This window comes from Chelmon rostratus, chromosome 3 (genome assembly GCF_017976325.1).
Source record: "Chelmon rostratus isolate fCheRos1 chromosome 3, fCheRos1.pri, whole genome shotgun sequence".
Lineage (NCBI taxonomy): Eukaryota > Metazoa > Chordata > Actinopteri > Chaetodontiformes > Chaetodontidae > Chelmon > Chelmon rostratus.
In genome coordinates this window covers 11,172,762-11,313,046 of record NC_055660.1, presented here as the reverse complement: position 1 = coordinate 11,313,046, position 140,285 = coordinate 11,172,762, and the positions used below count along the sequence as shown (strand labels likewise).

Below are 140,285 nucleotides of genomic sequence, written 5' to 3'. Positions count from 1 at the left end.
GGACCTCTGTGTTGTGATTGGACGACGAAGTGACTCGCCACAAGGCCTCCTGGTTTCTCTGCATTCCTGAAGCCCTGTGGAATATTCCTGCATTCCTCCTCACTTTCACTCTCTCTGCTTCTCCACTACTTTTACAAGATATCTTCTGTTTCTTTCATTGTTCCTGTTCTCTGCCCCCCACTGTACCATTCTTTTAGTTGGTGATTTTTAAAAGTAAATATACGTAAGAACAAAATTATGCTCTTATGTAAATGTCTGGTTTAAAGTCCTATAACTGAAAATTGTTGTGTAATGACAAACAGACTGATAATACTATACGGCAGCATTTAAAGGACTATACCGGTGGCTCTGTATGTGTTGCTGAAATGATTTTTAAAAATGTACATTTATTGTTTTATTACATGAATCGTTAAAAGCAAAAACATCTACAAAGTCTTCTCTGGTTCCATTTTAATGATGGAAATTGCTGCTTTTCTATGCTTAATATAATTTTAACCTGGTGTCTTTGGTTTTGGACTGTTGGACATTTGAAGACGTCACCTTGGGCTCTAGGAAATTGTCATTGCCATATTTTTTACTATTTACTGACATTTTATTGGCTAAACCATTAATCAGTTGATAATAATAAATATGCAGATTAAACAATAGTATAGAAATATGGAAATAATAGTTAGTTTCAGCCCTATGTGTACAGCTTTTTAATTACTAATAATACTGATACTAATAACTAACGGTGTGGCTAATTTTACACTGATTTCTGTCCTCCCTGGCAGTTTAATATGTAATTCCATATTAACATCACCCAGATGTCAGAGCCTGATCGAAAGCGCAACTAAAACATTAATGGGTATCAGACTGCTGGAAATATCTGAACATGGTATGATGTCAAATCATCACAGCGTGTGATTCATGGGAACAAAGGAAAATACACAAACAACAAAATGAGCACATCATAATACCTGTTGTAAGTGTCCTTAATGGATACTGTGAAAAGGGGGGTATCAGGAACTTTTGGCTCCAACTTACTTTAAAATCCTCATGAAATAGCAGTTCTTGTTACTGTATTGTGAAGTGACATCATTTGTGTTTGTGTGTGTGTGTGTGTGTGTGTGTGATCTACACAGCTCCCCAGGTGCCCCCTCTCGGGTCTCGTAACGGTGGTCGAGACGCCCCTCCTCCCCCGCCTCCATACCGCGTCCACAGCTCTGTGACCTCAGAGCCCCACAGCCGAGTGGGCAAACCGCCTCCACCTCCCTCCTCTTCCTCCGTCTCATCATCATCCTCCTCCTCCCGAACCCCAGCTGGACCCCCTCCACCGCCCCCTCCCATCCGGAACGGCCACTCCTCCATCTCCTCCTCCAAGTCCATCATAGGTGAGTCAGAGAGGACAGCTTCAGATCATCATGCTCCTCCTCCCCTATTCATGATTTCACATGGACAGCTGTATTCACTAACCTTTGACTTTCTCAAGTTTACAAAACAAATAGGTCTTTACAACAGAACAGGACCTCTGGGTGGTAGATTGCTCAGGGTTTGCTTCTGCAGTTTCCAAGGATTTACAACCAATTTAAAAACAAGAAATCATGATTTGGCGAAAAAAAAAAAAAAAGAAAAGAAAAGTGGTGTGATGCTGATCTTTAGTGTATTTATTCTATGTATTCATTAATCTAGCAGCATTGATAAGCCAACTATACAGGACTCTCTTTCTACCAGCCTGGGTCACTTGTTACACCTGAATACCACGTGCTGGATTTGAGATCCCGTGAAAACTAGTTAGCAAGCGAGCTGAGAAATTGAAATAATCTGCTAAAATTACTGAATGAACTGTTGATGGAAGTATCATTGTACAAAAAATATTGGAACAATAGCCACTTTTATATGTTTTATATATCAAACTACACAAAATGAGCAAATACAAAACAATAGATGGTGTCCATAAAGATATGCAAGAGCTCATCTAATAGGGTTGGGAGCCTCAGGGTTAGTAAACTGAACTCATATCCCATAATAATTATAAGAGGAAACTATATGTCCACATGCATGGTGGTGGGTATGGCATTAAAAATTAAATTTCAGCCACATTGTTTTAGATTTTGTTGCACCAGTGGGTGTAGGGGACACCAGAAGAGCTCCTGTTAGCTCTTTTTTTCTACATCTTAAAGGGGTATTTTTAGCGATTTAGTGTTGCACTTCCATAAAGTTGGAGGGACTCAAGAGACAGATTTAAAAAAGAAGCAGGTTTTTAGTTTGTAGCATAAGTCAAACTACAAAAACACAGGATCTCTACAATGCTACTCTCTCATTTAAAAGAGTTTTCTTTCATTAGACCCCTCTCTGCCTCTCACTTCTCTTAAACCCTAGACCTATAGTTTGTAATGCCATGTAGAATCGGTGTAGTGACCTCTTTAATATCCCAAAATATCCGGGATTCCATGTACTGTCGTGCTGCCAGAGGTCTTTCCACTCTTCAGCACTTTGCACGTGCCAGATTTCAAATGTGAAGAGGCAGAGGGAAAATATAACAGCTGAACTGTTGGTACTGGCTTAGATTTAAGGGTAAGGACTGGCTGCTGTTTTCTGCTTGAAATGTGATGCTGTGACTCTTGACAAACAAGTTTTCTTGTTAAATGTACCAGTTATTCTGCTGTTGCTCTGTCATTGGCCTCTCTTGTCTTTAATTCTTGTACCTTTGTAGAATTATTCTCCAATCGCCCTCAGCTGTGTGTTTGAGCCCCAGTCACAGGAGGTGTTAACATGAGTTTTGTTTCTGATCTTGATGTGATGGTGATGAATGACCGTCACTAGTCAAATATTCCACTGCAGCCATGCAAATGTGCCTGTTTTTCTTTCCTGTTACACTGGAACATATCAGGAGGGCAGGGATGTTTCCTCGATTACTGCCTGAGGTTCAAGTGCTACTTGTTCAGGCAGAAAACACACAGGACTTGTATCAGGCATCACAATATTAGGATAGTGGTGTTTTTGTATGTGTGTCAGCATGTTGAATCTTAAGTCATCAATCACTTTCACTTTCCAAAGATGTGAAATTTCTGATTTTCATCTTGAATTGTGTTAGGTTATTCACCGCTGTACAGTGTACTATAGCTCAACTTTTTGGACAGTGTGGCAGCATAGTAATGATGAATGTGTAGACAAGGTAACCAAGGGGTGTTTTAAAAAACAGTCACCTAACTAACTGGTCATGTGTTTCACTGCTGAGGACCAGTCGGAAGGCAATAGGTGCCCAAAACAGTACAGGCCTGACAGTCATCACCAAGGGCCCACAAAGGACTAAACAGCAAATATTAAAATAAAGACTTAAGTCTGTTTACCTGTCCAGTTAATTTGAAAGGGGCTGCTGTTCCTTCACTCTATCAGATGTGGATGTTTACACCCTCAAATTAAAGCACAAGTCAGCACTTGAACCTCACAGTCACTTTTAAATGTAAAAAAAGGCTACTGTCATTATACTTCCTGCCTGCAGTGAACACATCAACAACAAAATGCATCAAAATTGGATGCATTTTGATTTATTGTATGTTATTTGAACAAACAGATTAAATTATGACAAAGTTCCTGCACACCAGCTGCAGGTGCATAGGACCAAAACCTTTAGGTAAAGTTACTTGACAACAACCTGGAGAACAAAACATTGGTTATAAAGGGAGTACAAGTGTGAGTGCAAGGGCACTATGTTGTTCTTGTAGTTTTGAAATTATTTTGTGGTCATTTTGACATTATTGTTGCAGAGGTTAGGGGTCTGTACGACTTGACAGACACCACATCAGAAAGCTGCTTTATACTTGGTTTTGAATTATCTTTATGATGCAAAATATTGTGTCAGTAAGTGATCAAGAACAGATGTTTAATGGTAGTTTTAATATTTGGATAAATAGTATAACTGCGCATTGAATGATCTATGACTTTGATTGACCTTTTGACATTTTCATACATGTACATGGACACCTCCACTAACTAAGAGCCTTAACAATGATGATGTATTTGAGTAAAAACGGAACATTGCAAGCTTCAAAAGGGGATTCATTGCATGCTGTTGTATTTGGATTGGTTTAGATTGTTCAGATGTGTCTCATAAACTGGTAACTTAATCTTTAAATTGCTGCTTTTTTTTTTTTCTTCCCTCAGATGATTTTGAATCCAAGTTCAACTTCCACCCGATTGAGGACCTTCCACCTCCAGAGGAGTACAGGCATTTCAACAAGGTCTACCCCAGCAAAAACAACAAGGGTATGAGTACAGCTGTGTGATTTAAACAAGAAGCAGTCCACCTGACAACATCAGACTGCTCACACTTTTCAGTAGCTTCATCTTTTCCTTCGCTGGGCCACGTACTTGCACTTCAACATTTGCATACAGCTCACTGTTGTCAGTGAAGTTAGGTTTATTTACCTAGTTAACAAAAAAAAAAGAGAATGAGACACAAAGTGATGAAAGCACAGGACTGAAAAAGAACAACAGTTAACTCTGTGGTTTGAGTCTGAGATTGATTTCGTCCATTGACCATGATGTAGTTGTCTCACTGTCACAAGATATCAGACTATGTTTTGTGGTGATTATGATTTAGTTAAGTAACTGATGTAAGTCAGTTTGTTGGGGACATGAATTGAACAGATGATGTCGCTCTTCAAGATGAAGCTGTGGATCAGGAGACAGTTTAGTTTCATGTGACAGATGAGCTGACGTAGCTGTAAATTGCTGGCTGTTGTGTTTGCTTACAGTCAATCAGTTATCTATAGGTGACCAGTTAATGATTTATTTTTTCTTTCACAACTTTTGTCCAATGTACTGCCATTTGGGCCTCGTTCTGTGTTTTGTTCGGTGCCTTGTTGGGGCGGCTTTAGCTCAGGTGGTGGAGTGAGTAGGACATTAATTGTAGGGGTGGTGGATCAATATTTGCCTCCGTATGGCCTCGAGTGTTCAGTTAGTGTGCTTACATGCGCTTAAGTCACCAGGATACATGAGTAATCTGAGTACATGTTCACAGACACTGTAAGTTTGTGTGGGCATGTAGAGCATGTCATTAATCAGATTTCTCCTCCACCACAGCCTTATTGTGGAGGTACTGCTTACTGATTTTCACTGTTTGTTAGAAGATGCTGCTTGCTGACTTTTTTTATGAGTGTGTGCGCAGAGAAGACAGGCAGAGGAGATTTTCCTCACACGCCAAAGTATTTCATTTAACAGATAGTCAAACGTTCAGTTGTGAAACTGATTAGACTTCTACAAGCTGCTTTATGTTAGTTTTAGTTTCAGCACATTTGATTATTTAATTATTAAAAATACAAGGATGCATTGATATCTCCTCTCATGCTGCTCTATATTGAACAGAGTCAAGCCATCATTAATGTTGCTTCCCCTGCTGTGACAATTCAAGTGTCTGCTTAACCAGTCACTGCTGGCTCTTCTCATTGACATGTTAAAAATATTTGATTTTTTCTTTTTATGCTACATTGTGAAGTGAATACAACGCTGGATATATTTTATTTGTGTCAAGAGAGCAGCCGTACAGTGTCTCTCACCGGTTGATATGGAATTGCTTCTTTTCCAGTATCTGACACTGGAGAGTTCAAAGCAAAACACAAAGTTCCCAGCAGTGTTTTATGGGGGAGGTGGGCCACCTCGCCTTAAACAAAGAGCTCTGCTAACAGCACAAACATTAATGCAGAAAACATTAAGCTTTAGGGCAACAGAGCCAGAGGCACTATTTCATACCAGATATTTGACTTGTGTGGCTATTGTTCAGTCCTTCATTTACCAACTAAATTCATAATTCATTATTACAAGATGCCACCTCAGATTAAACGTCATTGCATTTCCAAGCTTAACATACAAAAACACACAATTCTGAATTTGCACATCAAGCCACATTTTCCCACTTTTGAAAGGATGAAAATTGAAAAAGACTCATTTTAAGTTGAAGGTGCAGGATGGGTGTATATCGTACAGGTAGACTCTCCAAATGAATTATCAACATGTTTGAGGGCGTCTCCGTGGCTTAGGGTCTGAAGGACTTTGACCAAGAACCACAACGTCCCTGGTTAGAGTTGTTGCTCTCTCATTTCATGTCATTTAAAATCAAATCAACAACTAGAGCTGACCTTGACTTCTATAAAATATTTCCACAATCCAAAGAGTTGTTAGATTTATTCTCTACATTGTTTCTGTTGTTTCCCATCAGAATACTTTCTTACATAGTTCCAATGTTTCATCGTGTGGAATTTATAGCCTGTTTTACACAGTTAATCATTTCTGTGTGTGTGCGTGTGTGTGTTAAATGGGAGAACTGACCTGTAGTGACCCTTGTCTCTTCCTCTTCTTCCTTCAGCTATGATGAGAGGAGCTCCTCCAGCACCGCCAGTGGGGAGGTGAACGGATCTCAGCTCAGGACTTGAACTCTCAGTCAGCCGACTCCATGGATGGTCGGTGGGAATTGGGGGGGTAGTGGTGGAGAAGCACTCAAATCACAAACACACTACAACACACACACACAAACACACTAACACTAAACCACCAGCTGGAAGCACAGTGAAGGTAAACACTACTACACCACGCAGGTTCGACACGACTCAGCAGTCACCTTCTTTCTTTGCACAAGAGAACAGAAAACCACTCGGTGGCGAGAACCAGACTCGACCTCTCTGACTGTGACCACCTCGACTTCTCCTCTGCTGACGGGACGTCGAGGCTTCCGTTTGACACGACATATCAGGACCAAACTCCGAACACTTCCAAATCTGTGCATTCCATCATTTTTTTAATGCATATAGTGATTTTCATAATTCTGAATAACATCTTTTATTTTCTTTGATGTTATTATTTTGGTGTCAGCAGAAATTTGTGGGGTGGAATTCAACACTACGAATGGAAACTGAATTTATGTTTCCAGCAGATTAATTACACTTCCCACAGAACTGATAATGCCATGAATGTGGGGCTTAGTGATTTTTTTTTGTTGTTTGTTTGTTTGTTTTTTGTCTTAAATAGCCATTCAAGCAGTGCCAGGTGAGGGTGCGTTTGAATCAAATCTCTGTGTCAGTGTGCCAAAAACAGGTGGAGTCAAATGAACCGCACAGAGTGAGCACAGTTTTCCGTACTTGTTCTATATATAATTGACATGTTTTAGATTCTCTCTCTCATCATGGATGCATTTCTGGAAAGCTATGACAGAAGCCTGCCTGGTTGTTTATTGTTACATTTACAGTGGGAATATTTCCTGCTTTTTTGTCCCCTCTACTTTCCTTTACTTGGGGCTGTTAATATTTCCATCTTCAGGCAATGCTGCGCGGCTTCTTCACTGCTAAACACTGTGCACGACATTTATTTACGCACTTGTGGTAACAGAAGTCTATGTGACAACAATCTCGAAGAAGAGGGACCCATCCCTACTTGTTCCTAGTGTGTCTGACAAACTGTAGTTCACATAGCCAGCATCCTATTCCAATGATTCCTGTGTGGTTCCACAGTGGAGGCCAACACTAAATTACTGTTTGTTTACTGGACCAATTGTACATGATTTAGTTGCAGGTTTGCAGTGCAGAGTTTTGGAGGTGTTTATAAGGGATCATTTATCAGTTTTCTGTCCAGGGAAGTCAGTCTAAAAGCTCAACTCTGTTCTGAGTCCATCATTTTACTTTTGCTGCTGGTGGCCCTTTTTATAGAAGGACTGTTCAGCCAGAGAAAGACAATATATTGATTAATTGCTATGCAAGGGGCAGTTTGTACAGATTGTAGTTGGTAGCAGCTAACCAAAAAAAACAAAAAAAAAAACACTTAAGTGCCAGAGAACCAGTTAAGCAGATGGAGGTTCCTTACTACACTTTTCATTACGCTTGAATTAAAACACTAATTACGTCATAGTCAAACTAAGATGCCATGCAGGAGGAATGAACAGAGAGAAAAGCCTGTTCTGGTCAGATTCTTCATTCTCAGTGATACAGCGCCTCCTGCTGGACCTTGCCTTACACAAATCTGTTGTCACTCTCATCGGTACCAGTGCTTTTTATTTTATTTTTGTTTTTTTTTTAGGGGAAGATGATGACAACAAGGTAAATAAGAAACAAGTTTATTTGAAAATGCAATAAATATTGTATATTTACATTAAGGAATATGGTAATCATAGTTAATGATCTATTTTTATGTTGTAAAAAGCTTGTAATATAGGAAAGAGAAATGATTATAACAGTGTTCCAGTCAATGAGCTTTGGTCTGATAGAGCAGACTCTGTAGCACTTCTCTGGATGTTTGGCCATAAGGGTGAATTAGATGAATGGATGTGTGAGGTTTTTCCAACGAGCCAATGTTTTGGGGATCCTGTTTGTAAAGAGCGGGTACTGTATTTAAGGTGGGTCTGGTTGGCAGATGACAGCGACAACGCAAAAAAAACAACAAATGGAACTACACTTCTTGTCCTGGATGTATGCTCACCTTGTCACACAGGTGTCCCAATACCTTTGTCTCCTCCTGTTCTCACCTTGTCCACTCTAAGAGCAAAATCCCTGTGGTCATTTCATGTTAATCAACCATGTTTTTATCATTTGAAATAATTTCAAATAAATATGGGGAAAAAGGGTACCTGATGCACAGTGTTTTTGTTTTCTCTTCCTGTTTGCTTTGTTTTAATGGGTCTGCGTCACCTGCAGTGATTGGGGAAAGCATTGAAATCCTTTACTGAAGTAAAAGAGATCATAGCACAACATAAAGATACTCCAGATTTTACTTGACCTGTGAACTTGTACTTTGTCTTGTACTCACTCTACATAATGGTCATTTCAGATTGGTGCATTAAGATATACAAGTAGTATGTCTACTATAGCATGTTTTGTCACTGTTAATAAGTTTAAACTTCATCTAAGCATCATAGTTGGAGTTTACAGGGTAAAATCTGACTTAAACTAGTAACAACAGCTGTCAGATAAGATTGGTGAAATATCAAGTATCTGTATGATTGTCAGACCTAAAGTGATAATATTTTACTTGTTTTTCTCTTATACTAATCATTTAAAAGATGAAGGATTGAATACATGCATGGGAACATGACTTAACACTGTGTAGTTGTGTAGACAAGTTATTATGGTGTCACTAGTTCAAGCAAATTGCAGACCAGACAGTGATTCTGCAGCAGGTGAGTCTAAATTAGTCTTAGTGAGAACTGAAAAAGACTCACTTAGATATTTAAGAGCATTTTTAATATTTAAAAGCCCTTCTATGCAGAGGCAGTTATTCATTACTAAGCTGTGCTTGACACTGTTAATACACAAACATATCTGAAGTGAATATGTCCTGTTAGCTCCACCAGTGAGTCCATCTTCAGAAAGCAATGTTCAAACAAGCTTTGAGCCAACCCACAAAACTAAATGCAAACTTAAGTGGAAATCCAGCATCATCGAATTTTAAGATAACAGGTCACATGGAAAAAAGGAAGTATATAACACTGGAACTGGAATTTGGAAAGATACTATCAGGTAAAGAGGGAAAAAGCCCATTTTCCTTTTTGCTTTCTGTTTTCACTATTTGTATTATCTGCAATATATTTTTTATATACCTTTAGTTAATGTCTGGAGGTTGGAGAAGCGGCTTGTGGTCGGAAGATTGCTGGTTTGATTCCCCACTGGACTGGCAGAAAAATGTGGGTGTGGTGGAGTATTCCCTCCCCCTCCATTAGCTGGCTGATGTGCCCTTGAGCAAGGCACTTAACCCCCCAGTGATGGGTTAAATGCAGAGAATAATTTCCCAGTCTTCAGATCAATAAAGTAAATACACTTAAACTTTTCACATGAATTCCATTTATGATGCTTTTGCAGTGAATCTGATTGTCTCTGATTATTTGAAACTCTACTCGTGGCTTTAATCTGAACGAACGTGGAGAGCTTGTTCCTTTAAGGTTGGTGTGACCACAACATTTCTCGGAAAATTTGATTCCGCCCAAAAGTTCATTATTGAATTTCCCGCGGCTCTGCTCAGCCATTGCGATCCGCCGAAGCCCCGAGAAACGCGGGAAACTGATAAAGGGGAGGCGCACAAGAGCACGTGACCCAGTGATTCGCGCCGAAGAAGTGTTTGACACACATGTGTTGAGGGGAAAAAAAACGCTCAAAACCTGTGAACTATCATCATGAGGACTGTTCTCCAACTTTCAGCTCAGGCAAACATTTAGAAAAAAAAAAAAGAACTCTGAAGTGTTTGGTGGATTTTAACTAATGTACAACAGGATTTGCCTGAACTTTGGAGGTTAATATAATTGAAGAGGACAGTGGTGTAAGTGTAATTATCATTCATTCAGTCAAATGTGCGTGATAAAGTTCGATTGATGTAGTTTAATATTACATTGTTACAAATGAAGGGTCCTGCGAATTTTTTAAGTAGGAAATATTAATATGTGCTTGTGGATCTGCATGTTCATCATGTGCAGTAGATGTCATGTGGTTTGTGTAGTGGTGGTGAAGTGCTCAAATATCTGCAATAGTTTCAAGTCATGAGTATTGAAGCTTTATGATTTTATCATGTACTTGAATTGCACTTTCTCAGATCACAGTTTGGGGGGTAAATGCTCTGCTTTGCCAACATCAATCATGTGAGAGTCTTAAAAACCTTTGACACTGATAGTCTACACTTTAAAGCAAGGCACTGCACACTTGGAGGACCTACAGAATCGACATAAAACACAACATTTCTTATGTTATAACGGAATGACATAACATTTGAGTTGCCTTTGATAACTGGCATCCTTATAGTTTAGCTTTAAAAGAGTCAGCATCATATATCAAACTCTTGGGCAAAATGCTCGCTGTACAGGGCTGAAGTAGAGCTGCCAGTTTATTAGGTCCACCTTGCTATATCAGATGTAGTCTGATATCACAGCCCTGCAGGAGATCCTATCTGCATGTTGTAACTTCTGTAATGCTGTTGAACTGTATTGCATTATACTGGGAGGTGTTTGTCATTTAGCCTACCCTCGCTGAAATGAATAGGGTTGACAAAAAATAGCCACCAAAACGACCATACTGCTGATTCATAACTAATCTAGAACAGTTTGAACAAAATATGACACAAACAGTATAACCTTCAAGCAGTCAGGATTTATTGCAGGGCTGTTGAGAATGCAGTAGTTTTAGCTTGATGTATTAATAAACTGGCAGCTGAGTATACACATACATAGTACACATAACGCCATATGTGGTAAAAAGTCATCTTCTCTGTGTAAATAATAGAACAGATTAAAACACGTAAAAGACTACAATACAACAACGGGAGCTGCCAAGGCTGTACCATTTTGACAATAAGCGGGGGGGGGGGGGTAATAGTGAATTCACCAAGCGCAGTGCGTTATAATAATAGAATATAGTAATTGATGAATATATTGTATGGTTAAGTATTTAGTGGAAACCAAGCTGACTGTGAATCTACTTTTTTATCCTGCTTCAGAGAAACCATAAACCGAGAAACCTCTACCAGCTGCTCTGCCTCCTGGCTCGTGTGACAGCATGTGTAGTTTTGCTCCATTGTGATTGGCTAAAATAAATCCCCGCTAAAACTTGTGTCAATACATTACCAAGACCCACCACTCATGCCATTGGCTTGCCAGTGTGTACTTCCTCGTTGGTTTTGTTGTTTTGATTGGTTAGCCCGGCTGTCCGTATAATACAGTCGCGGTGTTTTTAAAACTCACGTTAGTCTCTCGGCTGACAAATTAGCCTTCTCGTTTTTTACTCACTGCATTTGTTTGATAATGATCATGAAACTGGTAATTGCACTGATCACCGCATCGTTTGCTGCGGGTAAGTTTACATCTCGATCCGGGTATAACTGGTGAACTTAATCCGGTAAATTAAAACAACGTTACTGTTGTTTTGGAGACATTAGCAACACATGAAGCTTGTTAGCATGTTATCATATTAGCATGACTAAATAAGCCTAACTTGAGTATGGTTTGCTCTGTTTCAACTCGAACGGACTGCAAAAATACTCGTTTCACATTCGGCATTGTTGAGATTTTTTCAATGAGACGTTGGCTCGACTCCTTTAGCTTGAGTTTACAATGTTGTGTTTGACCTTACGTGTTATTTCGTCTCTCTGTGTTATCTTCTATTTATGAAACTAATGAGAAATCCAGTATAACGCCACAAACGACAGCACACGAAGTGTAAGAGATTAATCAACGTCCCAAAGAGCGTCAACAAGAAATAACGTTTCTTACAAGCCTCACAGATATAGCATTTTCCGCCATAGGGATGTTGTATGTGATTGTAGTACAGTGAGACAGCTGTTTGTATTATTATTTACACTCTGACTGTTCTGTGTCAGCCAAAGTACACTGCAGGTCTTGGAATGACAAGGAACACATAATGAATGGTGACTATCTTTGTGTAGTAGATGTGTCATTCATGAGTCAAAGAGCAAAAATGCTCTGTGTAGTCCAGAGCTGAAACGATGAGTGGACTGAAATTCCAGCCTGTCAAATTGAAATTCTTGCTGTTTTGCTGGTCGTAAAAAAGAATGTTTTTGGGTTTTAGGAGGGTTGACAGTATGAGATATTCAAAGTACAATAACCATCTCAGAAAATATCACAGTATATTATTATTAATATTAATATTATCAGTTACAATGACCTTAAAAGAATGAAAACAAGTTTTTGGTTGTGTCCTTGATATGAACTTTTTTCTAACAACACTAATACGGTAGAATTCAATACCATAGAGAAGAAAATGTCCATGTTATGATGAAATAAGATCACATTTTATTAATCCCATGCCGGGGAAAATTAAATTGTTACATGCAGCAAACGATAAAAGATAAACATAGGAGGGTCAAAAGAGTCAATATAAAAGGTATACAGAATAGCCATAGTAGTAGCCTACTCCAGACTACTGAGCATGTTGAAAATGTCACGTGTATTTTGTGTGTGTTTAAAGGGCTGGAAGGGTTGAAAGGTTTTCTGTCCTTCAGAGGTGTTCAAGTTGGGTAAATGTAATGTTTGTCTCCCCAGGAGAGCCTCAGGCCATTTGTCCAAATCAGACAATTGAGGCAGTGGAAGGTGAGAATGTCGATCTTCAATGTTATCTGGATCCCTGGGCCAACGTGGAGAATTATGCAGTGGACTGGAAAAGACTTGACCTCAACAAGGTGGTCTACTCTTATCGACATAGGCAGGAAAATCATCAAGCACAGATGGATCAGTACAGAGGCAGGGCAAGTCTCAACCATGAAGACCTGAGCAGAGGGATCATGACACTGCATATCTCCTCAGTACAGCTGTCTGACAGTGGACCATACAGATGCTTTGTCTCAAAACTGATGACCCGTTGTAACACTACCCTCATTGGTAAGAAGCATGCATTTCCCACAGTTCCTTTCAGATGTTGAATGTTGATATCCCAATCAAGCTTTTGACCCAGATCCTGATTTGAATCATTGACACTGGGAGTCCGAACTGATGGTTAAATTTGATTCATCCTGAATGATTTTCTTTTTCCAAAAGATGCTCGGTGTAGATTGTAGAAAAATAAACATATTCACATAACAGCAGAGGATGTGGAATGTTGATTAAACTGTCAGGTGGAGAGACAGATGAATTTTAGATGGTGATAAATGGATCTATTGATTACCATACAGATACTTTGTCCCAGAACTGAGTGCTCATTGTATTATTGGCCTAAATGTCGGTGAGCATGCTGTACAGGTCAGTTCAGGATATTTTAATGAAGATTTCTATACAGAAACTGCAGACAATGAAGAACTACGCTCCTTTGATGGTTTTGTTTGTATCTTTCATTTGAAACAGTGAAGACAAAGAGAGATGGTTCCACCACTGCTGGACCTCCGGTGGATGATGTGACGGTGCCAAATGATCATGGTAAATGTCTTTGAATAGTTCTCCGTTAAACTGTCTTTCATATACTGCTAAATGTTTGAGCACAAGATAGTCTCACTGTAGGAGCTGTGTAAATATGTATGTCTTTCTCTGTGTACACTGTAGATGAATTATCATTATCTCGTAAGAATAACTGCATCAGCTTTGCACCTGCCTTTTTTCTCAAGTTAACTCTGTCTTCCTTCAGATGCTGCAAAGATGAAGACTGTCTGGGTCGCCAGTGTCTGTGGTGTTGCTGCCTTTGCTGCTGCTGCTGCTGCTGCTGCTGTCCTGGTGAAACTCTGTAAGTTCCAGACTTCTGCTCTACAGCATTTCATTCATTGGTGGATTGTAACTCAGGACATTCAGTCAAGTGCCGTACTTTAGTACAGTTTTGTGGTGCTTGTACTTTACTTGACCATTTCCATTTTTTGTTACTTTATACTTCTACTCCACAACATTTCTGCAGCAGATATTGTACTTTTTACTCCACTGCATTTCGTTAGTCACTGTGGTGTGGAGAGCTGTGTTGATGGCATCCTCTTTGGATCTATTTGCTGTGTAGGCAGACTGGTGCTGGTCCAGATTGGGGCAAGAGTGGATTTAATATGCTTTAAAACTTTCTTCTTTCAAATCACTTTGCTGTGATGGGTGTGTGTGCCACTAGTCTACAGCTGGTGTTGATTTGTTTGGACACGATCTGATTATGACTGATTTCAGACAGGCAGGTGTGGTAGCCTGAGACAGGGACAGGTAAAAAGATGTGTGCAAGGTGATGGGCGCAGTCTCTGAGCACTCTTCCTGGAATCTCATCAACCCTCATAACATTCACGGTGCTGAGAATTTGCCTTATTCGCTGCATTGTCTAACCCTTTTGTCTCAAAGTGGGTAAAGAAGCAATTAAGTTTCTCTGCCAGCGTTGCTGTGTTGAATGCAGGTGGATCTTTTTCGCTCCTGTGGTTGGTGAAGTCAGAATAAGTCCACGGGGACATTTACTGCAGAAAAAGTACTTTTACTATTACTTTGGGTACATTTCCTGATATTGAATGTGTACTTTTAGATAAGGATTTCGAATACATGACATGTATTAGAGTATTTATGCAGTGTGGTATTGGTACTTTTTCGACCACTGCTAATTATCAACATTTTAAGCCATGAACTGTGATCTATGCTGAGCAGATTTATTTTGGCTGATGGAGGATAAATTGTAGCTCTTGACAGAAACCAGAGTTTGAGTCATCCACTGCGGCTTCAGTTTCTGTCAGTGTTATATTTTAAGACACTGGTGTGCAGTCATTCCATTTTATTGTTGATTGACAATAAGGACAGTCTGAAGTCATTTCTGCCAAATCAAATCAGAAACAAACATGAAGTTTTGATTTCAGCATGCGAAGAGTTTATTGTTTTGCATACATTTGCCATAATGTGATTAATATTCATGTCAGAAAATATAATTCATGTTGTGACTAAATCAACAGTATCATTACATTACCCGGCTCTTCTACCAACCTTCTCAGCACTATACACAAAGTTTCCTAAGTTTAAATAAAAATAATAGGTTTAATGTAGATTCAATGTGTCTCAAACTGGTTTCTGTGTTCTCACAGGCGTTTGTAAGAAGACGGCCAAAGGACTAAAGGGGCAAGAAGAAGAGATGATGCCAGACAACTATGAAATGGAAAACTTGAGGACCTGAACAACAGAGGTGGAAAGTATTGGGAAAGAGTGTTTTCTTAAAAAGCGTAACCTTAGCCCTCAAATCTTCCATCTGATCCTCTCAGCTCTTCTCTAAGTTACCGGTTATCTTCAGTTGCACTTTTAATATCTTAATTTAATCATAATAATGATACCCTTGTTCTGGGTAAAAACAAGAATATTTTAAACTTATTTTCGAACTGGGCATATGATGTTTTTATTTAAATGGTTTTGAAAAGACTGACCAAGTTTAAAATCCGTTCACACGGCACTCAGGACACCTGCCCCAACAACACAAACACCACCTGAGACTGAAAGGACGAATTAAAAATGAAGGAGAACGTGTGGAGGGAATATTTTCAAGTCAGTCATATGTAGCAGTCTTTTGCTTCTGTCCCTGTATTACTAACTTATTTCACTGTTCTTGTAGAAAATGCGAACAGCATTATCAGTACATGTTCCTGAATAGTCACTGGAAGCTAACAAGCCAATCAAAAGTGAGAGGTAATGCAAAGATGCCTGCTTTACTACACAGTTATTCACAAGGTAGTCACACTTAAAAGTTAACCCTCTTTATCATCTATTTTACTCTAAATAGGTCCATAATTTACAAAATGAAGATCATGTTGTATTGAAGACTTGAAACTAGTGATTGAGACCATAAAGTCATTAGGAGACTATTAACTGAGATAATAAATCAAGTGAGAAGTGAAGGCACCTCTGCATTGGTTTCACTTTTCAGTCCTGCGTGCTCTGTCCGCTCATTGTACTGTCTGTTTCTAACTAATCCAATTAAATTTTTAGAAAGAGCTGCCCACTAGGGGGCTCTCTCTCATCTCTTTTGCGGATGCCCCTTTCATGCTAAATCATGATACTGTCACCTGTTACCTGTGAACCTGTTTACCTGTGGAACACACAGGTGTTTTTGGAGCATTGCATAACCTTCCCATTCTTTTGTTGCCACTGTCCCAACATTTTTGAAATGGGAGTTGTGTTGTGTGAATACATTTATATGTATGTGTGTGTGTGGAAATAAGATAATTTATGGACAGGTTGTTGTGCCACATTGTTATTTGTCTGTGTTTATAATCTTTTGAACTGTCTCTGTTCTATGAATCACTTTATCTAAAGCTTTAAAACAAATATATACATAAACTCTGTGACCTGTGCTTTCATTTTGTCCCTCCTTGCTCATCATAACTCACTGTAACAACAGATTAAATCAACATTGCCGGTTTGTAACAAAAGAAAACCTCAACTTCTGTTCAGAAACAGTTGCTGATTAGTCATTAACTGTACTACCAAGGTAACTGTGGTTGTTACAGTTATTTTATACTGTAACTGAATACTTGGATGTTCACCACCAAGTGTCCACCATTTGATAGAGGCTTTAGATTTAGGTCACCCACAGACCAAACTGAACAGTTTGAACTTATGGATGAGATGCTCAAATCCTTTTCCTAAAGTAAACTATAAAATACTCCAAACAGTCCTGCATCACAATCTTTACTTTAAAAAAAAAACAAAACATAGAGGTAATAAAATGTAAAAGTATAATCATACTGTGGATTGGTTTGTTAACATGAAAGTCCTGTATTTTCATGCAATTTTTGATCTATGTACTCATCCAGTTTAAACATTGAAGCATCACAACATGTTTCTGAAGGTTGCAGCTATCTGATAAAAGCAGCCAGCTAAAAAAAAACCAATAAAACATTGGTGCCAAACTGCCCTGCATTCTGCATTCAGGACTTCTGCATATCTAGAGTGAACAGAAACTGCGGACTCGTCACTCTTACCACAACCCCTTCCACCATCTCCCTCTGGGAGGCGCTGCAGAGCTCAACAACAAGTGACAAGACCAGTTCGTTCCCACAGGCCTTCACACTGATGGCCAGTTGAATCAGTCATATAATGCCAATAATCGTGTGACGCAAAAACATCCACTTACCTGCGAATTGGAATTTATATATTAAAATCAGACCAAACGTGTGGCCAGAGGAGGGGACTTCTGCACCTCAGGACTGATTTGACACCACAGACTGGGACATGTTAAAGCAAGGAGCCACTTTCAGTAAACACATTGGCATTCAGGAATATACAGACACTGCCACTGCCTACGTTACCTAATACACTGATGATGTGAGGCACACTAAAACCATCACCACCCACACCAACCAGAGGCCAGTTGTTGTGTATAAGCTCCGTTTGCAGTTTATGTGTATTGTATTTAGTGAATGAAGTGGGTCCGTCGTTGTGAATGTGCTTAACTTTGGGACATCACGTGCACACTTGGATGGATTTCCGTTTAACTCCTCTTCCTCCTCTGGCCGCCTCCTCCGACCGGGCGTCTTGAAACCGGCGTTTGATCGACAGGCTGCACGATTAAGAATCAGGACTGTCTGCTGTAACGTGTTTTAACCCGTGCTTTCACTAATGATGATGATGATGATGAAGGGTTCACTGCTAGCGTTAACCTGTCTGTGTTCTGCACACTTTGCTGCAACCGTTGGTAAGTTGGTTACATTAACGTTATCTCATGATATTTTAGGATGTTAGCATCGGTATAATGTTGTTAGCGAACGCTGACAAGTTTACAGCGTTGTTGAAAACTTCAGCTAACGACAGCATTGCAAACGTTATGTTATAAGAGTAGCGTGGTTTCTGTGAAAAGCTGGGCTGTGTGTGTGTGTGTGTGTGTGTGAGCGCCTGTAGAGTGAGGGAGCGAGCGGGGAAATACAGTGAGAGAGCAGAAACTGGTTAGCGGAAACGGCAGTCTGTTCCACATAGAGATGGGATTTATGGCTCTTTGTAGTGAGCCGTTCCTTTCAAAGAGCCGTCCAAAAAAATGGCTTTTTTGGCTCATTTTTATTTTTATCAAGTTTTAAGAAGCCAGTCTGGCCTTAACTCGTTTTATCTTGGAAATAATCACTGGGAGGAGAATTTAGATATCCCTCCAATATGAGTTTGAATTATTCTGAAATACTGATTATAACCTTATTTAACATGTGTGGGTTAGATTTTAAACTCTGATCTGGATTAGGCTACAATGAATTTCTGTGCAAAACAGCTTTTAGGGCAAAGACTTCCACACAAGAACATTGTTAATAATACAGAACAACAAAACATACAAACAAACAGACTGGTGGCTTTCAGAGACTTCATTGTCACTATTATCTGAGTCATCTGGCTCTCTACTGAACATCGCTCATGTTCAGTAGCCGTTCAAAAGAACCAGTTTGTTCGTCAATGTCACAACACTAGTTTCACAGTAAATGTGCAGTGTAATGCACAGCGGTGGTTTAACAAAGCCTCTCAACTTACTTACCTACCTACCTACTTACTTGAATAAGTGAATAGGTACCCACCTGTACCCACCTACCTACGTACCTACCTACTTACTTACCAACATAATTACTTACCTACTTACTAACTTACCTACCTACTAACCTACATACCTACTTAATTACTTACCTACCTACTTACTTACGCCTATCTACTTACTTACTTACCTACTTAATTACTTACCTACCTACTTACTAACTTACTTACCTACTAATTTACTTACCTACTTACCTACCTACTTACTTACCTAGCTACTTACCAACCTACCTACCTACTTACTTCTTACGTACGTACTTACTTACCTACTTACCCACCTACTTACTTACCTATTTGCCTACCTACTTACTTACTTACCTACCTACCCCCTACTTACCTACTTAATTTCTTACCTACCTACCTACATACCTACCTACTTACTTCCTTACATAATTACTTACCTACCTACTTAATTACTTACTTACCTACTTACTATTTTACCTACCTATGTACTTACCTACCTACCTACTTACTTACCTACTAAATTACTTACCTACCTACTTACTAACTTACTTACCTACTTACCGACTAACTTACCTACCTACTTACCGACTAACGTACTTACCTACTTACTAACTTACTTACCTACTTACCGACTAACTTACTTACCTACCTACTTACTTACTTAGCAACTTACCAACCTACCTAGCTACCCACCTACCTATGTACCTACCTACTTACTTACATAATTACTTACCTACTTACTAACTTACCTACCTACTTACCTACTAACCTACATACCTATTTACCTCCCTACTTACCTACCTACCTACTTATGTGCCTACTACTTACTTACTTACCTACCTACTTACTAACTTACTTACCTACTAACTTACTTACCTACTTACCTACCTACTAACCTACATACCTACTTACCTACCGACCTACCTACCTACTTACGTGCCTACTACTTACTTACTTACCTACCTACTTACTAACTTACTTACCTACTAACTTACTTACCCACCTACGTACTTACCTACCTACTTACGTACCTACTTAATTACTTACCTACCTACTTACTAACTTACTTACCTACCTACTTACGTACCTACTTAATTACTTACCTACCTACTTACTAACTTACTTACCTATCTACTTACTTACCTATTTACCTACCTGCTTACTTACTTACCTACCTACCCCCTACTTACCTACTTAATTACCTACCTACCTACGTACCTACCTACTTACTTACTTACATAATTACTTACCTACCTACTTAATTACTTACTTACCTACTTACTAACTTACCTACCTACTTACCTACTAACCTACACACCTACTTACCTCCCTACTTACCTACCTACCTACGTACTTACCTACCTACTTACTTACCTACTTAATTACTTACCTACCTACTTACCGACTAACTTACTTACCTAGCAACTTACCAACCTAGCAACTTACCAACCTACCTACCTACTTACTTACATACTTACCTACCTACTTACCCACCTACGTACTTACCTACATACTTACTTACCTACACACCTACTTACCTACCTACCTACCTACCTACCTACCTACGTACTTACCTACCTACTTACTTACCTACTTACCTACCTACTTACCCACCTACGTACTTACCTACATACTTACTTACTTACCTACCTACTTACTAACTTACCTACCTACTTACTTACCTAGCAACTTACCAACCTACCTACCTACCTACTTAGTTACCTACTTAATTACTTACCTACCTAGTAGGTAGATAAGTAGGTAGGTCGGTAAATAAGTAATTAAGTAGGTAGGTAAGTAATTATGTAGGTACCTTCTAACTTACTTACCCACCTACGTACTTACCTACCTACTTACGTACCTACTTAATTACTTACCTACCTACTTACTAACTTACTTACCTACCTACTTACGTACCTACTTAATTACTTACCTACCTACTTACTAACTTACTTACCTATCTACTTACTTACCTATTTACCTACCTGCTTACTTACTTACCTACCTACCCCCTACTTACCTACTTAATTACCTACCTACCTACCTACGTACCTACCTACTTACTTACTTACATAATTACTTACCTACCTACTTAATTACTTACTTACCTACTTACTAACTTACCTACCTACTTACCTACTAACCTACACACCTACTTACCTCCCTACTTACCTACCTACCTACCTACGTACTTACCTACCTACTTACTTACCTACTTAATTACCCACCTACGTACTTACCTACATACTTACTTACTTACCTACCTACTTACCGACTAACTTACTTACCTAGCAACTTACCGACTAACTTACTTACCTAGCAACTTACCAACCTACCTACCTACTTACTTACATACTTACCTACCTACTTACCCACCTACGTACTTACCTACATACTTACTTACTTACCTACACACCTACTTACCTCCCTACTTACCTACCTACCTACCTACCTACCTACGTACTTACCTACCTACTTACTTACCTACCTACTTACCCACCTACGTACTTACCTACATACTTACTTACTTACCTACCTACTTACCTACTTACTAACTTACCTACCTACTTACTAACTTACCTACCTACTTACTTACCTAGCAACTTACCTACCTACCTACTTAGTTACCTACTTAATTACTTACCTACCTAGTAGGTAGATAAGTGGATAGGTCGGTAAATAAGTAATTAAGTAGGTAGGTAAGTAATTATGTAGGTAAGTAAGTAGGTAGGTGGGTAAGTAAGTTGAGAAGCTTTGTTAAACCACCGCTGTGCATTACACTGCACATTTACTGTGAACAAAGCCTGGGAGCAACCAGCAGGGCTCTTTGTGGTTAGGGTACATACCAGTACAATAACTACCTCAGAATATAAAAATTAAAATAACACGTAAGCAGATAGATTATTTCTAACTTTCAGACTCTGATCATCTTTGCTAACTTTTGACATAAAACATAAAACAATTTGTATCCAAAACTGAGCAGACCTAATGCCCCAAAACACAGGCAGACATCGCTCTCTGCAATGTCAGTGGTGAATGCTTGTTTGTGGCTCTCAAGGATAGATGGGATTGTAACTCATATAACGTAGTTAAAGATACCTGCAGTATTAGTTCACTTTTAGTTCCTCTGTACTCTGTAATAGTACCTTTAGTCTCCACAATATTACCCTCCTGTAGCCTAATTTCACATCTTGTTCCCTTACATTATGCATCAGTCCGTATGGTGCTGGTACACTGTCGCTGTACAAGTAACTATAAGAATTACGCTGTTCATCATTGGCTGTAATCTAAAGCTATACTAAAAAGATTAACATGTGGAGGGTTGCAGATGTGCAACAAGCTTGTAAGGTATACCAAAACCTTTACATTTATTCAGCTTAGAAGAGTTCATCAACATCAACTCTGTGTGTTGAAATGATTGAAAAGTTTTCTGTCCTTCCGAGGTGTTCAATTTGTTTAAATGTAATGTTTGTCTCCCCAGGAGGGCCTCAGGCCATTTGCCCAAATCCGACAATACAGGCAGTGGAAGGTGAGACTGTCGATCTTCCATGTTATCTGGATCCCCTGGACAACGTGGAGAATTATGCAGTGGACTGGAAAAGACTTGACCTCAACAAGGTGGTCTACTCTTATCGACATCAGCAGGAAAATCATCAAGCACAGATGGATCAGTACAGAGGCAGGGCAAGTCTCAACCATGAAGACCTGAGCAGAGGGATCCTGACACTGCAGATCTCCTCAGTACAGCTGTCTGACAGTGGACCATACAGATGCTTTGTCTCAAAACTGATGACCCGTTGTAACACTACCCTCATTGGTAAGAAGCATGCATTTCCCACAGTTCCTTTCAGATATTGAAAAGGTTTGTCAGAATTGGGGATATTCCAATCAAGCTTTTGACCCAGATCTTGATTGAAGTCCTTAACACTGGGAGTCCGATCTGATGATTATAGTGTAGATTGCAGAAATAAACATATCCCCATATAACAGCAGAGGATGTGCAATGTTGATGAAACTGTCTGGTGGAGAGACTGATTAATTTTAGGTGGTGACAAACGGATGTATTGACTTTCTAAAAGGAACGTCTAAGTGCTTTACAAAAGTGTGTGTGTGTTTGAGGGAGGGGGGGTGAGTCACTCAATTATCCTAACACGCTCCACAGCAAAGCCCACACCACCAGAGAGACCCATCTATAGACAGGAAACCCATTGAACGTGCAAGCACAGCAGCAGGTTTTGTGAGCTGTTGGCGAGACAGACAGAGGAAAAGCCAGAGAGAAGGAGAGCTGGATAAACATCTAGCCACTTATTCCCAGATGTCACATAAGGTCTGAAAAAAGGAGTCTTTTTAACTTCTGGTCTGATTGCCGGCTATAGTCAGGGTTCACACAGCCCAAGAATTTGTGTGCGTTGTGAACTTGTCTACATTCATGAGAAGGTCATGTGGCCTGACAACACTACACCCACCACAGATGATCAACAAACCTGCAGACTTTTACTTTGTCCGTCTGGAACCCGATTTATAAATATTGTATTGGCACACGTTCTGTTACATTGTTGTTATAAGATAAGCCTTTATTGATCCCATGCTGGGGAAATTTACTTGTTACAACAGCAACAGCAGTCTAAGTGCTGGAAACATGTTGTCTTTTTTTTTTTTTTTTTATAGTAATCAGAGACCAGCAGAACATGACAACGAGTGGTGATTCCAGCACAATGAGACCTCCACTGCATGGGCCGAACAATCCAGGTAAATGATGAACTGTTCTCCAGCAACCTGAAATTCAGGAGTATTTCAATGGTTGACTCGCGCGCTGACTCACGGACTGACTCGCAGCCTGACTCGCAGCCTGACTCACTCCTTTCATATAACTTCTACAAAGCTGTAAAAGACACGGCAAGACAGACTTTTTACTCCATGAAAAGGAACATCAAATTGGACATCCTAATCAAAAATATGGCTTCAAATATTGCACTCCGTTACAGAACCTATTCCGTTTATGGTTGCGAGTGCTGGGGTCCACTTGAAAAACAAGAGTTTACAAAATGGGACAAGCACCAAACTGAGACTCTGCAAGCAGAATTCTGCAAATCCATTCTCCAAAAACACCATATAATGCATGTAGTTGTCAGAATGCAAAAGGGAGCATTTGAGTTTTATAATCACCTAAAAGAAAATTGTCTGTACACTCCCCATTTCAAAGCCCTCACCTACAGACAGACCCATCTAGAGAGATGCCCGGTCAGCCAGCTGGTTGTGGGACTCTGCTCACAAACACCAACACAGACAGGAAACCCATTGGACTAAACCAAATTACTAGAAGACAAAAAGAAAACTATTCGACACATTTGAAAGAAGAAAAGCAAATTGGAATGGCTGTTTAGCCCTAAACAGAGAATACACAGCGGCAGACTACCTGACCACTGAGTGACCCAAAATTAAGGAAACCGATGACTCAGTACAGACTTGGTGAGCACAGCCTGGCCAGCACAGACAAACATGGCCTCCAAGAGAAGACGGACTGTGCCTGCTGCACACAACAAGGTGGAAACCAAGCTGCACTTTCTTTTTACACCTCCTGCCAGCTTTACCAGGACATCACAGACACATACTTTTCAGAGATTCCAAACACCCAAAAAGACTTTGAAAACACAACTAATGAGAAAAAACGTCCATATCTGCAGGGTAAAATGCAGCAACGTGCAAACGCAGCAGCACGTTCTGTGAGCTGCTGCGACAGAAAAAGGTTGTCCTATGGAAGAGAAGCAGCATCAAGACAGTAAAGCATCTGTGTTCCTTCGCTCCCCGTCTGCATTGTGCTGCTTTCTGTACAGTCGCATTCTGCATACACACATGCTTACACACATGTATATACATACACACACAACAGACTGCTGAATACATTTCTTAGAAAAAACTGGCAGTGTTCTCACTTGTTTTGTGTGTATGTACGTAATTTTGTTTAAAGGATAACTTTCGTTTTTTACAACCTGGACCTTGTTTGTAGCATTAAATACGACCATTTACTCACTCAGACAACTTTGGTGGCATTTGGAGTCGTTTTGAAGAAATTAGCCCCAGAGGAGCGGCGCGTATATCCGTATAATGCGAGTACTCGGGGCATCCATGTGCAGCCTCTATATAACGCATAATCTGTGGCGAAACTCGTTCATATTCCAATATTTTGTTATGATATGCTGGTGCTATTCCCCTCTGAGCCCGTGGTGGCATGTTATCGATATCCGGCGTCTCTAGACAACTACCTCTGACGTGGATGATGTCATTACCGAATGCCGGGCGCTGCGAGCAGCCAGCCACAACACTCTGCAGCGGTCGGCTACGAATACGCAATGACGAACCATAGCTGTGCCAAACTACAGCTAAACTAGCCGACCGCTGGCTGTCTTGAAGGAGTTCCCAGAGGTGTTTAGCACTTGTTGGCCCCTTTGCCTTCACTCTGCAGTCCAAATGATCGTCCAACTAAACGCAAACCGGACGGGATGGCATGTCGCTGCAGGATGCTGTGGTAGCCGTGCTGGTTCAGTGTGCATTGAATTTTAAATAAATCCCCAACAGTGTCACCAGCAAAACACCCCCACACCATCACACCTCCTCCTCCATGCTTCACAGTGGGAACCAGGCAAGTGGAATCTATTTCGTTCACCTTTTCTGCGTCTCACAAAGACGCGGTTGGAACCAAAGATCTCAAATTTGGACTCATCAGACCAAAGCACAGATTTCCACTGGTCTAATGTCCATTCCTTGTGTTTCTTGGCCCAAACAAATCTCTTCTGCTTGTTGCCTCTCCTTAGCAGTGGTTTCTTAGCAGCTATTTGACCATGAAGGCCTGATTCGCGCAGTCTCCCCTTAACAGTTGTTCTAGAGATGGGTCTGCTGCTAGAACGCTGTGTGGCATTCATCTGGTCACTGATCTGAGCTGCTGTTAACTTGCGATTTCTGAGGCTGGTGACCAGGATGAACTTATCCTCAGAAGCAGAGGTGACTCTTGGTCTTCCTTTCCTGGGTCGGTCCTCATGTGTGCCAGTTTCATTGTAGCGCTTGATGGTTTGTGCGACTCCATTTGGGGACACATATACATTTTTTGCAATTTTCCGGACTGACTGACCTTCATTTCTTTAAGTAATGATGGCCACTTGTTTTTCTTTAGTCAGCTGATTGGTTCTTGCCATAATATGAATTTTAACAGTGGTCCAATAGGGCTGTCGGCTGTGTATTAACCTGACTTCTGAACAACACAACTGATAGTCCCAACCCAAGTCCCAAGGCACACCTGTGAAGTGAAAACCATTTCAGGTGACTACCTCTTGAAGCTCATCAAGAGAATGCCAAGAGTGTGCAAAGCAGTAATCAGAGCAAAGGGTGGCTCTTTTGAAGAAACTAGAATATAAAACATGTTTTCAGTTATTTCACCTTTTTTTGTTAAGTACATAACTCCACATGTGTTCATTCATACTTTTGATGCCTTCAGTGAGAATCTGCAATGTAAATAGTAATGAAAATAAAGAAAGCGCATTGAATGAGAAGGTGTGTCCAAACTTTTGGCCTGTACTGTATATGTAGATTATTTACACATATTTATACATTTGAGCAGCAACTCTGTTGACACTTTTCTTTGGTTTCAAAAGATCTCCTCCTTTCTAAGGGGCATCACACCCACAATCACAGCTCTGAGGTTCGTTCAGTAATTCCAACATTAAATCACATCTGTTAACTAGCTTGCTTCTAATGTAATGTCACTTTGACAAAGCCGACAAAGGTTAAGTGTAATACAGTTCATCAAGCACTTTGGACTGTTGACAGTTATTTGCTCTTTGCACAGGAGAAACGTTAGTCAACAGATTAGAGGAGGAAGATATTCTCATAGTGTGGACTTCTGGTGCTGTCGGCTGCTGTGGAGGCCCATAAGAGGGTAGCCAAGTCTGTCACCAGATCCTCATGTTTGATGACTAATACGTTGGTTTATGACTGTGTCAGAACAACTGCTACTGCACAGGAAATCCTGCAGGATCTTTACAGTAAATGCTAATATAAGAAGGCAGAAGCCTTTCTTATTGTTCCATCCTCTACATCAACAGTTTGAGTTTCTGCCGTCTGGTGCTCTTCTACTGCGTATTTATGCTTTTTGCTCTTGCACTGATGTTCCCTATCCTTTGTGTGCTAAGTGCAGCGCATAACCTGGGACAAATAAAGCGATTGATTCCACAGCCATAAGCATGAGGTGGGTCAATCTGGCACCACTCATTCTGAAATGTTGGCACATTTTACAACAGGACGGAATCTCATTTCTCCTCTAATCTCTCGTTCTCAATGCTTGTTGAAAAGTTTAACTACGTAATACAATCACAAACACTCAAAATGTTAAATATTAATACGCCATATGCACTAGCTGGACACTGTGTGCCCAGGGAAGATTTGTGAAGAAGAAGTGACCAGTTTAAGGCGATCCAAATGAAACTAGTATATATTTATATATATATTTATATAAAAACTGATTGTGCTGGACAGATAACAGTCCGCGAGGTTGGATATCACGAGGGGTAGATTGGTCAAATTGTAGGTTTCATAATAAGGGTGGTCTGACTCTTTAAATCCCGAGCAGTATGTTAAATATTGTGTCATATGAATACTGCAGCACGTTGAGCCTGCCCTGGTTCTCAGCTCGCTCTCCTCTGTGATATTCTTTCAGACGGTGGAAACATGAAGCTCATCATTGCTGTTGTCACGCCTGCTGTTATTTTCATCATTCTTGTTCTGGCGATATGTGGAACAATCCGTAAGTTGCGAAACTAACCCCTGCCCGACAGCTTTTTATGAACATTTAAAGCGCTGTTGTGTGATCACTGTTTGTTGTGGGTGAATGAAAAACACAAATCTTCTTTGGCTGTTTGCTCTGAGGGAAACCTGAGGGGTGTACTACGAAGCAAGACTAATGGGTTAAGTCAGAGTTTTCAGTGTCACAAAGGTGTTTCGTCTAGATCACCGTGGTTACTTATGCTTAGCTGAGGTAGCACTTTACACATGCAAACTTTTGAGCCATACGTTAGTAAAGTCACTGAACGAAGCAGTGTGATTACAGCAGTGCAAAGTGTATGCACCACCCCTTGCTTCAGGTAATATTAACACTTTAAATTTTACACTGAATATCATCCATACATGTTTTTATGCATGGTCCTGATTTGCTGCTAAGTCAGTTTTACCCTGCTGGTGTTGCATTGTAACACCAGACAGAAAAATGATTAGTCTCATGGCATTTATCCGTAAAATTAATCTCACTTTGATTTAGCAGAAAGCTAAAGTGATTTCCATGTGTCCTTTATCAGCGGACAGCATCCGATCTAAATCTATTCCCTCAGTATAATGTTGAAATCTGCTGTATCATGTTTAAAGCTTAAGAGCTTGAGAATGAGCAGGTGTCACATTAGAAATAAACAGGAGGCAATGAAGGTGCACTGAGTGGTGAAGTAAATACATCATAACAACCTGTTCCCCTTGGCTGAAGTAGGCAGCATGTGTTTTTGTGCAGAAAAAGAGTCCAATGCCTCACCAAATGCCCTTTTTTATGGGAACGCACACAAAGCCTGATGATAAAACCTGTGTTAACAGAAAAAGTTGATAACCATCCTGGTGCTCGTTCCTCTGGCTGGGATTTTAGGTTTTGTTAAGCCAGCTCATGCAAAGAAAGCCTGGCTGTGTTGAACTTGCTTTGTAGTAAACCTCTCTTAGATGAGATCAAATGTCATGGATTTGAATGTCACTAAAATATTTTTAGATGAGCATTTGCACTCGAACCACTGAGGAGTGCACATCAACTTCTTTTAAAAAGACTTACAAGCTGCTTTCCATGTTCTCACAGAGAAATGTGTGGGGAGACTCAGAGGCAGCAGTGAGCAAAAAGCAGAGCAGGAAAAAGGCTTTGAACTTCTGAAGCCTCCAACAAAGGATCACATGGACCCGGGTGGCCCTGCTGCGGACAACTTGGGAATTAAGGTGCAAACTGTACAGTGATGAGCCACACCTGGTTTGTCCATGAGTGGCTGTGTAAACTAGGTCCAGATGACTGGCTTACCCACTACCCATATGTCTCTTCCAACACAATCATTTTTAAATCATTATAAAGAGATTTTTTAAGCAGACTTAAAAGCAGAAATCAGCAGTTTTAACAGTTAAAAATCAAGGATCCTGTGTTAAAATCCCGGCTGGGAACTTTGCTGTTTTGAATGAAAAATATGGCACCCATGTGATGTGTGTATAGTTCCTTGTTTTTTTATTGGCAGTCAGCAAAGGGGAGCCTGTGACTGTACATCAGCAGTACAGTTACTTGGGAACCATCCAGGTTTATAAACTCACCTTTGATGCCAACACTAATTTTATTGATTAAAAGTCAAACCAAAGATTGTTCACCCATTTTAACGTAGACAAGTGATTGCACTGATCGGTTGGCTTAATAATCTTTGTGTGAAAAACAAGAACTTGTCAGGAAAAACTCTCCCAGCATTTTCTGCGTAGTGGTTTTAACAGGCTTCGCAGGCATTTTCTCCCTTCAGATGACACAAACAGATATTCATGAGTTTTTGTAATCCGTCAGCGATAGGCTTTTTAAACAAAACTGGATTTGGCCTGTGACTGGCTCTGGGTTTGATATGGTGGGTTAAAGACTGTCTATCTTTTTAAAAACTGTAAAGTTTTTTAGTCAGCTTTATGCCTGCACTTCATTAGATATTCTGCACTGCCCACCTAAACCGTGTTAATGACATTTTGGACACAACCAAAAGGTCAGAGGTCAGCTTCTCTGTGACAGGCATACAACCACTAGTTAGCTTTCTGTACATCCTGACAGCAATCAAACCGAATCCTCTGTGGCTGTTGCAGGCCTGTAATTGATTGGATGGCTTACCTACCGTCCACCTCCTTACCTGCCTACCCACGAGCACTCTGTCCGTGAGCTCACTGCGCGTGACCCACGTCTTCCGCTAGGCGAGGCAGATATGTTGCTAAAGCTACGGTACAGCCAGCAAGTTGCTCAAGAAAGGCTAAAAACAATTCCCAATGCTAACATGCTAGCTTGACAGCTGTGAGTATTAACAATGTTAGGTGTTTTCTTGCATGTGAATGAGATATGAGGTAGTTGGATACGGTTAGCGCTGATAGTGACATCATTCAGCAGCTCACCCAGCAGCACAAGGCACACCCCCACAGCAGTGGCCGGGCAGGTGATTCAGCCTGACAGCTTTTTCGCTTGTGTTTATATGACTGTGCGTTCAGCAGTGTTGTTCATGTATGTATGTATGTATGTATTTATTAAAAGAAATGGTCTCTCCTCATTCATCAATGCTTCCCTGATGAGTCAGGCAGTGAGTGTTCATGTCTTTTGGAGGGAGGCCTGAAAATCTAGCTTCCTCTTTCTACAGCATTACTAACTCCATTTTAATGCAACAGCCATTTATCAGCAGCTATCTCTTCCAGATTACTTGTTATTCTTTTGCATTACTCTGATTATATGTGGCAGCCATATATGTGTATGTGCCTATGTTGGGATTAGATAAGGAATTATTTTTGTCGGATTGTTGTGTTTTTTATTTGTACTGTCAGCACTACAAAGCACTTTCCCTTAAGAGTTTAGTCAAATATGTGTGTATGTGAACTGATCCGTGCTTTAGTTTTGTCTGTCCTTGATCATCATAACTCTTTGTAGCAGCAGATTAAATTACAGATTTGTAACAAAATATAACCTCAAGCCTTATAAAGATGACTGGTTTTAGAAATCGTTCTGATTAATAAAGGTTGTTGTATAGTGAAAATGATCACATCTGAACACTTGGCATCTGTAACGGGTATCATTTTCAAATGAAAACACATGTGCCTGGATGGTCTTTTGCTGATCATCTGTGTCAAAAGGTCTAAATAAATCAAATTAATGTTGTAAAAACACTTGAGTAAATGAGCCTTTCTTAATCCAACTCATATTATATTAGATGATAATAGTTTTGGGCTGACTGTAATCTGATTCATATTGACAAACTGTGCTGACATAACTGAAATGCCCTGACGGGTTGGTGCGGAATCCAAAGAGTGACAAACTCTTGTATTTGTCAGTGGCTGCAGAGGGGATTGGTCAGTAACTGAGTAAGGCAGGCCAACCACGAGGAAATGTCCGTATGCATCATCGACTGCGAGGAAATAATGTCAGCCCCACAGAAGAAGTAAAATGTGTCAGTTCAGTCACGTCTGAAGAAACAACAACACATGACCGTCTGTGCACAGCTCACACACTGCTTTTTTAGGCTGCTTCTCTAGCTCGTGTGTTGGCAGCGTTGTTCGCCTGACGTTCATCCCAATAAAGCAGCGCTGCACTAAAAACCCTAAGACCTAGGAGATTTAAGAGAGAGGATGAAAGAGAGGCATCAGATTAAGATTGGGAAAACCCCACAGGACACTGAAAATAAAAGCATCTATCAGAAACACAAATTCAGCCCAACATCAACTGCTCAAAAGATTTTAGGTTGGTTTTCTTATTGGAACTTGACTTATGTCCTTATGTGATGAAGGTGCCTTTAGTTGGGACTGCCCCTGTTCTGGCCTCTGACACCAACCTACCCATGACTCAGCTGTAAACTGAAAGCTTTTCTTTCTGTGGTCCAAGACTAGTTTTCTGTGCGTGTGCTCTGTGCATCTATATGCTGGATTTAAGTGTGGACAAACAGACTGTTGCACACTGTCATTTTGCACAACTGCACTACTGTGCTCATATTTAACCGCCAGATGTTTATTTTAGGTAGCTTAACTCTATATTTTTATCTCACTATTTTTTTCTTATATTGTTATTTTATATTGTATTTTTACCTCCTGGTTTATAAAGTATGTATGTATGTATGTATCTATCTATCTATCTATCTATGTGATTATATCCTTCCTTTTTGCCAGTATCCACTTCCTCTTTGGTTATTGCTGCGCTTCTAGTAAACTGCCATTATTACTTTTACCAACATTATTTTTGTTGCGCTCATGTTTTCATCTAAAGAAGTAAAGCATATTTTCTCACTTTCCTCGAAAGCATGTAATCACAGAGATTTTGTTTGTTCGGGTTTTGCGATGAGAGATTTCTGCCTCCACCTTGATGTGATTGGAATTTCATTAGAGGTGCTCACAGCTTCTTGTGGGTCATCTGTGTTAGTAAAAGAATAGTTCAACATGTGTCTGGTACAGGGAGGTTAATGTTAATGGTTGGGCCACACGGGCACAAGATTTTCTCCAGCGGCGCTCATTGCACTGCGCGACCATATTCACTGTTTTAGTCGTGGAGGGGGAATCCGGTTCTGGGAACTCCCATTTGCGTACTCACAACTATGCTATACAAACGAGCCTGTCGAACTAGGATGTGTTCCCCCCGCGGGGACCAGCCCAAACTGCTGCTACCCTGGCTCAACCCTACGCCAGCAGTACTATAAATAGCCCAGAGCCCATTCTCCCGCGGCTGGAGGCTCATGCGAGATGTGGCTGAACGAGAACAAAGACTACATTTCCCACTGCTTCGGCCAAAGGTAACCACAAAGCTGTTGCGCCAATGAAGGAGAGAGGAGCCGAGACCAGAAAAGGGGGAAGGCCGAGCCCCGCCCCCCGCAGAAACCATCAGACTCAGAGCAGGTCGCGCTGGAACTGAAGCGGCTGTATAATGAAGAGGATTCTTGTTACTTTTCTGAGCATTTTACTGTTTCTCAAACCTATCGCTGGTAAGTTTATTCGTCATTGTTATTATTATGTTACATCTTCACATTTACAATTAGCATCCGAGACGCACATGTTTTTTTTCTTGCAGGAAAAATGTGATTTTAAGTATGGTCAGTGCATCAACATCGTATATTGTTGATGATTTTATATATAACTGTGTATACGGGCCTGCGCATCTGTTTTAACTCTCTTTGTTCAGCTCCTTGCATGTCTGTTTCTTTTTTTTCTGTAAACTGTTGAACCAGACTCACAGTGCCTCTGTGCGTGTGGAGCTGTAGAAGTGAGAACCGGGGCCTGAACGAACACCACCTATCCTTTCCCACAGACCAGCAGCACAGGACAGCGTAGACAAGCTACGATTTCATGTGGTTTGTTATGTGATTAGTGGTTTCAAGCGGAACAGACCGCGGGGGGGTTGCATTTGCAGTTACTTTTAGGTCAATATTAAGGAATAGCCTAGTGTGTATTGACTACTACGTGTCGTTTTCATTTAATATCGCATTTTTCTGGGAAATGGCAGAGAAGCGCATAATCGGCGGGTCTGTGTTTATTGTGAGGGGAGGGGCACTGCTCCCACAAGGTAACCCTAACCCTACTTTTTGTACTTTAGGTATAGTTTGAGGCTAATTCTTTTGTACTTTTATTGAAGACACACTTTAAATGCAGGAATTTTGCCTGTGACATAGTATTTCTACACTTGTGGTATTTACCGAAGTAAATGATCCGAGTACTTCTTCCACCACTGACTTAAAGTATGTGTGCATTAATATTTTTCTCGTGCTTCTATGGTCGCAATTAGTCACATCCTAATATGAAGACAGTCATACACTTGCGCAATTGCTCAATTTAAGTTAAGAAATACGTGTGGTCAATACTGCAAGATAAGCAAGGTAACCAGTTACATTCAATAACACATTTGATGATAAAATATATCCGGAGAGTTTTCTTGAATGGGTAGCCTTCAAAGGACAGGGAGCGCAAGATGGAAGAAAGTAGGCCGTGGGGGTGTGTTCAAAATACCCATTATATTATTCCACTGCTACAGTGGGAAGAAAAATATTTGTGTGCAGTCAATAAACTTCCCTGGATGACCAGACATACATGTTAGAATGACAGCCGAATGCTTACTCATACAGAGAGAGCCAAACAACCCTACGCCATGAGTGATGATGTAGTGACTTGACGTTTTTGGCGAAGCCCCTGCAGGAAACGCATCATGGAATTAGCCCAGAGACCTGCATGATGACGGACTGACAGAATTCCCCCTCTACGTATTACAAATTTCCTGTCCTATAGTGCCACCTAGCGGCTGATTATGGATAATGTTGGCGAGAAATCAGATTGACACAAGTTGCCTCAGACAGGCGTTCCTTCCTTCCTACAGCTCAGAGGTTTTTACTACCTCTGTCCAAGTGTTCACTGACAAACTGCTCTTTTTGCTTTTGCTTCATTTGCAGGGGACTTGAAATCTACTCCTAAGTAGAACTGCAGCGATTAATCGTTCAGATGTCGAATACAGCGTTTAAAAAGATAAGATAGTGTTTGGGGGCTTTACAGGTTGTGTTTTGTTTCTCCAGGGGTGAACCATCCCATTTGCCCGACTCAGCCAATTGAGGCAAGGGAGGGCGATGACGTGACGCTTCAGTGCCTTCTGGATCCCCCGGTCAACGTGGTGAATTATACAGTGGACTGGAAAAGAACTGACCTCAGGAAGGTGGTCCACTCTTACCGACATAATCGAGATCATGCCGGTCCACAGATTGCTCAGTACAGAGACAGGACAACTCTCAGCCATGAAGACCTGAGCAGAGGACTCCTGACACTGCAGATCTCCTCAGTTCAGTCATTTGACAGTGGACCATACAGATGCTTTGTCCCAGCATGGACAGCCAGTTGTACCATTGAGCTCATTGTTGGTAAGTACCTTGAAGCTAATTTTGTATAGCTCAGATGCTACAGCAGCAGTACAGCAGCTGTTTCTCCTGCTTGTTAATGGCTGGTAATGGAATGTCTTAGTAATTACTTCACGAGTAGCTGCAGCCAAAGCTTTGCTCCCAAAGGTTTCAAATCAGATCCCATGCTGTTTTTTGTGCACAGTTGCCAGCAGCTGGCTACCTTAGCTTAGCATAAAGACTGGAAGCAGAGGGGAAACAGCTAGCCAAGAGAATTAGTCTGACACATAGCCCCCCATAAAAGCACAATTTTTGTTTTTTTAGAGGTGCTGGCGGGCAGATTTCCCGTTTCCAGTCTCTGTGCTAAGCTAAGCTAACCAGCTGCTGGCTGCCGTTTCATATTTAAAATACAGACATGAGAGCTGTGTTGATCTTCTCATCTACTACCAACTATCCAGAAAAAAAGCAAATAAGTGTGTGTCCCAAAAGTTGTCTGTCTTAATGACAATTGCCTTGCCTTCGCAGATGACCTCTGGGGGCACAGCCAGGTCCCTTTTGTTTAACTGCTACTAGATATTTCAGCCAGTGTCTGAAAGAATTGTTCTCATTTGAAACAGTAAGAAGAGATCGGAACCAGACAAACAGAGATGCATCCAGCACAAGACCTCCACTGGAAGAAGTGACCGGGCCGAACAACCCTTGTAAATACCTTACAGCTTTTCTTTCTTCTTCCTCTCTGAGTGCAAGATAATCTGACTGTGGTTATGATGTGAGAATGTGCAGCACAGGTCTGAAAATCCCATGCATCCAAATTACGTTTGTGGTTTATGCGCTGAGGTTTTCTGACTAGAAAAAAAAAGAACAGGATGGTGTCTTTGAATGTATCTTTTTAATCAACTTGTCTCTCATTTTTCAGACGGTAAAAGCAGGACGGCTGGCCATGCTGGAACCATTGTTGTCTTTGCCTTTGTCCTCACTCTTGTTTTGGGTCTGCTGATGAGAGGAACCCTCCGTAAGTTAAAAGTACAAACTCCTACAAAGTACTTCTCCTAATCCTGCTCCAGAGCTTTTTATTAGCAACATTAGCAGATTCCTGAGGGGTGTTTAGTGAAGCAGGATTGCCAATGAAACCAGGCTTACTTCAGTGAGTCAGGTTCATTTTCAGGAAACTGTTCAATTTGAGGTGGCTAAAATAAGCCTGACCTGTCAGATTAGTTTTCAGTCTTAGCTTTAGCTCATGTTGAATCAGTGTTACAGTGAGCCTGACAGACGGAAACACTGCTTTTCCCTGAAGGTTCCTCTTTACTGCGGCTTTTTGCAGTTCATGTCAAATGTTCATCACATAATGTCACTCAGACACCCATTTATTAGATATGCAGAATGTGACTGACACCAAATCTGAATTGATTTGAACAATATTTTCACCATTTCTTCGCATGTAAAGCCAAGTAACGATTTAACTGATGGAGAACTTAAGGTTCTGGTAATTATCTTTGTTGTTGAATAGTATGTTTCAGCTATATGTCCATTTTCAGTGCAACCTCAATGGAAAACGTCACAAGGTCAAGGACAGACGAATGTAGACTAGGCTACATAATTATTATCATAAATATTGATGTGGGGCTGCTGTGGTTGCTTGGAATTGTGCGACGACTCCTTTCTTAAAGGATGGTCCAGCATAGCCTATGCTAAAGGAGATAAGAAAGGCAGCATTTTGACCATTTCTTAATATGGCTTAATATGGCTTTGACCACAACCCTTGACTTGACTCAATTCAATTCAATTTTCAATTCAATTTTTTTTGTATAGCGCCAAATCACAACCAAAGTGGTCTCAGGACACATTCCATATAGAGCAGGAATAGACCAAACTCTTTATCTACAGGGACCCAACAAGAGCTTCCTTTTAGCAGGCAGAAACCTCAAGCAAGACCAGGCTCTGATGGCTCACATTAGCTTGAAAACAACTTTACAAAAAAACTGATTCATCTGGGTTCAATTTGTTTGGTAAATTCAGGTCATGTTTATGAAATGCTCCTTTCCTGCTTTTAAAAAAAAACAGAGCAGATATCAACATTATCAGGGGCAGTTAACACCAGTGTCCTTTAATAAGTGTCACAAACTTCTTTCCTTTCTCTCAGAAAACAGATCTCAGATGCACCAGCTGAACACCCAAGCAGCAGATGGGGGAGAGGATCTGGAGAGACCTGCAGAAATTGACTTGCAAGACGTTGCCTGAGAGATGATGATGAGTCAGTGCTCTGGCTGCGGTTCATCACCCCAACAATCAAAAGCACACTGGTTTCACCAGTTTTACCAAAGTATTTAAGGGACAAACAACCATTAAACCTCTGCATGGACCAGTGAAGGTGCTACACAACACAGACACAACAGCAATAATGAGTCCATTTGGTTCAGATGTACAGTGTTAGAACAGGAACTTTTCTTCTGAGCCAGTCAACAAAATGCTCCTAAAAATATTCACCATTATGTCAAAATGGGACCAATCGTTTTCTGTACGTCAGTAAAACAGGAAGAAGACCTGTCTGTCACCCCCAGCTCTGCCTTCTGGGCCCAAATATGCAAGAATATTTTTCACATTCCTAAAAATACAAATACAAACTTGCATAATCTGGATTGCTTGCCATGATATTTTCGACAGACATTCAAGTTCCCCTTTTAGGTTTCTCTGACATTTCCTCTAGTGCCATCACCAAGTTCACTTTGGTTCATGACTGAATAGTTCCACAACTATTAACATTCACATCCGCCGTGTTAGTGCTAACATTTGCTTAATAACATTGTAACTGTTAAACATCAGTATTTTAACATTGTCTTTGTAAGTGTGTTAGCGTGCTGATGTTAGCATTTAGCACAAAGCACCAGTGTGCCTTAATACAATACAAGTAAAATGCACTCACATTGCACATTTCACCTGAGTGTAGAAACAAGACAGGGACCCCATCGTTCTGTAGCAGTAATACTGAACAAACACACAATACAACACTTTTCATTAATATTGTCAATAATGGTGTGCCTTAACCTCCCTGTGAGGCTGGACTCAGCTCTTAACTTTTAAAGTTACATCAGTAACATAAGGAGACCATCACTTGAATAGCATATCTAAAGTAAGAAGACTTGAGTCTCCAGGAGGCTCTGAGAAACTGGTACATGCATTCATCTCAAACTGGTCAGACTACTGGAAAGCTCTCTGCTGGCCTCCTGCTCCTTTGTAAGACTGTTACTGTTCATATCTGTGCTCGTGTCAGCACATTGTGGGCCAGGGGTTTCACATCAGTGAGCTGCCGTATGATGATGTGGTACTTTTTTTGCACTGATTTGAAGATTGTTATCATTAGCCTGTCTTTTGAAATTTCTTGAATGTGTTTTTCTTTTTTCTGTTTTTTAATGATGCACATAATTTATACAGCATCATGCTGCCATTGTTATGTTTTTTTCCCTCAAGTGGTATCTAACAGTGCAGATAATTTATGTGTCCAGGTTTCTGAGATTTCTCCCTCCACCTCAATACAATGAAGGTCAATGAAATTGTAATCTACTGTCTAATTAAAGCATATACAGAACTAACAAACGAGTACAAGCATGTGCCTTTATTAATAATGTTTATTTTTTTAGTATATTGTTACTCTATATACTAACTTTGTTGTTTTATTATCCTACACTGTGGAAGAAGTACTCAAACATAATGTAAACGTACTCAATTACAAACACAAGTCCTGCATTCAAAATCATATTTTTACAGAATATACAAAAATGTGCTTCAAGTACATTAACAGTACTTGTTATACAATAGAATGCTCTTGTCAGTGTTATATTATTATATCTTTTATTATTGGAATATTATCAGTGATCCACTTCCATTTAAGCATCATTGTCATAATGTAATGATCAATTTAATCTCTTATATTGCATATTCATATGTATGTATGCAAAACTTTAATCTACAACTGTCAAATGTAGTCAAGTTGAAGTGTAAAGTCGCAAATGCAGGTACTTTCCAGAGGTTGAATTTAACTTTTACTGACATTCTGTTCTTGTGTACGATTTTGAGGTACTTGTATATTACTTGAGTATTTCCTGCTACTGTGCTCTCATTGTCCACTTACAGTTGAGTTTTTCCACTGACACATATGTGACATCTGAAATTATTTTTTAAAAGAAAACATATCTATTAAATTATAAATTACTGTAGTTTAAACTAGTATGGAGCAGCAGTGGATGAAGAAGTATTCAGATTCTTTAACGTAAAAGTAATATTTTAACAGGACTCTGGTAGTAAAAGCTCGCCACGTTACACACTGATGTAACAAAACAACACTGAAGTTCCCGGGAAAATTATATTCCGCCAAAACAGTGCTCTAATGAGACTCCCGCCACAGGCCTGCCGCCTTGTCATCACTGACGTAACGTCCGCCTGTAACGTTGAGCCAATGATGATCGCTGAGGCTGTTTCCAGGAGAAGGAGCGGACCAATCAGAGAGCAGCGGCGGGAAACACAGCTGATCGAGACAGAGGCGCAGGACATTTGGCGCAAGGTTGGACTCAGAAGAAGACGGACAGGAACAGACGCAGAGGGGATTTCTAGACGAGCAAGAATACTTAACCTCGAGTCGAGAAGACTTCTTTCAATTTGATACGAAGGTAAACTCACCAGCAGCACGTTATATTTAAGTGTGAAGACGTGAAATGTTTTGTTCATCGTAGCCGAAAGAGAGTCCACGGCTCTGCAGTAGAGTTGAATTACTAGTTTGTCTCTATTAGCCTTTTTTCACATTATGTATCGACAAACCTTTCCTTCAGAATGATTTCCATGTTAACACGATAGTTTAGGTTAAAGCTCAGTCGTGCTGATGTTGAAATTGAGGTATTTTTAACGAAGACGCCGCCTTTGTACCTTTGCTGTGTTGGCGCCATTTAACAACCACACTGTATTGTTTGTTCTTCGGGCCTTTTAACATGAAGACAAACGCCAGAGAAGGATTCATAAACTTGAACAAATTTTTTAAAGTCGTTACATTTACACCTAGTGGCATCTTACAATTATCGGGTAATCTGATGTTAAACGTGGAGTTATTTTGATTTGTAGGAACCACATTCACTGAAACTTTGTTATAATCTCATTTACATGTGAGAACAGTCACACGCGGGAAACCAGTTTTAGTCATGAGATGAAACACGTTTAGAGGTGGAGGAACAAAGAAACTAGATGCAAGCAATTGGTGTATTTCTAGGTGTTTGCAGTGGGAAGGTCAGTTTTTATAATTAAGTTTATTATTGGACAACAGGTGTCTTCTCAAACTACTATAAGCAACCTACAAAAAACTAGTTTACATTGATAGTTTGTGGTCAGGGAAGTTTGTGCTTTTTGCAAGAAAATTTCCACAAAGAATCATTACAAGTCTTCTCAGTCTCAATCACTGTTTAATGTCTTTGGGCCAGTGTTATTGATATAGACAGAAGTCCTCATCAGTAGCCACAAGTCAGAGCATTCTGGAGAAAATCAAACGGCACATCTTTATTCACAACGTTTCTGGTGTTCTGCCTGTAGTCCCAGTACTGATGGATCATCCTTCTATTGTGTTTCAGGTTGAACACAGGATGCCCAGCACACGCTCTCAGGGCCAGGCGCAGCCCACGCTGCAGTTCCCTCGCCGCAAATCCTGCAGAGTGTCCTCTCGCGCGAAGACGCCACAGCAGGAGCGACTTCCAGCTCCATCACCGACCAAACCCGAACCCCAACACCCCGCCCTGGCCCGGATTGGGCCGCTCTCTCCGAGACGCCCCGCAGCACAACATTCGCCGGCATCACCTTCCCATGTCCAGCCACGGTTTCCACTCAGCCCCCGAAAACGTACCGGTGAGAGACTCCACACAGGACGTGGACATCGTGTCCAATGTTTTCCCTCTTCAGAAGTATATGTTCAGTCTAACAAACCCCAGCCATGGTGGTCTGTCTGGTTTTGACAGCTTTATTATTAGCCTTGCTTTTGGATTGGTAAATTAACTCAGTTCCAGTTAAAGCCTAAACATCTTTGGCCTGTTGAAACCTACATCTGCCGGATACGAGCTGCTCCACACTGACTTCACCCGAATAATGAAACAATTCTGTATTTTATCTGTCAAGGTGACGACAACGGCTGTAACCTCGGCACCGGCCTGTTAGGTTCACCACCGAAGCAGAGCAAACCGTCTGTAGCTTCGCCGAGAAAGCTGGGCTTTGACGAGAACTCGCCGGTGTTAGCTCGGCGACAGCTGATCCCATCATCACCGCGGCAGCCACTCTCTCCAACCGCCAGATCGTCCCCGAGGCGTCAGGAAACGCCTGCTGGAGGCCCGGCCCGCCAGAACTCGGAGAAGAAGCTGCCGGTTGTTCGGCTCTTTGCTGAAAGTAAGAGCTTTATCCGACTGCTATTTTCTCAATTATTGTCACGACAGCAGTAACAAATGTATGTCTCAGGTTCCCAGATTGTATCGTATCATGGCACCTTTAACATTAAATCCATGCTCTGAATAGTTGATTTACTTATCTGCTTATTGTATCTGATCCAAATCGATTCAAAGGTAATTATCAAGGCTCCATAGATTTAGAGCTGAAACACTTGATCCATCTGTCGACTACTATGATCTTAGTTACAGTCAAGGTGGATTTGACTTCAGTCCTTCTGTTGACAGCACCATTCACCCTTTGACTTCCACGTTTCTCCCCCAGAGTCGAGGTTTCAGAGTGTGAAGCAGGCGCTCCACACCGCCGTCCCCGAGCGGCTCCTGTCCCGGGAGGCCGAGCGAGCGTCCATTCGATCTTTCCTGGAGGAGAAGGTCCTGCAGCGCCTCCCCGGCAGCCTCTACATCTCCGGGGCACCGGGGACTGGAAAGACAGCTTGTCTCAACTGTGTGCTGCAGGATATGAAGGTGCTTTAACAGTAAAAGTGTGGTCTAGCAGAAATGATGATAACCGACATTTGACTGTTGAATGTGGGCAGATGTTGTTATTGTAATTATTGTTGAATGATCTTTGTTTATAACTGAGTCTTCTGTCCCATCAGGCCGAGCTGTCGTCAGTGCAGACAGTGGTGGTGAACTGTATGACTCTGCGGAGCTCCCACGCAATCTTCCCGCTGCTGGCCGACAAGCTGAGAGCATCTGGTGGACAGAACGGGCTGCAGAGGTTCCTGGCTGCCCCGGGGCCCACTGTGTAAGCACCCTGGCGTGGTTCCCAGACTTTGTGGGGACCCGAGTCCTATAACGGGGCTCTTAAATGTGATGAACATCCAGTCAGGAATGAGGCTGACTCCACCCGTCTTTTTTTCCTCAGGCTTCTTGTTCTGGATGAGATGGACCAGCTGGACAGTAAAGCTCAGGACGTCCTCTACACCATCTTTGAATGGCCGTACCTGCCAAAGTCTCGCCTCTGTCTCATCGGTAAGACAATAACACACAACATAACTGACACGAGTTTTCAGCTCTTTCTCTAAATCTATTTGTTTGTATTGTGCAGAAAAATAACGGTTATAAGCCTTGAATCAGAATCAGTTTGTATCTGTAGCATCTTATTAAAGCTGGTGGATAGATGCACGCTGTTTTGTTCTGCGGAGAAGTCTTGAGCCTTGTTTGCTTTGCAGGCATCGCCAACGCTCTGGACCTGACCGATCGCATCCTGCCCCGCCTGCAGGCTCGCCCCCACTGCCGCCCCCTGCTATTAAACTTCCCTCCCTACAGCAGACAGGAGCTCACTGCCATCGTGCAGGACAGACTCGCTCAGGTAAACAGCAGAGCGAGACATAACACCTTGCATAAAGACCTCTTTTATGGGACTTTGTATTGATTTGCGTTTCAACGTCTCTCCTTTCAGGCATCGGCTGAAGGGATCATGGACGCCTCGGCGGTTCAGTTCTGTGCCAGGAAAGTGTCAGCGGTGTCAGGAGACGCCAGGAAAGCTCTGGACATCTGCAGGTATGTGCTTTTACCTGCAAAAAGTTCCATGTTTCTGCTAGTTACCACCACTCAAACATTTTTTCCCCTCTCTGCTGTTAAGCTGCATCAGATCAGCAGTCGAATTTGTTCATCAGACTGGTTTTGTTTTGTTTTCAGGAGAGCTGTTGAGGTCGTGGAGTCTGATGAGAGGAAGAAGGCATCAGATCAAAAGGCTGAAACTAAAGGTGGGTCCTGCAGTGATTTAATGACTCTAATCTGAACAAGCGTCGATTTTTGTTCCCCACTCGTCAAACATGAACTAACTCGAACTCTTCTCGTCCTCGGGCGCGTGCAGCGTCGCGGGTCAGTCTCCCCCAGGTTGCGCGGGTGCTGTCGGAGGTATATGGCGACCGAATGGCATCTCAGTGCGGCGGCTCTGATGGAGAGAGTTTCCCGCTGCAGCAGAAGCTGCTGGTCTGCTGCCTGCTGCTGCTCATACGCAACGGAAAGAGCAAAGAGATCGGCCTTGGAAAGGTGAGGCGCGACCTGGTCGTGTTTATACAGACGAAGTAACAAATCCTGTTGTCCTGGAGGACCAAGATGCTTTTTATCAACCAAAGTAGATGTGACTTTGCGTGATCCTGAACAGGAGTCCTGGGAGTTTGCACATGTCACAAAAAATGTCACCTCACTGTTGATTTTCATTGATATAAATGAAGCTCTGCAAGAAATTAAGAATGAAGTAGAATATAAGCAAAGTGGACTTAACTCTGTAACCAAACATGCAGCAAATCAAAGCCACACTCCTGTGTGAAAGAACAAAATCTGTACAGGTTAGCTGCAGCAGTTCAAGCTGATGCTGCCGTTACAGTTCAAGTTTGCAGCAAAGCTCCTGTCACACAAGACAAGAATAAAACCTGCTAATGCTGTCAGTCACTTCCTGGGAGCTGCACACACATTCAGAGCAGAGTGATCAAGTTTGGTCAAGCAGAAGTGGCTGTAGCCTAATTTTAAGTGTCCAACAGGTGGTGCTGTAGCCCAGCCTGAATGGTGTTTTTAAACATGCTAACCTGGTGGGAAACTGTTGTGTGTTTCAGCTCCACGAGGTGTACAGTCGCCTGTGTGCTCAGCGGCAGGTGTCTGCGGTGGGTCAGGGCGAGTGTTTGTCTCTCTGCAGTCTGCTGGAGAGTCGAGGGATTTTCGCCATGAAGAAGGCTAAAGAGGCTCGTCTCACTAAGGTACAAACATCAGCCAGCGTCACTCTGCACCAAAGCGTTACATCACCCTGTATCACTGTCAGGGGCTCCTGATGTGTTTTACACTGACTGAATCATTTCAGCCTGGGGGGGTGTGTTTCAGGGGGTAATTGTTCTGCACAGCACTTCAGTACAGACACTGGAAGACAAAGTTAACTCTCTTTACAGAATCACCTGCATGTTGAGGCGTTATCTCCTAAATACATGAGAGAATGAGACTAAACTAAACAAGAGCAGAAACCTTTTGTTGTTTTATTGTTGTAACCTACGAAAGGCACACAGCAACAGTCAGGAAGAGGCTTCATACAGATTTCATGTCTTGCTAAGCGCCTAAAGGTTACCTCAAGTGCCTCTTTAGTTGAAGTCAGTTTTCTGTCAGGTGGTCATTTTTCAGGCCCAGTGCGAGTCCACGGGCTCAGGGAGAGGAACTGGTGACATGGAGAGTAAAGCTGTAGAGTTGCATCTTCTCATCTGAGTTTTAATTTTGTAACTCTGCTCTCTGATCCTCCTGGAAGTAAAAGTAAATTAAAAAAAAAATCTCACAGGTGAGGGATACCTGGTTATAAAGTAATGTTCCGATAGTTAACATCCCTCTGTAGGATCCTGATCAGCTGGTTCATATAATGAATGAGCTCATTCTATGAACAGCAACTGTTGGTGTGACACTGGGTTTGTTTATGGCAGCAGGAAAAGTCTGGAAAGCAAAATGTTTAAAAAGAACCTTTTTATGTTATGTTATGTCTGTGAGATTGTGTTTTGTTGTTGTTTATTTTATTTTGACCCAAAAAGTGTCAGAAAACTGAAAGTGTAATCAGTTTCAACTATTTTCCTTTTAAATCCTGTAGAGAGTCATGCTTAAAAAGCTGTAACCACACTTTTTGGTCATTTTTGTTAAGATTAACAGTCTGTCGATTGTTGCAGCTTTAGGTGTAAATCAGTTCACATGGGCGATATTTGATCTGATCCAAAATCAGACGTTAGGCAGCTCCACAGTGAACATGATGGCAAGATTACATGGTTGTCGTGTGTTGTCGAACCAGAGGTTCATCTGAAATATTAATATGTTTGTCTCCCTGCAGGTGTTTCTAAAGATCGAGGAGAAGGACGTAGAAAACGCTCTGAAGGATCGAACTCTGCTGGGCAGCATCCTGGCTGCAGGGCTCCCCTCATGATCACACATTTATTTTTTATCTTATTTTTAAGTTGTACAAATGAAGATTTTCAATGGAATATTTTATTTTTATTCTCGTTTTTGCTGAGAATTTGTACAGTTTTTTTAATGTTTATTTTTAAAATGTTTACAAAAAAGATTTTTGGCTTTTTTGCCCTCGTAATGATTTTGATGCTCAGTTTTGAGCTGTTGAAAGACGTTGAACTCACATCAGTTGTGAGATGACAGCATTTGTTTCAGTTTGGATTTGAAACATGTACATTTTTATGCTGTAAATAAACAAACGTACAGGCGTTTTAATCGGCTTGTCGAGTTTTTTCTGTGCAGATAAAACAAAAGCAAACTGATGAGTGGTGCGTGAAGGCTCAGTGTGAGCTGCCCTGTCTGTCCACTGAACAGCCTCTGATTGGATTAAAGGGTTAACAGCGTCACTGCAGCGCAGGTCAGACTACTTTTCTGTTCTGTAGAGCTGCAGGAGCTGAACAACTTCAAGACACTCGAGCCATCTGCTTTCTGACCACGACTTCACATCTTTATCCATCAGACTGCAGAACAAAGCTGCTTGGTCTCCTGCTGAAATCCGATCCAGAAAAAATCTAAATTACAAAACAACATAAAATCAGATGACTCACAGGTGCTCTGTGTTTCATATTCAAATATTGGTCCAGTAAGACAAAATATTAGCTTTAAATATGATTTATTCACAGCAAAGTGGATGAAAATATATTCCGTTGTGCACATTTTCAAATACAAATACAGTGACCAAAAATGTAAACAAGGTTGGAGCAAAAAATTTGATTAAATATTCAAAAGTATGATGCACATTTCATGTTTTGCAAATAAACCACACAAACTCAAAGCTTTAGAGATACAGCAAGCAAATCAAAGTCACCTTTTCAAACAGTACATTTCACAAACTCCTCACATATAATAGCTTATGTTTTATTGTCTGTTTGTAGCTTAGAGATTTTCTGCTCAACAGCAGTTCAGATTTTGTGATTGTCTGAATGTTCCGACTCCACAACTCAACTTGTCGGGTACCAAAATAAAGAATCCCACAAAGGATCTGCAAACACGTCTGAACCACCTCGCCTCCGTACAGTTTAGTCTGTGTGTGTGTCCTTATTTCTACCTGAGACATATTCTGAAAATAACTACAATATGATATTTTAAATATACAAACTGTTTACATTTAGAAATTCTGTCATTCAATTGTACATAATGATAAAGGATTTACTGGTTTCTGTATGTTTCAGAAACAGGACCTCTGTAGTCTCACAACTGCTTCCAAATGTAGAAGTCTATTCAAAATGTGATCAAATATAGTCTCTCAAATGTTTCCGTCCTGTATTCATGAAGCTATCACAGCGTCCTTTCAGCTCTTCTACCAAACATTTCAAAGTCACAGACCTTTAAATTTTACGATTTTAAATCATAGCTGAAGGTGCAATAGCTTCAAAAGATGCTGACTATGGCTGAATTTGGACATAACGTGTGAAATGATGCACAAAACATCTATAATGTTTTCATTAGATGAAATGACACAACCAAAAAAAACCCCAAATATTTTAGAAAGGGTTGGAACAGGCCAATGTCGAACATATAGGTATCTGGATTGGGATGGTTTTAATAACCTTAAAGCTACTAATGTGGAGCCATACGAGGGAAACTGGAATTTAATGAGTTAAAATAATGAAATAATTATGTTGTTTGCGGCTCTGGCTTAACCTGCTGACAGTTTTGTCTCCTCTTAGAGAACTTTGACAAGTCAGATTGAAGCCCAAAGAGTCTCGGACACAAACGCAGCACAGATTGTTCACGCTGAAGACTTTAAAGCCACAAACAAGTTTAAATCCAAATGAAAGTAGGTGAATTCAGAGACATGTAGACACCTGTATGTCCAGTCTGAGACAACACACACTCCAATGGTAAAATAATCGAGTTTAGAGGGGAAAATGTCAAACTTTTTAAACTTCATGTCTTGTAATGATTCAGTTTTTACTGACTGAACCTTTAGAATTGTACAGGAAGTACCACTGACACAACATTTACCAGTTATACCTAATGCCTCTGTTTTGTGGCAATTTTGCTCATCTATTTTAAATGCCAAAATATTTATTTTAATGGTATTCTCCCTCCAAATGTCACATTTCCGGTGTTGAAACCTGACTTCTGTTCTCAGTAGTAACACAAATGAACGCCTGTGGTGTCGATGCCACAGCTCTGTTGTCTAACTCTGGACATTTCGTCTCGCAGCACAGTGAAACAATACGTGAAAAATAAGTCAAAGTAAATAAACCGTTCAGCACATTCAGTGTGACGAGGTTCAGTCGGTGTGAAAATGCATTCAGTTTTCAAAGTTCACATCATGAAGATTAGCCCTCGGTTTGGGAGGCGGTGACGACACCAGCATGTATTTACAATCTGAAGTTACATCAAACAATCAGTTCATACTCTGCGGTCTGCAAATCATTTTGTCCCTTCACTGGACATAAAACTAACTCACTTCAGGGTTTCGAACGCAAAAACATGATAAAGTTTTATTTTAAAGGTCTTTAATTCACAGTTCATTTTCGTTCCTCTGTCATTGTAATTTGGAGTAATTATCAATAAAGCTCAGTTTAAACCCAATGAAACATTCTTTACTTACAAATCACATAGTTCTTTGTAGTAAATCTGTAGGAAACCATTTACGTCGATGTGGAAGCACATTCATTCCTCTACAAATTATTAAAACATTATTATCATGTCTGTTTAACTGGAAACAAACTGTGTGTGTAAAGTCAAAGCATCACTGAGGCGGCAAAAAACCTCAACACTGACCAATGTTGTGATCAAGTCAGTGAGTAATTAGTAGAATTCAGTATTCTTAATAAATAATAATTGCGACACGTAGATTAAATATGTCACTTGTTATGCTTTAAATGTTTCCTCTGCTTCCTGAATGTTTCTGCCATCTAAGAGTATTAATTACCAATCAACTCTTCACCGCCGCTACAGAAAATTGCAATTTTTGATGAAGTAAAGTAAAATAAGCTGCTGTCTTGAGAAATATAAATAACGAATATTATAGTGTTGCATTTTAATAAGTTATTATCTAAAACGTCTTTAAAACTTTAATTTGTTTATGTTTGCATAATCAGCCCCAAGACATTAAGCTCCAATCCTCTTATTTCTATTATAATTCATTGGTCCTGGTGAGTTACATTACATGTAGCACTGCAGAGAAGCACAATGTTAGCTGATTATTCCTCATTAAAACAATGCAAACAAGAAGCTGCATCACAATGTGCCAAAACCTGAAGAAAGACCAACTTAAGTCTGAGATTTTTAGAAAGGTAGCATGACTTAAATATAGCTTTTACTCAGAAAATACCTTAAATACTCCTTTTATTTCATAAATCTTGTGTTTTCTACGTTGTTTATTCTAATCTAGTCTGTAGATCCAAAATACTCAAGTATCAAAAATACTCCATTTTGGTCCTTTCTGCTGCCTCTGATTCAAACACTGAGTTATAAACACACAGCTGCCTTTGAGAAAGAGAACTGAAAATGAGTAAAAGTGTCTTGAAGAAGAAGAGCGAAAATGACGCCCAGCAGTGTGTTTGGAGACTTTCATGCTCAGAAATGAAATACATTCAAATGGTAACCTGGATGTGATCGTCATAAAAGCTCTGAGAGACATAATTCTCTCTGAAGTTTGTTCATCAAGCAGAACCACAGAAAAATATTTCAGTCCATCACATCGGAAGCTGTTCCTGCAGACTGTATCGCTGCTGTCGAGTGAAAAACACATTTGAAAATAACTCAGATGAATAATTTTTGTCGTGATAACGACAATAACAGATTTGGACCCAAGTTTCATTCAACCTGAGACCTGTTCACATGTGACAAGCAGGGAAGCGAACTCCTGCGAGGCCTTTAAACAAGGAATTACAATGCAAATAACCTTTTGTAGCATTTAAAGGGTAGTTGAATGTATTGTAAGAGGCAATGGCTGCCTGTTGTATTTCAATGGCAGAAATTCAACAGGCAGCGAGTGTTTTTTGTTCCTCGGCGGCAGCAATTCACTCTCAAAAGACCCTGAAGCAACAAGAGAACACTTGCCATCATCTCGTTACGTCTTCATGAAGGACATCATGTGAAATGTGACGTGAAGTGAAGAAGTGGGCAGGATGAGGATCAGTGTCACCTGATGAATTCTCTTCAAGCTCTGATTTTGGTCTCGGCTGCTGGCCGAGTCTGTCTGCTGTTTGCTGCTGAGCAGGTCGTGAATGGTGGCTCTTCAGAGCTTTTTCATTGAAAACAGCAGACGTAAACAGGACCGCAGCCGTGCTTCCTTTAACGTGTCTGTATGACATTAACGATGCAAACGGCAAATTTTGAAAAACTCTTTCACTGTAAAATGTCCTGTTCAGTGCATCTCTTGGTCACAATTTTGAGATGCTTGTTAGAAATCCTAATCAAAAATATTTATGTGTCTATGAAAAGTATAGGTATCGGCTGATATATTGTCTGTTTCCATGGGAAGAGCCACTGAGAGTTATGGGTACTGTAGTATTTACAGCCATTCAAACTAAGGGGAATAAGATCTGATTTGTTAAGAGGGAGAAATGATATTTGTATTTGTTGCCCATAACATAACACTGTTTTATCGTAAACACATTCCTGAATTCCTAAATATACTTTGAGGAGAAATTACAGTCGGTATCAGCATCTCTGCCCACTTCTCCACTTCCTGTTACTCTGTCCGGCCAGGAGGCAGGACAGCGAGTGCAGTTTGGGGTTGATGGACTGTAACGAGACAACGTGGTTCTTGTTGCTTCAGCTGAACAAACTAACGACCCCTATTCCAGTGTTTGGTATCTGCCCTTCAATGAGGAAACATGGTTCTCAGGGGTCGGGCCGGATCCCGTCTCTACCTCAGCCGGGCGGAGAAGCAGCGCATGTACTCCGTCATCCAGCGGTCGTCCACCACCGTCAGCTGCGACCGCCTCATCTTCTCTAGGTCAGCTGACCGAGCCCGCCGACGGTCCAGGTTGGAGCTCCGTTTGTCGGACTCCCGCCGGGTCTGAGCGCAGCCATCGGACGTGTTGGTCTGAGAGGAGAAACCAGAGAGGTGGAGAGAGAGAGAGGAGTCGTTTCCAAAAAGCACAGCAGTGTTTCATTATTAATGTCTGCCGAGTGTTCGGTGACACGGCTTCACTTCTCTGGTGTCCTGTGGTCGAGCTGCTCTCAAAGACTCTTCTGCATCTATGTTTTACATCCTAAAATACTTAATTACCTAATTAATTTACAGTGAGAACATCACAAACACTGCAGGTGTTGTAAATGGTCAGCAAGTATGTTGGACTTATTTGAGTTAATAGACTAAAACCAATAGTCTGGACCATTAATCACTGTCTTTGCTTGATGAAAGTTTTTACTCAGTGTACTTCAAAGTGTCGTCAGTAGCACAAACACTCACGTCATTCGGCGTCCTCCTGACCTCTGTATGTCTCTCAGTCCAGTCCAGTCGGCTGGACGGCCGTCGGTTCTCCTTGGTGCTGATCGGTGGTTGGCTCTTCGCTCTCGGCGGTTTGCGGATGACAGCCGGTTTGTCGTCGTGGGAACTGTCCCGGTGTCCGGGCTCGGAGCGAGGGGTTCGGCGGCGGTGCCGTCGCCTGGGTACCGGGTTTACAGGCTCCCCATCAGAAGACGGCGAGTCAGCAGGACCGTTGTCAGTCTCCGTGTCATCAGAGGGTCCGCTGCTGTTTGGAGCCACCGTCATCGAACCACCGCTGGCTTCATTCACACCGTTTTCTGTAACTGAGACACAGAAACACTCAGAAAACGGTGCAGGTCAGAGACACAGAGACTTCATTAACGAAACATTTTCTCATTGAGTTCCTGCTTCCTGTGTTTTGCAGCAGCTGCTGTGTTTTCATTATTTTAGGCGTTTTCATGCATGCTGATGATTTGATTATAACCAGAGACCTGAAATAGTCTGATGACTGTGACCGTCATGATAATACTAATTAATTAATAAATCATTTTGTTCAGGTCAGGTTGAACTGTGGTCAGGAAAAGAGAAATTAAAGAAAGTAATTTCTGTAAATTAGATCAATCAATCACACACACACATCATAGTGTAAACTCAGCGAAATTGCAATGAACCTAAACTCATTGTTTCAATACATAAGCAACTCTTCATACATGTCATTACAGGCAGCTTGAAAACATCCACTTAGGCAAAGTTAACGACTTTTCATTATCACTTAATCTGCCCATTAATTTCTCCATTCATCGATTAATCGCTTGGTCTATAATTTGTCAAGAAATAGTGAAAATGTCATCAGAAGTGCTTGTTTATCCAACAATCCAAAACAAAGACAGTACGCAGTTTTTATCACATAAGACAAAAAATACTTCTAACTGTGAAGCTGCAACTTAATGATTCGTATTTCTACCTAAGAAATGACACAATTCACTGATAATCTTTTTGTTTGTTATTTTGTTTGCCCTCATTACATTGTGTGTTTATTAGTCTTGTTTGTTGTCACAGCTCTTGTTGTAGCTCTAATTTAGACAAAAGTAATTAGTGGAACCATAACATGATTAGATTACATAAATAATACTTTAATTATACTGAAATCGATAAAAGATCATACTAAATGATTGCCCAGTCCAAAACATGTAGCTTGATTAATCTGCAGACTATTGCCTTAATTAATCAAGTGATTGTTTTGTCAATAAATATCAATATAAACATACTCATACGGTCTAACAAGACTTAATTAGATATCATCTTTTGTCTGACCAACAGTCTAAAACTCTAAGATATTCAATCTACTGTCATATATGACAAAGAAAAGCATCAAACTATCATGTTTCAGGACCTGATAACAGAAAACATTTCTTATTTTTGCTTGAAAATTAAAATCAAATACTCAATTATCAGAATAGTTGCAGATTTTTAATCTTCTACTCATTGATCATTTGACAAACATGGCTGTGGACTGCAGCTCTGCTGACCCTGTAACAGCTGTAAGTGACTTTCTGAGGAAGTGTTGCAGCAGATCACAAGTGCACTGAAACAGGATGTTTGTGTTTAATTATATTATGCTGGTTTTCAGTTTGTTATATTGTTCGACACACTGCGCACTCAGACCTTCTAAAATGTGCGGTGGTGAAATTCAGTGCTGGTCCCAGCACTCTCCTGTCTGAAATGCTGCCATGGAAATGTTAGAAGAGACACAATAGGTCCTTTATATCTGAGCCCAGAGTCTGAACAGGAGGAAACTGAACCTTCAGTCCACAAATATTTTTAGCATCAGTGTCTCCTGAGGTAAACCAGCCTCTGGCCCTCAAACTGTCAGAGTGATGCTCACGCAGGAGCACAAAGAAACTGCTCTTGGGGGTCTGTTAGATTTTCCCAAAATATTACTGGAAGCGAGACAGGAAACAGAAGAACCAGGACAGTCTTAACGATCTCTTCAACTAAAGTACAGACAGTCATTTATATCTCTGTTTTCTCATATCAAACAGGTGAGACTACCATGCTTATAGTGCAACCTGGTGACCTTTTCTAATTAGTCATTTGGCCTATAAACTTTTGGCCTATAACAGCCAAGCAAGCAGCTCTGTGACGCTGCACAGGCTGATGTTCAGCAGGTATTGTTTACCACGGTCACCATCGTAGTAAGTTGTTAGCATGCTAGCTGGCTAATCAGCAGCAAACATAAAATAGACTGATGGGAATGTTTAGTTTTCTATTTGGTCATAAAACAAAGAGCTGGACAAATGTCTGATAATGCTGCAGGGATCTGATGGACAAATAATTAACCCACAAATACAGTATTTCGATGACTGATTCACTGTTTTGAATAAATCTCTAAAGAAAATGTACTCAAAGTCTTCAGTAGCAGCATCTCCAATGTGATTTCAGTTGCGATTCATGACTGAAAATGAAGATCTTTGGGTTTTGGAGTGTTGATCTGATAAAAGACATTTTATAGACCAAACAATGAATCGAGAAAACAATCAGCAAATTGCTTGATAGTGGAAATAATCATTAGATGCAGCGTTAATATTTCATTTCATGCACATAAATGTTACGGTCCCCTGTATGGAAAATGAATGAATGAATGAATGCTTGAGGTCAGACTGATGAAGCTTAAATAGACACTAACATTAAACACATTTTTGTGATAAATGTCCATCAGAAGTCTTCAAATTGCTTCTTCAGTCTGACCAACAGCACAAAACCCAAAAATATTCTGGTTACAACTGAGAAAAGCAGCAAATTCTCACGCTGCAGAAACTGAAACCAGAGGCCTTTTGGCATTTTATTCAAAAGACTGTTTCCTCACCTCCAGATGGTGCAGCGTCTACGACCGTCGCCTCCCCAGCTCCAACCTCGGTCTCTCCGTCCTCAGGAGGCGGTTTTGGTCCGGGGCTGGACAGCCTCTGCTTCCTCTCTGAAGACGTCGGCGGTGGGAGGGACAGAGGGGCGATCTTGTTCCTGGTCAGCCTTGGCGTGGACCAGCCGCTGGAGTCAGAGCCGCTGTCCCAGCCCTCCCAGAACCAGGGCTTGTGGGAATGCTCCATCACCCGCCGGGTCAGACGATACTTCAGAGAGTCCTCGTAGCATTTGGAAAACGTCTCCCATTTTGGATCCTTGAACTTCTTCATATACTCTGTCCGGATTTTCTTGGTCACCATGGCTCTCGTTCTTGCTCGTGTCTGGTTCTGGAAACACTGAGGAAAAGCAGGAAATAAAATTATGAAATAAAAACTGCTTATTAACACAAGGCAAGAGAAGGACAAATGACTACCATGTACCATTAGCATTGTAAAGACTGTGAATCTGAAAAATAAAAAACATGACAGAGGGCTAACATTTGTGACAGGAATTAAAGGCAGACACAGTTAATGAATTCATAAAGAAAAGATTTACGAAAAAAATCAAAAACAGCAGCAAACTGATTAAGAAAAAAATCAGACAAAAGGGATGAAGCTGAGGTGGAGCTGAGGTGGGACAAGTACCACGACTGATTGTGATAGGCTAAGACACCTGCTGACCACCTGTCAATCAACGTCACCTGTCCCCAATCATTCTTTAAACCTGGCTATCACCTAAATGGAACACTGATTCCCTCTAAGTTAAATTAAAGAATAGGGTCTTAAAACAATTTCTCAAATGCTCAGACGATCACTTGAACATTTTTTTTCTTGTTGTTATTATTCTTCCTGTCCACACACTCCTTTATTATTCCCATGGCTGCATTTCGGAGAGCTCAACACACCTCTGAAGTTGACCATCACAAATTTAGAAGCACTGTAGACAACAGATTTAACAACATAATGATCCGAAATGCCTTCACAATGTTTGTTTGGTCCAACCAACAGTCCAAACCTCAACATTATTACAAATACATTCAAACGATTCAAAGGAAAAGCAGCAAATCTTCACATCTGAGAAGCTGGAAACATAAAATGTTTTTACAGGAAAAATTGTTTAAATCATTATCAAGTAGTTGCCAATTCTTTTTCTATCAATCAACTTGGTTAATCGACAAATTGTTTTGTTTAATTTCTAAAAAAACATCATATTTCATATATTGTTTAGATATTTTCTATGCAAACTAAAGTAACACAAACTCAGCTGCCAAGTGAAGTAAAAAATACAACAGTTCCCTCAGAAAGGTACTGAAGTACAAAGTGGAATTAAAATAATAGTCAAGTACAAGTACTTGAAAACATCCTGCACTCAGTTACATTCCATCACTGCTCATACTACTCTACCAAAATGAATGAATTTCGTGTGTTTCTGAGGGGATCCACCTGCAGGTGACTTGTGATGTCACTCTGCCAGGTGTGGTCTACCTGTAAGCCCCGCCCGCCGCCCTCCTCAACAGATTACACTCAGAGCAGAGGAGGATTGAGGCTTATTATAGCCTTTCTCCTGACTGTACTACTACAGCTGAAACTCACACTTCACGACCAAAGACTGACCATCTGTTTCTGCGAGGAGTCCTCCCGCCTACACACATCTCTGCTTTTATTCCTTGTATAAATACCTCTTATCTTTAGTGGAAATAAACTGCATTAAATATTCATTTATCTGAGCTGGCCTACATCTGAATCAAGGACGAAACAATATCCAACATCGATTTACTGTCAAACAGCTAATTATGGCAGATTTATTGATGTGTTTTCTTCCTTTAACTGAAACAGAGATATGGGTGTCTTGTTTTGAAGGCATTTATTTCATCAGTCACACCCCAAAGCATCGTCTTTTCAGCATTTCAGCCTAAAACACACGGCAGAGAAAAATCATACGGCCGTTTTTTTGTCTGTCGAGGGTGAAAAACTGCTGTTAAGTGTGAAAATTTGAGTTTTAAAATGACAGTTATCGTGTGTAAACAGGTTACAGCCATATTCACAGCCGTTACCCTCACCTGCCTGCTTCGCTAAGCCGCGTTTGTAACCACGGTGGGGTTTTAAAAAATAGGGTAATAGTTGGATATAAAAGTCATGTGTTATTCTACTCACCCAGACCTCATTCCAGAGGGGTCCGGTCTGATTTAAAACCCAGTCTGTCCCTTCAGTCCTGCGGTCAGACGACTAGCATCGCTCCGCTTTCTTCTGACTGACAGCAAACACCGAGAGGTGAGCAACAAGCTAGCTACACAACACACCGCTTCCGGCTTACACTTTCAAAATAAAATTGCACAGAACCGTCCAACTCGTGACCTTTGTGTCGAATATGGAGGCACTCTTTACAACATCTAAATCTGTCACACAATTTTTCATCTCAAATTAAAAACAAAAAGAAGAAAAGTGTATTACTATTACAATTGCTATTATTATTATTATTATTATTATTATTATTATTATTATTATTATTATTATTATTATCTTCTTTTACAACTTTGTATAAAAAGTAAGCTTAAGCTGGTTGTGATGGCAAGTGAGCTGTTCTGACATTGCCCAGAAATCGTTAATCCTGTCCTTTGATCAATGGCATGTTAGTGACCATATACTTATGGCCACATACCGAATGCAAACGATTGGCTTGCGCTTATAATTAATGACGCTAATGAGCAATACTTATGATGCATGTTTCGTTTTCATCGTAACCTTTAATTTGAAATTAAAATTTACAACTTCCGGTATAGTCTTGATTAACTCCTACCATTTGGTGGAGAAGAAATGAAGTAATGAAGAATGAAATATGATTTCCACTGAAGATGCAGATACCGGACTGCGCCTGCGTGCTTGCCTCCATCCGTACAGTGAGACAACAGGTGCAAATAACCTGCTGAGATCACACGTCAACTCACCGTTTTTTAAAGGGCTTCCACAAAATGAATTCCTCTGTGTTTCTGGAGGAGCTCTATCAAGTCTGACAAAAACAAATAACCCCAATAATGTCATACCGATGTCATCAGGGTCAACTCAACGAGTGTGAGGACAACAAATTTCTAACCTTTTCTATTTCTAATTTCTAATTTGACCCTCACAAGGAGGGAATGAAAGTTCAACCAAAGTCCTCCACCAAATGAGGTTAAAATTTCCAAAAGAGGAGTTCCATAAGTTCTTATCTAATTTTAAACTGAACATTCTTCAGTCAATGGCATGTTGCATCCTCGTCACTGTACAGCTCTTTTATTTGAGAACATATATTTCGCATATTTTTCACTTGTAAACTGCATTTTTATATATATAATTCTTGACTTTTGCAATGCTTGTTTTTTCCTTTTTCTTGCTATGTTGTGATAGTTATGCAACAACATATCAAGGTAAACTCCTTGTTTGTGAAAACCTTTTTGGCATCTTTGGAACTTAAACCAAAATAGGTTTCAATCATATTCATCAGTTGTCATGCAGATGGGTCTGTTGACGAGTCACAATGAGTCACATTTCACTCAGCATTAATGGATACAGACATTTATCAAATTCTCAAACCATCATGCAGGAGACACACGTGCATAATTTTTTATCAAGCCTCTTACTGCAGCTTCTTGGCTCTGATAGGCTTCAATATTTCCCTTGACGGCCAGAATATTCAATTTTAAAAGAATAATGTCAGAAGTGTTGCAGTCAGCAGGAAGCCAGCAGCAGGTAGAGAATAGTAACAACACGACATTGTTTAGTTTGGCAGACGGACACTGCCGGATTTATTTCAACACTTGGACCAGAGCTCTTTGTTTGTCTTGAAGCTTTAAGAGACTCATGAAGTTTATTATGGATCTGGTTTTGCTTATGCGTTTGGATTCGGACCAGTAGAGAGGATCTTTAACGGCTTACAGATATTTTTGTGGTGATACTACTACTGGCAGATGTTCTGAGTCACTGTTTGTTGTCTGTTATCCTTTTCAGCTGAGATCTGATAATCGTTTTCCTTTTAGTAACTCAGCAAGAAAGTGAAAGAAATGTTGGGACTCTGTGTGAAACGTAAATAACAGAAATGGTAATGTGCTAATCCTTTCTGACATATATTCAACTGAAAACAGTACAGAGACAGTATATTTAATGTTTGACCTCATCAGCTGCATTGATTTTTGTAAATTTATGCTCATTCTGAATTTGATGCAGCAACATGTTTCAAACAAGTTGGGACAGGAGCAACAAAAGACTGGGTAAGTAAGGAACATTCCACAGGTAAACAGGTTGATTAGTAACAGGTGATAGTATCATGATTGGGTATGAAAGGAGCATCCTGGAAAGGCTCAGTCAAGCAAGGATGGAGCGACGTTCAACACTTTGTGAACACACGATTGCATGAAGGATGTTACTACATGGGCTCAGGAACACTTCGTAAAACCACTGATGGTAAACATGGTTTGTTTGTAAATTATTAAATCTGTGCATTATTTATTTACATGTCCAGACTTTTCTGGAATAAGGTTGCAGAAAACATTTCACATTTGAGAATTTACATTTTTATATTTCTCAAAAAAAGGTTGAAATATATTTTTTTAGTATCAGTATCTGCAGTGGTGGAAGGTAACTAAGTACATTTACTCAATTACTGTGCTTTACTTAAGTAGTTCCATTTTCTGCTACTTTCTACTTGTACTCTCATTGGTTGAGAAAAGATCAATACAAACCTCATATTTGTATCTGGGTGATATTTGGATGTTTTTAGGTCTGTCAAAGCTCAAAGTGTTGAGAGTCAGAAATAAGAGGCAGCAGTCATACGGGAAAATAAATGGATTTTATTTGTCTCACTTCCTTTTTTTTTCTCCTTTTTCTCAGTTGGTCCGAGTTGGAGTGTGTCGTACCTCGAAAGCCAACACTCACTTTGCTTTCACATACACACCAGACGTCATTCACATTCAAAACATCACATACATAACAGAAGGAATAAATAACATATGTACAGGTTAGACGCCACTCGACGATCTCTGATGGCGAAGTGCAAACATCTCGTTGAAGAGAGGATGTTGTTTCAGAGTCCTGGGGCAGCAGCGTCTTATTGCTGCGGATGTTGAACCTGAGCTGCTTGTGGAGGTGTCCTGTTTAGAAGCACTTGCGGTGGACAATGCTGGGACCGGCCTCGTCGTACTCCTGCTTGCTGATCCACATCTGCTGGAAGGTGGAGAGGGAGGCCAGGATGGAGCCGCCAATCCAGACGGAGTATTTACGCTCAGGAGGGGCGATGATCTGCAGGGGAGAAGGAAATCAGGTTGGTTTCTTATTGCCTGATGTTTTAGATGGAGAATAGGAGCAAATCCCTGCAGCCACGTGCCAAAATCTTGTGGAAAGTCTTCCCAGAAGAGTTCTCATGGTTTTGGAATTGGATGTTCAACTGTCATAAATGGATGTAATTTTTCAGGTGTCCAAATACTTTTGGCCGTACTGTATATGTACAATTTTGTAAATCCTCTGATCATCACAAACTGCTCAAGTCGAAACACAGGTGATGCAGACTTAGTTGAGTGTTTGTCGTACCTTGATCTTCATGGTGCTGGGAGCCAGAGCGGTGATCTCCTTCTGCATGCGGTCAGCGATACCCGGGTACATGGTGGTGCCGCCGGACAGCACGTTGTTGGCGTACAGGTCCTTACGGATGTCAATGTCGCACTTCATGATGCTGTTGTAGGCGGTTTCATGGATACCAGCTGACTCCATACCTGTTTAGGTGCACAGCAGAGATTCAGGTCACACACAAAGAAATGCTTTTACACTCTATTCACTGTATTCACACAATTTCATCTGTTCAATTTTACATCTAGAGATGCTGAGATTTGTTATTATTAAATTATCATCAATTTAAAATTATTCCCACAATCTAATCTAAACTAAACCTTTAACTTTGATCTTCCAACTGAATCAGCTCTTCTCTCCACAAAATAAGTACAGCTCATACTACACACCGATGAAGGAGGGCTGGAACAGGGTCTCGGGGCAGCGGAAACGCTCGTTGCCGATGGTGATGACCTGACCGTCGGGCAGCTCGTAGCTCTTCTCCAGGGAGGAGGAGGAGGCGGCGGTGGCCATCTCGTTCTCAAAGTCCAGAGCCACGTAGCAAAGCTTCTCCTTGATGTCACGCACGATCTCACGCTCAGCTGGAAACAGAGGGTAAAGATCAGACTTTGTGCATAATGTGCCTTAAACACAGTAGAAAAAATACACTTAAACTGACAGCTGCTGTAAAAGCTCAAGTACCAGTGTGGAGATGTTTTAAGAGAGTATTTATATCAAGACTTTGCTCTAAACTGAATGCATTTCCATTTTTTGGAGGGGGGTTGCTTCACATTTTTGTTAAACTAACAGAGGGAAAAGAAATTAAGTCCTGTGGCTCAGAACAGCTAACGTGCTCGTGGGTTTAATGTCTTGGAATAAAACTGGACTGCTGTATTTTGTGCTGATGTGAAGCGTTTACCAGTCGTGACGAAGGAGTAGCCACGCTCAGTGAGGATCTTCATGAGGTAGTCGGTCAGATCACGACCAGCCAGGTCCAGACGCATGATGGCGTGAGGCAGGGCGTAGCCCTCATAGATGGGCACGTTGTGGGTCACACCATCACCAGAGTCCAGCACAATACCTGAGAGCAGAAACACAAGTTAAATCAAAGTCAAGTCAAAAAGGCAGGCAGAGGATTTCATATCTGCTCATTTTACAACAGGATCAATTACAACTTCTTCAATACTTTATTCATTATCGCGTTTCAACATTTCCCTCTCTGATGTCTGCATCAGTTGTAACCGTTTATATATTCAGAAAAAACTGACCAACATCTATAACTTTGCAATGAACAGTCAAGAAAACTGTCAAGAAAATTTTTGATGCATCATTTTATTGTATTATTTATTTTATTTTCTATTTAAAACAATAACGAATAGACTGGTTGAACTCTGGTTGAACTCTTGAACACAGACTCACCGGTGGTACGGCCAGAGGCGTAGAGGGACAGCACGGCCTGGATGGCGACGTACATGGCGGGAACGTTGAAGGTCTCAAACATGATCTGAGTCATCTTCTCCCTGTTGGCTTTGGGGTTGAGTGGGGCCTCCGTCAGCAGGGTAGGGTGCTCCTCGGGGGCCACGCGCAGCTCGTTGTAGAAGGTGTGGTGCCAGATCTTCTCCATGTCATCCCAGTTGGTGATGATGCCGTGCTCGATGGGGTACTTCAGGGTCAGGATGCCCCTCTTGCTCTGAGCCTCGTCACCCACGTAGGAGTCCTTCTGACCCATACCGACCATCACACCCTGGGGGGAGGAGGAAAAACAGGTGAGAAGTTATGAACGTTTTATAACTTTTTATAACATTTTAAGATATCCTGCCTTCATCATTTGTTTAAATGCGACTACAACTAATGAATCAGCATTGGAAATGCTTCCTTTGACTCCTGACATGAGCAGCATTGTGAGCTTTAGTCCCAAACTGTAAGTTGCATCAAAATGCTGGAGAGTTTTATGTTTATGTTTATAACATTCAATTTTCTGGGATTAAAATAAAGCTGGACAAAGGTTGAAATTGTCCTACTAAAGTACCGTCATATTGCTTAAAATCCTATGATGCAGAGACAACATCTGGACTGTAAATTAAAAGGAGGTTTGGTAGAATGGGATCTACTCCTCAAAACATTTACAAAAAGCTGGTCATTTACTGGAGCTATTCAAGTCAGAAACAGTGAAAAAGTGCATATAGTCAGGATAAAAGGCAGCCAAAAGCTCAGGAGGTCATGCGTCAGATCCTGTGTGTGAGTGATCAGGTAAGCAACAGGAATAAGCATTGGACAACAACTCTTGTGTACCTGGTGACGGGGGCGGCCGACAATGGAGGGGAACACGGCCCTGGGGGCATCGTCTCCGGCGAAGCCTGCCTTCACCAGGCCGGAGCCGTTGTCACACACGAGGGCGGTGGTCTCATCGTCGTCACACATGTCTGCGGATTCTGGAGGAGGAAAGATAGAGGTGGTGAGTTTCTGTACAGCATACACACTGGAAAAAAATATATTTGTCTGACATGAAGTTTTAACATCTTATTGAAAAAATGCTTCCACTGTGGTTTAGTTTAGTCTACAGCTGCCTCCAGGTATTGTCAGAAATTCCATAATTAGCACTTGAATTCAAACAATTCAATAAAGTGGTGAATCAGCACAGACCATGGAAAGATTACATGATTCATCCCCATAGCCATAGCTATATGTTATCTGACATACTAAATCACTTATGTACAGTATGTTTTTAACTGTACTGTTCACTGTGCACTCATTCATTAGCCACCAAATCATTTCATTATTTATGAGCAAAAACAAGTACCTCTACAACACTCCATGTTCTATTTAAACGGCATGAATAATCAAACTTTAATGACTGTTACTCAGTCTTGTTAAATACCCTCTCTGTGCCCTGCAGAGTCCTGTTTATCATTACAACAGAAGGCAGTTAATCAGCTGAATACAGTTTACTCAGCATGTAGTGACATGTTGTCATTAAGAAACAGAAACACCCTCATTACTCCTCGTTCAGTGTAATGATGCCTTCAAGTACCCAGCATAAAGTCCTGCATGTGAACTTTAAGTGCTAACAACCATCCAATTGCTCTTTGTTAGGAATCATATTTTAAAATGTATATTAATAGCATGCATTTAAATTTTAGGATACATTTTAGGTGGATGTTGTTTTTCATTCACTTATGAATAATGCTAAGCACTAGGGACACAAAAACAAGGTCAGCGTAATCTTACAACGTATGTTGGGCTTGGTCCCTTCACAAGGGTGTGTCAAATGTTATGACTTTGTGACTAAATATTAAAATCTTATTTGTGAACAGTTCTTATTTACAAATGAATTGTCCTTCAAAACGATCTACACAAATAAATGTTTTAAATTTAAAGTCTCATTTCAATGATACTTTTTAGTTTTCTCATTTTCAATACATACATTTCATTGTAACTTGAATGGAAATAGATTTTGATTGATAAAAAGTTTGGGGAGAAAATATTTTGAAGGATGAGTCTTGTCTTACTGCATTCAAAATGATGGCTTAATGGCTAGGCTATTTAAAAGCTAATTAAGGCTATTTAGACTAGGTACTGTGTCAAAAGAATGTTCAATTAAAAAAAAATTACACTATAGCTTTGCCATAGCTTACACACACACACACACACACACACAGACACATATGTCATGCAAAATAAAAATATACAAATATTAGCTACATTTCAGTTTTACAGAAAATTTAAATTGTCCAGATTCTTGTGTCATTCTGTCGTAAAACCAGAATTTCCGACAGCGCCTGACTGCAGCGGGACTGCCTACCTGACAGGAAGTTTTCTGCGACCTGTCACAATAAAAGCTGCCGCTGAGGGTGACCAGAAGCCGGCTACAGTTCCCTGCCAGCTCCCGTCAATTAACCACTGGAAAACTCTCCATCTGTTTCTCTCTTGAACTAACAAACCAGACTCAGTTAACCCCAGCCAGTGCCAACTCTCTCATTCCTCCATTCACCCAACCCATCCGGTCGCCCCGCTCCTCCAAGCCGCTTACCTCTGCTTGTCTCCGGACAGTCAGTGAGGAAAGTTTAACCGCTACTGGTTCCAGTTGAGGGGGTGACGGGCAGCGACCACCGGGGTCCGTATATATACCTTCTCCTCCATACCACCCGGAGAGTTTTTTTTCTTCTCTCCAGACAGCCGTAAGGAATGTCCGAGTATTCGACAGGAATTCAACCGGCCCTTCGTCCATATTTGGTTGCGCGGGAGGGCGGCCGCATGCATGCCCACAGAGGCTCGCGCGCCTGGCGGCCATATATGGAGAGGAAGCCCCCGCGAGGCTGCCGCGGAGCGCCCGAGCCCGTGTATGGAGCGAGACCAGGCCGACGCAGCGACCGTTACCGGCGCGTGTGGAGTACTACTACTACCACACAGACACACACACACACACACACACACACACACACACACACACACACACACACACACACACACAAAGATACATCAGACCGACAGACAGTCAACAGAAAATATTCACACCTATTCAAAACTTTAAAGTTTATATTGCAATTTTTAATACTTTTACCAGGTTTGGAGACCTCTACTTGTTTCTTGTTGGTGTTGGTTTTTAGTTCAGTTTATTTGATATCAGGAGAAGGTCAGCAAAAATCACTACTGACTTTAAAACTTTCATGGTTGACATAATTTAGTCTTATTTCCAGTGTGGTCCCTAAAGATACCAAGTACCAACAAAACCACAATCAGTAGCTACTGTTCGTCAGCAATAACATTACTCCATCTTTAAAATGAAAGATAAAATAGTAGACTATATAAATGACTTGTAATTTTAACCTGCAAAGAGTGTAAATTTTAAACTCAGATGTCAGAAGTATCATTTTAAGTGTAAGCAGTGAAAGGAGTTGAAGTGTCATGAAGTGTAAGTTCTATTTTTCAATTGTCTGATACATTTTTACTGTTTGCATAGTTTTTCATAGTTTTAGTTATTAGGTGTTCTACATACATTTCACGTAAAGCAAACAGTCTAATTCAAAACTTAACTTCAAGGCAGCTTGAGCCCTGAAAGGAGTGTATACAACATGCCTTTGGAGGTATTGGAATGTCTTTATATGGTAGTAATAGCTAAGGTTAAAACTATTAAAGGTAAAATGAAAGAAATCAGTAAAATGAAAGCGACGGTTTAAAGAGAAAAAAGTATCAGTATAAAAGGAAAAGCTGAAAGGAGTTGAAGTGAAAAGCCAAATGAAGATGTAGCAAAGTGATTTATGTGTTGGGTGCTGAGTTGTATCTGATATCAGTTGAAGTGAAAGTACAGAAAGGAGTTGAAGTTTAAGCATAAGCATAAGAACTAAAAAGTTGATTGTCAGTTGAAGTCAAGTCCTATAAGGAGTATAATACCTGAAATAACAATAGCAAGTTTTTATTTGAGTTATTTGAAGGGTAAGCAATGAAAGGAACTGTAGAGTCAGCAGAATTATAAGTGCTGAAAGCAGTGGAGATATCACATGAAGTTTAAGTACTAAAATGGCTTTAAATGGACAGATAAACCTTACCTTTAGTCTTTGTGTAGTTGTAATAGCTAAAAATATAAACATTGAAGGAAATAAAGACGTACTTTAATTTAAAACATTTAATGACTGAATTACTGAAAAAGTAGCTGTTGAAACAGAAGTGCTGAAACAAGCTGAAGTGAAATGTTAAGCTGAGGTGACAATTTGTGTGTTTAGTGCTGAGTTAGATGTACATTATCAGTATTTCCAGTCGTGAAAAGAGCTGAAGTGTAAGCATAAAGCATAAGTACCAAAAGGAATCAAAATGTCGGTTGAAGTCAAGTCCTGAAAAGAGTGTATCAGAGTAGGTGTCAGAGGAGTGTGGAAGAGTAGGCAGTGAAAGGAGCTGAAGTGTCGACTGAAGTGTTCTTGAAGTAGCTGAAAAATCACATTTAGTGTAATTACTAGTTATAGACCAAGTCTAAATGCAGCAGACTTACTTTGTTTCAGTTAGTGTAGCTGCTGTTGTCAGCCAATCAGAGACCTGTCATTATGTCCAGTCAGTAACTAAGTAACTCAGCCTTCTTTGATTTAGGAATATTATGAATATTGTTCTTATCCTGAACCAGAAGAGTAAAAAAAATCCTCTTGGCTTTCTAACACCCTGAGATTCCTTCAGGTTTGTATGGAGGTTGTGCTGCTCGACTGGAAGCGCGAACAACAACATACACACAGCAGCTGAGTGGCACTCACACAGTTTCTAAAACAAGAGGGTCAAGACCTCCAACCCGTCAGACAGCTGCAGCTGGAGGACTGAGACAGGATTCCTCAGAGAGACAAAAACTGAGCCGACAGACCCGGTTGTGTTTATCCAACTGTTAACTGAGCTCCGCTGAGGTGTCGGGATTCACAGAGCTGCACGTCAGAGAGGCGAGTTTTAAAGGGAAGCTGACCTGAAGCTATGGCAGGAGACTGTGGTCATCAATCCGAAGGGGAAACATGATGCAATTTAAACATTCAGTGACAAAAATGGCACAATTATCAAGACAAACATCGTTTTTTTTTTTTCTGAGCTGACCCTGCGCTTCTCAGCCTCTCTGGCTTTTGACGCTTTAAAACCAACCTTTAACTCCCTGTAAGAGGCTGTACTGTGCAGCTGAATGTTGAGTTTTCTTCTGTTCAACACTGCTGCTGAGAGCTTGATGAAAACAGGCAGAGTGAATGAAAACACTGGATTCAGAATTTTACTTCAGTTCAGAAATGATCTATATGTTCAACGTCCCCTTTTATATTTTATATTATTGGATTATTGTTTATTGATGCATTAATGTTCAAATAGCATTTTAATATCATAGCTGGTTGAAGTACAGTTTAACCTGTGGTAGAGGTACTCTGATGTCTTAATTACATAAAAGTAGCAATAGTACAGAAATACTCTATTACAAGTAAATTTATTTACATTAAAATATACTCAAATGACTAAAAATAAAAGTATGCCCTGTGCAGAATGGCATATTTCTGAATCATTTATAATATATCATTGGATTATAATGAATGAATGTGCCACTCAGAAGTATCACTTTACTGTTGCAGCTGTAAAGGTGGAGATAATTTTATCTACCTCATATATTGTGTCTTCGTTCAAAATATGATACCAAACTACATCTGATTATAATCTGTTTTCATAATCTCAATCTACAAAGTGTCTTGAGTTATCATATGAATCTCATGGAATAAAAAGTGCAGTATTTTTCTCTAAAATTTAGTGGAGTAGAAGCATAAAGCTGCATAAAATGTAATTACTCAAGAACAAGTACCTTGTACTTGTACTTAAGTCCTTCTTCTGTGTTGCTACCTCACTCTGCAGGCTTCAGATCTTTAGTGCAGCTTTGATTATTTAACCCTGTTCTTTCCATTAAACCACTTTAAAATTCCAATAATTTGTTATCACATATTCTTCCTTAAAGCTGAGAGAAATATTCCAACCCATGACTTAATGTTCTTTATTTTTTTTTACCATCAAATTGAAGTCTCTCACGTCTATTATCTAACAAGTCCTTAAATGTTGTTTGTCTCGGCCTTCAGAACAACACACTCAGGCGAACGGCTGACCTGTGACCTAACACATGTCGTTTTGGGACATTTGCTGAAAGGACGGATGCTGTTGTTCTTTCTTGGAGGAGAGTCTCCTTCTATTCACATTATCTATACACTTACCCAAAATTCAACCAGACATTTGGTGTCTTAAGGAAATTTTGGTATCTTGACTTACTGAAAATAAACTTGTGTGTTTTGAACAATGCTTGTACATTCAGTCTTCATTTGTAAAACTGCTGACCCATATTTGAGTGTTGGCAAGTAACTGAATACATACATATGTTCAAGTACTGCATTTTGAGAACACAATTTTGAGGTTGTCACTGCATTTTGGAGAGAACTATTGTCTTTTTCACTTCATTACAAATTTAGCTTTAGCTAAAACATATGGTCAGCATACAAAAAAATGATCCATTGTTGAGGACGAAACTACAAAAATTAGCTCAACCTTGACCAACAACAAGATTAAAGTACCACTAACATATTAATACATCAATATTAATGATCAGCACAGTATAACTGACAGTAGTCCCCCGCCATTGTGAGTACTTTTACTTTGATATTTAAGGACATTCAGTTGCTGATACTTCTGTACTTCTACTCAGGTGAAATTTGATTGCAAGACTTTAACTTATAATGGAGTATTTTTCCACTGTGGCACTAATACTTTTGCTTAGTTAAATGATTTGAATACTTCTTCCACCACTGACATTTGGGGAGTTAAATAAGAGCCTGTGTACCCTCTTTTTGATGTAACTCAAGGGTTTTTGTCAACTGTCCTTCAATGTTTTTCCAGTCATCACAGGTTTAATTGTCCTTTTAAAAGCAGAACAGTTAAGTGGAGCTGATGTCCCTAATCTAACCTAGTTTCCACTATTTTTAGGTGAGCTGGACCCTGTAAGCCATCTGCAGCGGCTGTAGCTGTGAAAGTGGATCATCATGGAGGATCCCTGTCAGGGTGGCGATCAGTCAGCCAAGAAGGCCAAATCTATTTATAACCAACATCTGCCCCTTGTAACCAAACAGGAGGAAGTCCTGATGAATGCAGGCCAGATTCTGGAGTCGACAGGATCAGGTTTCTGTCACTTTCTAAGTCTGATGGCTCCGATATCAGACGCTAAGAAGCCACTGTAAGACATTAGAGTAGCTCCATGTAGTGAGCATTAATTATCCTGCCATTATTACAAATTATCTATCATTATCTTTAACTTCAGTATGAAATATTGAAAGCTGAACCCAAATGGACTCAATAAACCCAAAGGATTTGGATTTTATATGTGGATTCAGGTTCACAGCTCAAGACTTTTTCTGAAATTGTTTAATTCCCACAACTCATCTGATCATTTTTTGCACTAACGATCCTTTGTAATTTGCACATTCTCAGAAATGTCACCACATGTCAGTAAATGACAGCAAAACCCACTGAACCGAAGCTGAAATGCAGATTTCTGAGGATATCCTCATTAAACGATACCGACCCTGCAGTAAGTTTTTGTAAATATGCTGCAGTCGAGGTACAGGAATAACAAAACATTTATTTAGAAAATAGCTCAAACAAATCTCAAAGCTGATCTGAATAAAGAGGAAAGCTGAAGTGCTGCAAGCGTTATTGGGATGGGAGCAGTTGTCCCATCTGAGCTTGTAGGTAATGTTCATAATTGGCTCGAAGGACAAACTCAAAATAGGGTTTTGACTTTAAACTGCTCAGCTCGTCCAGATCCAGCAGCTCTCTGACGTCAGGCAGGTACGTCTGCAGAGGAACTCCTGAAAAGTACACATACATTTCAGTCAGGAGTCAAATGCATTTTTTAATGATTATTTGAAAATATACCCTTTAATACATGGATCATTTTGGATCATCCAGACAGCAAACTGAGGAGACCGAGTGGTGATGCACTTTAACAGCCAGCTTCTTGCCTGATTCCTGAACTTGTGCATGTTTATGTTGTGTTTCTTGCATGCCTTCCAACTTAAGTGCATGATAGAGTACACGTATAAACACCAGCAGTGGTGATCACAAATTCACGGTAATTGTTAAAATTTCTTTCTTTCATTGATTTATATGCCAGTGGTTGCCAGCGTATCTGCACAGCCCATCAGGTGGGCTCATTGATATTCGATAGATGAGATGAAGCGATGGATTTGTTTGAAACTGTTATGGGGGATCCATGCTCAACAAAGTCCCAAAATTGTCAGTGTGTAGACTCTGTGTTTTTTCATCATTTTTTAGTAGTTGGTCAAGTTTGCATTTACACTACAACCACTGGGTGTGATAAAAACTGGATGTTCAACCATTTATTAGCTACTTTTAGCTTTTTTGTTAACTAGTTTCAACCCACTCTAATTTGCAGTACTTGTTGTACAGGCCTTGCTATAATCTGTACCATTCTTTGGTACAAACTGTAGGTTACTGTAGCAAGAAATGTCTTAAAGATAACACCAGACCATTACAATATCAAATCTTTTTCCAAAATCAGCTCAGCGACTCCACAACCTGAAGGCAAAAGATCTGCACACTGCACGACAGCTCCCAGAGAGTTCAGACACGTAAAAGACTGACAATATATTAGATCGAAATAGTGCTCTGCTGAATGCAAGTTTTTAGGATCCTTCAGTTCAGTGTGCAGATTCTTTGCCTGCAGCTTGCTTTTTGATCCAGCAGCTGTAGAAGTTATTTGTATGAGCCCGACGCAGCGCTCGACTCAACCTTTTCACGTACCCTCTTGTAGCTGCAGACCAGGTACACGTACTGTTGGTAGGGAATCACTGACCTACTTTTAAACTGAAGCCTGTGAAAGGCCAGCAAGGACCAGACATGGCTGAAGAAGACATTTTTAAATTATTTCTAATTTTGATGATGAGAAAATTATTTCTTTTTTTCCTGAGTTGACAAGTTTATCTAATTTCTTGATTTCAAATAAACCTATTTTGTAAACTGGAAATAAATACATGCACATAATTATACAATACAGTACTATCAGATATGCTTCTCACTACATTTGTGGATGAAATAGATCATCTGCTTGAATCCTCATGCCTGTTACATGAACGTTTCTCACCTTCCTGTATGAGTTTGAGGAGGATCTTGACAAAGGTGCTGTCCTTGGCGGCTTCCACAGGGTCGTCAGTCCCGTCAGCCCAGGACCAGCTGGGAGACATGAAGCATCAGAGTCAAACAACATGTAAGAATAATCAATAACGAATGTCACAACAGCCAGGGACTGTGATGCACACCGTCACATCTTTATAGATCAATGTTTGTAAAAATCTTTCATCGGTGACACGTCAAATCTTCAGTCTCCAAATCAAACGACGAGATAAACAATCATGAGACAGACGGATCTTACTCGTCTCTGCTGAGCGCTTTGCCGAAGATCTCACATTTCAGCGAGTCCGTGTCCATAGCATCCTCCTGCAACACAAACACAGAACATTCACACAAGTTGACCGTTAACTGCCGTCAGGCCCAACTAGTCAAACCTCAAACACACCATGGCTCCATAAACGTTACCTCGTCGGTGTACTCCAGCAGATCCAGCGCCTTTTTGAAGTCGTACTCGTTGGCTCGTCTGTTGTCATCGCAGATGTACAACTGTGGAGAGGAGAGGCGCAAACACTGGAGTGAGCAGAGGCTGTTGAGTTACTATTAGTATGTTGACGTTCGGTACTCTCTAGGACAACACGTGGTATGTGTCTGTTTAGATGGTACCAACAGAGTGTGGCAGAGAAAACTGTTCGGGTTTGAATGCATGTTATATGCTGCCAGTCCAAGATGGAAAAGAAGAAGAGGAGGAAGAAGCGGTTTCCGCGGATTAAAACATCTCCACACAGATCTGATGTAACCTCCTCACATCAACACAAGAAAATAAACATATGCTATATTTCCATCATGTTTTCTACATTGTTTTTCACTGTTTCAGGTCAGACTGGCGCTCTTTAATTACACCATCTTGTTGTGCCCTCCTCTTCTGCAACGGTATAATGGTTTTCTGACCAGAGGCGTCACCTACTGTTTATCTCAATTAATTAATGCCTAATAATTGTGTAACAGCAATGGATGGAAACAAGAAATCATATACATTTGCTTTAGTCGATTTTCTTGAAATTCAGTTAAAACTTGACATACATTTGAATGGAAACCCAGCTGTTGTGAGCAGGGGTTATATGTGTGTGTGTGTGTTTTCACCTGTATGAGGTTGTGAGCGCTGAGCAGAGGCATGGTGTCAGGGTTCTGTTGCTTCTCCTCCAGCAGCTGTCGTGGCAGAGTCTCCTGATGCAGCAGGAAGCGCTCCTGCTCCACGATGTCTGATTGGACAGATAAATGACAGCGTTCAACACTGCAAACCGCTCTACAAAGTTCTTCCCCTTGCATGTCTATCCTGTGGTCTTCTTGTGATTTTTCATCAGTAAGAAAAGATGCTAAAAGTTACATTTTCCCATCAGGATCAAACAGGCGCTGAGGATTCTGTAGCTGTTGTCAAGCAATGAAATTACAGTACAAAAAAGAATTGGTGATTTAAAAAACACATTTTTATATGTAATTAACAAGCCTCCAGTGATGACCAGCTCTTGCTTTTACCGTTCACTTGTTTGTTGAGCTCATCCTCCGGCAGGTCGGATGCCAGCAATGTCAGCTTACTCAGGGCCAGCAGCGTCTTCTTCTTTGCAAAGTAACGTGTCTCCATGTTGGCCTGGTTGTAGAGCGTCCTGTGAGCCTGCAGAAACACAAGACAGACACAAGACCATCATTATAAACTACTCTTCCTCAACTGAACTGTTTTAACTGTGTACTGTCTGTCTGGTCTCTTTACTTAGCTTTGTGTGCATTTTAACTGAACTCTTGACGTCATTGGAGATGAGAGCATTGCCTCAGTTATTCTTCAAGATATATATTCAATAAATAAATAAATACTTAATTTAAATTCATTTAAAGTTCTAGTGAATTGTCTTCATTTTGGGTTTGTATATGTGTTGGACTGGAAGACTTGATCTTGTTTTGTTTCTGATATAGTTTTAGGTCGTTATATATAAAAAGATCTGAAACTAATGAAGGCTTAAGAAATTTTCTAACTGCAGCAAAATGTTGTTTTCATTTTGTCACTCATGAAGCATAAAAAAAAGTTAGACTGAGTTTAAAACCTGTGTGTGTGTGTGTGTGTGTGTGTGTGTGGTTTTGCTGTGTGAGCTTGGCAACCGCAAGCAGGAAGGAAGTTACACAATTTGTGTGTGTGTGTGTGTGTGTGTGTGTGTGTGTGTGTGTGTGTGTGTGTGTGTGTGTGTGTGTGTGTATGTGTGTTTCAGTTTCATCTGTCCTTCACTGTGGTAGCAGTTTTAAGGCAGTGGATTTTTGTAGGACAGGGGCAGGAGGGGACGGGGAAGGAAACAACAAAGGAAGAAAGACACACAGAATAAGGGACAAAAAAAGAGAGACAGGATGGAAGGAAGGAAAATGAAAGGATTTAAAGAAAGAAAAACTAAGGTGCAGCTGGGCATACAAGATATGAGGGGGGTGGAAGGAAAGAGGGAAGGAAGGAAGGAATCATGGGTAAATGGGAAGATAGAGAGAATATCTTCTCTCTATCTAAAAGGAAGGAGCACAGGGAGGAAAGAAACAAATATGAATAAATGGTAGTAAAGAAGTGACTTGAGGCCATTTGAAGCCTTCCTTATAGAGGAAGTGTGAGGAAGGAAGGATGGAAGGAAGGAAGAAAGTTGTCTGTGAGATTGTGTGCTTGTGTGTGTGTCGTTTTTAAACTCTGTTGATCTCACAGAGGATGTGGTTGTGGTTTTGTACTTAAGCATGAAACAAGCTGTGTGTGTGTGTGCGCGTGTGTGTGGTCATGTATAACTTATGTTGTGGAGACATAAATCTATTCACACAGTCACACTATGGGGACTCCCCATAATGTAAATTTTAGAGTGAAGGTTAAGGTTAGAATAAGGGTAAGGGTTGGGCAAGTAGTGGTTATGGTTATGCCAATTCTCCAGGAAATGAATGGAAGTCTATGTAATGTCCCCAAAAATGATGGAAATGGGACTGAGTTTTTGTGTGTGTGTGTGTCTCGTACGCTGCGGTAGTTGTGGATGTGGATGTGGTGCAGCCAACTCAGGTGCTGGTGAGACTGCAGGAAGCTGGCCAGCTGCTGGTGCTGAGCAGCCGGCTGGGACAGCAGCTTCCCCCTCTTCCCCTTCTCCATGTACCAGCGGAACAGAAAGTCAGCGAAGTTCTGCAGCAGGGAGTGACAAAGAGGAAGTTGGAGAGCAGCTGTGTAAGAAAACCCTGGCGTGTAAAATGAAAGCAAAACTGCAACTTCAGTCATCAGTTTGAAGCTGAGATGGGTGATTTTTGCATGAATCCAAAGTTTGGTGAAATAAAACTTTCTAATGACTGCAAAACCAAAAAAATAGTAATTATTTTTCTCTCCATTTTTTGCACACTGTCTGCTCTAAATATTTCAACATTTCTATCACAGATCTTTGTCAGGTATTTAACTCACAATGCAAAGAAATATCTTTATGCTTGAGCCACAGTCTGAAACAAGCAATAAAAAGAGGTCACCTGAGACAAATACACCTTCAATAACTGATAACATGCAAACATTAAAATGAGAAACACAGCGTACCTCAGAATCTTTAGATACATTGCTTGTTGCTTTCACATTAAATTTTGTGCTCTGTGCAGGGGTTAATTACCCTCTTTTGCAGGAATTCATAAAAAATAAGCAGGGATCAGAGTCCAACATAAAATCTCTGTAAGTACCCGTGTTAAACAGAAGAAAATGGACTTGAAGTGTAAAAACACCAATTCATCATTGACATGCTACGATAAATGCTGCAGTTTTGGTTGAACATTCAGCTCTGGTGGCTTCTGCATCTTGTCATAGAGATGTTTCCTTTGTACACTGCCTCATTTCAGTCATATACATAAGACGGCTTCATTTATACATGTGTCTTAAAGGGTTATGGAATAGCTACAGAGCCTATGCACATAGCTGCTGAAGCTACGCTGCAACTGAATCTGCACACACTGTTCATCATGCCAAATGACATAAAACTCTGCATCACTGCAGTCAGAAAGCTTTAGATCACAGAACTGCAAGTGTAATCACACACTGAGCCGACTCAGGCACAACACTGAGACTCATCTGTGATTTCATATGAATTAAAATTTTAAACCTTTTGTATAAAACATTTAGCATGTTCTCACTTCATGCAGGTTAAATGTACCCTGTGAAGTTTCTTAAATACAAAGTTATTTTCTCACTCAGACTGTATGACTCCCTCAAACTACCAGCTAATCCAAAAATGGGAAAGAGGTGGAGTGTGGGTGGAGCTGAGGCGAGCTGAATGAAGCCTGGTTGTATCTTAATGTAAATTAATGGGAATTAACTCAAGTGGCCATTCAAGAAACTGCAGTTTTTGGCACGTGTTGGCTTTGTTTTTCAGCTCCAGAGGTTGCTGCTTGGTCAAAATAAAACGCCATATATATTTTTTTGAACCTGTATTATTTACACTGGCTATTGTTCTTGTTTCCTTGCATTTTGTTCCAGTTAAATAGCAAGAAACTTCAGAAGCTATGTGTGTGTGTTACAGTGTGAGATACAAACAAAACAGGGCCTGGTGAATTAAAACATTACTCTGCAGCATGCCTAGTGGACAAAAACTCCACAGCGTTCGATAACGCAACACAATTCTCTCTGAAAACCGTCCCTTCTGCTTCTCTGTGTACCTGGTCTGCAAACTTGGTCATGTAGTGCTGCAGGCGGTTCTGGTTGTCAGTCTGCTCACACATCTGAACCAGGATGTCGAAGTCACAGTACTTCTCAGCCAGCGCTGCCACCCACTGGTACTGACCCAGATCCACTGCAACACAGATCAACTTCACAGTTATGGGACACAAACATACTAAAATGTATTTACTGAGTGTAGTGTGGAAAACCTTCTCTCAGACACTGTGACATCTTCAGGCTCTAATTCATGATGTTTGACAGGAATGTTCGCCGAAGTTTTTTAGAATCAATTTTTTGTATTGTTGATTTCATCATTTTTCTTTTAGATTGCTGTGTAGTGTACATATTTTTTGACATTCTAATTTCCTTTCTACTTTTATTACTGTTGGAGCAACTGAAACTGACCCTGTTTCCCCTTGGGGATCAAAAGTATTCTGATTCTGATCTTTTAATCTATTTATTTAACTGCTTTTAAAACATTAGTTTCTGATTTTGCCGAGGTGTCGGTGTGCTTGTTTGGGGTAGATTGTTCATCTTAATACTAACACACAATTTACACCCATTTTCTAAACTGAATAATTTCTTCTCTATTAACTTAATTATTATTATTATTATTCTTTAACTCTGACAACTTGATTTCCTACTTTGTTTATGTTTTAAAAACTCTAGAGTGCCTCCCAATGATGATTTTTCTTGTAAACTTTGACCGTGGATGTTACAGTTCAGGAAACAGTAGTTGTAAATGAAGCTTTAAGTAGGGATAAATCAGGACAATAAGGATAATAATGCTCCACTTACACAGCGGGGCCAGCAGCTCGGAGCGGCGCTGGCTGTACTCCATCTCCAGGCTGTTGTAGCGCTCCTGTTGGGCCCCTGGGGGCCTCTGCTGCTGCAGGGAGGTCAGCTGGGCCACATAGCCGCTCAAGTAGACGTCCAACAACGCCACCAGCTGCTCGCAAAGGGCACTGCGCAGCTCTGAGTCGACATGTGGGTACACAGAGCGCAGGATGATCTCGTGCTGGCGGGAGATGACGGTCCGAATGCCGCCAACACCTCCTGATGCTGGAGGAGAGAAGAGTGGCTTGATTACCGGTTAAATAATTCATTCTACTCCAAAAAGCACTTTTGTCTGTAACCAAGAAACATTTGGAGGCTATAATCTTCACTTTTATACAGCATTGGAAAAAAATAAGGCTGAGATCAACTGGAAAATCTACAATAAATAAACAAACAAGAATATTTTTGTTGCTAATTTTCATTCATGATGTTTACAGGGACTGCGATATTCAATATTCTGATATTAAAGATATCAGTGGAGTCTCTGATCACTTGTAGCACTATAGAGCAATTTCATATGTGTGGGTCAATGTGGGTGAATACACATTCCTGCCAATAGTTTCACACTATAACACAGTGAAGAAGAAGGCTGCCAGCAAGTAGCCATGGATGTAAACAATGCTGGATTTAAAATGGTAAAGAATGGATTCAACACATTTATAAGAGCTCAAAGATTGAGAGAAACACTGAATGTAAAAATTAATTTTGTTTGCTAACAAGGAAACTCCATACATGAAGCATAGTGAAATTATGGTATATAGTATATTGTAATTTAAATCTCAATATTAACAGACCTTTAGGAGAAGTTTATATTCTCCACAGATTGATGTGTGGTTAGGCTAACATCTTAAACTAATTAAATTCAGAGATTAAACAAGCAATGAGTCTCTGGGGCAGTTTTTACAGCAACCAATCAGTTGTCAGGCCACAGCTACCTGAGGCTTTAATTACAAATTAAATAAGCTTTGACGAGTTTGTTTTACCTGTCCATGGGATATACTCAGGCTCTGCAGCGGCATTTTCAGATGCTCTGTACAAGGAGGCCTTGGTCTCCCTGTACTGACCAGCAGCCTGAAGAATGTCCTGCACACGCGCACACACGCACACATTTAGTAATTACATTTCTTCAATAAATTAATAGAGGTGTTTTTTTAATTAATATTAGAGCATTAATGGAACACATCAAGAGTCAACAAAAGATAAATGTGTTGTACCTTGATGATGTTGTTGACGGTGAGAACCGCTTCAGCCCACTGCACAGAGTCAACCGGGTTCTCCTTCAGACTGCGCTCCTCCTCCTCCAGCAGACAATCAAACACTGATGAGATCTGAGACACCTGAGTGCACCAGAAACAAAACGTTAATCAACCTCCCAAACCACGTGGATTATCACAGCAGAGCACAGTGAGACACACACCTCTCTGAAGAAGACATCAGCAGCAGTGAGGCTGGGCGGCACGGCGGTGTTGTTTCTCTGCAGTGCGATGCTGATGGCCCGGTTGACCAGCTCGGGGTGTTTGGCATGGTGGTTTTTCAGCACCATGGCTGCCTGAAGCTTCTCGGCGTGTTCGCACAGCAGGAGGCGTGTTGCCATGGAAGACGAGCGCACGGTGACCTGGCCGAGCCGGTCCAGCAGACCAACCTGATGGGGAAGATAATGACGATCACTTCATAGATGATTCTATTTCTCTGTTCTTTCTAAATCTAGACTGTGTCTTAGATCTGTATTTCCAGCAAAGAGCTTTTATCTTTAGCCCTTTTTGTCTCAATTTCAGCTCTACTTAAGGGAAGCTGCACTTGCGCCACTATTAGCATAATTCACCTGAATCACTGACCAAACTGTCCATGGTTGAATTATATTGTGGGTAATGTAGGCACCGGGTTTGACAAGAAAGAAAAGAACGTGTGGGAAATCTCGTTCTGCTCCATCAACTCTGATCCTTCTTTCAAGTATTTTATTACAAGTCTAATAATCTTACAGGAGCACAATGTTAATTAGGTTGAGTGGTCTTTTAACACACTAAAATGACATTTGAAAGGTCATGGGTCAAAACAGAGCACTTTCTGGTGCAACAGCACCACCATGTGGACATTTATAAGGCAGCCTTCAGAATGCCTCTTAAATATGATGATATTCTTTAAAGGAACAGAGGCTGCATTTGTTGTTAGGGCACTAAACACATTCTGTGCAGGATTAGTAATTTGTGTGTATGCCTACCTGGAGCAGGAAGTCCATGAAGCAGCCATGGGCCTTCATCTTGTCCTCCAGCTGGTGGAGGATGATGAGGGAGGTGAGAGGAAAGCCAGCACTCTCTGGAAGAACAGCAACATAGATGTTTGGATGAAATACATAGTTTTCATGCATTTGCATAAACTTCAGGTTATTTAACATGAATGTAATTTTTGCTCATTCTTTCTGTTCTTTCTTGAATTAATTGTAAATTGTTTAAACAAAAGGAGTTTTTAGACACTAATCTAATTTCTACTGTTATGTTTATACTATTGACTATTCTGAAGTGATTCATAGCCAATGTTTTTAAAAGTGATCTACTTGTAGAAAAGGATTAAGAACAGGCTGAGAATGTATAGCTGAGGGACGTGAGGTAGAAATAAATCCACAAAATCAGATAAATTCAGATTAAAAAAACATATATGTTAAATATGGTACATTAACTCTGCATGAGTGTTACTGGACAAAACACCACCTGTGTTCACTGCGTTCTGTTTTTTCCCGGGTTCCTTAATGTAACATATGCATCTTATATAATATCTTCACATTTACAGAATAAATGTTGTGTTCTTTACTGTAAAAACCGAAAGCAAGTTAATTTTAAGTATGAGAATGTCTCTAGCTTTCGCATTAACTGTGTTGCTTCAAAAGTAGGATGTCACTGACAAAAGGCTGCAGCTCTGTTTTCTCAAGGAGCAAATGGAAGCAATTCAGTTGCAATTCCTCCAAATCACAATCTAATATATTAAATAAAGATTAAAGTCTGGCACTCTAATTTGTTTAAGATAAATAAACTCAATGTATGTCTCATAATTTAACATAAAGAAATGCTACACCAGCCAGCTTTCAATTCAATTTCTGGACTTTAAGGGCAGCTGGACAGCCCCCCCCCCCCCCCCCCCCCCCCCCCCCTCACCGTCAGGGACAGACTCGGCCCAGCGGGGGTCTGAGGCCGGGTAATCATCCACCAGATCCAGGTTTATTCGAGTTACCATGCTGTCAAGCTCGGCTCCCTCCTCTCCATCACCGTCAGCGGGGAAGAGTTCATCCGTGACTGTCTGAGCTCCCACCAGGTCGTTACTGACAGAGGAAAGATGATTATTTCCTCTTCACAGTATTACAGGGACTAAATCCTTGTATTCTTAATACTTAACCATGCAGTGTCTAAAACTGATATCCACCTTTAAATTATTTTTTTGGTTCAATACTGAACACACAATACAATTTTCAAAAACTGCTCAGAGAAAACAAACTCTTTGTATTTGTGACCAGCATGTGTGAGGTTTTCACTTGACAAAAGACAACTTGGGAGCCATTTATTGACATACCGACAGAACTGAAGGAACGCCGCCTTCAGGAGTTTGGTTTTGTCCTCCTGAGCTACAGGCTCTGCTCTGGTTGGAGTCTCCATTACTGAAACCTTTATCATAGAGTCAAAATGAGTCACAGTCATGTGCATAATCACAAGGTTCAGTGCCATTTTCTTCTTAAGTTTCCTTATTTCTTAACCAGGAGTCTTGACAAAGGTTGAAGCCTTACAAGACTCTAATCTTAATCTAACTAATCTCGAGCTGCATGCAGATATTGCATAGATTAATATTCTTCTTGCTCTTTTAGTCTTTGAGTTTTACCTCTGGAGCCGCAGCCAGTGAGGAGCACAGCGAGTCCTCCATGGTCTCCGGCAGGATGGAGGCGCTCTCCCGGGCCACGACCGCCACCAGGCCGCTGTTTTGGGAGAAAAACACTGGCAAGTTGGCGCAGCAGCCTCCTCCACGTACACCATCACCTGGACAGACATTTAGTATTTGTTCATCAAACATGACAAAGGCCTAGTTTGTACTGAATAGGGTCCATTTGATTTGACATATCCCAAAAATTTACAATTACATTGCTTGGATGCTTATTAACAATTAGTAGAAATTACTGTTTCATCAGATTTCTACTTTTTAAAACTCATTTCTTTATGTACTTTCTTCACGATGAGTAAACAAAACATTTGTTTTCTGACGTGTAAATCTGCAGGTTAAAATGCTAAAACTATTTCATTGATTTTTGACCTATTCTTGCTATAGTTATTCGTTGTCATTCTTTTTTATTTTCTTCTGTTTGTTCCCTGGTTGCCTGTAAAATCTTAAATAACTTGTTTAATTTTTATAAATTGTAATTCCATCCCTCTCCATTCTATAAAATCTCCCCTAAATGTATTATCAAATTAATCTGAAAGCTTGAAAAAGCCAGGGAGGATTTTTCTGAGATGATCAGAGGTTTCTTTTCTCACCAGGTGAGTTAAAACTGATTTTCTCGTCAGGTAGTCCTCCCCTGCTGGTTCCCGTTGAACAAGCGAACACCATTTCCTCATTATACAGGAAGGCAGTGGAGCCGGGGGAGCGTGGCAGCACCAGCCGAGTAGCCTGTAGGGCCTCCTCACTCTGAGGAAAAAGACATGTGTCATCTTTTAAATCTATGATAAGGGCAAAAGTAAATCCAACAACATCACCATCTCAAGTAAGTTTTCAAATCAAATTGACTTTCATACCATAAATTCACACATGGCTGCCTGGATGGCACTAAATTTTAGTGTTTAGTCTTAAACATGTCACTTCACACGAATTACAAAAATACTGACGTTTTCTATACTTTATTGGTATCGAGCCATTTAGCCACTTAAAGAGATCCAGTGAAGAAAACTGTGTTGAAAACAAAGGTTTCAACCTTTGACACATTTAACTGAATTTGAATCCACCTCTGCAGGTTTAGGATCAGGACTGACCTGGAACGGGGGGTTGTACTTGGTGACTTCCACACTGAACTGGTCAGAGATGGTGGATCCGTTGTCCTGCAGGGTGACCAGGCAGAAGTAAGCCAAGCAGGGAGTGTCTGACGGGTGCCAGGCTGCAGCCAAAACCACCAAACCAGCTCTGAAAACACACAGCACAGACTCCAGCTCATCTCTGTCTGAACTATACTCTGTATCCACCAGCAGTGTAGAGAAATGTGCACTGATAAGATGTCCCTGCGTTTCTTTTTTTTTTTTAATAATGTGCTCTACGAGCAGGAGGATGAGAAGAGGGAAAATATGAATGTCACTCCTCAAACTCCTCAGTACACCAGAGGAAGAGGAAGAAGAAGAAGAGGAAGAGGAAGAGGAAGAAGAAGGAGAAGAAGAAGAAGAAGAAGAAGAAGAAAGTTCAGGTTATTTTTTTCTTATTTATAATGTAAGACTTCAACTAAAAATTACACCTAAAATACCTTAAAAGATCTTTTATTCTGAGGTATAAAACAAACAGGAAGTCACACACAGATGAACACACTCACTGGCTGAGCTTCATATCCAGATACGTCACATTCACTCCCTCCTTCATCTCCTCATAGTTGCTCTCTGAGCCCTGGTGAGCGAGAAATGTTGAAAAATATGGTCAGCATGACAATGACAGACATTTGCATACTTTATATATTACTGTCACCAACATTGTGTCTCAGTGTGATGGGCTACTGTGTGACACTGAACCAGACTCAAACTGATATGCAGGATATATATATTCACATTCATCTTTGTACTGACCCAGATGGCATCGGCAATGCTTTCGGTCAGAGCTCTCTGGGTGTCCCAGCTGAGGATCTGGTGCTCGTAGCTGTCATCCACCACCCATTTACTCAGACTGGAGCTAGCCAGTGTGTAAAGGCAGCTGGCTCCGCCCACCCACAGCACACTGTGGAGCTGCAGCAGAAAACAGGGTCAGGCTCACTGTCTGAACACAAGTAAACTAGCAGCAAGGCCGACTGTGCTGAAAATACGACAACCGGAGCTACAACTGAGGCTTCATTTTCACTATTAAGGGATGTACTGAGTTTGATGGGTGACATCTACATAAATTCTAGATGTCACCCATCTGTCCTTTAGATACCCGTCTAACCATTTCTCTCTGCTGCCAAACTGTACATCACAAATCAGTAAAATCTGTTATTTTTAGGAAAACCATGAGAAAAAACTGAAAAATTAGAGCACAACATCTGTGGTGCAGGTAACTACTGTAGTAATCATCTTACCATGGAGCACACATCTACAACTAACTGCATGATAATAAACAAGAAAAAATACAGTGGTGGAATATAACTTTAACTTTTAGAAAGATTGTGCTTACAGATCTGTTAGCATGACTCACTGTGTCGTTGACTGGTGGGGAGAGGATGCCGAACAGGCTGGAGACACGGCGTCCGATGCCGGAGAGCATTCCCTGACCTTGCTGCAGGGCTCGGTACTGAAGCTTTCCCGAAGGATCTGCACTCACTCTCAAAAGCTGACTCTTCACTGAAGACAAGACGAAGCTTCCACCCTGGGAGAGGGGAGAAAAGTCCAAAATAAAGACTGAGAAAACAACAGCAGGGACATTCTGCTCGATTAGAGCGGAAGTTGAAGCCAGACTGAAAAGGCTGAACGTTTTGCTGTTTGGTTTGAGTTCCCAGTGATGAATTACAAATATTGTAATATATACAAAAGTGGCTTGTGAAAAAACAGATTGATTAGTAGCTGCTGTATCAGAGTGAGATTCATAACCAGTCAGCTGAGAGGTTTTAACTGCAAAGGCATCTACATAAATCTAGTTTACTGAAGATTTGATTACTCTGGCAGCAACAACAAAGTTGCAGAGATCTCCCAGGTCCACATCTGTCTCTGTATAGTTGCCCTCCTGGGCCAGGCTGGGCCACAAGCGAGCTGTTCCCTCTGCAGCCACCGCCAGGACAGAGATGGACTGAACGCTGGCTGTCTCCAGGGGAGCAACGGAAGTCATGGCCACAAGGTCGGCTGTGTAACTGTACTCGCTGCTGGGCAGCTGCAGCTCCTTACACACTGACAGCTGTGGGAAAACATGCAGAGAAGTGATAGATTAGACTTAAATTATGAATCTGCAAATGTTTTTTTCTAGGGCTGCAACTAACAAGAATTTTCTGCTAATTATGCTGTAAATTACTTTTCAATTAACCTGAAAATATTAAAAAAAAAAAAAAAGCACATCACAGACGGGCTGAACTGTACCTTGGCCACAGCAGTTTGGCAGATCTTCCAGATGATTAGTCTCTCTCCACAAACCATCCAGGCCCAGCCACTTTCATTCACCTTCACTGAGATCTGGTCATCAGCTGGAGGGACGATCACAGGCAGAACTGTTTAGTGGCAATGCTAAAACAGGACACAATACTATAAACACTGTCAGTCAGAAAAAGGACATCAGCAGGAACAGATTTCCCCAACAGAAATTAAGTTTCTTTTACCATCAGCCATCGTCAGTGCCTCCATCACTTTGACGGGCAGTGACGAGCCGAAGGTTTGCACATCATAGTTGATTGATTCTGCAGCTGCGTGGCTCTGTACTCTGGTGGGTGTCGACCTGGTGGAGAGATATTTAGAGGAAGAAAGGATGGACAAATTCTCAGGATCATCAGCTGATTATTAAGCTGCAACTACTTTGTTGTGCTGTTGAATTTTAATGCACTGCATTGAAAGAAGTTTCTAAAGTTTAGCAGAAACAGAAACACCTCTCTGTAAACTGTACAAGCCAAGAGCACCAAAAAATATATACTCCAAACTGACCACGCAGTTGAATTAACGCCTCTCTAAAACATCAAAAACTGGATATCATAATCTTCATGTAGGAGTTATTGCAAGACTGATGTATTAGACTGTATTCGTTTTCACTAATAAAGTAACAGCTGGGTGTAAATACAAAAAAAAACACCTAAAACGTTACCGTACAGTGTTTTCACTCACCTCGTTGACAGAGAAGTCCGTCGCGGGGAGAATAGCAAACTGGTGGCCGCACCGGAGACGCTTTTCCTCCCGGTGTTTCTGCCCTGCTGTCTGCGGCCGGAGTTCGGGGCGGTGCGGGGGCTAAACATGCCTGCTGTGATACCCCGTGCTGTTCAACAGTCGAGAAATATCTCCAAATTTAACCGTGAAACTCTACAACTACCGCCTACACGCACTGTAAATCCTTCTCCAAACAGCGCGCGGTGAAGTCGCTTGTGATATACGTCATCACTGAGTCAACGGACAGTTTCGCCCACTTACCTTAATTCTAACCAATCACCACTCCTCATGCCTCAATCTTAACCCTAAATCTAACCAACCCGAAAAACGAAGGTATTTAGTATTATCCAATAATAGCCACTAATAATAGCCAACAGAGTAGGGCGGGTCATACCTTCGTCATAAATAGGGGTCACATTTTTAAATGAGTTTAGTTTAGTTTTAGTTGAAAATCTGTATAGATTAAATTATTATTATTATTATTGTTATTGTTTGTGTGTCATGTAAACAGTAAGAGTATTCGCTACCCTTAATGTTAACCAAAATATAACTTTGAATGATGAAAACAAATGTATGATTTTTAGTGACTGTTTTGGTTTCCGTCATATTAATTTTATATTACTAGGTGTTGCTAGTAGGTACTTAGTGCATTGAGGTACAATTACATACATGATTTTACACAGGCATATGAACTTAAAAACCTATTGGTATATAATGAATAGTAAAAATATTAATATATTTTTAAATCCGTTCTACTATCCCAGGTGGGTTGAGAGACGACCTCCCAAATTGTCTTCGAAAAATTCTCACTTTAAAGTTACATTAAAGTTGACACTATTGAAACTATTTGCATTTGAATATTAGCGCTTATTTTCCTTAAAATCGAGTTTGGTTCATATTTCGCAGCGCACGAAAGGACCAATCCAGACATGAGTAGTGGATCCTCGATAGCTTTACCGTTGCGATAATAGGGGAAAGCCAGGAAGACGAGCAGAATAACGATAGCCGTTACCCATCAGAGATGAAAGCAGCGAGCTAACTAAGCTAGCATGATTTGATGTAGGCTGACTAGGGGGCGGAAAACCACGATGGAGCGGCAGCGACTTGCAGCGGCTTAGCTTTAACTGGAAAATGTGTTGCATTTTAACCTCATCATCTTGCATATAGTAACTGAGGACAGACACCAGCCCGATATGCAGTGAGTACCGATTTTCAGCCGGTGGCGCTACGGAACCGGATCAATCCCGCTAAAAGTTTGGAGCCGCCAGGCCCACTGTCACTGGCGCTAAGTTAGCCGGTTAGCTCAGATCAGGCATCAGCGTCTAAAGTGGAAACCTGCCGGCTTTTAGACCGGATTAAAGCCTGGCTCCAGATGTTTCAGGCTTCCACGTTAGTTTCAGGCGAACACACACATTTAGACAGGTCGTATTCAGTGTCCTCTACGTTAGTAAACACATTAGCTCGCTTCTTTGCTAGCTAATTAGCTACTGTGAAGATAGTGTGGGATACTCAAGAGTGTTAATACATATCACGGAGTTAATGAATCGGATTTAAAGCACCTTAAGAGATATGCATGTCTTTTAAAGTAATTTTCGCACTTTCTGCTCTAATCCGTTTGGTGTGCTTGATGTTTGTGTTTGACAGAATGACAGGGAGAAAGTGATGTGCAGGTGAATTCTCTTCTCTAAAAAGGTCGCAGCAGTGTGATTCTGTCTTTTTACCGTTTTCAGGTCATGAAGCGGGTTCGAACTGAGCAGATCCAGTATGCTGTGGCTCAGTACCTGAAGCGGAGGCAGTATGTGGACACTGATAGCTCCCTGAAAGGAGCTAAGCTCTTCCAGTCAGCTGAGGAGATGGCTGCCAGCCTCACAGGTGAGCACACTGCAAAGATAAAGATGATGGCGTTGCAACGCAGACACATCTGAGGAACAACCCCCCATCTGAGAGGGGAATATTGTGCTTCTTACTTCTACTTCTTACACCACTTTTATTTAACAGCTGCAGTTACTTTGGTTAAAACATAGCAATAGAATCAATTTATATAATATTGTTTAAATGAGAATGTTATACATGAAAGGCCTGACATATCCACAAACGTGTGTTCAGATATTGTGACTCATTATACCTGCAATCTTTGTGTAAACCTATGCTGAGATTTATATGAGGCGACCAGAATCCAAAGTGCATGCATTAATGACAAGAATGGAGTTTATTGGATAATGAGACAGATTTTTATCAAGCCCAGTTTGTGTACAGCCACACAGTCCAGAGAAAAGGTTCTGTCAGACAAAATAAGTTAAAAATACCAGTTAGGAGGTCAAGGGTCTGTTGGATCTTTGAACTACCCAACAGGTTATAAAATGGTTCAAATTAGCTTCACCCAACCAGCTATATTAAAAAGCTGTTTGTATTTTACTACATTCCATTGTAATAGTACACTATTGTAGTATATCTAAGGCTCTAAGAGGAGCCATTTTGCATAATGAGTATTTTGCTCACAGTTGCGTGATGGTAATTCTATTTTCTTACTCTTTACTTTCTTTCTCTTCTCTCTCTGGCTCTCTGAGCAGTGCAGACAGAGTCAGGGTGTACCAACATCGTTACTGCTGCGCCCTGCCAGTCTGACCCACAGCAGTATGAGATTCAGTACTCCAGGCTACGCTCCTTTCTGTCAGGTATCACATTCACAGTCCTGTTGTACATTCACTGACTGTATTTTACACAACTGTGTTGTGTACTTACATTACAGATGGTTTACCATTTGAAATGTCTACTCTGTGTTCCTTTGGAAAATAGCATCCGCTAACTCGTATTTCTAAGTAATCTTTTGGATGCTTTGTGACCTTGTTTTTACTTATCTTTTACGTTTTATTTCCCCTAAATCAGAAACAGAAATATCCTGGGCAAAGGAGGTGAACTGCATTCTCTACCCACTCTTTGTCTACCTCCACCTGGACATGGTGCACTGTGGCCTGAAGGGGGCAGTAGATGGTTTTTACAGTCGTTTCCACAGTGCCTTTCTTCAGGACAGCGAACAGCGCGCCATTGTAGAACAGCTCCGCCACGTTCTCACTGGACAGGACATTGCAGCCAACCCCAAGCTGAGTGCTTTCCTGGAGCACAAGTACGTGGTTCACCTGACAGAGCCAGCCTACAGCTACCTGCTGCGTTACCTACAGAGCGAAGACAACAGCGCCCTTTGCAGGGCCCTCAGCACACACCTGCAGGTGGAGGTCACTGCCTCAAGGCGCACAGACTACCAGCTGTATGGAGGTGCTAGCGGGGCGACCACCGCCACAAACTCCACCTCCTCCTGGGCAGGAGTGGACGGAGCAGAAGGTGGGGAGGGGGTTGAGGTCCCTGCAGGGATCCCACAGAGTGAGGCTGCCCTGGAGTCTCTGCAGGACTGCATTAAGAAAGTCCGTGAGGGGCCTCCCACGCTCACCACCGTGTGTTTTTACGCCTTCCACCACACAGAGCAGATGTTGAACACAGCTGAGGTCTCATCCGACAGCCGGCTACTGGCTGCCGGCTTTGACAGCTCCACGGTGAAGCTGTGGAGCCTCCGAGCTAGAAAGCTTAAGGCCAAACCGCATCAGGCTGACGTGTCGCTCATCCACCTGGCCTGTGATGTACTGGAGGAGGACGTGAGTTGACTGAAGAGATAAATATCGTCTGATGATTGTGTGTGTTTAATCATGTAGTGAAGACACTTCAGTTTAACAGTAGCAGCAAATTTAAGGCGTAGTTGACATTGTGTTTATGATACATGTACAACATCTAATGATTATTAACACCTAATGATTATTAATTCTTTGTCCATTTTTTATTAAACCACACAATCTTTTTGTCTATAAAATATCAGAAAATGTAGTAAAAAAAATAATCTCAAAACCCAAAGATAATCAATTTACAGTGATACAAAATCCTCATATTTAAGAAACTTGACCCACACAATATTTGGCTAAGTGGTGTAAATGGCCAATGATTAATCAATGGTAGATTACATCAATAAATTAAGTGGTTATTAGTAATTATTTCAACAGAGTTGATCAGGGGATTATCTAATGATTTCCTTCAGTTGCCTTTTTATTGCATATCTGCACTACTAAATGTCCATTATCTTAATAGTTGGCCCAAAGTTATATCATGACATTACTTATTTAATTTGACAGCAGCAATGTTTTCCTTTAAGAGATGCATAACATCTTTGACCCAATGAGAAAAGATTTTGATGAGTGAGGTTTGATCCTTTGATGTTAAACCCAAGAGGGCCCAGACTGGGTCAGGGTGAAACTGGATTTTAGATATCTCACTAAAAGCTTTAAAAATAATTATCCAGAAGGTGGAAAAGTTCAGATACAGCCAGAGCTCATGCATCAAGTTTGCTGGCTAACCTCTACATCAAGGACGTAACGGCTCCATGTTCGGATAAATCTTTGCCAATCTATGTGCCACTTTCAGTTGTCGTCTTTTAAAACTACTCCAAGATCGGATCCCAGGCCTTTTTAAAGTTTTCAGTGGACTCTGGATTGAAGTTGTTACTGAGCACATAAATCATGGATATCAGTCCTCTACTGTCTGAATTCAAATCAAGGATACAAGGATCTTGTCTGGGAATAAATTAATTGTCTTTTCTAAGAAGCTCCTGATGTGTCAGAAACTGAAGAAGTGGTTCTTAGAGAAACTGTAGATTTGGGATAATTGAAAGATGCAATTAAGGGTAAAGGTAAAATAAAGGAAAGAGGCCCAACGATTCTCATCCTGTTTACCCTTCTTAACAAGAGCAGTAATCTGCACATATTTTGGTGATTAATTAATCACTTTGAGTCATCTATTATGAAAATAAATGCCACAATCACCTGGTATTCAACAGTTTAGGATGGAGACAGGTTGTCACATTTTGCCATCGTTTCCCCTCAGGTGGAGGAAGAAGACAGCTGTGGCAGCGAGATAAAGATGCTGCGAGGTCACAGCGGCCCGGTGTTTCGTACTGCCTTCCTGACAGACAGCTCCGGCCTGCTCTCCTGCTCTGAGGACACAACCATCCGCTACTGGGACCTGGGTAGCTTCACCAACACGGCGCTCTACCAGGGTCATGCCTACCCGGTGTGGGACGTGGACGTCAGCCCCTGCAGCCTTTACTTCGCCAGTGGCTCCCATGACCGCACGGCCCGCCTCTGGACGTTCTCCCGCACCTACCCACTGCGGCTGTATGCTGGGCATCTCGCTGACGTCGACTGTGTCAAATTCCACCCCAACTCCAACTACATGGCCACTGGCTCCACAGACAAGACTGTCCGACTGTGGAGCACCCAGCAGGGGGCGTCTGTTCGCCTCTTTACTGGCCACCGAGGCCCAGTGTTGTCGCTTGCTTTCTCACCCAATGGGAAGTATTTGGCTTCCGCCAGCGAAGACCAGAGGGTGAAGCTGTGGGACTTAGCTTCAGGGACGTTGTTCAAAGACCTGCGGGGACACACAGACAGTGTCACCAGCCTTTCTTTCAGCCCAGACAGCAGCCTGGTTGCATCGTCGTCTATGGACAACTCAGTCCGGGTGTGGGACATCAGGAACTCCCATGGCGGGACGCCAGCCGATGGCTCGTCCAGCGAACTGGTGGGACTGTACACTGGAAACACCAGCAACGTGCTGAACGTCCAGTTCATGGCCTGCAACCTGCTGCTGGTGACAGGAACTGCACAAGAGAAAGCAGAACAGTAGCCCCGGCTGTCTGGTTTTTGTGTTTATGTTTGGGAGAAAGGCTGGAATATCTCGAAATGTTTCTTTGAAGATGTTGTCAGCAGCAGACTGTTCTCGTCCCTGAGCCAAACACTGAGAGGTTCAGTGTCACCATCAGACATGGTTTTCTCCATTAGTTCTGGGCACAGAAAAGATTCAAGGATAAATATCTTTTTAGGTCATCCATAAATCTCATTCTTCCCAAAATGGGTTAGATATTCATTTATAGATAAATGATCATTTGTTCTTGGTCGTATTTTTCTAATTACCAGCGTCTTCACTAGATGTCAGTATTAACAAATTCCTCAGTTTCTCGTGTACCAGATGATTAAAAAGTGTAAAATTTGTTTCAGCTTGGGTGGTGGAACACTGTTTACTCTGCTGTCATGCACAAGATTTATGGTCTATAAAAAAGCAGCATATAAAGTATTGTTCCTGTTGGATTAAAAACAAAAATTGAATCTGCAAAAATCTGTTTGACCCAAATGAAGATGAAAACGTTGATATTCTGAACTGAGAAAATACTGGAACAGAATTGTTTCTTGCTGGTTGTTTGATGCAGAGTTGTGTTATATGACAAACTTCCCTGGTGTACAGAATAGTAGGAGTACTCTCTGCAGTAAACATTATACTGAGTTGCACTTCCTTTGCCACAATTCATTTGTGAAACACAGAAACACACTTGCTGCCTTACCCAAAGTGATTTCAATCGCTGTGCATCCTGTACAGAGCTGCGGCCATGATGTGTTTAGCCTAGTTTAGCACAGATCCTGGAAGCAGGCGGAAACTTCTAGCCCCGCCCCGTCCAAAATCTTAGTTACATGTTGCATTTTGTAGGCTAACAAAGTTCTTGACCAGTCCATGCTGTACTCAGCTGTGTCAGGTTGACAGCAAGTTAGCACACAGCTGAAACCTTTTGAGATGCTGTTTGCCACCACTGCTCCCAGCAGTTGATGAAGAAATGGCTTAAATGCTATCTTGTGTCTATACTGTAATTCTAAAATTCTTAAAATGGTACACGTAAATAAGCTTTGAAGCTCTCTTTTTGTATACAGCAGCTAGGCTAGCAGTCCCCTCTGCTTTCAGTGTTTGTACCAAGCTAAGATAACATGTCATTTGAAGTTCTTCACTTCTATTGCTGATATGATACTTGAGTTTCATTTAAGGTCCAAAAACAAATTTTTATTTCGATATGTTACTTTAAGGAATATAAATGCTTTACTATAAAGAAAACAAGGTTTTGAAATGTTAAATGTTGTTGAAACACAAGCTGACATACAAGAATTTGCCCCAGCATCTTAAAATTTTAGTTTGAATCAAAAACCATCTAAACTAAACAAGATTGCAAGTTTGACCACAAATTTAATGCTGGCTTTGGCCCTTGACAGCTTTTCATACCCGTTGCTAGCTGTATTAATTCACCAACGTGAATTTTTCAAACAAAATAAAATAAAAATCTTTTGCTGTAATCGCTGATGTCTAAAACTTCTGCAGACCTCCCTGTCCTGCTGTTATTACAGACTGAACTAATTAGCAGACACTCGACTCCTCTTTGTTTGGAATCGTGATGTCTCAAACTGATGGGAAATGGTGTTCCTTTGAGGCCGCTAACAACTTAAATATTAAATAAACAACAACATTAGATCATTTTTCAAAAAACTACCATCGTTATGCAAACATGAATTGCCATGCTGTGAGAGAGGCTCTGTTCAGCGCTTTATTTTTAGTTATTAGTGAAGTTACATGTATCAATAGGATTTTGAATGTGTTGTGTTACTTCTGGAACAGAACCAGGAACTTCTGGTTTCACTCTGGCTCATAATCAGTCCAACTTCTGTACTTTTCTATCGACTGGATGCACTGCATGAAACTGAATCTTCTGATCTGACTTTGGGTAAGACAGCAAAGAAACATATTCCCAAAAATGTTTTCTAGTTTATTACATAAAACAACTGCTTTCTGTTGTTGGACAAATTCGCACATACCAGAAGAAAGTTTCAGAAAGGAAGAAAATATATTTGCATTGATGGCCATGGAGCTTAGAGACCATATTAGGAGATTTTGAAGCTTCTCAGAGGTGGAATACAGAAGCTAATGAGTGGCCATGTGAACTTTAAAACTTCACAACAGGAAGTGGTTGTTTCTTCTCAGAGCGTCAGTCAGTGCTGTTGCTTTGTCTCTGAGTCAGCATGGACAAAGTGTAAATTGCCTTGAGGAAATTTCTCAGAATTAAAGACTGTCTTTTTCACACTATTCTGCGAACGGCATGAACTGTGCAATGCTTAAAAAGTGTAAATATACTGTATTTTTTGTAATATTTTGACCGCCAAGAGTTGCCATTCAGGTTGTGCTTAATGAGGGCTAAAAATGCTGATGTAGAAACTGATTTAATATTTCTGGATTGTTTTCATACATTCAGAGTGTGATTTTTTTTTAAATATTTCGTTCATAAAGTCAGCCAGGAAGTCTTTCTTTATGTTTGTCGGTAAACTTTTGTTCTCTCCTGTAGCCCATACAAAGAATAAATAACAGAATTTATTTGAACTAATGCTTCAGTCCATTCCTTTTTTATTTGGTCACTTGTGACATGATGGTTTGAGCCTCTTTTTGTATGCTGGGAAGCATATGAAACATCCTGGTACACGTTAAGCCTGGTGTATGAGACTGGTTAGACAGGACCCACATCGGCAAACCTTTAAATCTGGGTTAGCTGGTCATACAAGTCATGTAACCCTTTTTCTTGGAATCTAGGAACAGACTGTCATATATCTGCTGATGTTTCCTTTTGACAGATCAAATTCCAAATTGTCATGATCAGGATGACAGAAAAGACTGTATTCCTTTAAATAAATATTTTATGTCATCACCTGCTGGAAAGATGGTGATAGTGCAGGTTATTCAACAAGACGAGCACCAGGGAACGGCTGCCAGAGATCATGAAGACCAAACACTGAAATCTCCATGCAAGAGTCAGACCAGCAATCCTCGGCTTCCCAGCCAGCTGCAGATGTGTGCAGAGGTTCTTGTGTCGATGTGTCTTTGCTGTTTACCCCACCCTCATTGAGTGGATAAAATAATAGAAACATCTGTCCAAATAACAATACAGCTCATCAGCGCCGCAGTCTACATCCTCCAAAATGATCATACAGCTGAATGAAAACAGTTAAAACCGTCATGATGGCAGGATTTAATACAGAACTTTTGGGTCACACTATTAGTTTTAATAAAGCGCCAACTTTACAATGCATAAATTAGGACCTATGTATAACACCTTCTCCAGCAGCAAAATTAATGTGATGAACACATTAATGCATTAATAACTGGAATCCAACATTAAAATGTACTATTTATATTTATTCAGAATGGGCCATTCTGCATAATGAGTACTGCTTTTGGGACTGTAAGTATGTTTTGGTGACAATACTTTTGTATTTTTATTTGAGCAAAATGCTGAATTCTAACTTGCAACACAGTATTTCTACACTGAATTAGGTACTGCTACTTTTACATAAGTAAGTATTTCTTCAACCGGCCTTCTACTGCCCCCTCAGACCACAGCGCACCACGTCCTGGTGGAGGTAGATGAAGAGTGGGCAGAGGATACTGCACACCTCCTTTGCCCGCGATCGCTCTGTTTCTAATTTAATTAAATGTAGTTATGTAGGTGCTTACATTTAAAACCCCTTAGTTACATGCAAACCCTCACAGATGTCGATCTCACAACGCAATACATAACTGTTAAGATATGTAAGGAATCCACATTCTGTGCAGCAGGAATGTGGACAGGAGACAAACAGGAGTGCAGAGTGTCTCACTGCTGTGGGCGTCAGGGTGCAGCAGAGACGATGTGGGCACACCCCGACCCAGAGGGGGGGGGGGGGGGGGGGGGGGGCAGGGTGCACAATAACTCCATCATCTGTAACTATGGATGGATGATGAGACCGTGGGCCCCAGACCACATGTAAAAGACCCTCTTGTGATCATTTTTGCTTTTCTCTCAACCTGAGCATCTGGAGATCATGCAAACGCCACAAACTCCACTCCTTTATTGTAGATATAACACATACTGCACTGTGAAAACACTGTCAGTGTTTTACTTTTATATCTGATGTTTGTGGAATAATATAACTGCTACGTTAGTGTGTATGCAAGTTTATTTAGCTGAAGGAGGAGAATTTTTTCAACCTATAATCTATCCTTCAGTTTATCATGAACATTCAACACATCTGGAGATACGCGGTTTTGACCGGACTTCCACAGCCTTTTGAACTTGTAGCTATTTAATTTATTTGTTTGCAGACGATCAGAAATTAATTATTACACTTTCTTGCAGGCCAAAGAGAGAGAGAGAGACAGAGAGAGAGAGAGAGTGAGAGTCAGCAGGGGCGAGGTTCACCGCCATGGGAGGATAAACCAGTTTCTGTCTGGAGGGTGTGTACCTTTTCTGGCTGTACCAACCTGACAGGCTTGTCTCTGTATCAAACACACAGCAGGCGACTCTGTCCATCACACACCACCTCACGTCTCCTTCTCCGCTCGCTGAGGTTCTTCCTGACGAAGGAGATGCCTCTCCAGTCCACTCTGCGGGGCCGGGGCTCCGTCAAGGCCTTGGAAACACAGTCGGATGGGAAGTCGTTTGAGCAGCTGAGGCAGGAATGTCTGCAGAAGGGGGTCCTGTTTGAGGATCCAGACTTCCCCGCTGCAGACTCCTCGCTCTTCTTCAGCCAGAGTGTTCCTGTACAGTTTGAATGGAAGAGGCCTACGGTATGTAGGCACATAACATTTTTAGATTTCGGATTTTAAGTTTTCGTGGGGCTCGATGGAGGGATGTTCTGTTGTTCTAGAAAAGTTTCCGAATCTTTCAAGCTGTGTCCCCTCCAAGCCAAGTGGTCTTGAAATCTTTTAAAATTAGCGATTCATGCCTTAAATCCAGTTTTTGAAATGTTGAATGAGTGAAATGTGGTTTCTAGTGGACTGGTATTATGATGAGAGGATATGTTTTATGTGTCAACACTTACTTTAATATTCTAGTTGTTTTTAGTGATTGAAACTGGTCATATATACTGTTCTAATAGGCACAGAACAAAACTCTGGTGCAGTGCACCCTGAAAACATGACAACCAAGAAACTGCTGTGCAAAAGCTGCCTATGACAGAGAATCAGTCATTACTGCCAGCACTGTACTGAATGAATGAAGTGCTTGGAGCTTGGTTTTATTACTTTTAATACAAAAAAACAGCAATTAAGTATTTATGCAGCCATAGCTGCAAAACCAGTTCTGCTTGTAAACAGTGTAAATAGAGTCAAGTGCAGGAGCAGCTTCCTCACTCTGAGCTCTCTATACAGACTTTATTCCCACACACCTCAGTGCTATCTGCAGTAAAACTGTCTGCAGCTTGCTGCTTGTATCTGATCAGCCTTAAAATAAGACGTTTGAACAAATCATTAAAGCTATGTGATCTTTTTAGCTTTCGTTGCCTTTAGTTTAGTTTTTTTGTAGCTAAGTTCCACCATGTTTACTTGATTACATGCATTAAGAACTGCCTTGAGTAAGCTGGAGAAAACTCATCATTCACGTTCTTTACAATGACTCTGCATTTCTATCTTGGGCGTTCCTTCAGAGTAAATGCTTCAGCTGCCTGCATTTGGTGTGTGTGTGTTTTTTTGTGCTCCAGTGACTGGGATTTCAGGCTGATTAACAAACCTGGAATGTGAACACACCTACCAAAGGCACCTGTGTCACCTCTCAACTGTCTTTTTTTTTTTAAATAAACAAGCCTGTCCTTTGACTGTTTCTCACCTGTTGTACAGGAGCTCTGCAGCAACCCAAAGTTCATCGTAGGCAGTGCAGACAGGACAGACATTTGCCAAGGACAGCTTGGTTGGTATACTTAAATTTTCTGCATTAGTCAGTTTGTGTATTTTGTATGCAAGCATTACAGTCATTTACCCATGATGCACCTGTTTGTCACCACAGGGGACTGCTGGCTCCTGGCCGCCATTGCATCCTTGACCCTCAAAAAAGATGCCCTGGCCCGAGTCGTCCCCCATGACCAGGACTTTGACCACAGATATGCCGGCATCTTTCACTTCCAGGTACACTGCCGGCAGAAATACACAAATAAGATACACAGATTAATAATTATCTATGTGGCGCCTCAGTCATAGCACACATTTAATTACCAAAAATAAAGTAAATTCACCCTCCACCCATCCCATCCATTAATTAGCTCTACCCAGTTACCTTTTGCAGGAGAGCGTTTCCCCTGCTGGCACTGAATTAGATTAACCCTGAAGTGGGTTAATCAAATTAACCCACTTGATTTTTGAAGAAACATCTTAAAACAGATGTGACAAGACACACAGATACATAAATGAATCAGAGCAGTTAAGTCATTTAGAATTTGTATACAAATATTTAAAGATGAATTAATGTTTAGTTGAACCCAGTTTTTCAGTCTATAAATTGAATATAAAAGCTTTCAGTGCATTTAAACCATGCAGCATTTACCACAGCTGAGAAATGATAGATAATGAGCTGTAGGCAGTTGATGAACATTGTAGAAACAAACTCTTTTGTGACACGTTCTCCATTTCTCCCTCAGTTCTGGCAGCACAACAAGTGGTTGGACATTGTGGTGGACGACAGGTTGCCGTCGGTGAGAGACAAGCTCATCATGCTTCACTCTGCGTCCAACAATGAGTTCTGGAGCGCCCTGCTGGAGAAAGCCTACGCCAAGTAACATCACTTCATTTTATACCTCCTGAGTGTCAGATGATAAACGTACAACCCTTTAGATCCACTTGTGTCTTTGTAAACTGCTTACGTGTGGCTAAGAATGTAAAGCTCTGCTTGCTGTTCTAGTCATTACTCCCGCAATAATCAAGCTTTGGACCAAAACAAACTAATGCAGTTCTTTGAGCTTTATGAGTTCAATGAAAGGACCATTAAAAAGAATAAGGTTCAGCCTCTGGGGAGCACAAATGTTGTCTGAAATCTCATTGCAGTGAATCCTGCCAATCCTTGGGGTGACCCTTCAGGAAAGCTCAAAAATTGTTCACATTTGTGGTTTTGAGTGAAGCGTCTCAAAAACTATTGGATGGCTTGCCATAAAAAATTTCAGACTTACGTTCGTGTCCACCTCAGGATGAACAGTGATCATTTAACCTTACATGTTGGGCCATCAGCTAAACATTTTAATTTGTTTGCTTGTTTGTTGCTTTTGTTTATGACTAAACACCTGCTGGCAAAAACTGATGACTCAGCCTCAGTTGTACTTTGTAGTGCTAGAAGAAAGGTCAGATGCTCACTAAAAGGATCAGGATTTTTTCACCTTGAAAACATGAGCATCCAGGACCATCATCTTAAACTGTGACTGTTTTACAACTCAAACTGTAATTGTTTTAATACAAGTACATCTTTAAGTTTGGCATTTTAAATCCATGTTAACCATGTGATGTATTATCCTGTTTATTTCAGACTGCACGGCAGCTACGAGTCCCTGAAGGGCGGCAGCACAATGGAGGCCATGGAGGATTTTACCGGTGGTGTGGGGGAAATATTCGAAACCAAGAAAGCTCCAGACAACCTGTTCTCAATCATGAAGAAGGCCCTGGACAGAGGCTCCATGATGGGATGCTCTATTGATGTAAAGACCAAAAGCCACTGACTGTATATACAGTATATGTTTAAAGCTATTAACTATTGTTACTTCCATCAAATCGTCATATCTGAGGTTTAGCCCAGCACCTCTGTTGTAAACCTTTCTGGGTGGTTTTCTCCAGATCAGCAGCTCTGCAGAGTCTGAGGCCAAGACGACCACCGGCCTGGTGAAGGGACATGCATACTCCATCACAGGCATGGAGCAGGTATGAACTTTCACAATATGCTGCAGTAGAGATCATTGATGATCATGTTTTTCAACGTGAACTTAAATGCTCTCACAAACTACACCGAAGTTGCATAATAATGTAAGCACAGTTAAAAATTTAAAACGGATTGTCTGATTTCCAGGTCAATTATAGAGGTAAGATGGTCCAGCTGATCCGGATCAGAAACCCCTGGGGTCAGGTCGAGTGGAACGGCCCCTGGAGTGACAAGTAAGCGTACAAGATTATACCAATTTATCCTGACTTTCAAATACAGAATACATGTAAAAAAAAACAAAAAACTTTTGTAACGGACATGCAACAGGCCCCTCATTTGTCCACTGTAGGAGCAAGACACCCAAACTGACCGAGACACGAAACAACTTAAATGACGTGGCTGCATCTCTTTGTGGTCTTCCTCTCTCTGTTGTCCTTTTTTTTCTCTTTGTGGTCTTCCTCTCTCTGTTGTCCTTTTTTTTCTCTTTGTGTTGCTTTGCATCTCTGTAGTCGTTTTGCATTTTTTTGGAATGAGTGTCTGTTGTTCTTAAAAAAAATATGGCCATTGTTGCTTCTCTCTGATTCCTGCACAACCAGGTTACAACAGATTGTTTTGTCTCCATCTGTTTCAGATCCAGAGAGTGGGGTTACATTGACAGAGCGGAGAAAGATCGTATCCTGCAGAATTCAACAGATGACGGTGAATTCTGGTGAGCTCATGTGACGAATTTGGTCAAAACTAAAAGATTCAAAAATCTTTTTATTTCTTGGATTGCACATCAGGTGCAAGGGAGGTGTGATAGTCATTGAATTACAGCATAACAATGGTAAAACCAGCAGCACTAGCCCATAGATGAGGAATACAGTGCAAAATAATCGGAACATAAACTAAAATATGCTTAATGCTCAATAAGCATGTAACTACCAGTATAACAAGTGAAAAAGGCTAAACACTAATACAGCTGAAGAGCCTGTGCAACAAAGTTTCTCAACCTGTGGGTCAGGACACTGTGTGAGGTTGGTTGATACACAGAGGGGTCACATGAGATCATTTAAAACCGATCCACTGTAGATCCACTATATCCAAAAACTGGATATATCAAATGGTTAATGAAAGAGATTGTGAAATATCATTATTCCTGTATAATCCATTAGGAGCTGTACTCCTGAAAGTAGAAAACAAAATAATGTACATATACTGCGCCTGTATTACATTCACTTTGCAGGAGGCCACGAATTATAGTACACAAAATTAGTTTCAAAAACAACCACATGGGAGCACCTCTGTAGCTGAATTGTTAGACTGTACACAACATGGCCGCAACCTCCCTATTTCTTGTTTGTCTCTCCCCTCTGTCACTGTCCAAGGAGGCAAAGCAAATCTAAAAAATGACCTCGTGAACACAGTCAAATCTGCTTTATTATGTGGCCTTTTCTACTTGTGCTACTTTATACACAAATGTGATGACGCTGAGCTTGTGATGTTACCGTATTTGGAGATGACAGTGATTGTGTTTGTGACTCTAGGATGGAGTTTGAGGACTTCAAGAGGAACTACGACAAGGTGGAGATCTGCAACATGACCCCTGACTCCCTGACCGACAACACAAAGCGCCATTGGGAGGTCAACATGTTTGAGGGAAGCTGGATCCGTGGCTCCACCGCTGGAGGCTGCAGGAACTTCATCGGTGAGACTGCCAGAGCTGAGAATGAGTCATTAAACTGTTGAAATGTCAACTTAAATCAGTTGGTGTTTGTATCCCCAACTGCCATCTAAAGCTCTGCATCTTTAATCCGCAGACACATTTTGGACCAACCCGCAGTTCAAACTGCAGCTGGAGGACGCTGACGATGATGACGATATGTGCAGCGTGGTGATTGCTTTGATGCAGAAGAACAGACGAAAGCTGAGGAAGGAGGGCTTGGACTTAGAGACCATTGGCTTCGCAGTGTATGAGGTCAGAAATGAAACACATCTGAACCTTTATTATCACATACCTGTGTTTAACACTATTTATACTGCGGTACTGCTGATCTCATTGACATCAATTACGACATACAAGACAGAATCATCAGCATAAAACTGCACATTGCAGTTGTAGAATTATTATTAATAATTATGTTAGCATAAATATCAAATAGCCTAATGTTGATGCTTGTGGAACATGTTATCAGTAACTTTATTTGAAGCCATTTAGTAGCTGTTCTGGGGCTTTTGATCATATCACTTGATCTTTATCAGCAGTCGGAGAAAGAGAAACAAACATGGATGAGAATTCCTTAAAAAACGCTCAGAAACATGTTAACATGAAGATCATTTGATATGATTCAAAGCCTCAGGAAGGCTATGAAATGGACCTTTTGGGCACATTGTTTCGTCAATGAATCATTTGAACACTGTTCAAAAACTCTGAAAACCTGCATCTGTCAGCTTTGTACTTCTGTCACTCCTCCTGCCTTTACTAATAATTGTAATTTACAACAGGCTGAATGAATGTCCTTTTCTTTCTGTCTGTCTGTTCAGGCTCCACCTGAACAAGACCAAGTGTGGAAAGATTACTTCCGCTACCATGCGTCCAAGGCTCGCAGCCAGACCTACATCAACACGCGGGAGGTGTCAGGGCGCTTCACGCTGCCTCCTGGGAAATACTTGCTGCTCCCCACCACCTTTCAGCCCCACCACGAGGCCGACTTCCTCGTCAGGATCTTCTCTGAGAAGAAAGCCACAGCTCAGTGAGTGCTCAACCCTGGGTTTAGTTTGAACTTCATGGACAAAAGTCAGACAGCTAACTAACTAACTAACCTTTAAAGAGTCAAAAAAAGAAAACAGAAACGAATAACTGTTGAAAATGAAAAAATATGAAATGTCAGCACAGAGTATCTTCCACCACAGATTTTTCTTTGCATTTGTAACACAGTGTGTGGTTCTCGTCCACAGGGAGATGGGAAGCAACGTTGATGCTGACCTCCCAGACGTAAGTAGATGGCACAGGATGTGAGGATCAGTCATCCAGTCCTGTCAGCTTGTACTGATGCTGTGTTGTTTCCACCAGCCGCCCATGCCCAGCCTTCCAGAGGAGGAATCGGACGAGGAGAAAGACCTGAGGAGGCTGTTTGAACAGCTGGCTGGGCAGGTAAGACAACAGCAGCTTCATCAGATCAGCTCACATTTTATATACTTACATGTTCTTATCAGAATTAACTGTTCTTTTTTATTACTGCAGTGAAGCACACGGTGTACACAAACTAAATAATTGCCTTTCTTGAATCAATACTGAAAAATAGTTTTTATATTATTATTAAATTTTCAAATGGAGCTGGTAGAGACCAAAAACAGAGCAAAAAGGAGAGTGAACGTGTACTTACATTCACCAGGTGGACACAAACGACAATCTGGATTAATGATAATGTCGCTTCCTGTCTGTTGAATGTTTAAAGAAGCCGCTGTTTGATGTGTTACTTTATAAGGTGATAACAATAAGGTATAAGGTGTTTTGCCTCCAAGTCACCAAAAATGTTGGATTTGCAGCTTTAATGTCACTAGAATGTTTGGATTTGAATCAATTTCCTCAAACCAGGGCTAAAACATTTTTTCAGCAAAGGGAAAATACTGAGCTATAGTGATGAAAAGCAGGTGACCGGTGTTCCTTTGGTAAGAGTTGTGGTAATTACTGTATTGTGCGTTGTATGACATCAAAAGTGGTGTGTCTGCAGGACCAGGCCATCTCTGTCAGGGAGCTCCAGCATATGCTGAACGGTGTTCTCAGCAGAAGTAAGTGAATGACAAGATGACATTATTTGAGGGTTTGTTTTTTTTTAATTATTCACAACCTCATTCTTCTAACTCTACACCAGAATACAATATTTCCTAATATGTCAAAATAATTCATTCACATAAACATCAGAGAAAGTGCCCCATATAACAGAATACCTTCTTCTATACTGTAAAGCAGTGGTTTCCCCCTGTGTGTGAACTCATTAATAAAGGAATGCCAGAGTAAGAATGAAAAAAAAAAACACACACAGTGTTATGTTTTCTGCTTTTCCCTTTATTGTTGCTGTCACCTGGTCCAATTATCTAAAGATCCCTCAAATGAAAAGGGGGTAAAAAACCTCTTTGGTTGGTTGGTTGAAGCTTGTAGTCCTGTAATTTATGCTCTGACGTGCTAATATATGAACATTATATGTGCAGCAATCATTAAGTGCTAAAATACTACATGTGTCCCATTTAATTTAACCTAACTGACTAAATATCTTGAGTCGTCATTAAATATTGTTGAACTATTTTCCTGAATGGTGTTTTGCCTATTTGATCTTCAGGAAAAGAGATCAAATTTGAGGGCCTGACTCTCAGCACCTGCCACAGTATCATCAACCTGATGGACGTATCCTTTCACATTACTGACTGATTTCAGTACAGTACAGTTCCTACAGGTGAACCTCACTCGACTTGACAAATCCGTACAGTATGATGGCTGCTGCATCTGTTTTTTTCTGTTCACCAAGTTTTCCTGTAAAATAAGGTTTTCCAAAACAACTCACATTGTAGATTAGAGGGAGGAGAACATGATGATTTGAATAACAGATAAACTAAACACCACAATGCAAAGTCTTGTCCTTGACAGTGAACCAGGTGGACAACACAGGCATGCTGGAGTTCCAGGAGTTCAAGGTCTTCTGGGAAAAGATGAAAAAGTGGATTGTACGTATCGATTTATGTGATGAAACTCTAAATCAGTGCTGGAAAAATGTATTAATATTTATTTATGTACACGTTAAGTTAAAATGTGACCTATTTCAGAATATATTATTGGATTATGACTATTGATTATGTTCAGTACTGTAATATTTAAGCAAGTAAATGTGGAGCCAATTTTAAGTTACATAAATGTTGTGTATGTTACTTTATATACTGCTGGGTAATCATGTATTTTATTTGTTTTATTCTATTAAACATTATTAGTTTGAATCTGTAAAGTAACTAAAGCTATCAAATAGTATATATAGAAGTATAAAGTAGCAAGTACAGTACTTAAGTAAATGCAATCAGCGTTGGTGGTGGACGTTTTTTGGGTTCTTCGGGTTGTTAAAGGTGAACTTCTGTCGTTGCAGATGCTCTTCCTGTCTTTCGACACCGACCGCTCTGGGAAGATGTCGTCCTACGAACTTCGCATCGCTCTCAAAGCTGCAGGTGACAGACCACTGAATGCTGTTTCAACTTTGTGCAGAACTGCGAACACTTTTTTCATTCATAATATTCGTAATAGATTTTGAGACCGATAATTCTCATTAGACTGTTTTCATGTATTCACACAACAGACGTGTTCATACATGAAGATGTAAAATGCTGACATGCGTTGAACATATGTATAGAATTTACAATGCAGTATATTTTATTTGGCTGAAAAAAAACTTACTAGCCACTTAGTAGCTTTGCAAGAAGCTTTTGAACAACATCTCACAGCCACCCTTATTGGTCAATGTTTGCTCAACTGAGCCTCAATGACAAATGAGCGAACTCCACCCTTTGAGGAGGAGCGTGACATACTGTTGTAAGCCACGGAAAAAGGCAGTAAGTGGACCTTGAGTCCTTTTTTTTGTCAAACAAAAGCTTTGCAGTCAAAACTGAAGAGAATTCATCACAGAACATCACATGCATTTTATTTTATATGGTTGTTTCACAGGATTCAGCAGTTATTTAAGGTGGTTGTAAAAGGAGTTCTAGTATTGAGGGATCAGTGTGTAGGATTTAAAAGGATCTATTGGCAGTATGTTTCAGCTAATTGTTGCGGGACCAATAGCACTATAGCTAATAAAACTGATGGTCATTAGTTTTTAGGAGGGCTCAGTGTGTGGGTATCTCATTTTTTTTTGGGTCTGAAGGCTAACAGCGCTGCTTTGTTCCCATGAAGGCATTCAGCTGAACAACAAGCTCCTGCAGCTGATCTGCCTGAGGTTTGCTGACAAAAACTACGACATCGACTTCGACGACTACCTCACCTGCATCGTCCGCCTGGAGAACATGTTCAGTACGTGAAAAAAGACAACACTAAAATAAAACCTTCCACTAGGTTCACAATAACTGCAATCGTCAAAATAATGACGATTCATTGTTGCTTTCAGAAAGTTATTTGGGACTTTGTGCTGACTGAATCTCTCTCTCTCTCATAACCAGGAGCTTTCAAGGCTATGAGTACATCCACCAGCGGACGTGTGAGGATGAACATCGTGCAGGTAAAACCACAGCCATGTAACACACCACATCCTTTAATCTCTGCAAATAACTCTGAGGTGTTTATTTTACCACATCTACAGTGGATGAGTGAATGTATTCAGGTCATTTGTATTGCTTTTTTTTTTTAATACCAAATTTAGCTTTAAATATTCTGGGATTAAATTGCAGTTTGTTTTGACTTAACTACACTTTATCTTCTTTTTACCTCACAGTTCCTGTTGCTGTCGATGAATGTCTGAGGAGATGCTGAAAGGGAAGAGCCACCAGAAGAACAAAGTGCGCAGGCAACTCCGGAGTGCAGCGTGTTAAAGTATTGACACGGGGAGATCAGATGTTAAAATTTTGACTTTTGCTTTTGAACAGAACTTTGTTTGGGTTTCTCTGCTCTGCATGAATGGAAATAAAATTTGAATAAAAATTTTGGCTCTAATGTGAGGAAATACTACCGTGTTAGACAGTTATCACTTAACTTTTGCGATTAATCAAGATTCATAAAAATGTCGGACTGAACAAATAGCTTTTCTAAGTAACTGCAATAATTACAGAATTGGATAGTTTCACAGCAAAACACATTTAATCCTGTAGGATGTGTTGTTAAAGTTGGTGTTTATTTATCAGAATCACTTGAATTAAATTTTGATTTAATGGGTCATAATTATTGATACATGAGTGTTCCCTTCGCTTTACTGTTGCAGCTAGTCCATCTGGGGCTCATTTTAATTGCTACATATAGTCCTGGGTATCTTAACCTATTAAAATTATATTTTGTATTAATCACCATCTCCATCTCCAAAGTTTATAGTAACTGAAACTGTGTAGTAAATGTAGTAAAAAAGATTCAAAAGTACAGTATTTTCTTCTGAACTGCATCAGTAGAAGAAGTAGAAGCATAAAAAATAAAATAATCTACATACAAGAGGCCCAGTGTAAAAGGAGGTTGTAGATTGGGGGTAAGTATGTTGATTAAACAGGTACAACTAAATTTCACAACACTAATATTTAAAGTGAGATCTGGAAAAACACCAGAGTGAACACACTAGTGTTGGCTGGAAAATCCTTTCCTTGAAAGAACTTTCTTACAATCGAGATGTTAATTTAAACACAACATGTGACTAATAACATTAATGAAAGTCCCCAAAAGTTAAAAACTGCATTGAGCAGCTATTTAAGGAAACCACTGAGCCTTTTTTAAAAATGTAACTACCTGATTGTGTGTGACTAGAATGCTTTGATGGCAATGAAACAGGAATATGGGAGGAGATCATCATTTTCTGTTTGAGTTAGTTTCCTGTCAACCCAGTGCTACACTTCACACCCGGCAGGTGGCGGTACTGCGTCTACAAAGTGGTTTACCAACTGCAAAGTAGAGAAGAGAAACAGAGCCTATTTGGACTATACCAACAGTGCATAATGTGGAGGTAATTAAGCCACAGTCCACAATAACACGAATTTAATTATTGATGCAAAACATTTATCCATTTTAGAACATTCATGAGTTACAAAATCATATTTTTTAAGTCAAAAATTTCCTCGTGGGCTGTCAATATTAAAGCATACTAGTATAGTTTTCACCCCCCATTGCGTTCCTGAATGGTCCTTTCCAGTAGTGGTAGCAGCAGCGTGGTGAAGAAGCGTCCAACGTGGATAAATAACAACGACGACAGTTTCTGGAATTACCGCTTATTTGCAATAACAGCTTCCTGTAGTTTGAGGTTTGAGGTTATTTAGACCCGACCAGTTGAAGAAAACCGTCAGAGGTTCCGTTACAAAATGGTAAGCAGACATTTCCAACGTAAGCTAATTTTGTAAGCTAACAGCTGGGTATCCATCAAAAGCGCTGTAACGTTGTTGTTATAACACAACGTCGTTAACTAAATTATGGATTGTTATTACATAAGTGAATTTAAACACGGTTGTAGCCAAAATAATAATTTTCCCCCTTTTGCCCTTGTTCTTGCAGCTAACGTTATGTAACTCAGCTGTTTGCTGCTCAACGCTTACAAACATTTGGTAGAAGAACGAATTCTTTGACTTTGAGTTTGTTGTCTTTAGCACCAGAGATTCAGAAGAGCCTGACCCTTATTCTGACCCACCTCAAGTTAGCTGACATAGTGTTTCACAAGTGTCTTCTGTTACCTGCTCTTATGAGCTGAAGATATGAAATAGTGATTTAATGGTTGTAATAACAACAACAGCTTGACAAGGTTGAAACGTTTAACTGGAGGTCAGTGTCAGGATGTTCTTGATGTTGAGGTACACTAAACTCATCTACTCTTCAAAAACTGAATTGAAAATCTAATTATAATTAAATCTAATGCTAAAACTGAAAGTTATGATTCTCAAACGTTTTGTTTGTTCATTTTTATCTGGGTCTCTCATTTTAAGGAAGGTAGTGAGTTTGGTAACGACATATGTCATCTAACAGATTTGTTAGATACAGTTAGTGCTTTGCTCAAGAGTACCTCACTTAGGGTTATAAGGAAAAGGAAAATAAAGCTGTTGTTATTGCCACCCACATTTATTCTGGGACAAAACATCCATTGACCTCACTGTTAAATCATCACCACTATTCACTGTTTTGTTTGTCTCTTCCAGCCTCATCGAAAGAAGAAATCGTTCATTGAAAAGAAGAAGGCTGTGACCTTTCACCTCGTCCACAGAAGTCAGAGGGACCCTCTGGCTGCAGATGAGAAAGCCCCACAGCACGTCCTCCTGCCCACCAACAAGGTGCAGATAACTGTGTTGTCTTTTGATGGATGCCATGTCACTCTCTGTTCATACTTGTTGTACAAAAGACTCTGGATATGCGCTTGTTAAAGAGCCAATTAGTCACCATACCAATGGTAGCCCAAAGCAGTTCAGTGATGTACTCTCTGAAGAGTTTAAGAAGCTTGAAGCTTAAATTAGTGTTAAGTCTGGAAAATAAACTTATAGTTTTTTGTTGTTTTATTTTTATATTCAGACTTTCTTCTTCTATCTTATGCTACAGATGATGCATGTGCATTTGAGTATAAGCGTCATCCTCTTGCTTTAATTTGACCAAACAAATGACACAAAATTCCCTGATTTTGGAAATCTTATGTCTACTATTCCATGATTCTGATATTTCTCAGGTGGAAGTAGAGAAGAGGCGTGAGGAGCAGAGGAATTTTGGCGTTTTCTTCGACGACGACTACGACTACCTGCAGCACCTGAAGGAGGCGTCGGGCCCGACTGAGCTGGTGGCAGCCGGCCCCTCACACACCGTCAGGCAACCTATTCACCTCCGTGATGACGAGGAGGAGGATGACACAGACAAGGCCATTCCCGTAAGTTGACTTAGTTTTAATGTCATGAAAATCTGTTTTTGCTTGCATCTACTTCTCTGTCCCCCCGTCACTACATGAAACAATAAAAACAACAATCTGGTTGTTTGGTTCGTGCAGTTAGGCAGGATTTAGCCATTTTAATGCCAGGGCTCGCGTCCCCAACGTGCAAACGATCCACCATGTTTTGCAGGGGCACCTTCGCTGCACCCAGGGCCCAGTGCAAACCCCAGATGGTGTTGGCCACTGTTATGCCTAGAAGTCATTTGTGTACATTTACTCAATTGGATATAACATTGGACGGTTGGCATTTTTCAGAAGTTGTACACTTCGTGTGGAATCATGGTAAACAATGCTCTGCAATTATTCTTGTCTTGTTTGCTGAACAGGTGGCTACCATCAACCTGCCATCTTCAGTGTTCGCCTCAGAGTTTGAAGAGGATGTAGGACTTCTGAACAAAGCTGCTCCAATCTCAGGTAGTTTATGAACTTCATTAGGCCACTTTTGGTGACCAGAAGGAACAACAACACTGATGGATTTAATCTGTGTAGTTCCAGATGTAGTGTGGTGTAAATGTAATCTTTAATGTGTTGCTTTGGATTAGATTTTGTTTCACCAAATTGCTGAAGCCAAAACATGGTCACCTTCCCCTGATTTTGGGAAGATTTTAATTTCAAAATCTAGTTGTTTTGTGTTATACTTTTACCTCTTGCTGCTGTTCGTAGTCCACATCAGCACCCTCAGGTTCATTTGTGAGCATCTTGTTGTTTCTTCTTCCCCATCATTTTGTTTTGTTTTCCTTCAGGACCGCGGCTGGACATGGACCCTGACATCGTGGCTGCTCTTGACGAAGATTTTGACTACGACGACCCCAACAATGTCCTGGATGATGACTTCATCATCAAAGCAAACTCTGCGAGCGGGGCGTTGGACATGGAGTAAGAAACCTGTGGTTATCTGATGTCTTTTCTCACCTTGCTTTTCTGCTTGAAGGCTTTCATCATATGAGGAATTTTTGTGTTGTGTTTTTGATGCAGACGCAGTGCCTTTTTCAGTTTGTACTGTTATTACTCCTGACTGTTAATCCAGTTAACACAAATGATTTAGTGGTTGTTATGAAAAGTGGATTTTTGCAGTGATACTTGCAGACACAACATATAATATGAAATTTTTTTTTTGTTGAAACCTATTTTAGCAGATTTAATTGAAATTATTGTAATTTTAGAATAATATATGGAGTTCCACGCAGTAATGTGATTACTCTGTGTGCAACACTGTGTTAAGAGATTGGCAGATTTTATTGTCATTGCGACATGAATTTCTCAATATCTTCCAGCAATCTGCTAAAATACAGCAGGTACGACATGAATGGAAATATCTCAATGTTTCTAATTAGCAGATATTTAATTGAAATTCTTTGTTTCTGTTTAACCTGTGATAGAGGTGACAATGAAGATGATGATGATGAGTGGGAGGACACAGACGAGGAAGGCGACTTCGACTCTGAGGGCGGTTTTTCAGGTGATGAGGACATGGAAGGGAGCGGCTGCGGTAGAGAGTTTCTGTTCATGGACGAGGAGACGAAGAGTCGATTCACAGAGTACTCGATGACGTCGTCTGTGATGAGGAGGAACGAGCAGCTCACTCTGCTGGACGACCGCTTCGAAAAGGTGAATGCTTACTCTTTTTTTTAACACTGCCTGATTGCTTCCACTGAGATTAGGCACACCCCTCATTTTTAGAGAAAAGTACTCTTGAATAAATTGTTGGTCATGTGACCGCGGTGTGCGATAAGTCAGACTGACCAGTGTTTCTAGAATCTGTTCAGTGTTGGAACAAGTGAAGTGAGCGACCTTGTTGGCTTTGAACAATGATAGCTTCAAGTTTCAGTTATCTTCCAGCATCGCTGAAACAAGAATCCTGTGAAATAAAACTCCTGTGAAAAAAAACTAGCTGTAATCAGATGTTCAAACAGCTTCTAAATTTATTTATATTGAACTGTTCTTAACAGTGTTACACAGAGCTTCACAGATACAAAGATGCATGAAATCATTCAAATCTGTTTTTAATGACAAAGATTTTTTTTTCCTTTTAAATAATAATGAGGATAATAATGATAATAATGGTTTACAGATTAATCAGTTTGGCCAATCAACTGGCACCAATATGGTTTTTCAAACTATCGTTGCTGACGTAACTTTGATTGATCGTGGCCGCTGTCTGTGCAGCCTCCACCTTCACACAGGGACATACATCACTGTTTTACACAAAGTCAGCATAGTGTGATTGTGTACCTGAGATAATTAAATGAAAGTTACCTTTATTTAAGACGGCTTTATTTGTAAATTATGAGCTTTATAAGGGTGTTGGTAGATAGATAGATAGATAGATAGATAGATAGATAGATAGATAGATAGATGTGTGTTGACTGTAAAAATGGACCTGAACTTGGCTTGATGTATTAATTTTTTTCTTATTTCTTTTAACTCGGTTAGGAGAGAGAGTGTTATGTCATGAATCCAGAAAATAAAATGCACAGACAGAAGAGAGAACAATAAATAAAAGTAAGAACTTGAAATGTTGTATGTGCAGTTACATTTATCAACAGTTTTAACTTGTGATCAGAGTCAAAGGAGAACAGCAAGCAATGGTAAACATGTGCAAAATGTAGATGGTGTACTAATGATGTCACACAGAAGCTGCCATGGTTACTCCCCCATGGATTCACATGAATGAAACATAAACAGTCACAGCAGTTGTCCAACCGACTGTTGCAACAGATTCACATTGAGTTTAGAAAATAAAAGCTTAGGTAGTTAATCATATAACAGTGTAGTGAATAAAATAACATTTAATAAAAGTTTGATCATGAAAACTGACCAGTTTTAAGAAGTGGTAAACTTAATCACCACAAAGTTGTGTATTCAGCTTAATGTGCAAAAAAAGAAATGCTGTTCAACATTCAACAAGTCGAACTACACAAACGTTTTTATGTCCTGATACGAGTTTTGAGACCTCAGCTCGGATACACAGACACAGACTACTGGTCTGATACCAGAGTTATAATCAACATCTGGATAATTCACTGTGTGGAGCTCAAAACACAAACACATAATCTGTGTTTAGAGTGGATGTGTCACGTCATTATCAAATTTTCTGAATGAAATGTCAATCAATCTGAAGTCGCGGTTATGATACTGCTGACATATTTTGACGTCAACAGACTGCAACCGTCTGGCTTTACTTCTGAAGATGCACCTCCACCCATTCATAGCTGCCACAGCCATAGTTCATCCACTCAGGGTGTTTCTCCACAGGGTCTTAAACGTGTACTTTGTTTGTGGACATGAGCTACAAACTGCATCTATGTTGTTGTTGCTTCAGTTTTACGAACAGTTTGACGATGATGAGATCGGCGCCCTGGACAACACAGAGCTGGAGGGCTTCATCGAACCGGACAGCGCTCGTCTAGAGGAAATTATCAAAGACTACTTCATACAGAAAGAGAAGGAGTGAGTGCATTTAATTGACTTTGGTCTGATCCAGTCATGATTTTGTGATCGGACGTTTTTATTAAAATATGGGGTCATCTGGTGGATGATGATAATTTTTTTTTCTTTAAGGAGGAAATTGTTCAAAATGACCCAGGTGACTAATTATTTGTCTCGTTTGTGGTTCAGATACCAGAGGCCGGATGACTTGGGTCCCAAAGAACTTCCTGTTGTGAAGGAGGAGGAGGAAGATGAGGAAGAGGAGGAGGAAGAGATGGAAACTGTTGTTATAACAGCTCCAGAGGAGAAGTGGGACTGTGAAACCATCATCAGTGAGTTTCATTTCCACTTGGATTCACTTTGCAGTATTAGCTGTAACTGCTGCAGGAGGCTGAGTTACCTTGTCAGACTTTTCACTCAACAAAAGAAACATCGAGCAAAAATCCTCCTTTCATGACGGCAGCCTAAACAAAACCTGACAAACACGTTAGTGTCTGATTTCTCAGACATATTTGGGAATGCGCCTTGTTTGCTGTCTTTCCAGGAGTTTTGGTTATTTACTCATCTTGTGTATAAATACACAAATTCTAACAGCCATTTGAAGAGCGGCTATTTCTACAATTCTCAAAGATAATAGCTGAGTAGAAGTCGTGACACACTTGATGAAATGGCAGAGATGACCCCAGAACAGTCAACGAAAAGTTTATGATCTCTAACAACGAGGAAGTTCTGGTTTATTGAACAGAGTGAGTTTTGTTCAACATCAGGATTCAAACTGTCGTAGTTAAACTTTTATCTTTCAGAGCGAACGTTACGTCGGGTCTCCGTATACGCAGTCAGAGAATGTAGCTCTGCTTGTCTTTGTGAGACCATGAAGTGTTTCATTTTGAGCAGAAGTTTAAAATCATATCTGCTCCACATCAGTGCAGTAAAGCGTATTTGCTCAAAGGTCGACTTGACTGCAGAGATAAAGCACCAATAAAAAGTCTTAAAATGTCACATGTGATGTTTTATGCTGTATATATTAAATGCTCCTGAGCATTTCTGAGCACTCACTTCTGGCAACTGCTTTAATTTTCCAATTTAAACTTTAAGTCATGAAATTAGTTGTAATCCCTGTACTTCCAGCATTAATTTATCTATATCCGCACTTATTGTATCTGTACTAGGGTTGTATATCTCCACCACTGAGGCCGATTCGATATGCATCTCGATGCGCTGACACCGATATGATACAGTTACGATACACTGAAGCTCCCGTCGATACAATGCGATACGATTCACTCCTGCTCACGATACGATGCGATTCAAAAATGATTTGATAGCGATATGACTTAGCTATAAAAGGATGTTTCGATATGATGTGATCATTCAATACAGTTAGTTGCAGTATGAGAGAGTAATAGTAACATCAGGTTTTTTACCTCAATAGCACAATTCTGCTTTATCTCTGTATCGATTTGAGGGATGTATTTAATATTTGTTTTTTAATGGAGTAACCAATAAATCATATTTTAAAAAAGACATATTTCAGTAGACAGAGCATTCAATTGTCTTTATAATTAGCACTCCTAACTCCCAATTTTGTTCTCTGTCTCTATAATTATACAAAATGTATAAAACTTCACAGTTAAACCGTTTCAGAAAGCACAGTATTAACCATGTGAATAGTGCAAATAACATGACCAGCAACACATACTACTGTCTGCCAGAATGATGTGCTTGTTTCAGTAAGTTGACTGATTTCTTACAAAGAATGAAAATCAAATAACTATGTTTTACAGAATCAAGTGTAAAAAAAATAAAACTATAACTGGCAGCCAGTAACAGCTGCTGTAAACAATACTCTCACCAAGGGGCTCAAATAGAGGTATTTCTTTCCAAAGTGCTCCTGTGTATTAGGAGGAAAACCTATTGGTGTAATTTCTATAAGAAATTGAACATGTAAATAAAAAACATTTCCTAACAAGTCTTTCTTAACTGCTCACAATGTAAGCAAAAAACATCAACTACTGGCAATCAAACAATGCCATTTACTGCAAACGCCTCACTGATTTACCTCATATGGCTTAGTTTCAGGTTTTTCTTTAGAAATATTAACTGGTCTACATGTTCTGGGAATAGCAAAGTGCGCTGAGCAGTCACTATTTTTTTTTATTCTACTTGTATTTATCTTGTGTTATTTGTGTTTTACCCGCTCTGTAAAGTGTCCTTGAGTGTTCTGAAAGGCGCTCCAAATAAAATGTATTATTATTACTATTATTATTATTACTACTATGTCACCAGCGGTACTGAACACTTGTTCAGAGGGAACGCTTGTTGCGTCGTGCTGCCGACGTACTTGATAGCCGCACGACATTGTTTGCAAATTGCATGCGTCTTGTCTCGCTGACCCCCTCGCTTAAAAAAACCCAAAGTATTGCCACACGTTTGATTAATGTGTCTTTTTTGGTGCATTAAATATCTCGTCGCGGCTATCGTCTTTCTCGTTTGCCTCGTTTGTCTGTTGCGTACAACACCTCCTTGCGTCACTGCCTGGGGACGCGATGGTGCATTCAGGTTGCCTTGAAAATACTAGAACATAGATAGAAATAGTCGATTTAACAATGGGATTTGCCGGTGTAGACAGGCTAGAAGAGATGCACCGCGAATTCACCCGTAAATTATATCCGATGCATGTTCATTCTACTGGTGCAGTCGCATCGCAAACGTTTATATCGGACCACCGATACGAATCGGTGAATCTCCACATCCCTAATCTGTACATTTAAGTATGGTGTTTTTCGTCTTTTCCAGGCACATATTCCAACATATATAACAGACCCAAAGTAATTGAAGACCCACCAAAGGTATGAAAACACATTCTTCAGCACAAATAAAGTAGAAGTCAAGCTGTTTTTAAAAAATGTCACTAAGCCAGGAAGGTGAAAGATTTAAAGGCTGCAGATGAGTTGAAACTAATCTAAAAAGTCAAGACGTTGAACATCAAGGCAGAGTCAGAGAATCCTACAAGATACTTGATAATTGAATCCAGCCACTCTTAGACATGAATCAACCCTTTTTTTTTCCTGCTTCTGTCCTCAGCCAAAGCAGATCCGTGTGTCCAGTAAGACGGGTATCCCTCTGGACGTCCTTCCTAACAGAGGCCTGACCGCCAAGCAGGCAGAGCGCATGTCGAGGATCAACGACTCGGACCTGCCGCGAGTGTCCACCCAGCCCCGCAGCAAAGAGGAGAGCAAAGAGGAGAGGAAAGCAAGGAAGCAGGCCACCAAGGAAGAACGCAAGGTGACAAAGAAAGATATAAATAAAACATTAATGACATGAAACAAGCAGCCAAAGTTAGGAAAAACATCCTGTAGTGTCATTGAAAGAGTTCAAATCTCTTTCTCAGGACACTGTAGGTGGTGTGATCAAATTTGACAGTGATAACATCAACAGACAATCCCACAGCTGTCATCACATCTTGATTCAAATCTTGCTAAATCCCGATTGATACTCATCAGCTTTATCTAACTGAGCCTCACCCACTTCAGCCCAGTGAAAGAAGATCAGACATAAACACAAACACAGAAATGAAAACTGTTCTAACTGTGGCAGAAAGTGTGAAGTTCATGTAGGATCCCGTCACTCAGAAGAAGCTGATGGCCTTTAATGGTCATTCTGGTGATATTCTACTCCTTAATTCTTGTATAAAATCCACTGAAAAGACCAAAACCAACAGTCTATTTAAGTGCTGTGTGTATATGAGCATGAACTCCCAACACGCAGCAGATAAATTTTCCTCTGGGCCATAGAGCTCCACACCTCAGAGAGTCACACTGTTGCACTGGCTGACATGTTCCTTCATTACCTCGAACACACCAAATGCTCTATTTCCTTCTGTCTGTATGCTAAAAACTGCAGTGAGCAGCTGTTTTAGGAAATTACTGAACCTTCTTTAAAAACAAGTAAATATATTAGTGAGACGTTTGTTAAGATGTGCGTGTTCTGTAGGAACCAATTGTGCTTCTGTCTTCGTTCTGCATGAAAAACGATGCCAACCATGGAGGAAAGGATGTCAACAAATGATGAGACATGAAAGTATTTGAACAGCACAATGTGTTAAATTCAATTTCTGTGTTTGAACAGGAGAGGAGAGTAGAGAAGAAAGCCAACAAGATGGCATTCAAGGAAGAGAAGGTCCGACAGGAGAAGCAGATGTTGAGCCTGAGGATGAACGTTCAAGGCCTGAAGCTTTAGTTGCCGACTGCCGGCACTCTGCCTGCACAGACTTTACGCCCGCTGATCATCAGCGGACCTGCTGCGCTTCACTTCAGTGGAGCTGACAGGACGGCCAACAACCCCAAACAAGAGGACTGGGGGGGGGGGGGGGGGGGGGGGGGGGCTGAGAGGCTCTGACAGATTTTTTGACCAGACTTGCCTCAAATCATCATGAAATAAAGTTCATTCAACTAAATTTAAAATATACAGAGCAATAATGAACTTTATTTACAGTACACCAGCTCAGGTCATCATCTTATAAGCAGGAAATCCAGGAAAAGAAACTTCAGTTTTTTGTTTTTTTGGCAGTAGCCAAAATGTTCTCATAGCACTGAGTGTTGAAAACGTACGTACCAGAAGTTGGCTTTAAATGTCTCATCAAATGAACTCATTCTCTGAGCAGATCCTCGTTTTAAATCTATGGCAGTTTCAGACTATTTATTTTCTTGTATGGCTGCTCATATTAAATGACATTCACATTAGAAGTTCTGACATTTTGAGAAACACCTGTTTGCTTTCTGGCAGAGAGGTAGATAAGAAGATTGATACCATTCATGTCTGTACGCTACCAACCGGCTGACGTAGCACAAAGACTGGAAACAGTTTGGCTCTGTTCAAAGGTAAAAATAAAATCGACCTGCCAGCACCTCTTAGGCACTCTGATTGATGTGTCGTATCTTATTTGTTCAATCAGTATGAGAACAGAAGTGTAAAAAATGGGTTATGTGCTGGACTATTTCCTGGATGTGAAAGAAATGTCTGGCATCAGAAAATGGTGATTTCCACTGATACATTCCTTCCTTTAACGTTGGAAAAGTTTTTGCATCTTGTTTGTTATATTCCTCAAAGGTTTTGAGAAAAATAATGTATGTGCTGTTATCTGAAACTGGTATTACATTTTGGTTTGTCACCTCATCAGACTATCCACAGGTGAGCTGATAACCATCGGTCAGACTGGTTTTTATTGAACAACGACTGACACCAGATTTTTAAAAAATAAAATCCATTTTATTTGATAAATTCAGATCTCATGTTGGTATTAGAAGCAGAAGACGTGTTCAGTAAGGTTAAAAAAAATGAAAAAAATCTATTTGGCTTTGGTGTTTAACCCTAAATCAAACTGAACAATTACTGTAAAAGCAGCATTTTACTGATGCATAAGACATACGACAACAAGAGCTTAAACAAAATGTTCTGCGATTAAAAAATATGATCATTAAACTCCCAACACGCAGCCTGCAGGACTGGTTTAGCAGGTCGTCCAGCAGCTGCACATGACAGCGGTTGCGCGGTGTATTTGTTAAATGTGGCACCAACATTGACAGGTATTTATGACGCTATGTAAATCTGCTGCCAGGGGTGGAAAGTCCAGACTGTATGCGGTGCTCAGTTTAACTCGCAAGAAAAACTGTTCTACACGGTCGCAACAACCTGAAGGTGTGAAAGGCTCAGTTCACACAAGAAAAACTTAATTCATTGACCTCAACATCAAGATAAAAAACAATGCACGGAGTGTTCATTTCATCAACAGCTGCACACACAATGTCAGATGACACTAAAAGAAAAGTTCCAGCAAAGTGCTTAAACAACGTGTGATTGGCTGTGGTTTGTGTCAGTTCTGGATAAAAATCTTATTGTTCTGTTTTGAAGCAGCCGCTCTCAGACAAGAATGCGCACCGCTGCATCTGATAAAATGCCGCAGGAGCAGAGGCCGTCTGAGGCTCAGAGATCCAGCTGAAACCTGCCGGAAGGTGACTGGATGATCACCACATTGTTTCTGCGCTACAACACAGTCGAGCAGCAGCTTTAACTTCTGTATCTTCTTATTAAAAAATGGGTTATGGGTCGCCCTCAATGCCACATACGGTCCTGAAAAATCAGTTTGAAGGTACAGGAGGGCCACTTCAGCGTCACTTCAGAGAGTAAGGTTTCAGTTTCAATCAGTGCAGTTATTCCTGGCTTCTCTCTGAGTATGCTGGATCAGGCTTTATTGTGCTCAGTCGGCCCCAAGGTACGAACATGTGACGGCCATCCTGGAGTTAAAGCCATAATTAAATGAACTTCCTCCCAATCTCCCCCAGAAAAGTCCTCTGACAGTGTCTTAGCTGCTGGTGTAACCTGTGGCCATGTCCCCGTCACCCATGTCCACTTGCAGAACATGTGGGGAGTCGTAGGGGGACCTTTCCTCTTCCTCCTCCTCCAAATTAATGGAGACACACTCTGTTTTCTCAGAGTCATCTGCAGAGTCCTCATCTGTCCTGTGTCCCTCTGATATCAACGCCACGGCTTCCAGCTCCTGGTTTCTGCCCTCCAAAAGTCCTCTGTCCATGCTGGAGCTGTAAGGAGGCTGGAAATCAGAGCTGCAGTGCTGGAGGTTCTTGGCGGGATAATTCTCCTCCTCAGAGCAAATCAAAGGTTTCTTTTTGACAGTCAGCCCAACAGCGCTGATGTCGGTGTCGGACACAATATCGTACCTCAAGTCCCGTTCCCTGAGGTCTGGTTGCTGTTAAGAAGACAAGTGGGACAGAAGGTTTTCTACAAAGGTCAAAAACAGCTAAGGCAACATCATGTTTGTCTCAATCTGACACCTTACCAGAGGCTTGGGTAGACTGGGTGTCTCCATCGTCCAGGCCTTCGCTTTACAGATTAAAATTGTTATCACAATGATTATGAAGGCAGTGAGGGACAGCAGTACAACAAGTGTGATCACATGGACCCCTGCAAGACAAAAAATATTTGACTTAGTTTCACTGTTTTAGGACATTTTTTCGGGTGATCATATGCACGCTGGATAAGGTTTTCCTTGTTGGAATCATTCCTCCTGGATGTTGACTGCTAATAGAACAAAATAAACAGAACCTTGTTCTGTGCAAGAATTCATTCTAAAGTTTATTTGAACCTGATACAAGGTTGTAGAGCTTTGAGGTGGACAGAAAGTGAGTATCTCCCAAACTTGGAAGATATCCAAGTCAGATGGCTTCAGATTAGCTTCAGCTAAACTCCCAAGCATACACTCAGTGTCCACTTTATTACGACAGTTAGGAAGCAAGATTAGTTTTGTTATTGGGGTTTATGGCCTATTGGCTACATTTAGAGACAAGGTGGCAAACAGAGTCGAGCATTTAGCAGCTCTACTGGTTTTATAGCGAGTCAGTTATTTCCCTCCACGCCCTTATTTTCCACTGAGCTTTCTGAATGCCAAACTACTTCCTGTTGAAGGTGGTGGAATCCAAAAGTTGTGAAAGTCTAGTGAAAACCATGTATCTCAAGATGTGTTGAATTTTTGTGACAAACTGAAGGATGAAATGTTCCTTTAAAGATTGAGGAAACTCTCCTCCTTCTTCAGCTAAATAAATTTTTTGAAAAGCCTTGCATTGTCACAAAGCTGAAAACATATGATGGTCTTATAGAACATGGTGCTTTGCTGTAGATTAAACTAGCCAACAGTGCATTAAGTAGTTCAAATGAGCTCAACCTTAAACATCTACAGCAGTAAAATGCAACCGGACTGCTGTTCTGTTTAATCCTCTTAACCAGGATCAAACAGAGATGCACAGACACACTTTGATGCATTGGTCTATAAATTAGGCCTCCCAGTTCAGACTTACCAGCCTCGTTACTTTCACAGATGTCACCGGTCTGTCTGAACATCACCTGGTTAACGCCAATCCCATCAAACAACATTCCCCTCAGCGAGACGCACTTGTCCACACCCTCAGGAAAAGAGATATCACAGCGGCAGTTTTCCTCTTTCACTGTGCAATCATTGGCTACATCTCCCTGAAAGTCACAGAACACAGATAATCAGTATCGATAGGGACAGGGTCTGAAGGACTATGATGTTAGCTGGACTCGTTGAGAGTCAGAAGAACGTCATGAGGCCTTTGCAGGTCTAGTGGATTTCCCCCCTTGCAGTCTGCCTGGGGCGAGCTTGATGAGCTCTCTAGACGTCATTGAGATGAGGTCCAGATATTGCTGAGTACATTATGTTCCCCTGGTGATGTACCGTTTGCATTTTGAATGCTTAGAGTCTAACTAGCAGATGGCAATGAGCACATCGATGCTCCCCAGAGGCACTCGTGATTTAAATGACCCCTGTAACTTTGAGACAAACACTGCCTGTTTAACAAAAGTCTTTCAGGAAAAAATTCTGAATTTGGCTCGACTTTTGAGATTCGACTGAGATTTGTTCTTTGCTGTTTGCAGTCTGAACGTCCAGTAAGAATGCAGACGTGTGACGTTCTTTAAACACACCCATCCTCCAAATGCATCGAGTGGTAAAATCTTTTAGCTTTATTTGTACTTACGTGTTTTGAAGAGACATAGAATTTAAAGGAAGCATCATCCGGCTTGTCAGCCTGCTTCAGTTCGCTGTAGAAGTGCAGAGGATTTCTGAAAGTCACAGTGGCCTCCTTCACATTCAGAGTCACATGAGGGAAATCTAATTCACCTGTGAGGAGAAATTTACATTTCATCTCTGCAAGGGAAACTTGAACCAGGGAAACAAACGCATTTTTATATAGGCATATTACTTACATCTTCTAACAGTTGGCTTTAAATAGTTAAAGCTGAACGTTTCAGATTGCACTGCTTCAGACTGGTTGCCTCCCTGGACAGCTGTCACAGTGACAAAGAAGTTGTCCATGTAGCGCTCTTCATATGCCCAGATGAAGGGGGTCAGATCATACTGATGGACTGTGGTCTCCTTCTCAGATTCCCTTAAATATGAGCAACAATACAGCAGATTAATTTCATCTTAGATGGAAATAGTTGATATGTAAAAAAAGCGCTGATGTATAAAATGAGCATGTGCAAACAAAGACAATCTCTTTCAGTTCATGCAACACAGACGAGAGGCACGTGTGATTATTCCTCTGTGAAACAGGTGCCCCATTTTTCCTACCCTAAATGATGGCGGCGTCATTACTTACCCAGTGGCGCCTTTGATGTGCACCCTGAAGCTGGTTTCTGGCTGCTGTTGGCTGTATTCCCAGCTGACTGTGACTTTGAGATTCTGGCAGCTCACAGCCACGTTTGTTGGAGGCGGAACTGCAAGTAAGAAAAGAGGAAAGAGCTGTAAATAAACACGTACCTGCACAAAAAACATACGGCCATATGGGTCAGTACAATGCAGTTCAACAGCAACACAAACTGTAGCCTCCAAAAGGACCATCGTCCTGGATGAACACGTCTCTCAAACATTCGTGACAGCAGGATCAGTGTATTCATTTCTTAAAGGCGTAGGAACCGAACCTGTTCCACCCAGAACAATAACGAACACACCCACACCAGCAGGGAAACAAAGCAAACTGGAAAAAACATAAAAAACACATAATGATGAGGATGTTCAACAGCACGTTAAACTGAGTATTCTTGTCTTCTTGATGTCCGTGAGGAAGGGCCCCACTCTCTGACAAATGTCGTCCTGAGAGTCTTCTTTCCTCCAACTTAAGAAAGTACAGCTTGTGAATGAGACGGGACATTTCCACTTCATGATATGAAGGTAGGACGTACTGCAAGACTGTTGTAGCAGACTGCATTAGTTTTAGTTAGGTGTACTGTATAAACTGGCATCTGTGTATAATCTAATTGTGAGATTGCCCTTCTGATAGCACTGACCTCAGGGCCTGCTCTTTGGCCTATACTACGCCTACTGATCACCACTAATTCGAGTGCAAGGGGAGAACACAATTTCACCCAAATTCTGCAGTATTCCTGACAGCGTCCAGAAGGAAGACATACATCTGAGCCAATCACAGCATGTCTGCACAAATAATACGCTCCCACACAGATTCAACACCCACACTGCTACACGACAGCAACACCTTTTTATCTGCATATAATCCAGGGAGGGGTGCGGTACATACTTTCAACCAACCCATTCCAGTCACAGTGTTTGGGTGACAGATGTACAACAAATGGCATTTAAAGCTCTCTTCTGTTTTTAAATCTCCTGAGGAGGCAGACCATCACTGACGGTCAAAGTCTCTTATTTCAGTGATACTGCAGACAAAACCAGCATTCAAGGACTTTAATTGATCTTTTTTGGTGCTTTCTCCATAAGACACAGACGGCAACACTGATGTTTCACATGAAATGATGCAAGAAGAAGATCTTCAGTGCGACAGGAAAACATCTCAACAAATCATTCATTTATGGGTATTAAGAGTTAAAAACTACAACACAAAAAAACAAGGGACTGATGTCCTAATGTAGGCTATGATGATGGTATGTCGATACATGTGATCAGTGCTATTCTTTACCTTATACTACACCATGTGAGCAGGTGTTGGTCATTTATCACACGTGGATTTATCAGGTGGAATTAATGAATTCTGTTCTGATATGATACAGGTAAATTACGACCTCACCCAGAGTCTACAAACACATCTTTCACACCCGGATGACACATGACGTTCCAGAGAAAGCTCATGAGCTACAGACAAGGAAGTGAAAAGTTTCAGCATGCGTCACTCGACGTGAACTGAAAAAACACACCGCAGGTTAGTTTTGTTCCTGGCAACATAGCAATTAGGCAGCGGGCTTGGAAATGGCAATTATTTTCACAATTATTACTGATGAATCTACAAATTGTTATCAGATGAGTAAAATAAAAAAAGTTGCTGACGACATCTATAAGTTGTCAACAATCATGACAAAAGTCCAAGAGTCCAAAGTCTTTTGTTTCCTACCAGAAGGAAAATCTGTTTTGTATTTACTACTGCAGATGAAATTTCTGAACATTTTAAATGACATTTGGGGGATTGTGCCGTATTTTCACTGGTAAAATTACTGTTACTTTTAATTGTTTTGTTTTTTTTTAAAGTGGAACAGACATTTCACATGTGTCTGTTGTGGTTCTGTCTTTGTATATGAAAAGTTAATGATATGTTTTAGACTATGATAAAAAGACTGTTTCTAACGAATGATGTACACACATTTCTTTCATTCATATGAATCTGAATTACAATAACAGTAACAGAAATAATCACTTTAGACAGGAGGCCAAAGTCATGTCTGATTGATCATTCAGTCAAAACATCCAGGTGTGTATGTGACTTTTATTTCATATTCTTTAGTTATTTTAAACTGTTCATTGTTCGTGTTATTCTAGTTAAACATCTTAATCACTTCATTTTAAGATCACAGTGTAGCACAAAGAATATTGTAATGATCAATACGTACTGTTGAGTCCAGCCACTTACCAATCACGGCAGAAACTCCACTCATGAGAAGGAGGGCAGTGAACGCACCGTCCAGCAGCATGGTCTTCAAACTATCCGACAACCTTCTCAACACGGAAGAAACTAAATAAAATGTTTAAAACAGAGCGAGCCTTCATTACAAAACACGTTAGAAACGCAACACGTGGAGTTTCTCCTTAAAGAAGTTCTTGATTTCTTCTTCGTTTCCACAGAAAAAAAATCCATATCAAGGCGAAATCCAGTTGCGTTTGAGCAATGCGGGCAGAGACGATGACAGCCAAGCGTACCTGCTCAACCTGGAGAAACACCTTAATGACGTCTACGGACACAGCAACGACGGGGGACATGTTCATGTCAAAAATAAAGGTTGTAGACATTTCAGGAACAAATTAAGGAAAAACTGGACCACGATCATAATCAGAGTCGGTTTTATTTGCGCATGTTAACATACAAGGAATTTGATTCTGGTTCAAACATTGTACTCGATATTTACGTATTGTTCAGCAAAAGCCTGAACAATAAGCAAATATAGTTTTAGCATATATATATATATATATATATATATATATATATATATATATATATATATATATATATATATATATATATATATATATATATATATATATATATATAATGACAAACAATATATAAAGAATTGTGAGGCAAAAAACAACATATACAATACAATATACAATTTACAATGTGTGTAATGTAGTGTATGCTAGACAAGTAGATTTGTAAATAGATAGAAAAACAAACAATTTTCTCACAAAAAACATGTTGTGAAATAAAAAAGAATATAAATAAATGCTCAAGAGAGACCGCAAAGGTGAAAGAAAGAAAGTAAGTATAAACTAATTTCAGCCCCATTGTGAATGAAACCTTATTTGCGCTCTGTACTCAGTACCTGAGTACATAAAAAAGAATATATATACAATTTAAAAAAATACATATTAAAAAATAATTCAGTAGCCATCATTCACAACTCACACGCTTTTATTATGAAGTCAACATTTATTCTCCGGTTTTGTTGACGTCTTTCGCACAGGTGAATCAGCGCGTCATGAAATTTGTCGCCTCCTACTGTTCACCCCCTGACAGGGCACGTCATCTATTTTGACATCAGTCGCACCAAATAGATAAATGAATGAATAAATAAAAGATGTTTCATTCAGCTTTAACTTATTTTTATCTTCGGTTTTATTTTATATTTTATAAATCCTGTCGTATGTATAATCTTTTCTTAATTCAAATATGAATTCATTGAAGAAAATTCAGTTTGATCACCGGCTGACAGATGCTTCCTTTTCCAGCAGAGGAAGCACAAATAGCTCTTCAGAGGAAACAATAAAGCATACAAATAGTTTTGTGACTTGAAAAATGCTGTAAACATTATCTATGTTATACATGACTGTAATTCCGTTTTATTTTAAAGAACACTCTTGCTTCATATTATGTTACTGTTGTCCAGATGTTGCCATTTTTGCCAGAGCTGCTGTGACAAAGCATGTTTATCGCACCGTGCCAACAGCATCCAACTTCAGCAGAGTGAAAAGCAAAGCCTCTTATGGGATTACAGCCGCAGTCTTTTACTGAGTCAGACAGAGAGAGAGAGACACAGAGAACAATATTCTCCCAGGAAAATCACAGAGACTCAAGCCCTGAGAAATATTCCACATTGCTATCAAGTGTTCTGCAGGACTTTTTACACTTAACCTACTGGAAGTAGTCGCCTGTAGATGTAAATCGTCATGTTCCAGCCTTCACGGCTTGGACCGTCAGTTTAGCAGAACTTTGTTGTTTTCCTCTTTCCTCTCCTATTAATCACCACAGGACCCTTTGGGGGACCCCACCCTGCTCCACCTCGAGCAGCTGCATCAGTAAAATGCTGTACTCTTCCTGTTGATACTTCAAGTGCACTTTGCTGTGCTTTTACTGAAGTACTACTGCTTTACTGCTGTGGGAGTATTTTTACACTGCTGCGTTTTCTAAAGTAAGGAATGTCTCCAGCTGCTGCAGTGTAAACAGTTGGTCGACGTACAGAGTGAAAAATAGATGTGATGTCAGGCGGGCCAGTGCGATAACTCTGGGCAACATCAATGGCGTCAGGTCTGACTTTACCCACGATCCTCCTCTCCACCTCTGCATGCTCGGACCCGGTCCTCATACTGCCCACTCAGCTCGCCACGTGAGGAGTAATTACAGCTGGCGTCTGCACGCCCGCGGCAGTAATCCTGCAGGGACAAATCCCCCCCGCTGCCCCCGAGCATCCTGCTGGGTCGAGTCCAGGCAGATGTTGGACCTCACAGCTGGACTGCAGACATGTCTTTGATCAGCGGTGGCATCAGCATCATCATGAACAGCATCTGGACCTCCACAGCAGAGTAGCTGATGGACGGGAGGCTATTTGTTAAATAACAGAACAATGTCATTGACGAGAGGTTCACTGTACATTTACTGTACAGTGAACCTCTCGTCTACTACAGAAATATGTGGCACTGGTACTTCAGTGTTTGGTCTTTGGGATACTTTCACTACAGTCACTACAAACACAGAAATGCTGGTCCCAAATCAATGCTGGAGGAGGATCAGTTTTGACCTGATGAAGGATCAAGAGGTGTATTTCAACACATTTTGTGGCTTGAAGTGTGCAGTTGTTGCTTATTTCATTCATTCTGCTTCTTAAACAACATCGCACCTGCAGTACATGATGTGCATATAATTACAATCACAGCAGGCCCATATTTGGGCCCCAAAAAACATTTATATTTATATTGGGGTGGCAGTTGATAGAATTCATGGCTTCTTCTCCGGTCCATGTTTGTTAATCACACCATATATTGATTACCTTTTATATTGTAGGTCAGAAAGCAAACAGCTAGACTCAGGCAGGCCAATCACTGCTGCTGCCATCTGCTGTCATGGCTTTGAGTTTATCTTTGACCTCGGTGTAATAGAGTATAACGTGGTTGTTTTTTATTTTGTGTGTCTGTTTTTTTTTGATGACTCAGAAACTGTTCATACTCCAACAATTATCTATGTTCCCAGTTGTTCCATCTCTTGAAAGAAGGGGAGCTGTGTCAGTGTACCTGGAGATGTGTCAGGTTTTCAAGAAAACCTTCAATTCTACATTTCACCAGTGTGAAATAATAAAAGAGAAGCTTGTGTGCTAACGAGACGCTCCCATGTTGCCTTTCAAATAAGTGGAAAGTGACATCAGGAAGTCACCTGCAGTTACCTGTAGCTGGTGTACCAGTCGCCTCCGCAGGATGCAAATACGTGCGATATTTGGATATGCTGCTCTTCACACGCCTGTCACACATCGTGCCAGAACACTTTCACTGATGATGAGAGACACACCATTGGAAGCAACCACTTTGTCCTTTTCTAAAGATTGTTCTTTCACGCTGAGTCCAAATGTTGGGTTTCAGAGATGAAAAGGTGCACAAATTTCATATTGTCTGTTCAGGGCGTTGTGTGGCTGTATCAGAGTTAATGTGCTCATTAACAGAGTTGAGTCAGTGTCACCTGTGCAGAGGACAGAGTCTTACTGGAAAACTTTGCATGCATGAAACAGGGTTTTCTGATTTTCCAGCACGGTGTAGATCCATTTTTGTTAATCTTCCCTCCGTGTGGCCTGCACCCAGAGCCCCGAGAGGGGGGTGACTTACCTCATGAAACTTGAATCAGTCTGCTGTTTAGCTGTATTATGACAAAGTCTGTGACCCGGCTGCAGCAGGCGTGCTGTGATGAAGTGCATTCTGGTTGTTGTACGTTTTCTACCCTTTGAGCAAACAGACCACCACAGCCATGTTTTCTCCGGGCCATGTAGCACCAATTTCAAACATGTTCCCATCTTTCTAATGTATAGAGAGCCCAGTTTCATGAAAAGACCACGTTCACAGTGGTGAAATCCATCAAAGACATCATTAACTCACGGCTCTGCAGAGGCAGACCGGACTCTGAACACTGGAGCCTTTTGGCCTAAAGAAAGAACCGAGTGAATCATGTTTCTCTCATTTATCACACTTGATGGATGCAGTACTTGTACTTTTTGCACTTCCACATGTGGTAGCATATTGATTCAAATGTTATTCAACCATTTATCCAGTGACAGCCTGTTCGAGGCTGACGATATATGTGTTCACCTCATGCCCCTGTCTGTTTGACTCAGTAGTGTTGAAACGTTAGAGTTTGTGTACATTCACACACGAGATGTCGGATGCAGTTCTGCTTCTGCACCACAGCTTTTGCACCGCGTAGCTGTTAGTGTGTGTGCTCATCCCATCATCAGCGGTCAGAGCTTCTGGCTTCTTTAAATCCCTTGATTGAAGGCGTGTTGAGGATTTAAAGCAGAGTGCGGAAAGATTTTTGAAAATCTGGGTGGAAAATCAAGCGTCAGCTTTATTCAGCGACAGTAGCAGACTTCGTCAGATCTCTTAAGCGTCTGTGAGAAGTCAGGAGGAGACCTGAAATGATCCTATTGACCACAGAGGGAATTAGGTCATTAAAGAAAGTTGGTTTAGTTTGATGAAACAAAAGAAAAAGTGAATGACAGAGAAATGTAGTGAAAGAAGAATACAGGAGCAGCATTTCCAGACAGGTGACTGAGTGATTCAACTTTCTGTTTTTCATATGCTGTATTCATACATGAAATAAATATCCTGCAAACACTGCACTTCACTGTCCCATATTTATTATTTTCTAATTTAATTAAAATTAACATTTTATTTGTTTTAGATGGTTTACTGTTCATGTTGCACAACATACCTAAAATATTATTTAAAATTGTTTTCTTATGTTTATCTCGACATTCTTTCACACAGTCATTAGATATTTCTCTTTTATACCGTATCATTAGATGTTTAATGTCATGTTCCTTTGTCTTTATTAAAGATTTTGTTACATTGTCCAAGCAGTAAAGACATTATTTCCCAACTGCCCACCTGCCACCCCACTTGCTGATGAAGACCATGAAATGCAGCTGAAAGCTCTTTTGCCGACAGTATGTTGTGTTGCAGATTATGGGGACAAGTTAATTAAATCTTGAGTGATAGAAACTGTTAAAAATAATACAAAAATAAGACAAAAATGAAATGTATATAGACACGATAAACCTGAGCATCTTCTTTATTCTGATGAAAGAAAACAGGTCATGTCATTGCTGACAATGATGACCTGACCTTCCACACTGTGAACCGTGCACAATCTGTTGCATAATCCATCCTATAGATATTTAATCACTACTGGCCTCAGGTATTTTCTCTCATGCAATATTTCAGTGAGGATTAATGTAAGGAGGCTGCACGCCAGCGGCTGCGAGGCCGACTCGTGTGTTTGTCCTCCTGAGCTGCTGCTTTAGGTTTTATTAACACTCTGTCTCACACAAACACACACACACGCACGCACACACACACACACACACTCAGCTAAGCAGATGCTTGACACCATCAGGTTCCTCTCATGCAGCTGTGCAAACCTCACAGTTTCATATTCATCCCTAATATCCAAACCCTACCTGTACAGTACTCAGATCAAACATAAGGCCAGCACCAGTGATGGAATGTAACTAAGTTTACTCAAGTTTACTCAAGTACTGCACAGACTGGAAGCACTTGTACTTTATGTGAGTCTTTTATCTCCATGCCACGTTCTACTTTTACTCCACTCAGGTCGCAGTCAAGAGAAAATGAGCTCCACCTCGACCAACTCTGTGATGGTGCATAACAAAGCTGTTGTCTCTCTCTCTCTCTCTCTCTCAGACACACACACACACACACACACACACATATGAGCAGTGGATTTTTCACAGTGTGTTTCTTCCTCAAGTTTGTTCCACGTGCCAGAGATTTGATCTGAACAGAAGCCACACCTTTTTCTGTCACCAAGCTTTATACTCACAGAAACTGGACACACACACGCACACACTCACACACACACACACACACACACACACACACACGCACACATTGTGATATAGGGCAGCTGTACGGCTCTAAATCCCATCATTGGCCTGAATCCAGTTGCTCTGCTGCATGTGTCAGCATGTGAGCAGCTGCTTAGCTCGCAGCCCCTCCCATCAGACCCTCCACCGGGCACCATCCGCCCATCTCACCCTCGACTCCCAACATCCCCCTCCTCCCCCCAACCACCAACCATCCCCTCCCTGTTCTCTGCCTTGTTTACTCCACTGGACAACAACAACTGGATGCTTTAGCTGATCACCATCTATTTACTCTACAAACACACATTTCTCCATTCACCGGCACCACCGGCACCACCAGCACCTGAGCATCATGCGGGCGCTACTGGAGAGCAGCTGGATGAGGTTTGGACCAGCAGGCCGGGGGTCGTACGACTGGGTGACACGATCACCTTCCACACAGGAGAAGCAGGTGTGTAGAGCTCAAGGTCAGCAGTGATAATCTGACACGTCTCATCCTCAACATGCACCTGCAATAATGAAAGCATCCCGCTCACATTCATACGGTGCTTCTGCTCGTTTAAAGCCTTAATTCAAGATACATCATGCTGATTTGAAGCGAAACATTTAGATATAAAACATTCATTTTCAAGTTTGAGTTTTATGCTAATTCATTTTCTTAATGCTTGTTCTTTGCACTGTTCTTTTGGCTTTTGTGTTGTGTGTTGTATAAAATCCCATCTTGAGATCACAGTGGTGGAAAGTAACTTAGTGTATTTAGCCAAGTACTGTACTTTGGTACAATTTTGAACTATTTGTTGAGTATTTCATGCTTTTATGCTACCTCTGCCAGATGTCAGAGGGAAATATTGTACTTTTTAACTGACCACATTTGTCTGACATCTTTAAAGTTATTTTTCAGATTAACATTTTACTGGAAAAGATACACGATAAGTTTATACAATACAAAAGCAGCAGATACTTGGAGAGCTTCTTCATTAATGTATCAGAACTTTGTTTTTTCTTCATCATCTGACAACCCCTCAGATTTATCTGGTGACCTTTTGAAGGGGCTCGACCCCTCGGTTAGGCACCACTGGACTAAACGAGCTAACTGTATATAAAGTAGATGAAAGTAGCTCCACCTGGAGCCGACAGTCAAATGCTGCTCTAACATCGATGCTTCAGTATTAATAATTTAATTAAGTCATATATGATGATTTAGAGACCTGGTAAAACCTTTCCTTACGCAAACTTCAAATACAGGGTTTCTGCATGTAATCAAGCATTTTTACTCTGCTATACTGGCAGTTTTACTGATGTAAAGAATCTGAGTACTTCTTTCAGCACTTAGGGATGGACTTAGGATATGCATGTACCCCTGTAAAATAAAAATTAAATAGATAACTAAATAAATATGTTGCACATGTGTGTACATGTGGCTCCAGACCCTACGTGTGGCCGAAGAAGATTTCTAAAGCTGCTCTAGTGACTTTTTCATTCTAAAAGTCATTTACATACTGTGCAGTATAACCCATATTTACTATGATATGTATGTTTATTATGTTTACTGCAGCATAGCACATAGCATAACACACATAGTTTACTTCTGTCCATTTATAGATTTCATATTGTTTATTATTTATTGTTGATTGTAATTGTTTTATAGTGTACATTTTTTTTTACATATTTCTGAAGTATTTTCACATATTCTCTCAGATATACTCTTTGATCACTGTTGTACAATGGAAACAGCCGCAGCTGATTAGGAATCAATAAAGTATTCTAATTATGATTTTATTAGGACCCAGAAGCTGAAACTGCTGAATGTAAAACCAAAAGAGGAGATGTGGGAAAGTGTAGCAGGTTAAAGAACTGATACCTGCTTTTTTCTCTTTCTTTTTTCTCTCTTTCTTTCTTACTGTCTTTCCTTAAGGGTCCTTTAAGCCTCATATAAAGTCTCAGACTCTAACAGTACTTTGCAGAGAGCCACACTCAGATGGATTGAGCATTAAAAGCTGTCCAGTCGTGCAGAGGACCAGAGTCTGCAGGGTGCTGGGTCATCCAGGCAGCATTAACTAATTGCTAGAAAAACTGAGGCAGGGGGAATTTGGGACAGTGTGAGCGGATGTAAACAGCATGGCCACATGTTGTTCTCTCACAGCTGGAGGGGTGCAGGATCGCCCTTCTTGTCTGGATCAAACACAGACTTGTAATGCGTGATGAGCAGCGCTGCAGATTTACAGGATCTGTCTGAGTCTGCAACACATTCATTCTACTGAGAACCAAACATCTGTGATAAACCTGCTGCTGACTGAAAGAAGTTGTTTATCACAAAACCTTCAAAATGAAATGCAAGAGGGCTTTTTTTTTTTTTTTTTTTGCATTTACTGTCAGTTAATTGCTAAACTCTTTAAAAGGGCGCTTGGATCAGCTGGAAAATGCATCGTCACAAAGCTGAAAACAGGCTGTCTTTCTGAGCTCATGAAGAGTAAACTTCTTAGAGATATGTGATATATGAGATATATATGATTAATGTAGCAGTCATGTTAATGCACAAACATCAGATATAATAGTAAAACACTGAGAGGGAACATTTTACTGCACTATGAGTAATTTTACTTAATACTTTACATACTTTAAAGGTGTCGAATGCAGGACCTTTAAGTGGAGTGTTTTCAGTGTGGCATTAGTACTTGTGTGTGGTATTAGTTGCTGCTGCCCTATTACACATTATTGGATTGTTGGATATAGCATAGAAGCAACAAGAGTAGTTCAAATTAGCTTCACTTTTACCAGCTGCAACATTAAAGAAATTAACACATTAAAAGATCAGTGATTATAATCCAATATTACAATTTATATGATGTATTGGATATGATGAAATGGGCCAATGTGCTTAATGAGTACTTAGTATATTCTGATCTACTTGTGAGAGAGTATTTTTATATTGTAGTTTTATTATTATTGGAATCTGGATATTCTTCTTTCACTGACTTTGGAAATTCAAATTCCCAAACAAATGTGAAAGGAATCAAATCACTACAAAGCAGCTGACTCACAGTGAAACTGGGACTTCTGGGGACATTTGATGGGTTAAAACTATTATCATCAAAACTGCCAACGAGGCCCTCGATATGAAAGTCCCACAGAGACAAACATTTCTTTACACCAGGTCTTCCTTGTTCAACTCCAGGGCTTTGACTGGAATGAGCTGAATCTGGGAGAGGACAGAAAGTCAGAGCTGGTGGTCTACGTTGTCCTCCCGGTCGTCTCCGTCCTTCTGTTGGCTCTCCTGGTGGGTTTGATTTACCGCCGGTGCTCCCGCAGCAAGCTGAGCCTGGCCGACATCATCGCTCTGGACCTCCAGGATGCAGAGAGCAGCGCAGAGTTCCTCTCCTCCCTGACCAGGAACGCAGAGCGCCACACCAGCACCAGCTCCGACGGGTCGGACGGGGTCTTCGTCATGGTCTACCTGCCTCCACCCTACGAGGAAACTCTCACCAAGATCACCCGGGCCGCCAGCCTCTCCAGCTCCAAAGATGTGGAGTCGATAAAGATCGAAGATCTGGAGGCCAAGCTGTGTCCGGAGCTCAAGTCCAGTGGCAAATATGTGTGATAGGCGTTGAAAAGACATTACAACTCCAACATTTGCTGTTTTTATAACTTTGTCATCCATAAGTCATTCACCACTCATTTCTGCAGCTCTGCACAGCTGTTTAGCCCCTTTCAGCTTAGTTTTGGTTTCACAACACATTCACTGTCTGATTCAGTCTCAGCGCTCTCATCAACTTCGTTTCCAGCAGCTGTTTTCATCAAGTAACTCTGATAAACTACCACCTGAGACCAGCTGGTGAGGAGGGTTGAACATTTAGCAGCTAAAAGGCCAAACCAGTGCTGAGAAGTGAAAGCTGGCCTCATGTTCATCAGGTAAAACTCGACCCCCAGTAGGTTGATGATGTTTCCCTGTGTCTGCTGGATGTTTAAGCTGGCAAATGTTTGTGTGTCAGCCTGTTTCAGAGTTCTTCTGCCCTTTTACCGTGCAAACATCAATAAATACATTTTTAAAGGAGTTGCGTGTAGTCCTGATCAGCTTTGTTTGGTTTGAGAATGTGCAGCTGAGGCTGATGGGAATCTCATTCGTCTGCAGTTGTCAAGTCAGAAATTGTATTAAACGGCATTGAAGAAATTTAAATTTTGAACTGATGGTGGCACGAGATGAAAAGTATCATTCATGGTCTTGAGAATGGGCCAATCAAAAGACAGATTTGAGGCACATGAGCCAACACAATCAGGAGCAGTGAGGAGTGATCGTGTTAGAGTAGTGAATGTCAACACGCTGACAGCAGCTTGACAGCCTGTGCTCACATGAGGGCTCTACCAGCACGTCAATAAGATGTTGAGATATTTCACAGGATAAGTGGAAGATAGAGGAAGAGTTAGAGGAAGGAATCACTTAAATTATCAGGATGACATGGATGTCTGTGTCAAATTTAATTCCAATCCACTGAATAACTGACCAAATGCTATTTCATTAAGAGCCCAAAACATTACATGGAGCCATTAAAGTCAGTGGGATTCATTCTCCGGAGACCCTGAATGTCTGTGCAAACGTTCATGAAAATCCATTTTCATGTGACAATGTGATTAATATATGTATGTAAACTGTGTGGATGGAGCAGGGGTCAATGCAATGGAGAGGAGTGTAATCAATGAAAACAAGTGTGACCTCTAGTGGTGATAAGTCAGAACATAAAGCTCTCCAGGATTGTTAATGGTCTTTCAACATTCAAATCACTATACTTTAAATTATATGATGATATCAGTAGAAGTCTTGCTTGTGGTGCCTTTAAATTATCAATCAAATTATCAAATTTGTTTTGGAGATAAAAATTTACCGTGAGCAAAAAAATGTTTCGGTAGATCAACATTTGGCCTTTTTTTGGGCCTTTTTTTGGGCCTCTACATGTCCAAAAAAGAAAATCCTTATTTATACTAAACATTCATGGTGTCGCTAAGCAGAGACAGGGGCAGGTTAGAGGAGATTTATCTCTTTGTATTAGAGCTTTATTTTCTATCAAACCAGCAGCTTGTTTAATGGCTGTAATAACTGTTTAATAGACAGCTCTTTATTCAGTATTAGCTGCTGGCTGCACTTTCATCATTCATCACTGGAGGGGCAGTGCTGAGTTTTTAAGATCTAAAGTAAGATCTAAAGATAATATGAGAACATTTGAGTCTTTCTTTTTTAATAAAACAAAATATAAGATTACCCCTCCCCTCCCCATTTACTTGCTGGCGACTCTACCACATGTTCAAACATATATCACAAATATGTTTAAAGCCTTTCTGTCGACCTTATTGCATTTTAGAGGAAATTCTTTCATTAGTGCACGTTGTGTCACTTTTTTCCATCAGATTTAATTCTTAGATTATAGACATGAAAACCCAACAACAAGTGCAACATGCTTCACTTTATTTTTGCCACTAATCACTGGCCACTCATTTGACAGAGGGTTGATCTTCCAGTGATAGTTATGCACTAACTGAATTGAGTTTCTGAGCATTCAGAGAAGTACTCGGAGGCTTGTACGGCTCTGCACTCTCTCTGGTAGATGAGCCTGATCCTGCAAATAAGGAGATCAACATCAGCTGAGGTTGCTTTTGTTACCTAAAAACCTGTTTTTTCAAAAACAGCTTACGATAATAACTTACATTCTTCTTAACTCTTCCCAGTGAGCTGCTTGGAAACCATTTTTACTGTGAAAATATTTGCATTTCACACATTTAAATACATGTCTAAACTTTGACTGTTAACAAAAGTGTGATTGAAAATGCAAAAATAAGTAGGTCAGGTGAAACTGTCAATGAGGTCGTTGTACAATAAAGTCAACATAAATCAATGTGTAATACATTGTGAATTCACTTACAGAAGATTGGTGAAGATACTCAGCAGGCAGCTGATGTCGTCATGTATGTTGTCATCAATCAAGTCTGGAAAGAAAAGACGTTTGCTGCTTTAAGGCGAAGGTGCAAGTTGAATGTAGTTTAACCTGAGTGAAAATGTACACTTCTCGAGGAAAAGAAGGGAGTGAACTATAGCTCCCGATGTCTGAGCTGTCACATAAACACACTCCACACACACACACACACACCTCTGGTGCACACTGAAGGTGGCTAACGTCATTAAATTGGCTGTTTGGGGTGAATAACCACAAACTGTAAAGACACTGGTCAAAGCGGTGAAACACACATGTTGCTGTGGTTGTGACAATACCATGCAGATATAAAACAAAGGCAAACTGAGACTCACTGCTGCAGTCTGTCGTACAGATGTTGGGCGATGCAGTCGTGCCGTCGTTGCAGACCAGGTGGTTGCTGAGCTGGAAGAGGCCATAGAGAGTCCAGACCTCGTTGTCCAGGTGCGGAGGCCTGGTTGGCGGCGGGGGCCGGGTGCTCGGTGGAGGACGCCCGATATGCCGTCGGCTCCGGTTGTGAGGCGGGATCGTGACTGAGAGGCCCTCCAGCTCGGCCAGACTGAACATACCCCCATAGCTCAAACCCCTCTTCCCCCTGTTGTGCTGGTCTCCTCTCCCGGGAGTCAGCTCATTGATCGCACTGGTGTTAAAACCCGACGCCAACTCCACGTGACAGACAACTGGAGGCAGGGGAGAGAAGAGAGAAACAAACTAAACTGACAAATCATCTCCAAACGGCACACTTTTTAATCCACAGTTCCACAAACTAGTGGACAGACTGCTGTTCAGTTTGCTGTGAATGTTCATGGTCCCCAGCGGATGATTCCGGATGATTTTATGATCCCCTGATGTTTCCTCTAATGCCACCATCAGCCCAAAGCTTCTTCTTGTACAGATGAAACATCAGAGTCATATATTATCCCATAAATTGGACAAATTAAAACCTGCTGGTGGCATTAAATGAAAAGTTAAACATCCAGTGAAAAGGATTTGGTGACATCTAGTGGTGAGTTTGCAGATTCCTGCCAGCTGTGCACCACTTGCCTCATGCTCCCCTCCAGTGGCTGCTTAAAAATATTAAAAATACCAAAGGCGCGCTCTAGCGTCAGTGTTTGGTTTGTATGTTCTCAGCTACTGTAGAAACATGGTGGTGCAACATGGCGGACTTTGTGGACGAGGACCTGGTCTCTCTAAAGATATAAAGAGCTCATTCGAAGGTAACAAAAACAAAATTATTGATATTTTCAGATGATTATACACAAATGAAAACATAACTTATATTATATTCTATTCTCTTCTGTTGGGAGAGTTTGTTTAGGAGTTTTTTTTACCACAGATTTGTTGAAATTTATGGTTCAAACCCTTGTTTCTTTATGGTTCGACATCCAATTTTATGCTGTAGCAACACTTTAAGCTCGAAAACCACTTAGTTAGGGTTGGAAAAGATCATGTTTTGGTTTAAATACCTGGTTTAGTCGCTACAAGCACGGCTGCAGTCATGTGCTGCTTGACAGTCATCTTCAGCTCATATACTGTACATGTACCAGTAATCTGAACTACGCAGACTATATTAACAGAAATGGTTTGCAGAAATGTACAATGCCAACTGGGCTGGGAGGAGGTATGTGGGTTGGTCTTGGGTTAAGGGTAGGGTTAGGGTAACCCTATAGCAAATAATGCTTGAGTAGCTAAGGAATCTAAAATCAGATCTGAAACTTCAAAAGTCTTAAATGTTAATTTTCTCCACTAATAAAGCATCATGAATCACATTTAACAAATATGCAGCTCTGGGAAATTTTTCAGCCATTTTTTTACTGGCAATTAACCAATTCAACATGCATTTTTCTAAACCAGTTACAGTAGTTTTCAGCATTTCTAAGGTAAAAGCTACGGCTGGGACTTACTCTTGGCCACTAAGTTCTCCTCAGTCATTCCTTTTTGCTTCGCCTTTTCTGGCAGGTCACCGATTGCTGTCATCAGGACATCCCTCAGTTCACATTTGGTCACAAGTCGCCCTGCAGCACGACTGCAGCACAGCCCCAACAAGAGAAACACCACAAGTACCCTCATCTTGACTCCAACTCTCTGGGAACGTATGTGACATGATATATATACTGTCTGCAGAGCCACCGGTGGCAAATCACAGAGAACACCTTTTGTTCTCCTCAGATAAAGGCTGCTCCCCTGGCGCCTACAAGCAGGGGTCTGGAAATGCACAAACGTGTGCCAAATCTCACGCTCAGCTTTGGGTTTCTGAGCTGTAACGAGGTCGGTGGAGGAAAAACGATCCATCCACCTGAAAACATCTTTTCTCATTTACAGGTTACGCCTTCGTCCTTTTGAAAGGACCCGGCCATGAGACTAAAAACCAGATAAGGTGAAACAGCTTCTCCTCTCATGTCATGATAAGGCATTTATAATTTTCAGAGGATCGTGTGTCAGCTGTGAATACAGAGTGTGTGTTCAATATGACGGCATTAGCTTCCTGAGCACAGCTATCAAGTTAGGTCCAACAAAGAAAGGAACAATATCAAGAGCAGCAAAACAGCAGCATGGAAGATGAGCAGAAGAATACAGTTACAGTTTTAGTGAGCAGCTTTTCCATGAAGGCTCTTGTTAATCTTTTAATACTGAACCTGGATTAAAATCATCACTCCTCTAGTGCTCCAGGTGGATAAATCAAACATGTAAAGGACAGATTTTAATGCAGGGAAAGTAAGAAAGAGCACTGTTGTGGTCATTTGCCTTAAATAGTCTTCTGTTGAAACTCAATACAGCTGTAATGAACTTTGTTTATTTGAAAAGCACTTTTCATGCAAGATATGCAGCTTGGAGCGCTTTACAACAAAGAAATCACAGAAAAAAGACAAAATGAACATAAAATCATGGATAGAAAATGAATGTGAAATAAAATGAATAAAACACACTTGATAATGCGAAAGATAGTGAAAATAAGAAAAAAGACGATGCATGACATGAGATGGAAAACAAAACCACTGAAAAATCAGAGTAGATACAATGCATATAATCAAGCCAAATACAGCAATTAAGGACGAGCAAAGTTTCATGGCTGTATCAGAAAATCATGGCTAGTTAAAAGCTAACTTGAAGAGGTAAGATTGTAGCTTTCTCTTAAAAATATTCAGCAAGCTGCTTCCCTGATAGCTGTGTTTCAGAGCTCTGGGGTGTCATTGATAAAAGCTGCATCCCTGATTTTCTCTCAGCTGTTGCTGGAAACCAGCTGGAAGTATTAAATACATTTTCAAGTACTGTACAGTTTTGAGGTACTACAATATATTTGTCTACAACCTTTGAATGAATTGAATCTAGTGAGTTATAGATCAACTGCAGCTTTATGTGTCCAGCTGCCCGGTCCAGGTCCTCTGATTGGCCCTCGCTGGTTGTCTCTTGCTTCAGGGTTCAGACTAAAGGAGGCTGTGGGTACCTTTAAAGAGCCACACCTGTTTATACTTTCCTTAGCTTAGCATGGTAAACATCACACCTGACTGTTAGCATGCTAGCATTCTGACGTGAGCATTTAGCTCAAAAATCACTGCTGTGGCTGGAGACAGCCTCACTGAGCTGCTGGTGCCACTGTAGACTCTTAGTTTAACAGGTAGCTCACCTGAAAATGAATGCACACCGTTCACCCCACTGTCGTTTCTGTCTAAATGCCACTTGCTGAAACTGAACTTGCTGATCAGTCAGTTATCGTCCAAAACGTGTTCTCAAATGCTTCATCAAAACATGTTTATTGAAAAATTGCAGAAAGCAGAAGATACAGAGGGTGTTTTCTTTGTTTTTCTCATCAGGAAATGATCACAGATTAAAGTGGTAATCGGTACTACTGAAATGAGTTCAATTATTGATATTTATTTTCAGTTTAATATCATTTCAACCAAAAACAAACTGCAGGAAAAAGACTCCAGTAAAGAAATCTTATTGATGAATTAAAAAAGAAAAAAACGATTCACAGTGTGAAATAAGTTCAGAGCACAAAGGTCACACTGATGAAGAAGAAGAAATCACGGCTGGTGTGACGTCTTCTGACACTGCTAGGTCACATTCATCGAAGAAGCCTCGGATGTGACGACACCCGTGAGATGGATGACGAAGTATGAACCTGTTTGATGAGGAAAAAGTCAAACAGTCTGTTAAAACAGCTGTCAGCCTGCCAGGACATGCCAGATCCGCATGGTCTCACAGTTATATTGTTCCATTAGTCTGTTTTGATTGTTAATGTTACATTAAACTCCCCTGATTTCTCACTCCTCTGGAGGTGAGTGTGACAGGTGCATCTCAAAGGTAAATTTCAGATGGACACTCTCTTACCTCCAGAGACCAGTCTTCACGAGGCAGTCAATGTCATCCTCTATGTCGTCATCAGTGAAGGCTTCAGGGGGAAAACACACTTATTATCATGCATGATATGTGATTGAAATCATTAGTGATCTCTCTTTTTTTCTGCGCGTCAGACTCACCTTCACAGGTAGTCTCACACCTGTTTTTGGACCGGTGATGCAGTGACTCACAGTAGTGTCTGTCAGACAGCTGGAAGAGCCCGTAGAAACTCTGGGACCTCGGCCCCCTCTTCCTTCTGGGACGCCATTTAAGCGAGAATCGCTTCTTACGTTTCCCACCTTCCTCCAGCTCCTGCTCATCCTCGTCCCCCTCCTCCTCATCTTCATCGCTCTCTTCGTCCGAGCTGTCCACCGCGTCCTCATCCTGCTCCAGCTCCTCCTCATCAGACTGGCTTTCTTCCTCGTCGGGCATGTCCTCCAGGCTGCTGGTGTCAGCGTCCCGCCTCGCTCTGACGCCTCCAGCTCCCGGGGCCGTTGGGTTGGATTCAGAGGTTGGATTTGGGGCATCTGCTTCTGATGGTTCGGAGATCGCTGGTGTGGTTGTCGTCAGTTTGGGGGTTGCAGTTCTGCGTTGGCTGACCACCCTGACCAGGCTGCTGTTCAGATGGGAGCTCATCTCCACTTCGCAGATGACTGCAGCAAACCAGACAAAGAAGGGAAAAGAAGAGAAGATGAAGGAGATGTCAGTGCTGTGGTTGATGTTTGAGGTGTTTCTAAATGACTTTGTGATAGTTTTGCGTCTTGTGTCTTTCTTTCTTCCTCTGGAGTGATTTGTGCTGCCGACTCTGGAGGTCATGACTTCTCTAACCCTGAGGGCTCTAACCCACCTTTCATTAACCTCACCTGTCGCCAGGAGTCTTTCTTTGCATCCCTGAAACCTTTTGAAGAAGACCATCGCCTCCCCGAGCTTTTCTCTCAGCTCGCATCTGGAGACGATCCGGCCTTCAGACAGGTTGGGCGCTACAACTGCCACAGCCAACACCACCAGCAGCCCCAACTTCATGTCGACAGCTTCTGTGGGGAGAATGGGAAGATGAAAACATTACTGTGGAAAGGGAGGCTGGGGTGCATTGGATGTGTGCCTCAACCAATGCAAATTGTTTTCATCTAGAACCAGTCTCGTCTGAAAAATAACAGGACTTTTTAAGGGACTGGTTTAAACTGATCTTTAGTGTTCAGCTCAGTTTGAAGTGAACAGTGTCCTCTAGTGGTGAGAAGAGCTCACTCATAAACAGTCAGGAGCAACAGACCTCCAATTCATGCCTCAGATTATTAATCACTGCAGAGCGCTGTGCTTGTATTCAGGGGATCATTAATCGATGCTGAAAACATCTCCAATGACAGGGGACATTATTGCTAGAAATTCATATATCAGCATATTTATTCAAACAAGTCAACTAAATTAAATTTAAATTTTCTATCTTGCTTACTTCTATCATACTAAGGTGTGTATCTATCCATCCATCTATCAATCTATCCATATATATTTGGATAGATTGATAAATTACAAATGACTTCCCTTGTAATTTTCCAGCAACTAGTGTTTCAGATATATCCATCCATCCATCCATTATCTATACACCGCTGAATCCTTTGCAGGGTCACGGGGGGGCTGGAGCCTATCCCAGCCATCTCTTGGGCGAAGGCAGGGGACACCCTGGGCAGGTCGCCAGTCTACCACAGGGCTACATACAGACAAACCACCATGCACACACTCATTCACACCTACGGACAATTTAGAATTACCAGTTAACCTGAGCATGTTTTTGGACTGTGGGAGGAAGCCGGAGAACCCGGTGAAAACCCACGCTGCACAGAGAGAACATGCAAACTCCACACAGAAAGATCCCAGGCGGGATCGAACCAGGGACCTTCTAGCTGTGAGGCGACGCTGCTAACCACCGAGCCACCGTGCAGCTGTTTCAGATACATATATATTTTAAAAAAATATATATAAAATCAGTCTTAAAGGCTCAATTTCAATTTGAAATAACTTGTTAAGGTTTTACCTTTTGAAGTTTAAAAGTATATTTACAGAAATGTATGTTTATGTCCTCAAAAGTTACATATATATATATATATATATATATATATATATATATATATATATTCATCAGGAAGGGTTCATAAGAGACAACATCTGTCCTTCTGTTATATCCAATATTAATAAGTTACACACAAGAGCAAATAACTGTTCCTACATGACAACACTGATATCTATTAATTGTTTGTTCAGTGTTTTAAATTTCTTATACAGTGTAGTCATTTTATTATGTCTCTATTTTTTCCACCTTCAAACAAAGTTGTAAGTAAAAACAAAATGCTAAGAAAACGTGAGGAAATTAAATGTCAATCGATCACCGTCATTTGTCATGAAATCTAAGAAAAACAGCAGCGACAGTGTGGCAGTAAAAATGAGAACAAAAAGAAGAAGAAGAAGAAAAGATGCTCCTCACCACGTTCTGCAGAACAGATTCTTCTCCTTGAGTTTGCTGATGGAAGTTTGTATCTGTGTCCGCAGACAAAAACTCAGTGAGTTTATATATCTTAACCTGAACCTGTGCACCAACCTGTTTTACTCGTCATCGACATTATTTCCTCATGAGAACAGGATCGCCACGCAGCAGCCCACATAGATTGCTGTGATTGTGCGTCTTGTAGTGTTGTATCTATAGCATGTTTGTACTGTGCAGCACAAATCATGCATGAATCAGTGTTTCTGGTTTTAACATTCAGTCATTTGGTTCTGTAGAAAGTCATCACTGGAAATGTCAGAGAAGCTTCACTCTACTCTGCAGCTTTTTAGCCTCTTTAGCTCTTTTTTTTTCCCATCATTATTTTTATTGAATTTTAAAGCATTTTCACATACAAACATG

The 140,285-nt window shown here is 40.8% G+C and overlaps 14 protein-coding genes across 16 annotated transcripts in view; 9 read left to right on the top strand and 5 right to left on the bottom strand.

The window, feature by feature from the left end:
- wipf2a (WAS/WASL interacting protein family, member 2a) overlaps positions 1-8,592 on the top strand; it is a 20,883-nt gene extending 12,291 nt beyond the window's left edge. Inside the window, exons 6-8 of the mRNA XM_041933928.1 lie at positions 1,125-1,373; positions 4,147-4,248; positions 6,347-8,592. Of these exons, the coding sequence (XP_041789862.1) occupies positions 1,125-1,373; positions 4,147-4,248; positions 6,347-6,390 (395 nt within the window). The 3' untranslated portion in view covers positions 6,391-8,592. The remainder of the gene's footprint in view (positions 1-1,124; positions 1,374-4,146; positions 4,249-6,346) is intronic.
- A 3,100-nt stretch (positions 8,593-11,692) lies between these two features.
- LOC121604557 (myelin-oligodendrocyte glycoprotein-like) lies at positions 11,693-16,712 on the top strand. 2 transcript variants are annotated; one of them, XM_041934108.1, is made up of 6 exons: positions 11,693-11,795; positions 13,004-13,140; positions 13,270-13,339; positions 13,799-13,870; positions 14,076-14,171; positions 15,475-16,712. In XM_041934108.1, the coding sequence occupies exons 1-6, from the start codon at positions 11,747-11,749 to the stop codon at positions 15,561-15,563; spliced, it is 513 nt and encodes a 170-aa protein (XP_041790042.1). In that variant the 5' UTR covers positions 11,693-11,746; the 3' UTR covers positions 15,564-16,712. The 2 variants fall into 2 exon arrangements, with proteins under 2 accessions (XP_041790042.1, XP_041790041.1); XM_041934107.1 differs by having other exon boundaries at positions 13,004-13,339.
- Positions 16,713-17,946: 1,234 nt separating this feature from the next.
- LOC121604588 (myelin-oligodendrocyte glycoprotein-like) lies at positions 17,947-29,964 on the top strand. Its single transcript, XM_041934147.1, has 5 exons — positions 17,947-18,074; positions 22,389-22,724; positions 23,576-23,656; positions 27,615-27,701; positions 28,782-29,964. The coding sequence occupies exons 1-5, from the start codon at positions 17,999-18,001 to the stop codon at positions 28,931-28,933; spliced, it is 732 nt and encodes a 243-aa protein (XP_041790081.1). The 5' UTR covers positions 17,947-17,998; the 3' UTR covers positions 28,934-29,964.
- Positions 29,965-33,166: 3,202 nt separating this feature from the next.
- LOC121604383 lies at positions 33,167-38,015 on the top strand. Its single transcript, XM_041933878.1, has 5 exons — positions 33,167-33,233; positions 34,231-34,569; positions 35,163-35,246; positions 35,462-35,557; positions 36,686-38,015. Exons 1-5 carry the CDS (start codon positions 33,167-33,169, stop codon positions 36,781-36,783), a joined length of 684 nt encoding a protein of 227 aa, XP_041789812.1. The 3' UTR covers positions 36,784-38,015.
- Positions 38,016-39,090: 1,075 nt separating this feature from the next.
- Positions 39,091-45,197, top strand: cdc6 (cell division cycle 6 homolog (S. cerevisiae)). Its single transcript, XM_041933899.1, has 12 exons — positions 39,091-39,206; positions 40,152-40,422; positions 40,690-40,953; positions 41,275-41,474; positions 41,609-41,757; positions 41,878-41,984; positions 42,185-42,324; positions 42,415-42,515; positions 42,654-42,721; positions 42,832-43,010; positions 43,574-43,714; positions 44,812-45,197. The coding sequence occupies exons 2-12, from the start codon at positions 40,164-40,166 to the stop codon at positions 44,902-44,904; spliced, it is 1,701 nt and encodes a 566-aa protein (XP_041789833.1). The 5' UTR covers positions 39,091-39,206; positions 40,152-40,163; the 3' UTR covers positions 44,905-45,197.
- A 4,559-nt stretch (positions 45,198-49,756) lies between these two features.
- ccsapa (centriole, cilia and spindle-associated protein a) lies at positions 49,757-55,551 on the bottom strand. Its single transcript, XM_041934386.1, has 4 exons — positions 55,440-55,551; positions 53,255-53,642; positions 50,371-50,705; positions 49,757-50,001 (listed from the first exon to the last, which is right to left on the bottom strand). Exons 2-4 carry the CDS (start codon positions 53,604-53,606, stop codon positions 49,822-49,824), a joined length of 867 nt encoding a protein of 288 aa, XP_041790320.1. The 5' UTR covers positions 53,607-53,642; positions 55,440-55,551; the 3' UTR covers positions 49,757-49,821.
- Positions 55,552-58,097: 2,546 nt separating this feature from the next.
- acta1a (actin alpha 1, skeletal muscle a) lies at positions 58,098-63,044 on the bottom strand. Its single transcript, XM_041965250.1, has 7 exons — positions 62,890-63,044; positions 61,152-61,291; positions 60,279-60,603; positions 59,779-59,940; positions 59,270-59,461; positions 58,845-59,026; positions 58,098-58,556 (listed from the first exon to the last, which is right to left on the bottom strand). The coding sequence occupies exons 2-7, from the start codon at positions 61,278-61,280 to the stop codon at positions 58,413-58,415; spliced, it is 1,134 nt and encodes a 377-aa protein (XP_041821184.1). The 5' UTR covers positions 61,281-61,291; positions 62,890-63,044; the 3' UTR covers positions 58,098-58,412.
- Positions 63,045-67,948: 4,904 nt separating this feature from the next.
- Positions 67,949-83,245, bottom strand: nup133 (nucleoporin 133). Its single transcript, XM_041933524.1, has 25 exons — positions 83,004-83,245; positions 82,508-82,623; positions 82,272-82,375; positions 81,859-82,092; positions 81,400-81,570; positions 80,799-80,954; positions 80,552-80,622; positions 80,007-80,154; positions 79,515-79,665; positions 78,868-79,022; positions 78,565-78,656; positions 78,153-78,316; positions 77,225-77,319; positions 76,424-76,648; positions 76,221-76,343; positions 75,990-76,089; positions 74,968-75,231; positions 74,169-74,302; positions 72,508-72,666; positions 71,019-71,154; positions 70,626-70,744; positions 69,951-70,031; positions 69,787-69,851; positions 69,499-69,587; positions 67,949-68,203 (listed from the first exon to the last, which is right to left on the bottom strand). Exons 1-25 carry the CDS (start codon positions 83,129-83,131, stop codon positions 68,046-68,048), a joined length of 3,438 nt encoding a protein of 1,145 aa, XP_041789458.1. The 5' UTR covers positions 83,132-83,245; the 3' UTR covers positions 67,949-68,045.
- Positions 83,246-84,064: 819 nt separating this feature from the next.
- On the top strand, positions 84,065-91,297 carry taf5l (TAF5-like RNA polymerase II, p300/CBP-associated factor (PCAF)-associated factor). Its single transcript, XM_041933356.1, has 5 exons — positions 84,065-84,240; positions 84,773-84,914; positions 85,613-85,717; positions 85,929-86,689; positions 87,966-91,297. Exons 2-5 carry the CDS (start codon positions 84,776-84,778, stop codon positions 88,761-88,763), a joined length of 1,803 nt encoding a protein of 600 aa, XP_041789290.1. The 5' UTR covers positions 84,065-84,240; positions 84,773-84,775; the 3' UTR covers positions 88,764-91,297.
- A 1,954-nt stretch (positions 91,298-93,251) lies between these two features.
- On the top strand, positions 93,252-103,662 carry capn9 (calpain 9). Its single transcript, XM_041964330.1, has 20 exons — positions 93,252-93,545; positions 94,593-94,662; positions 94,759-94,877; positions 95,387-95,520; positions 96,262-96,430; positions 96,567-96,650; positions 96,796-96,881; positions 97,280-97,357; positions 98,175-98,335; positions 98,448-98,605; positions 99,172-99,380; positions 99,586-99,622; positions 99,701-99,781; positions 100,362-100,419; positions 100,968-101,032; positions 101,281-101,349; positions 101,760-101,838; positions 102,560-102,676; positions 102,823-102,881; positions 103,095-103,662. The coding sequence occupies exons 1-20, from the start codon at positions 93,345-93,347 to the stop codon at positions 103,119-103,121; spliced, it is 2,061 nt and encodes a 686-aa protein (XP_041820264.1). The 5' UTR covers positions 93,252-93,344; the 3' UTR covers positions 103,122-103,662.
- An 829-nt stretch (positions 103,663-104,491) lies between these two features.
- On the top strand, positions 104,492-114,039 carry ltv1 (LTV1 ribosome biogenesis factor). Its single transcript, XM_041933536.1, has 11 exons — positions 104,492-104,655; positions 105,478-105,609; positions 105,996-106,190; positions 106,577-106,664; positions 106,994-107,126; positions 107,630-107,858; positions 109,573-109,700; positions 109,869-110,011; positions 112,476-112,528; positions 112,764-112,964; positions 113,808-114,039. Exons 1-11 carry the CDS (start codon positions 104,653-104,655, stop codon positions 113,916-113,918), a joined length of 1,416 nt encoding a protein of 471 aa, XP_041789470.1. The 5' UTR covers positions 104,492-104,652; the 3' UTR covers positions 113,919-114,039.
- Positions 114,040-114,908: 869 nt separating this feature from the next.
- ifngr1 (interferon gamma receptor 1) lies at positions 114,909-121,434 on the bottom strand. 2 transcript variants are annotated; one of them, XM_041933538.1, is made up of 7 exons: positions 121,145-121,434; positions 118,871-118,988; positions 118,476-118,657; positions 118,247-118,389; positions 117,548-117,719; positions 116,533-116,657; positions 114,910-116,442 (listed from the first exon to the last, which is right to left on the bottom strand). In XM_041933538.1, exons 1-7 carry the CDS (start codon positions 121,203-121,205, stop codon positions 116,041-116,043), a joined length of 1,203 nt encoding a protein of 400 aa, XP_041789472.1. In that variant the 5' UTR covers positions 121,206-121,434; the 3' UTR covers positions 114,910-116,040. The 2 variants fall into 2 exon arrangements, with proteins under 2 accessions (XP_041789471.1, XP_041789472.1); XM_041933537.1 differs by lacking the exon at positions 121,145-121,434 and having other exon boundaries at positions 114,909-116,442; positions 118,871-119,688.
- A 6,009-nt stretch (positions 121,435-127,443) lies between these two features.
- Positions 127,444-130,689, top strand: LOC121604327 (small integral membrane protein 28-like). Its single transcript, XM_041933817.1, has 2 exons — positions 127,444-127,542; positions 130,267-130,689. Exons 1-2 carry the CDS (start codon positions 127,444-127,446, stop codon positions 130,687-130,689), a joined length of 522 nt encoding a protein of 173 aa, XP_041789751.1.
- A 6,087-nt stretch (positions 130,690-136,776) lies between these two features.
- LOC121604285 lies at positions 136,777-139,998 on the bottom strand. The gene is made up of 5 exons (XM_041933764.1): positions 139,866-139,998; positions 138,253-138,423; positions 137,530-138,042; positions 137,381-137,441; positions 136,777-137,171 (listed from the first exon to the last, which is right to left on the bottom strand). Exons 2-5 carry the CDS (start codon positions 138,410-138,412, stop codon positions 137,051-137,053), a joined length of 855 nt encoding a protein of 284 aa, XP_041789698.1. The 5' UTR covers positions 138,413-138,423; positions 139,866-139,998; the 3' UTR covers positions 136,777-137,050.
- Positions 139,999-140,285: the final 287 nt, after the last annotated feature.

Excerpts from the sequence above, each read along its gene's own strand:
- LOC121604557 (XM_041934107.1), top strand. The coding sequence starts at position 11,747 with ATGATCATGAAACTGGTAATTGCACTGATCACCGCATCGTTTGCTGCG. Across the intron at positions 11,796-13,003 it reads CACCGCATCGTTTGCTGCGG|GAGAGCCTCAGGCCATTTGT; the intron begins GTAAGTTTACAT and ends TTGTCTCCCCAG. Across the intron at positions 13,871-14,075 it reads GACGGTGCCAAATGATCATG|ATGCTGCAAAGATGAAGACT; the intron begins GTAAATGTCTTT and ends GTCTTCCTTCAG.
- LOC121604588 (XM_041934147.1), top strand. The coding sequence starts at position 17,999 with ATGATGATGATGATGATGAAGGGTTCACTGCTAGCGTTAACCTGTCTG. Across the intron at positions 18,075-22,388 it reads ACACTTTGCTGCAACCGTTG|GAGGGCCTCAGGCCATTTGC; the intron begins GTAAGTTGGTTA and ends TTGTCTCCCCAG. Across the intron at positions 23,657-27,614 it reads GCATGGGCCGAACAATCCAG|ACGGTGGAAACATGAAGCTC; the intron begins GTAAATGATGAA and ends ATATTCTTTCAG.
- LOC121604383 (XM_041933878.1), top strand. The coding sequence starts at position 33,167 with ATGGCAGAGAAGCGCATAATCGGCGGGTCTGTGTTTATTGTGAGGGGA. Across the intron at positions 33,234-34,230 it reads AGGGGCACTGCTCCCACAAG|GGGTGAACCATCCCATTTGC; the intron begins GTAACCCTAACC and ends TTGTTTCTCCAG. Across the intron at positions 35,558-36,685 it reads GCTGATGAGAGGAACCCTCC|AAAACAGATCTCAGATGCAC; the intron begins GTAAGTTAAAAG and ends CCTTTCTCTCAG.
- cdc6 (XM_041933899.1), top strand. The coding sequence starts at position 40,164 with ATGCCCAGCACACGCTCTCAGGGCCAGGCGCAGCCCACGCTGCAGTTC. Across the intron at positions 41,475-41,608 it reads GTGTGCTGCAGGATATGAAG|GCCGAGCTGTCGTCAGTGCA; the intron begins GTGCTTTAACAG and ends CTGTCCCATCAG. Across the intron at positions 42,325-42,414 it reads TGCAGGACAGACTCGCTCAG|GCATCGGCTGAAGGGATCAT; the intron begins GTAAACAGCAGA and ends CTCTCCTTTCAG.
- ccsapa (XM_041934386.1), bottom strand. The coding sequence starts at position 53,606 with ATGGTGACCAAGAAAATCCGGACAGAGTATATGAAGAAGTTCAAGGAT. Across the intron at positions 50,706-53,254 it reads AGACGCTGCACCATCTGGAG|AAAACGGTGTGAATGAAGCC; the intron begins GTGAGGAAACAG and ends TCTCAGTTACAG. Across the intron at positions 50,002-50,370 it reads TCAGGAGGACGCCGAATGAC|ACCAACACGTCCGATGGCTG; the intron begins GTGAGTGTTTGT and ends TTCTCCTCTCAG.
- acta1a (XM_041965250.1), bottom strand. The coding sequence starts at position 61,280 with ATGTGTGACGACGATGAGACCACCGCCCTCGTGTGTGACAACGGCTCC. Across the intron at positions 59,462-59,778 it reads CTACTCCTTCGTCACGACTG|CTGAGCGTGAGATCGTGCGT; the intron begins GTAAACGCTTCA and ends CTCTGTTTCCAG. Across the intron at positions 58,557-58,844 it reads CCAGCACCATGAAGATCAAG|ATCATCGCCCCTCCTGAGCG; the intron begins GTACGACAAACA and ends TCTCCCCTGCAG.
- nup133 (XM_041933524.1), bottom strand. The coding sequence starts at position 83,131 with ATGTTTAGCCCCCGCACCGCCCCGAACTCCGGCCGCAGACAGCAGGGC. Across the intron at positions 82,624-83,003 it reads CGGACTTCTCTGTCAACGAG|GTCGACACCCACCAGAGTAC; the intron begins GTGAGTGAAAAC and ends TCTCTCCACCAG. Across the intron at positions 69,852-69,950 it reads TGCTGGAGTACACCGACGAG|GAGGATGCTATGGACACGGA; the intron begins GTAACGTTTATG and ends TTTGTGTTGCAG.
- taf5l (XM_041933356.1), top strand. The coding sequence starts at position 84,776 with ATGAAGCGGGTTCGAACTGAGCAGATCCAGTATGCTGTGGCTCAGTAC. Across the intron at positions 84,915-85,612 it reads GATGGCTGCCAGCCTCACAG|TGCAGACAGAGTCAGGGTGT; the intron begins GTGAGCACACTG and ends CTCTCTGAGCAG. Across the intron at positions 85,718-85,928 it reads GCTACGCTCCTTTCTGTCAG|AAACAGAAATATCCTGGGCA; the intron begins GTATCACATTCA and ends CCCCTAAATCAG.
- capn9 (XM_041964330.1), top strand. The coding sequence starts at position 93,345 with ATGCCTCTCCAGTCCACTCTGCGGGGCCGGGGCTCCGTCAAGGCCTTG. Across the intron at positions 96,431-96,566 it reads TGATGGGATGCTCTATTGAT|ATCAGCAGCTCTGCAGAGTC; the intron begins GTAAAGACCAAA and ends GGTTTTCTCCAG. Across the intron at positions 101,839-102,559 it reads CATCGCTCTCAAAGCTGCAG|GCATTCAGCTGAACAACAAG; the intron begins GTGACAGACCAC and ends GTTCCCATGAAG.
- ltv1 (XM_041933536.1), top strand. Across the intron at positions 105,610-105,995 it reads TCCTCCTGCCCACCAACAAG|GTGGAAGTAGAGAAGAGGCG; the intron begins GTGCAGATAACT and ends GATATTTCTCAG. Across the intron at positions 107,859-109,572 it reads TGGACGACCGCTTCGAAAAG|TTTTACGAACAGTTTGACGA; the intron begins GTGAATGCTTAC and ends TTGTTGCTTCAG.
- ifngr1 (XM_041933537.1), bottom strand. The coding sequence starts at position 119,112 with ATGGTCCTTTTGGAGGCTACAGTTTGTGTTGCTGTTGAACTGCATTGT. Across the intron at positions 118,658-118,870 it reads CACATCAAAGGCGCCACTGG|GGAATCTGAGAAGGAGACCA; the intron begins GTAAGTAATGAC and ends CTCATATTTAAG. Across the intron at positions 116,658-117,547 it reads CTGTGAAAGTAACGAGGCTG|GGGTCCATGTGATCACACTT; the intron begins GTAAGTCTGAAC and ends TTTGTCTTGCAG.
- LOC121604327 (XM_041933817.1), top strand. The coding sequence starts at position 127,444 with ATGCGGGCGCTACTGGAGAGCAGCTGGATGAGGTTTGGACCAGCAGGC. Across the intron at positions 127,543-130,266 it reads CTTCCACACAGGAGAAGCAG|GGCTTTGACTGGAATGAGCT; the intron begins GTGTGTAGAGCT and ends GTTCAACTCCAG.
- LOC121604285 (XM_041933764.1), bottom strand. The coding sequence starts at position 138,412 with ATGAAGTTGGGGCTGCTGGTGGTGTTGGCTGTGGCAGTTGTAGCGCCC. Across the intron at positions 138,043-138,252 it reads AGAAAGACTCCTGGCGACAG|TCATCTGCGAAGTGGAGATG; the intron begins GTGAGGTTAATG and ends GGTTTGCTGCAG. Across the intron at positions 137,442-137,529 it reads GTGTGAGACTACCTGTGAAG|CCTTCACTGATGACGACATA; the intron begins GTGAGTCTGACG and ends TTCCCCCTGAAG.